Raw genomic sequence first — 144,179 nt, forward strand, 5'->3', positions numbered from 1 at the left:
TCTTCATTGCTACCTTGTAAAGCCTGTATCAGTCTCAATTATGACTCATCTTTGTTATTACTATTCAACCAGTTTTACAATGCTATGTGAATTATTATGGTAAATGCTAAAATGGTATATATTATGTGTCCCAGCAAGGTAGTATATGTCCTGTAAATTTTAATTTATCATACAAGCAAAAAATGTTTTTAAATTCATGTCATATAATATTTTCCACCATGCTTTGAAAAATGTTCAAAATTTGTAAAGAAAAATGTACTAATTTGTTTATTTATTAATCAGTTTTAAGGTATACAATTATTAAGTACTCTTACCTGGAATGGAATTCTTGATTGCTGGTGTTTCAGTTCTTGTGATTTTTTTGGTGTGTAGTAGCACTGTGTGGTCAGCAAGTGTCACCAGTGTAGTGTTAAAGCAGTTTTGGTGCAAGCTGATTGAGGTCTCTGAATGGCTGCTGTGAATTAAGCACTTTCTCAGTCCACTCCTGAACACTAGGTAGGTATGCTGGGACCACAACAAATTGTATACAACAATGAGGCACTACATCAATGAGCTAGAAGTACTCAGGCATAGTCAGGCACCTGGCAAGAGCCACCTGTCTGGTTGGTGATATAGGACTGGTGACATTGGTAGCCAGTGCGGATATGGCAGCAGGACCAGACTTAGCTGGAGTGTTGGAAGCAAGCAGGAGGGCAGCCCTTGTGCATGCTCTCAAGGGTGGCATCCCAGGGTATCCTGGATTGGCAGCTGCTACACTGAACAATTTTAAATGTAAAGGAACAGTCTGCTGATAATCTCTAAAAAGGTCCTGAAATGTGACCTGATCTGGCTGCTGAAAGCACAGAACTAGAAAGGTGCCTAGTGCAGGTACCTTTCTCTGTGGCTCTATCCACTGAAAAATGTGAGTGCTTCTGGCAGTGGTTACAAAAGTTGCTGCTTTGAGTCACTGGCCAGGGAGTGATTGGCTCACATGCCAAATGAGCTGCCTGGTCTACAGGCTCTACCCACAGGGCTACTGTATGCATCTGGTCAAATGAGCAGAGGTCAAGCCCTTTCCTGGAGGGGGCTCTGTAGGGTGGATAAGCTCACCAGTAGCCTCCTTCATGCATTAGGGTTTGGTCACACAAGAAGCCCCTGTATGGATGTGAGGGGCACAGATCCACATTGTAGCTAGAGTTTTCCTGCCTGGCCTGCAGTCAGGACAAATCTCTCTCACCTGCCAGTCCCACAGCCGCTCAGACCCAACCAGGTAAACACAGAGACTTATATTGCTTACAAACTGTATTGCCACGGCAGGCTTCTTGCTAACTGTTCTTACAGCTTAAATTAATGCATTTCTATAAATCTATACCTTGCCACGTGGCTCGTGACTTACTGGCATCTTCACATGCTGTTTCTCATCGTGGCAGCTGGCAGTGTCTCTCTGACTCAGCCTTCCACTTCCCAGCTTTATTCTCTTCCTTGTCCCACCTATACTTCCTTCTGTCTGACTACTGGCCAATCAGTGTTTTATTTACCAACCAATCAGAGCAACACATTTGCCATACAGAACATCCCACAGCACCACATGGTTGGGATTGAGGGGTTCGGGGATGCTAGCATGGCTGACTTGCTCAGTGCACACAAACCTCTGAGCCAATGTGCCAATGCTACCAAAGAAGCTGCGGGCAGAAGCTACAGGGAGTGTGGGGACATTTTGTCATGTGGGTACCACTTATTATGATCACTCTACATGAGTCTGTGAAATGGATAACAGAATTTATTGAGATATTGAGGAAATACACTCATGATTACAGAAAAGAGTAGACATTAGATATAATCCTCTTATCTGACTGGTATCAAATCCACCTTGCAGGCAAGAGCAGGGAGAAGGAGCATGTGACCCTTCTCCAACTCCTTATCAGAGGTCGCATACAATGCAGGATGCACTTCCTCCTTTGGGCCATAAGAACAAGGTCATAGGATGTGCAAATACCACTACAGCCTCAACCTCCACAAATATATTGACCTTCCAGGAGGTGGATCCAAGGTGTGGCTACTGAACACTGTCCTGAAACCAGAGACAACACAAGGGACATGGCCTACAAAGCCATGGAAGCCCCCCACTAAACACAAGACATAAGGACCCAGTACAAATTCCATCCCTGTTGACTGTCATCTTCTCTCTGACTGTTGTTTGCTTGTTGTTTCTTTCTGGTAAGGTTTTCATCACCCCCACCATGTCAGATATCTCTACAATATCTGATGAGGAGGAGACAGACAGTTTGGGCCCCACAAATCTGTCGAGGAGAAGGTAGCTGTTATTTTCATGTGCTGCTACTACTTCCATACCACTACCACCTTTGGTGGCTCTACTTTGGCCTCATATACTTGGGATGATCTACCCCAATACCCACCTGCTTCAGGAGGTAGCTACTCTACTGAGGTGCCAGGTAGCTTACAACCCTCACGGCTTGCATCACTATCAGTATGTAAAAGAAGAAGACTTTGCAGTCAATATGGGCCCAAATACCAATGCCCAGCCCTGGATTTTCACCCCCATAGCTGATCTCTTCCTCATCTGGAAGGTAGCCAATGAGTCAGTCCCAGATTCCCCCTACTTTCAACAGGTCCTTACTCAATGGTCCATGCAGTCACAAACTTACTTTGATTGGTACCATTTGCTTAATGCTGTGTTGGAGCCTGTGGTCTTTCTCAGTTGGAGATTGGCCTATGATGACCAGGCAGAATCCCAGGCCCATATGAACATTTTACTTAATATCCCAGTGACCTATGATATTCTCCCAGGGTGCAGGGAATATGTCCATCCAGTGCTCCTGCCACAAATTGTCTTGAATGCCTATTTTCAATAGGTCTCAGACCTGGCCCTCAAGGCCCTCAAGGCCCTCAGAGTCTGTAATCCCTGGAACCCCTCAGCTTACTTTGAAAATCTTATCCAACAGCCAGGGTAACTCTTCAGTGACTTTCTGGCATGTGTTATTGACGCAGTAAAGCACCATGTTGATGACAGTCCCACTACAGGTATGCTGACTAAACAACTGATTTGGGATGGCTTAATGAGGGAATACATAAATGGGTGCAGGCTACCAGAGATCCCAACTGCAGCACGGGTGCTATCACCTCTCTTACTGATCCTATCTCCCTCTAATGGCAGCTGCCAGCTCCCCTGCTAACCCATGGGAGATGGTATGCTTGTGTTTGTCCTCACAGTCTCATTGTGCCAATATGGGTCCCTGCAAGAGATGTGTGCCTGGCCATATATCAGCCTGCTTCCACTAAGTAGGAAATAACCCAGAATTGGTAATACTCCCCTTTCTTGCTCTTATTGCTCCTCTAAAGGCTGAAGACTTCTAGACCTGTAGTGATATATTGTGTACCCTAATAAACTTATCTCGGGATCAAAGGACAGAGTCCGACACTAGATTAGATATAGAAGCCAGACAGTGGTGGCACACACCCTTAATCCTATCACTTAGGATGCAGAGATCCATCTGGATCTCTGTGAGTTCAAGGCCACATTGGGAACAGAATCAGGGAGTGGTGGCACATGCCTTTAATCCTCACACTTGAGATATTATGCCTTTGCTTGAAAAGAACACACACACACACACCTTTATTCCCACGAAGTGACATGGCTGGGTGGAGAACAGTATATAAGGCATCAGGAGACAGGAACTAAGCAGCAGTTCAAATGAGACCCTCAGGGGTGAGGACTCAGAGGCTTTAGTCTCAGGATTCATGGAAAGATGACTGGCTGAGGAGTTAATCAGGTGAGATGGGCTGTGGCTTATTCAGTTTCTATGATCTTTCAGCTTTTGCCCCAATATCTGGTTCTGTCTTTTTTTTTTTAATGATAAGACCATTTAGCAATTCATTTTACATAGACCCTTGCTTTTCCTCATTTTATATGATGCCTTTTGAAATGAGGAACATTAGTTTATCAGGCAAGGAGCTCACAAAATATATTAAGGGCCCGTGGTCAGCTAAGTTTCTATATTATTCATTACAAGAAACTCATGGAATTGTCCAATTAAATCAGATAACATCAGAGGTTATGCCCTTTGACTCTCTATTTTTGGAAAATGCTTGGCATAAAATGAACAGGCTATTTGATCCCTCATGGATTTTCACTTATGTTTTGATTGGTGTAGTGGTGTTTTTAATCTTTCTTCTTTTTAAGTGTCTTCTACAGCACATCTGGCAACAACAGGCAGTCATTAAGGTGACTTGTAGCATGAATCTTAAAAGTTCTTATTAATAAAAACAAACTCAGAGCCAGGTATTGAGGTGAATGCTGAATGATCAGAAAAACGGAACAAGCCACAGCCACCTCACCTTGCCAGTTCCTCAGCTGATCCTGTTTTCTCAGACTGGAAGCCTCTGATTCCTCATCCAAATGAATCTCAGATGAACTGCTGCTCAAAAGCCTAAAAACTTAACCGACTCTACTTCCTGTTTGTCATGCCTTATATACCTTTCTTCTTTCTGCCATCACTTCCTGGGATTAAAGGCATGCATGTGTCACCATGCCTGACTGCTTTCAGTGTGGCTTTGAACTCACAGAGATCTGGATGGATCTCTGCCTCCCAAGTGATAGGATTAAAGGTGTGTGCCACCATTTTCTGGCCTCTATGTCTATCTAGGGGCTGTTCTGTCCTCTGAGCCCAGATAAGTTCATTAGGATGCACAATAGTTTGGGGAACACAATATCACTACAGTGACTCTGCAGGTATTAATGGTTCTTAGACATCCAACTCATAGCCCTCCACAGGAGGTAATTCATACCTGGCTTTCAGGAATTCAAAATCTTACTGTCTTACCCTCCCCACCTGGGGTGACCCCCAGGGATGGATGCTCTTTTGAGGGCTGATAGTCAATGGCAAATAAAAGCTTGTTTGGCAAGCCAACCTAAGACAGGCAGAGTCCAGTTGCTGAGCCCCTCTGATGTGGGGTCAACAAGGCTGGAATAAAGCTTCACCTCCTGCAGAGTGTCCATGTAATAAAATAAAAGGGTGGCTATGTAGTAAGACAGGCCCATAGGGTTGAGAAAATTGTCTCAAACCAGTTGCCAAGGCATGTACATAATGTATTTCATTGTGAGCCAACATGGAGTCTGCTTGAGGGCCTAGCAACAGGTACTATCAGAGTTCGTGATTATGCCCAGCCAATGAGAGACTACCACACAATGTCACCAGACTGGGACACAGCTTTGGAGCTGGGAGGATGGTATGTAAAGCCTTATCCATTATTGAATAAGGGAGTTTGTTGTTTGTCTTCAACTGACTGTGTCATTTGTCATTGATGCTGGGCCTTTTCACCCCCTCCCCTAATGGAGACATTACATCCAGCAACAAATAATTATTATAATAGTAATGAAAGTAATAATAAATAAGCAGAAAAGTTCTTAACTTTTAGACTTCAAAAGTATAAATGATCTGAAACAAGTTAAGGGATATTCATAAAATGTTTACAATGTAATTTATGTTATTTGCTTAATTATTAATTGAAAATTATGGCTTCTAATTAATTCAGCTGAAAAACAAAATGTATTTGCATAGGACAGTATATCTTTTAAGCCAATAGATATCTTCATAAGATAAACAACTCACTTTAGTAAAGTTGTATTTATTAAGATATAAAGACATTTGCTACAGTTCCAGAAACTATAAAGTAAAATAAGAATTTTTACTTAAACATTGAAAAAGAGTAATCCACATACCCAGTGAGACCTATCCCTAGAACCCATCCCTGGGCCCAAGCTGTTCCCTGGGAACACTAGCTCAACTTGGCCCCAGGTGCCAGCCAGCAGGCAAGGCTCCTGCAAGAAGGTTCCCCGTTCACCAAGACCCCTCAGCAGACCCTGCAATCTACATGCCCTGTCCCCATATCCATCCTCCTGAGACCTCAGCCACTTCCTGAGGCTTGGAAACCAACCCCCAACTTTCCTCCAGCCTAGAGAGAGAGAGAGCTCTCATTGGACAAAGAGCTGTCTTTCGACCAAGAGTCACCTCAGCAGACAGGGAATCTACCAGCCCACATTAGACCAAGAGTATCTTTCTGAGAAGTAGAATCTGCCACCTCTCATTGGACCAAGAGAGGCTGCCTGAAACACAGTATCAGTCAGCTCTGACTGGACCAAGAGGCCTGATAAGACCAAGAAGGGATCCGTGACTCACAGAATCAACTAGCTTGGGTTGACACAAGAGCATCTCCCTGAGACACAGAATCTGCCTGCTCCAATTAGACCAAGAGCTGAGATTAGACCTAGAAGGGTCCCCTGAGACACAGGCACAACAAGCACAGAGTGGACCAAACGCAACTTGCTCAGACACAGGCACCTCTTATACCTATTAGACAAGGAGATGGGCAGACAAAAAGGTAGAAGTACATACAACAACATAAAGAGCAATACAGCATCACCAGAACCTAGTCCTCCTCCAACAGCAAGACCTGAACATCACAAGGTAGAAGAAGCAAAAGCAGGTGACCTTAAGAATAGCATCATGAAGATGCTACAGGCCTCTCAAGAAAAAAAATGAAAGTGAGAAAAAGACAATCAAAAATTGGAAGAAATTTATAAAGAAATAGAGGAAAAGACAAATAAACATTTGGAAGAAATCAATAAATTCCTTAAAGAAAACCACGAAAAAGCAATTAAATAGGTGAGGGAAACAGTTCAAAACATGAAAAGGGAAACAGAAACAATGAAGAAGACACAAACAGAGGAAATGCTGGAAATAGAAAATCTGAGTAAACGAACAGGAAACACAGATGCAAGCATAACCAACAGAATACCAGAGATGGAAGAGAAAATCTCTGGTGTAGAGAATACAATAGAGGGAACGGATTCATTAGTCAAAGAAAATACCAAAGCCAAAAAAGTCATAACACAAAATGTCCAAGAAATCTGGGACACCATGAAAAGGCCAAACGTAAGAATAATAAGGATAGAGAAAGGAGAAGAATACCAACTCAAAGGCACAGAAAACATATTCAAGAAGATCAGAGAAGAAAACTTTCCCACCTTAAAGAAGGAGATACCTATGAAGATACAAGAAGCATATAGAACACCAAACAGACTAGAACCCCCAAAAAAGTCTCCTCGCCACATAATAGTTAAACAACTAAACATACGGAATACAGAAAGAAAGTTAAGAGCAGCAAAGGAAAAAGGCCAAGTGACTTATAAAGGAAAACCCATCAGAATAACACCTGATTTCTCAATGGAGACTGTAAAAGCCAGAAGGACCTGGACAGATGTAATGCAGACACTAAGAGACCATGGATGCCAACCTAGAGTAATATACCCATCAAAACTTTCAATCATCATAGACAGAGTGAACAAGACATTCCAAGACAAAACCAGATTTAAAAAATACCTGTCCATGAATCCAGCCCTACAGAAAGCACTAGAAGGAAAATTCCAACCTAAGGAAATCAGATACACCCACAAAACCACAGGCAATAGATAACCCCACAGCAGTAACCCCAAAGAAAAGAAGTACATACACACTACCACCAAAAGATAACAGGAATTAACAATCACTGGTCATTAATATCCCTTAATATCAATGGACTTAATTCAACTATAAAAAGACACAGGCTAACAGTATAAATATGAAAGCAGGACCCATCTTTCTCATGCATACAAGAAACATACCTCAATTTCAAAGATAGACATTACCTTAGAATAAAAGACTGGGAAAAGTCTTTCAAATCAAATTGTCTTAGGAAGAAAGCTGGTGTGGCCATCCTAACATGAACAAAATAGACTTCAAACTAAAATCAATCAAAAGAGATCAAGAAGGACATTACAAACTCATTGCAGGAAAGATCCACCAAAATGGAGTTTCAGTTCTGAACATTTATACCCCAAATACAAGGACACACACATATGTAAAAGAAACATTACTAAAGCTGAAATCACACATAAAATCCCACACATTAATAGTGGGAGACTTCAACACCCCACTCTCACCAACGGACAGATCTGCAAAATCAAAATTAACAGACAAATAAGGGACTTAACTGATGTTATGACTCAAAAGGAGTTTATCGATATCTACAGAATATTCCATCCTAACAAAAAAGAGTATACCTTTTTCTCAGCACCCCATGGAACCTTCTCGAAAATCAACCACATACTCGGCCACAAAGCAAATCTCAACAGATACAAAAAAAAATTGGAATATCCTCCTGTCTTCTATCAGACCACCATGGTTTAAATTTAGATTTCAAAGACAAAAAAAATTACAGAAAGCCTAAAGTCTCATGGAAACTTAATAATGCTCAACTGAATCACCAGTGGGTCAAGGAAGAAATAAAGAAATTAAAGACTTCCTAAAGATCAATGAAAATGAATATACTACACACCCTAACTTTTGAGATGCTATAAAAAGCAGTGCTAAAAGGAAAATTCATAGCACTAAATGTCCACATAAAGAAGTTGGAGAAACCTCACACTAGTGACTTAACAGCACACCTGAAAGCCCCAGAACAAGAAGAAGCAAAGTCACCCAGGAGGAATAGATGCCAGGAAATAATCAAACTGAGGGCTGAAATCTATAAAATAGAAACAAAGAGAACAATACAAAGGATCAATGAAACAAAGAGTTGGTTCTTTGAGAAAATCAACAAGATAGACAAGCTCTTATCCAAACTAACCAAAAAACAGAGAGAGAGCATCCAAATTAGCAAAATCAGAAATGAAAGGGAGACTTAACAACTAACATTGAGGAAATCCAGAGAACTATCAGGTCATACTTCAAAAACCTGTACTCCACAAGACTGGAAAATCTAAAAGAAATGGACAATTTTCTGGAGAGGTACAACATATCTAAGTTAAATCAAGACCAAATAAACTATTTAAATAGACCAATAACCCCTAAGGAAATAGAAACAGTCATTAAAAGTCTCCCAACCAAAAAAAGCCCAGAACCTAATGGTTTCAACACAGACTTCTATCAGACCTTTAAAGAAGACATAATACCAATACTCTCTAAATTGTTCCACACAAATGAAACAAAAGGAAAAATTACCAAACTCCTTCTACGATGCTACAATTACCTTGATTCCCAAGCCAAACAAAGATGCAACAAAGAAAGAGAACTACAGACCAATCTCCCTCATGAATATTGATGCAAAAATACTCAATAAAATATTGGCAAACAGACTCCAAGAACACGTAAAAACAATTATCCACCATGATCAAGTAGGCTTCATCCCAGGCATGCAAGGATGGTCCAACATATGAAAGTCTGTTAATGTAATACACCTTATAAACAAATTGAAAGAAAAAAAAAAAACATGAACATCTCACTAGATGCTGAAAAAGGACTTTGACAAAATCCAACACCCTTCCATGATAAAGATCTTGGAGAGATCAGGAATACAGGGAGCATACCTAAACATAATAAAGGCAATATGACAGCAAGCCAACAGCCAACATCAAAGTAAATGGAGAGAAACTCAAAGCAATTCCACTAAAATCAGGAACAAGACAAGGCTGCCCACTCTCCCCATATTTATTCATTATAGTACTTGAAGTTCTAGCCAGAGCAATAAGACAAAATGAGGAGATCATGAGGATACAAATTGGAAAGGAAGAAGTCAAGCTTTCACTATTTGCAGAAGACATGATAGTATACATGAGTGACCCCAAAAATTCTACCAAGGAACTCATACAGCTTATAAACAACTTCAGCAATGTAGCAGGATACAAGATTAACTAAAAAGAAAAATCAGTAGCCCTCCTGTATACAAATGACAAATGGGCTGAGAAAGAAATCAATGATACATCACCCTTTACAATAGCCACAAATGATACAAAATACCTTGGGGTAACTCTAACTAAACAAGTGAAGGACCTGTATATCAAGAACTTTAAGTCCCTGAAGAAAGAAATTGAAGAAGATGACAGAAAATTGAAAGATCTCTCATGCTCATGGATAGGTAGGATTAACATAGTAAAAGTGGCAATCTTACAAAAAGTAATCTTACCAAAAGCAATCTACAGATTCAATGCAATCCCCATCAAAATCCCAACACAATTCTTTACAGACCTGGAAAGAATAATAATCAACTTCATATGGAAAAACAAAAAACCAAGGATAGCCAAAAGAATCTTTTATAATAAAACAACCTTTAGAGGCATCAACATCCCTGACTTCAAGTTTTACTATAGAGCTACAGTAATAAAATCAGCTTGGTACTGGCATTAAAACTGACATGTGGAACAATAGAACCAAACTGAAGACTCTGACATTAATCCTCACATCTATATACATATGATTTTTCGACAAAGAAGCCAAAACTTTTCAATGGAAAAGAGAAAGCATCTTCAACAAATGGTGCTGGCATAACTGGATGTAAACATGTAGAAGATTGCAAATAGATCCATATCTGTCACTGTGCACAAAACTTAAGTTGAAGTGGATCAAAGACCTTAACATAAAAACCAGTTATACTGAACCTGATAGAAGGGAAAGTAGGAAGTAGTCTTGAACCCATTGGCACTGGAGATAACTTGCTAAATATAACACTAGTATCACAGACACTGAGAAAAACAATTAATAAATGGGACCTCTTGAAACTGATAAGCTTTTGTAGGCCAAAGGACAAGGTCATCAAGACAAAAATGACAGAATGGGAAAAGATCTTCACCAACCCCACTACTGACAGAGGACTGATATCAAGAATATATAAAGAACTCAGGAATTTAGACATCAAAATACCCAACAGTCTAATTAAAAAATGGGCTATAGAGCTAAACAGAGAATTTTCAACAGAAGAAGCTCAAATGGCTAAAAGACATTTAAGGAATTGTTCAACATCCTTAGTCATCAGGGAACTGCAAATCAAAACGATTCTGAGATACCATCTTACATCAGAATGGCTAAGATCAAAAACACTGAAGACAGCTCATGTTGGAGAGGATGTGGAGCAAGGAGAACACTCCTACACTGTACACTGTTTTTGGGAATGCAAACTTGTACAGCCACTTTGGAAATCAATATGGTGCTGTCATAGAAAATTGGGAATCAAGCTCCCGTAAGACCCAGCTGTATCACTCTTGGGCATATACCTAAGTAATGCTCAATCATACCACAAGGACATATGCTCAACTACGTTCATAGCAGCATTATTTGTAATACCCAGAACCTGAAAACAACCTAGATATCCTTCAACTGAAGAATGGATAAATAAAATGTAGTACATATACACAATAGAGTACTACTCAGCAGAGAAAAACAATGACATCATGAAGTTTGCAGGCAAATAGATGGAACTAGAAAAAATCATGCTGAAATCATCAGAAAGACAAACATGGTATGTACTCACTCATAAGTGGATACTAGATGTAAAGCAAAGGATAACCAGACTTCAACTCACAACTCCAAGGAGGCCATCTAGTAAAGAGAACCCTAAGAAAGACACAGAGATCACCCAATGACTGAGAAATGGATGAGATCTACATGAGCAAACTGGGGGTTTGGGGGGGGGGGGTAATGCATGGCAAGTGTCAGGGGAAAGAGAGCTTAGGGGAGCAGGAGGTCCCAATGGATCAAGAACAGAGTGGGAGAATAAGGAAAGAGATACCATGATAAATGAAGATCCCATGGGAATAGGAAGAAGCAGAGTGCTAGAGAGGTCCCCTGAAATCCACAAAGATACCTCCACTATAGACTACTGGTAATGGTTGAAAGAGTACCTGAGCTGACCTACTTTGGTGATCAGATGACCAAACACCCTAATTGTCATGATAGAACTCTCATCCAGTGACTGATGGAAGCAGATGCAGAAATCCGTGACCAAGCCCCAGGTGGAGCTCCAGGAATCCAATTGGCAAGAGAGAGGAGGGATTATATGGGCAAGAGATATTGAGACCATGATTGGAGAAAGCACAGGGACAAATAGCCAAACTAATGGAAACACATGAACTGTCAACTAAAGCTGCGTAGCCCCCATTGAACTGGACCAGGCCCTCTTGAATAAGTGAGACAGTTGATTAGGCTTGAACTGTTTAGGAGGCCCCCAGGAAGTGGAACCTGTCCTTGGTGCCTGAGCTGGCATTTTGGAAGCTAAGACCTATGCTGAGACACTTTACTCAACCGTGGTATAGGGAGGAGGGGACTGGACCTGCCTCAACTGAATCTACCAGGCTGGGCTGACTTCCCAGGGTAGACCTTGCTTTGGAGGAGGTGGGAATTGGGGGTGGATTGTGGGGGAGTCTTGGGGATGGGAGTAGGGAGGACAGGGGAATCTGTCGCTGATATGCAAATTAATCATAAAATAAAAATATTTAAAAAAAAGAAAAAAGAAAAAGAAAAAGAGTAATCCCCAAGAATTCAATCACTACTACAGTATGGTCAGTGCATATCTCTTCTTGGCATCCTCTGTCTGGCAAACCATGATCATTACGCCACAAAATTTTTAGAAAGGCAAAATTATTGACTGTGTCCAGAAATTATAACATTGAATAAATTTAGAGCAGCACAGGGTTAATAAACCCAATCTTTTTATAATGGAAACTGATACAAAAAAAAAGACTGAATGTAACAATCTCCCATTTCATCAGAAAAGGAGTGTGCCAATATACAATGAATAATTTCAAAAAAGAGTTGTCAGAATGATATTGCTTATTAACACTATGTTAATACTTTAATCTCATAATATATAATCTCTGCTTTATTTCAGTTTGATCCCCTCTGAAGAAATAGCTGAAAACTAAGGTTACTAATGGATCTAGAAAGGTTGTTCAGAAATATGACTAAGATTTACTACATAGTCATAATACAGCATCCAACATAACTTACTTCTTAACAAGGAAGGAGAGCTTGAGATTTTGTTGTATGACTGCTAAATGAGAAAAATTCCTCATCCTTTTGTCCACTAATATTGTAAAGCATAAGTGAGCATTTTCAATTTACTCTTTTATTGCTTGTTTTTGTTTTTTTTTGTTTTTGCTGGAGGTAATAATCAATCAAGAACCTTTGGTATTCTTAGCAGATTCTTTATCATTGAGTTATATCTCTTCGTCATGTGAATATTATCATTTGAGATTTTCCTTTTATATTCATTAGTGCAAAGATTACCCCAGGTTACTAAAGGAATGGACACAGTATTCTCTAAACATTTTTCAAGCTGCATCTCTTAATTGTATTTATTTACTTCTGTAATAGTGGAAATAGAATAAGCATAATTTCAATATTAGTGAATGCTTTGTCAATTTTACTTGAAAGGGGTATCCACATTCTCTAGTTTTTTTGTTTTGTTTTATTTTTTGTTTGGTTGTTTTGATGGCACTTTCTTATGCAGTTATGGCTGTCCAGGAATTCTTTAGCTAAACAAGGCTAAACACAAACTTACAGCAATGTTCCTGCATCTGTCTCCAAGTTCTAGAGTTATAAACATACATAGCATGCCCAACTGACAATATATTCCCTTTCTGAAAAGGGCATGAACAATCTCACAGAGGATATAAACTTCTATATTTTAGTGTTTTTGAGTAAAGTGGCCTCAGCTGTTTTACAATCTGGGTTTTTTTTCCACAGTGGAGTAAAATTCTATAAAAGTGTATAAAACCTAGTGTAAGCAATTATGGTAGTTTAAAGCCTGTAGGCTCACAGGGCATGGCACTATTAGGAAGTGTGGCCTCATTGGAATAAGTGTACACTTATTGGGAAAAAGTCTGTCTCTGGAAGTGAGCTTTGAGGTTTCAGATGTTCAATCCAGGACCAGCACATCACTCTCATTTTCTGCTGCCTACCGATCAAGATGGAAAACTCTTGACTTTTTCTCCAGCACCACGTCTGCCTATGTGCAACCATGCTTCCTACCATGCTTCCCACTAGAATGACAATTTAAAAAAAAATTGTAACTTTAAGCCAGCCCCAATAAAATGTACTCCTTTTAATTATTTGCCATGATCATGGTTCCTCTTCACAGCAACAGAAAGACAGAAGCTGGTAAAAAGGACTGGGGTATTACTGTAATAGGTCTGACCATGATTTTGCCTGGAAGAATATGGAACACTTTGGAATTTTGGACAGAAAATGCAATTGTTCACTTTTAAGTGGCGCTTAATTTACAATACAAGAAGAAGCATGGGAGACAGCAGTGCTAGGGGTAATATGACCTGTGGGATCCTGGTGTCAGAAGAGGAGAATATTAAACATTGACTAGATAATATTCTGGTGATATTTTTGTGTAAAATGTGGCTGCTTTCTGTCCTTTTCCAAAAATATCTGCCTAAGGCAAAATTGAATGATTATGGATTAACAGCTTTGGCAGGGGAGATTCCCAAACAACCTAGTGTTGACTATGTTGTTTTGTCTTTGGAGGGCACACTTACACAGATCTAAAATTTAAAGGAACAAAATGAGCAAGGAAAAAATAAAACTGTACAATTTGAAGTAAAAAAGAGTATCAGGAAGTGTAGACAGAGTAAAGAAAAGTTTGAGGCTAAGTGGAATAAAGGGAGTGGTGACCTCAGAGTGAGACTCCATGAAGATAAGCTTTCACTTGAGAAAATAAATTTTAAAAAATTAACAAGCTTAGAACCAATGCATTTCCCTAAGCTTTAAGGGAAAAAAAAAGAAAAGAAAAAAAAAAGCTTAGGAACAGACATGGTAGTGTGGTGGTGCTCCCTTTTAGTCCCAGCACTTGGAAAGCAGATCTTTGATTTAAAGGCCAGACTGTTCTGCAGAGACAGTTCCAGAAAAGCAAAGCACATGCTGTAGTGACACTTGCTTTGCCCATGTCCATGGACTATAGGGCCCAGAGGAGGCAGTGCTTCTTGTTGTTGTACATGACCATTTAAAAGCAAAGGGAGATTCTGCCTCATATCACAAGAACAAACTGAAAACCATAATCTACCAACCATTGTCAAGATTCTATTTCTCTCCATGCTTATTATTGATTTCTCAGAATCCTTCCTCACATGCAATGTCATTGTAAGATTCAAAACTTCCATTTAGATATTAATAGTGTTCAAGTTTTCCACAGTGAAAAATAAGTCTTTCCAATAGAAATCTCTGAAGTCTCCAGAAGGAAAATGGGGCCCACAACAATGTCTCTACCCAGTCCAGAATGATGCCATTATGGCGATATTTTATTTGTACTGAAATGGGATTTTATTTGTATGTTAATAAATAAAGTTTTCTGGGGGTCAGAGCTAATAGCAAGCCATAACAGAGCTGGGCATTCCTGGTGCACGCCTTTAATCCCAGCACTTGGTAGGCAGAGCTTGGTAGATCTCTGTGTGGTCAAGGATACAGCCAGCATTGGAGACACACGCCTTTAATCTCAATAACAACCATAGAAGACCTGGAGGTCTGTACAGACAGGCAGTGATGAGGCAGTCATGTGGTTAGGTTTACAACCAATGAGAAGGCAGAACAGAAAGTTTATATAAAGACAAACACACAGGAAGTAGGTCTCTCTTGGCTGAAGAGGATCGCTGAAGCAGGAAGGGTAAAGCTCTTAGCTCTGACCTCTTGGGCTTTTATCTTTACATTGGCTCTGTGTTACTTATTCAATGAGACAGTTGGTTACTTCTACATGCCATTGTACCAAAGAACACTACTCAAGATCAGCTTTGGAATGCAAATTTTTCAGAACAGTTCAAAGATGAGATGGTCCATCATATTACACTTCTAGCCAGATCCTCAGATAACTTTACTCATTACTTTGTGACTAGCTACAAACATTATAGCTAGTCCTATTGAGACTTAAAAATGTAGCTTTCTTATAGGACCCCACAGAGATACTGTCCTTCCCTAAACAGTAGGAAGCATTTTTTCAGGAAAATGAAGCCCCCTCTCCCAAAAGCTTTTTGTTTTCTCAGGGTTAACTTGTTAACCTTGGATAACTTGTTATAGAGTTGAAGGGCACAATAAAACTTAGACTCAGGATTCTTTTTTGAAAAAGAAAAAAAAAGGAGAATGGATAAGTATAGTATATTAAGGTAGATTAATATATTTACTAGTAAACTAATTTAGCAAACTATCAGCCTTAGATAATTTGCACTGATACGGATTCTTGTATATTGATACAAATGTAAACTATTTTTATATTCCTATTTAAGATAATTTGTATATTTATACAAATTCAAAACTATAATTTTCATATTGTACACATGTTCCTACTCTTATTTGAAATACACATTGATAAAAATAAAAATTATATTTGTCATACTGTATGCATGTTCTACCTCTGTTTAGAATGTTTTGTATATTGACACCTATTAGGGTTATTCTTAACATATTGACATTTTCTACCTCCATTTAAGATATGTGTATTGTCACAATTTTGAGGTCAATGTCCTTATAATGTACATCTATTTACTGATGGCTTACCCTGTTTATGTGAAGACTTAATCCTTAGGTTATTTAGATAGATAAGACTTACAGATTAATAGTCACCCATAATTGTCGTAGCTCCAGTTATGCTACTTAGGTTTTCCAGATTTACAGAAACTTACGTAAGATGGATAGTTAATCTTCATAGACCTAGAGAACATGGAATTTCAATGTTTTGATAACTTAGAATTCTGGAGACATGAGACACAACTGCTCCTAGCAGCACTGATATACTCCCAAGAGAATGTTGGTTTTCTAAGACACTGTTTGGAAGTTTGTCTTCTTCTTGGTACAAAATTGCCTGCTGGACAAAGAACTGCCCTTGCCTCAACTGCTGACAGTGTATATGCTGTCCTTTCTGGACAAGCTGGACATAAGGAAAAGTGACTGCTGAACATTGCCAAGACAGGATAAGACAGTTTTTCAGAATTCCTGCTCTGAAAAAGGTCTGTCAGATCTTCTAGGCCTGTTGCCAAAAACTGATGCCCAAATTGTGCTGAGAAACATAAGGTAACAGTTCAGGCTTCCAGCTGTCTCTGTCATTTCTTGCAGTTTTCTGGTTTTTCACTTGTACTTCCTCTTTATTCAGGTAATGCTATTTTCCTTTTCAGGTGTTTGAAGGGGTTGAAGACTAGATAGTTACAGTTATAATACTCTCATATCTTAGCTAAGAACATTTTAGATACTAAACTTAGAATCTTAAGGATAGGCCAGCTATTGGAGTAATCTCAGTAATTTGCCATTTACCTATGATCTGGACATTTCTGAACATTTAGCATGTGTTTCTTATTTAATGTTATTCTTTTTGGTTGTAGTTCCATTTTTGTTTTTCCTGGACAATAGGTAATAATCATTTTTTTTCCTCTGTCTCTGAAAATTGTTCTTATTGTATATAGTTTGCATTATGTTTAGATTGTTCTTATTTAAACAAAAAGGAGAAATGTAGTGGTATTTGCGTCACCCATGACCTTGGGCTATACAGCCTGAAGGAGGTGGTGGTTTTTGCCTTTGTTTGCATGTGATCTCTTGAAACAGAGGAGTCATGAGGCCCTTCTCCATGTTTCCTGATTCCTGGTGTGATCAAAATGGCAAAGTGGATTTGCTCCTGGTCAGCTCAGAGGACAACTTTAGCTGTCTACTTTGTTTTATATTCATGAGTGTATTTCCTCAATTTATCCTAATAAATTTCCTTTTTACTGCTTAAGCAGACTCCCGTGGATTTCTCAAATTATTATGCAGTGAAAGTAACTATAGAAAACAAAAAGCTAGTGAATATGTGGTGGAATGACAGGAACATATTCCAGTCCCAGCAAGAAGCAGACATTGGAAGTTTCATTATCCTTGCCTTGGAGTCAATGATACAATAAAGAAGTTATGGAATCTCACTCCACAACTACAGAAAGCCCCTCAGGCCAAGCATGTGTTAGGGGTATACATGCATGGGGGCCTACAGTGGACTTTGTGTGAAGCTATGAAGGTAAGTCTAGATTACCTTGGGGACCCCAAGATGTTGGAGATGTCAGACACTTGAGATACCTGCTAAGGAAAACTGATAAAATGGAGTGGAACCAGCATAAGACAAAGAACTTTCTTGAATTCAACAAAGCTGAAAGGTGTTGGAAAGCTGAAAAGTGTTTTGATATCAGATATAGCAATGTAGACTTAGGAATTTTCCCAGCTATTATTTGGTCTTTTTTTAGTTCAGTATTTCCTCATCATGCTCCCTTTACTACCTTTTGGAACAGTAGTACATATTATAAACCATTGTATTTTAGAAGTATATGATCTTCTGATAAGCAGAGCTAAAATATGTTTTAGACATGAATATAGCTTAGTTAAGATCCCTACTATATTCAAGGCTGCACCTGGCAACCGGAATTTAGTGACATCACTCACTCAAGATAACCAGACACAGTCCTAGAACCCTGTGACAGGCATTAGGCAACATATAAGCAGAGAACAACCCAATGCTCTGCTCTGCACACATGAGGAGATTTTCCCTGTGTCTGGAGAATCTCACTGTGGTAGTTTGAATAGATATGGCCCCCAAAGACTCATGTGTTTGTATGCTTTGCCCATAGGGAGTGGCACTGTCAGGAGGTGTGTCCTTGTTGGAGTAGTTGTGGTATTGTTGGAGGAATTGTGTCACTGTAGGGGTGTGCTTTGAAGTCTCATATGTGCTCAAGCTACACCCATTACACAGTGTATCCTTCTGCTAACTGCTGATCAAGATGTAGAACTCTCAGCTTCTTCTCCAGCACCATGTCTGCCTGTGTGCTGCCATGGCCCACAAGATGATAATGGACAAATCCTCTGAAACTATAAGCCAGCCCCAATTAAATGTTTTCTTTTATATGAGTTGGTGTGGTAATTTTGTTTCTTCTCAGCAACAAAAATCAAAAGTAAGAAACTCCCCCAGGACACTGACCCACTAATCACAGACTTCTGTTACCAGACTTGACCTTCTAAGATATGTCACACAGTAGAGCAGATTTCTGGAGATAGGCTTAGGACCTTGGTTTGGAATTTAGAATGTGAACATTTTGTGATGACACTCAGCATTATAAAATATAACTTTTGTTATATTAGCTATGTCTATCTACCTTCTTGTCCATGACAGTGTGACAGCTCTCATAGTCAGCAGGATCATAGATGTTTCTTAGAAAAGATGAAGCTATGATGGCTTTTTCCTGTTCCAAGGGCATCCTTTACTCACCCCAGGGAGAAGGCTGAAGTCCTGACTTCAGGACTTCCTCCATGAAGGTCCAGGTTTCTGAGGGCCTTAATATTGGGTAGCAAAAAGATGGTCATAGGAAAGAAGGAATCAGAACCATGAGGAGGAACCTCTGTGGCAGGAACTAACTCTGATGAAATCACAGGCTTTTGGTCTTAAGACCAGGTAATGGGAACAGTTTCCTCAAAGTTACACGTGGGACTGGATAGACAAAAAAGAGTAAAAAGAGCAGATTTTAAATTTGAAAAGCTGATAAATTAGGCCTACTCTCCCAGCAACCTAAATTGGTACTTCACAAAAAGAGAAATCATTTCCTCTATTATTTGGCAAACAAATTGACAACATGTATAGACTAATAAGAGGAATTAAGAAAATTAGTGTAAAGGATGAGAACTGACCTGTGGGTCGATGAAACAGACCATGTCACTTGGTACAAGTTACATAGGCTCAAGAAGGAATGTAATGTCGATTTGTACATTGTCCACTCCAGTGGTCGTTGAGCTCCTGCTAGAGTGGGAAGACCCCCTCAAAAGTCCCCAGATTCTAATGCAAAGTAATTGAAGACATCGACTCTGATAGAATGAAAGGCAGATAACTAGCTAGCAACTTGTCAGAAAGATGGAGAAACAACCTACTCAGAGAGGAATTGGTGCCAGCTGATAAGGACCCAGACAGATGCCTCAATTACACCAAGATCTCTCTACCAGTAACTGCCAATAAGAGTAAGGCTACTCCTAGCCATTTAACCAATCATACTCATGGGATCCCAAAATAGTATCTGGAACATCTACAATGGCAAAGCTATAGCAAATAAGACAAGATTTCACACAAAAAGAAGATAAGGATGTGTTTACTTAGCCAACTTAAGGGGAAAGGGGAGCTAATAAAGTAATGTTCGCCTCAGAAGAAATGAAGGGAATCAAACGGATTCTAAAAAAACACCACATATTTAAAGGTCTGGAGCAAATTTTCGACAGCCGGGGGGAAACAGACCCTTATTTAGATTGGGTAACATCCTTCATGGGGGCAGGCTTCCCCCACACATTATCTAACTCAAGTTGAAGGAAGTGTATGAAGGAAAAATATGAAACAAGCAATTAAACTACCTAGAAAGTTGGATATACTTTACTTAATTAAGCATAACAGCCCAACACCAAACACCACAGGCATCACTGCTGTTCCCCAACATGAGTAAAGTACAGCATTGGCATCAACTTTGACCAATTTCCAAAGTGTTGGAGAAGCTATTGACTTCTTCAAACAAACTAGAAAGCTTGATACAGATAATATATTATCCCTTCTGTAGCCAGAGTTTTCCTGCCTGGCCCACAGTCAGGACAAATCTCTCTCACCTGCCAGTCCCACAGCCACTCAGACCCAAGCAAGTAAACACAGAGACTTATATTGGTTACAAACTATATGGCTGTGGCAGGCTTCTTGCTAACTGTTCTTACAGCTTAAATTAATCCATTTCTATAAATCTATACCTTGCCATGTGGCTCGTGGCTTACCGGCATCTTCACATGCTGTTTGTCATTGTGGCAGCTGGCAGTGTCTCTCTGACTCAGCCTTCCACTTCCCAGCTTTATTCTCCTCCTTGTCCCACCTATACTGACTGCCTGGACACTGGCCAATCAGTGATTTATTTATTGACCAATCAGCAACACGCTTAACATACAGACCATTCCACAGCACCCTCCAGTCTGATGTATACAATCAGACCAAACCAGCACCATGGAAAAACTCAACTAAAAAGTGTCAATTTTAGGCAGAGGCAGGGCAAGATCACTGCTCAGAACAAACTCTCCATTGCTTCAAAAAATCAGGGATTTAAGTCCATTTAGATGATGAGATCAGATACCAGTAAGACAGCCCCAAGGAGGAGGATTCAGAAACGTCCTTAGGCTGACCAAAGAATGTATGGAATTGGCCACCCTGGAATCAAGGAAGTTCCTCAAACTGTTAATGTATATCCCAGAAAAGATCAGTGGAATGGTCCAATAGATAAATTGGCTGATACAGGGAGTGAAATGACAATTTGTAACCATCACTCTTAAACTATTAAACCAAAAAAACTTACTATTAACCCCAAAAAACTTACTATTAAACCCAAAGAACTTACGTAAGTTTTGCAGGAATAGTATCAAAATCATTTAAAAAATGATTTTCATGATAGAAAATGATAGAAAAAGTAGAATTACTAGTATACAATTTATCTCTAAATATCTTTCAATATTTATACCAGCACCTAATTGTGTGCTGTGTGGATGGCTGTCATACTGAAATTATTTCTGTAGCAGCATTATATTAAAAACTCAAGCCCTTGGGCTGTGAAATTACCCAAGTACAAATTCCTCCCTAAAATTAAGAGGAGAATTTCACCAAACAAAACCCTTCCAAGCGATATGATTAAAATATAATTCAAACTGTAAATAAATTACAGAAGGAAGACATAAGTGAATCTATACAATCTTTCAAATTCAGTAGTCTTGATTGGCCATTAAAAAAGCCAAACAGTGAGTGGAGATTCACAGTGGACTCATGCAAACATTAATCTGCTTTCTTCACAAATACCAAGGGATTTTCCTGATATAAAAGATATAGTCTTAATGACAAGGAATTTCAACTGGAAATTCTTTGGTACCATAAATTTATCAGACACATTTTTGTAGCATACTCCTCCATGTGGCCCCTAGAGACATTATTACAACAATAAACAGTACAGATTCAAAAGACTATCTGAAGGCTATAAGAATATCCAAATAATTGCCCATATGACACTAAGATGGTCACTGGAATAGCTATCTAAGTCACATTGACTACTTTTAAGTTATGTAGATGATATTTTCATTTCAGGATACAACAAGGACACTGTTTAAAATTATATGGAGAAAATAATTGATACCATGGTCCATGACTGCTGAACCATTAGTAAGGAAAAGGTGAAAGGGCCAGATATCTCAACAAAATTTCTAGCTGTGTTATGGACATCTGAAGGACACAAGTTCCCAAATGACCATATTGCACACAATTTTAAATATACTACCTCCCAAGGACAAAACTCACTGCAACACCCAATACTTGTTGAACTATATACCATAATCTTAGGTTATTATGAAATCTCCCTATAGGGTTACTAGAAAGGCAGCCGACTTCAAGGGATAACAGGAAAAGAACAGCTTTGGAGACAGCATGTAAGTTCATCTCTGAGTACACAAGCCTGACCAATACTAGACCAGATGATTACCTAATTATCAATATCACATGTATTGGTGAATAAGGCAGCTGGGAACTCTTTACAAAGTGAAAGGGAGTCCACTGATATTTGCCTGTTAGCTTCTATTGCAAATGCTTCCCATACACAGAGAATAATTCATCATAAATGTGTTTACAAGTACAGAAGTACTTGAGATTTAAAAGAGACAGAAATCAAGCTACCTGGAACAGACAACACAATCTGGGCCACAGATGAGAAGAGGAAAATGAGCCTTAGAAAATTAGGTAACCTACAAGCATAATGAATCAAGTACATTGGGACAATATTGGAACCAGAATGAAGAGCCAGGTTACCAGACTGAGGTAACAAAATCATGTGAGCCCATGATTTGGCAAAATTTTACCTTTGACCCAGACACTGATAAGAGAATGTCATGGAAGCATTATTTTTGGAATACAATACTACCACCATACAAACTCAAATGCCCAAATTCACTTTTTGGACTATATCCAAAACTAAATAGGTCAAACATGGCTTTAGGGTGTGTGCTTGAATTTGCCAACCTACCCTGGCATGGAATAATGACCTGATATGGAAGGTATTCTGAAATTTTCACCTATTGATGACTCTATGAGAAATGCAGCATTAGGAGCACAACATTCCATATTTCCATTGATCTTAACTGAGCATTGCCACAACCTTTCACACCTTGAAGCTCTACTTCCTTAGGAGAACTCACACAGATACACAGACACTGTGTGCCTATGTGACATTTTACAGATCTCAGATTATACCATAGAACAACAAGGCATATTTTGTAGAGACATGGCCTATGTATCACCACATTCTCTTTTTTATATACAAAAGTTCTACAATCCGTAATAGAATCTCTGGAATGGGTACACAATCAGTGCAAACTGGTTTAATGTACTGCCTAATGTCTCTTGAATACAAATGACCTCTCAATGCAGTCATCCATGCACATTGGACTTCTAAGTTTAAATCTATTCACATTGCTTCATCAATGGCTCTAACTTCAACTGGGCCACCATTTTATAAGGTTTATCACTCAACCAATAAACAGCAAGTCTAAATAGTAGAGGAGACAACCTAATAGTAGAAGTAACCTAACTGACCTACCAGTCTTTTTTATACACCATCAAAAAATTTTAGAACTTGTCATCTACATTTGCTTATACTTTTTAAAGAATTCTTAAACCAAAGGAAAAATGGACTCCATTAATTATCAATGATAGACTGAAATCCATCGTTAAAACCAAAATATCTTCTTGCCAAATGAGGAAGAAATTTTGGGGCTGTGATAGCATGCATATACTCTATGATAATAAAATGATAAACTTCAAAATTCCTCTGGATATACATGCCAGGAACAACACACCACATGTTTCCTTCTAGAATATGGAACATTAGTTCCCAGTCTGTTGAAATTCCAGCCTGGAATTATACTCATTATCAAATTTATTACATCAACCCAAGAGTAGAAATTATACACTGTGCAAACAGAGGCTGCCCTAGTTCCCATGACTCACTTATTCCCAAGCATTACATAAGAAAGGCAGATCACACAAACTTACATTGGAGGAAAACTGAGGATATGGGTCTCTCCAAATTGGAATACTGGAAATACACATACTGAGGACTTCCATATTATTTCTACATGATTCTTCCACTATTCTAGCCGTAATCCTATACAAAGTTTATCACATGCAGGAACTCTGTACAAATAACCTGAATTTGATGGCTTCTTCATGAAGTGCAAAAACTGTGAATTCAAAGAAGTTAGACTAACACCATGCGTCAATGATAGACGAGGATATGATGAGAAAAACAGATTCTTCTCAGCTGCTAGAAGACAGCATTTGTAAACCCCACTACACTCCCATCAATAGTTACCAAAGCACCCATGATGATGCCTGCCCTTAGTCTACCTGCAATATTTATAATTACATCCAGATTAATAGGATCCAGGAGAATTCACTTACCTTCAACTACAAATTAATGCCACCACCTAAAGAAATCTGCTCTAAGATTGAATTTAGTGGAATACCATTTTTCTCCTATTCCTCAGGAAATAATTTTGCTGCATTTTTTTTCTTTTTCTTTCTTTTTTTCTTTCTTTTTTTTTTTTTTTTTTACAGTTGATGGTTGCTGGAGCTATATTGGTTAGATCCTTCCTTGGAGATAGTAAAGCATCTTCAGTTCTGTCAGACATCAATGCATATATAGCAGATATCAGAAATCTTACTGAATGACAACCATTGACTATTAACATGTTGTCTTATGGACTAGCTACTACTCACAAACTGATTACAGGCCTTCATCATGAAATAAATTTATTAAAGTACTCATAGGCATATACTAACAAATAAACAACTGAAGACTTGAAGACACTACCAACTAGATCCCTCAAAATTATCTCCTTCAACTTACTCAGAGAAACAGACAAAGAGAAGTTAGTATCCAAGCAAGACTTGTTTTTCAAAGAGTAGAGGCACACCTGTCTCAGCTCTTTCCTGCAAGACTTGGAACAGAAATGGCAGTCTACAAGATTCTGTTGGACTCACAGCAAACCTCCTAGTGTGAACATGGATTCCAAAATACATTTTCTCTTATTCTATATGGACAATGCAGTTCCAGCTTATCACATACATACATTGCCTAGGAAAGTTGAGGATGGGTTTGTTAAATTGGCTGATTCTTACCTATGGGCTAGTTAGTCAGAGGGTGTCTACTACCTAGAGAAGCATACCATCTCATTCAGAGTCCATATCTTTGTAGCTACTTATTTCTTCCCAATGACCTCCAAATATCTGGGCTGACCACTTTGTACTTTGCAAACGAAGTCACCGACCTTGGCAACAGAGTCTCTACTTGTGCTATAATATCACCATGGACACCTTAGACTCCACGTATTATTCTGCAGAACTTTGTTGTGTGGCTATATAAAATGCTAATAGAGTTACACCTCAGTTGTAAGGACAGTCAAACATATCCAAGATCTCTACCCTAACTTTTGAACAGAGACATGTTTTTGACTCAGGTACTCTATATAATAATTAATATGAAGATTACTTCCTAGAAAAGGCTAGGAAGGACATCAATGACATTTCCAGTGTTCTCTCCTTTAACATGCTACAATTACACTCATTGGATTATGAGATTCCTAGGGATATTAAGACTATGGGAGAACAGATAAACAGAGTACAGCATTTATCAGCTGTGCTCAAAGTGGATACTATTACCTATACTCATAAGGTTGGTTAGTAATCTTAAAAAAAATCTATTTATTTGATGTGATTGGTATGGTATTTATATTTGACTGTACCAGCTGTCCCACATGGACTTTTCCACTGAATAAAAGAGAGATTTTAGCTTTTTATATACATTATATTGGTCCTTTTGTTATGTAAATTTCTTTTGATTATTTTGGGCTTGTTTAATAAACTTCATTTTATAAGGACATATGACAGTGAGCTCCAGAGATTCCTGTAGAACCAGAAGGACGAAAGCAGCTATGCATGATTATGGCATACACATCTGTGCAAACTGATTGGAGAAATCTGGAGTTGTTTAATCTCCATGGAGATATCTCAGGCCAGGAGTATTGTATTCTGAATTCTTAGTTCTAGCCCACCATGTCACTACCACATTTGCCAAAAGAGATTGTCTGTATACATTGGTCTTAGACACAAGATGAATGCTTCTGGTGACCCATCACATTTCCTGATGGCTTCATATTCATCATTTGATTTTTCATAATATTAGCTTACACAAAAATGAGAAATATTGGAAGCTAATTATCAAACTTACTGGACTCTTAGTTACTCTTTTCATTAATAAATGAAATAATTGGCCCATGGCCATGACCCACATTCTCCTACTTGACCCTACTCAAGTCAGGATGATGCTCCAATATTACTGGCTTAGATTGGAGTCCTACATCTCCAACCCTACTATGTCCCATTTTTCTCAAAAACATTTTTGTTTAAAAGTCATTGCATTATCTTTTATTTATGAATATGTTCTACAGCTTGGTGTATACCAAACCTGGAGAAAATATAAATCTGGAAAAATACATATATGCCATGGGGATATTGACATTATCTTGTGATCTACCTTGTTTTGACAATTTTGCTTAATAAGTGTATTTTATTGCCTGAAAATTTTTCTCCTCAGTATACTCCTATATTAGTAATTGTAATGTTTATTGTATGCTTTCTCCTTTTCAGGTTGTTGCCTAAATTTACAAATTGCTGAGAAATTGTTAGTAACTCTTAGTGTGGTCCCCATTGGAACTACGCATGCCTCAAGGACCAGGTGATGGAATTTCATTAGCATAGTAAAAAAAATGCCTTTTATAAATGTAAAAACAGCTTAGTCAGGATCCCCACTAAACCCCAGACTGCACTGATAACCAGAACTCAGTGATATCACTCACTCAAAATAGCTAGACACAGTTCTAGAACCCCAATGACAGCTCCCTAGAATGTTTATAATCAGAGATAAAGAACTCTTCTCTGCATATCTAGAGAGACATCACCTTGATCTGTCCTGAAGGTGGAAAGTCTCCAACGTGGTCCTCATCCTGAATGAGACTTCTGTTAGAGAGTGGACCTGACCTTCAGCTAAGATGAATCTTACGGGTAAGCAGCCTTGGGGAAGCTTAGTTAATAATTTAGAGTGTAAAACTTGTGTGATGACCCTCAGCATGATAAATTTTATAACTTTTGTTTTACTTACTACACATATCTATCTTCTTACTCCAAAAGGTATTCTTTTTTATTTTTATTTTATAAAGGTTACAGTTAAAACATTTCATGAGTCACAGAAAAAAATCGGACTCAAATCAGGGTTGGGACAAAGAGATTATAGGACTTTTGAAAATGGACCGAATACATTTCTACATTTTGATATGGTTATAAGCCCACGGGTAGCAATGGGTAGGATGTGATGGTTTGAATGAAAATGGTTTCCATAGGTTGATAGTGAGTGTCACTGTTAGAAGGCCTTGTTGGAGGAAGTATGTCACTGGTGGTTCAGATGTTCAGGCCAGGCCAGTGGCTCACTCTCTCTTCCAGCTGCCTGCCCATCCAGATGTAGAACTCTGGGTTCTTTCTCCAACTCCCTTTCTGCCTGTGTGATGCCATGCTTCCTGCCATTCTTCCCACATTGATAACAATTGAATAAACCTCTCAACTGTAAGACTGCCCCAATTTAATGCTTTTCTTTCTTTATAAGAGGTGCTGTGTTCATGGCATTGCTTCACAGCAATAAAATCATAACTAAATCAGTAATAATAAGAAAAATATCTGATATCTTCCTTGATTGACAATGTATTTTTTTCTCACATGATGGCTTTGGAAAGTGTTTGAGAAATACAAAAATAAACAGAGTTAAATGGCGTGTTTATTGCCACAGGAATAGACAGCAAAAAGAACAATATTTTGTGAACTTATTTGGGATAAATATGAAATAAATATACAATGGATGGATTAAGCAATTATTCTTTGTGTGATAATGAAGATATAAGAGGATAAATGTCATATGTGTTTTTCTTCTCATGTGTGGAATTTAGCTTTGAATCTTCAGGTATGAGTCTTTCTTTTGGAATACCCATAGATGTGAAATTACTCAGGAGCTGTGAGAGGATTTTGAAGGGAAAGGAAATGAAATTGGTTTAGAGAGAAAAACTGGGTTCAGGGAATGGAGGGCACTGTAGATGAAGAAGTATGTGTAAGAATAAAGAATAATAAAGCCTATTTGACAAAGACACATGATACAGTGAATAAATGATTACAGAATGTTCAGTCCTAAATGGAACAAATATTCCACACTGGAAGCCTTACTCCTAAGACTTTTGTAGTTTTTACAGAGCCCACCTTGAAGTTAGTGCTCCCAATGTCTGTTTTCTTTATGACTGAAGATAGTTAAACTGAGGCTCATACAATATGGTTTGGAGCTTATTTTCCCTTGACTGACATTTTACACATTAATCAGGCTTTTATCTTTTTCTGAAGAGTGTCTAAATCAGCCTTTGTATAAAGTGACACAAAATTGATTTGAACTTTGGGGTGAAGGCCATTGATAAAACTGGCCCTTAAAACCTGAAGATACTCCACATTTCTTCAGTTCCCAAATGTCATTCCGTCTTGTTTGTCTTCTAAGGCATTTGTCTGCTCCCCCAGCATTGCTGAATTAACAAATGCTTATTTCTCTTTAACCAATCATTTGATTGTTAAAGAAATCATCAAATTTCTTATTTGACCCCTTCATCATTCTTTGATGTATTATTTTATCTTCATGAATTTGTATAATTTCCACTGATTGATATGCTGTTGATTTATGGTTTATTGAATTGAAGTCAGAAAGGACAACTGTAGTTATTTCATTCTTCCTATATTGGTTAAGATTATTTTGTGTCTCAGTATGTGCTTTATTTTAGACAAGCTTCCATGGGCTGCTGAGTGGAATAAATATTGTTTGATGTTTGGCTGGGATAGTCTGTAGATTTTTGTTAGCTCTATTTGATGTATTATGTCATTTAAATCTATTGGTTCATTGTCAATTTTTGTTGTTGTTTAAATGATTTGTTTATAGGGGGGAATTGGAACATTTGAATAATCTATTATTTCTCAGCTGGATTTTAACCTGTGTCTTTAATTTCAGTTGTACATATTATATGGAACAAGAAGCTCTAGAATTTGATATACATACACTTATAATTGTAGTATCTCGCCAGGCTGTGGTGACACACGTCTTTAATTGCAGCACTGGGGAGGCAGAGGCAGGCAGATCTCTGTGAGTTTGAGGTTAGCCTGGTCTACAGAGTGAGATCCAAGACAGGCACCAGAACTACACAGAGAAACCCTGTCTCAATAAATAAATAAATAAATAAATAAATAAATAAATAAATAAATAAATAAATAAATAAATATGAAAAAATTGTAGTATCTCTTTGGTTAATTATTCCCTTGATTTGAATGAAATTTCCCTCTTTAGATGTTCTGATTAGCTTTAGTTTGAACTCTGTCTTTTCAGATGGGAAGAAAAAGATATCTGCTTGCTTTCTTGTGACTTTTTTTTTTTTTTTTTTTTTTTTTTTTTGGTTTTTCGAGACAGGGTTTCTCTGTGTAGCTTTGTGCCTTTCCTGGAACTCACTTGGTAGCCCAGGCTGGCCTTGAACTCACAGAGATCCTCCTGGCTCTGCCTCCCGAGTGCTGGGATTAAAGGCGTGCGCCACCACCGCCCGGCCCTCTTGTGACATTTTTATGGAATATATATATATTTTTTTACTTTCTGATACTTTAATGTGACACTATAATTTAAGACTGAGTTTCTTTTAGAGAAAAGTAAATGAATAAATTTTGTTCTTAATTTTGCTAAAGTTTGCCTCATGATTACATATTGAAGCTGTTGATAATTATGAATAAAATTTAAAATTATATGCTTATGAGAGTCATTTTATTTATTTACATTGTTGCATTGTATTCTTAATTGTATTTAGTATTTCAGTAATTGGAGTTTCATTATTTCCTTTCTATGCTCTCTTGGCTGTGCTTATCCATCTCTTCAATCCAATGCATTGCTTATAGTATTCACTATTAAGAGGATTTGAATTTTCAGCCTGTATAAATCATGAAACCATTTTCTTTCTTTTTAAACTATTGCAGGAAAGTTTGTTGGTTACAGTAGTCAGTTTGGCATCTGTGGTCTTTTAGAATATGTAATACATTGCTAAAAGCTCTTCTGGCTTTTAAGTTTTCCACAGAAAAAAACATGAGTTGTTCTCATGAATGTTCCTTCATATGTAACTTGTGTTTTTTTTTTCTTTCATACACCGCAAAAGTCTTTCTTTTATCTGTATATTTAGTGTTTACTCATAATATGCATGAAGATTTTCTTTACTGCTCCTTTGAATTTGGAGTTCTGTGTGCTTCTCTGTGTGTGGGTATGCATTGCCTTAATTTAAGGGAAGTTTCTTTTATGATCTTGTTCAAGATATTATGTATGACATTAACCTGGAATTCTTCTCTTTCACATATTTCTATAATTAAAAGATTCAGTCCATGTATAATGTGCCAAATTTTTGGGTTTTCCTTTTACATATTTTCTTATTCTTTGCTTGTGTGGTTTAATTTTTCATCTTTATATATAGCTCCTGATGTTAGTTCTACTTGATCCATTTTACTTGCAAGGATTTCCTCTCATTTTCCTAATTGGTTCATTAAATTTTTTAAGTCCATATCATTTCAGCTAGCATTCCTTTTACTAAATTAAGTTTTCAAATTCTGAATTTTCCTTGTCATTTCATTTATCTATATATTTTTGTTTTCTTGGATGTAACTCAGGTATTTATTGCTACTCTAATTAAATGCAGTGAGCTGTTTTTTCATATTCTCTTTAAATTCTATAAATTCTTTGAAAAAATTTATGATGAACTTGTTATAAACTTTGCCCAGAGGTTCATCTAGAAAATCTTTCTTTGTTGAAAATTTCTATTGCACTGATGGATTTCATGGGTGGAAGTGATTCACTGTATTGGCCTTTTGTATTGTTTGTGTTCTGTGTAGAGCCCTGTGCATATGGGCTTCTTTCATTAACTGTATATGATATGCGATTGTAGCTTCATCCCTTCAGTAGAAGTTTGGTTTACTTTTTTATTGCTAAAGTTTCATTGAATTAAGATGAAATATTAGGGGTTGGCCCCTGACTCCTTCAGATTTTCAATGTTGATTTTGGATTGGAAGAATGAGTATGATTCCAGTGAAGTGGTGAGCAAGAAAATATGTGAATGGGGATGAGACTCCCTCTATTCAAGCTGATGTGCAAGCTGTGCAATGGGAGTTAGTCTGGAAATATGAGCATGGTGTGCATGGGTTGGAATTTTGGACACTCACTAGGCTGTGCTGCCATACATGTTGTGTCATAGGCAAGACATGAGGTTTGGGAATAGCTTGAGCAGGCAAAACTGTAGTAACTCACCTAGTTCTATTAGTACAAAGAAATCAAGTTGGTCTTGACTAGAAGTTTAATCCCTGTTGGCTAGCATGCATAGTGTTCTAAGGTGATGTACATGAATAAAATCCATCAGTAGTCTCACACAGACAAGAACCCTGTGAACTAAGCTGATTACTGGTGTGGTAAGATTTCTTCATGGATGCAAGCAGAGCAAAAATTTTATCAAGAGTTATAAATCTTTTTTTATTGAATTTAAAGCATTCTTTACTGGCACTATAAATCTTGCCAAGGATCTATGGCATGAGTGTTCAAGGGAAACCCAACCATTATTCTGATAAATGGATATACTATAAACTGGCCTCTAACTCATACCATAGTTCTGATTTCAGATATCTTCAGAGAAATTATTTTCTGCAGTGAACAGTGGTAAACTCAGAAGCTCACAACTAAGAAGCTCACAAATAGTCAAAGTGTAGTGAGTAACTGACTATGGAATACTCAGTAATAAATGGAACATCTACATCACACTCCCCTGTGCTGGTAACTAATAGCCATATCACAGGTGCAGCAAATGGCAGGAGTCATTCCACCAGAATAATATCTCTCTGGTGGATATGGCTTGTTCAACCAAGGCTTATGAGAGTGCAGATGCCAGCATGTCTATTGTTTCTACTCTACCTTGGTATCTGATATTATGTACATGTATTGGGAATTCTCTACTACCTGTACTGTAATGAATGTATCTCCGTCTTACGAGTATTTATATCTGTGGACTTCCTAGAAGATGACTCCTCTGTAAGCTGTATTGTCCACTTGGTATCAATAATGTTAGTTCACAGGGTTTTTGAATAATTGAATACAGAGAAATATACACAATAAGTAATTATATAGTATGTGCAAACTATTTTATATCAGAGCTCAGGCTAACATAGGAAAATGTTCCTCCCCAGATATAAAACAGCTTCTCTACCATTTGCTGATTTAAATCCTCAAAGTAAGTTCAGATAGACCAAATACCTTGCTAATGGATTTTAAGATAAACATTTCCCAATAAAAAATAGTGCAAATTACAAGGACATGCTGAGCTTTCTGTCTAGGTCATGTATACAAAAAAAACCCTCAATTACTGTTAGCTGACAAATGACTAAGTATTTACACCCATTCCTGATCTAAAATTATGAAAATATATTTTTACTAGACAATGCTACAGAAAATAACTTGACTCTGTAGCCACAAATAATGGGTGCAGATGTTTTTAGATAATTAAAGCCACATAGAGAATAAAAAGTACATTTTAAGGTTTAAATGTTACTATACTATAGCAATATGGAAAATACACACTTGAGTTGATGCTAAAGACATAAGATTTATCTAACAGAACATATGGTCTCTTTGCCTGGAGACTTAACTCTTGCCGGCCACTCTGTAATTGCAGGGAGTTAGTTTAAGATGTTTTCATAAGTCATGGTTTCTATAATCTTTCACTTAATAGGAATGTGACCTTTGTGTTACTCCATAATTGCTTGAAAATGTTTTCTTGGTATATATATATATATATATATATATATATATATACATATGCAGAAAACAGACTTGAAAGAGGGAGGAATGAAAGAAGCCCAAATGAGAAAATAAGAAACTCCTCAGAATAAGTGTAAAAGTGTGCTTCTCCTATACCCTTCAGATAGAGTAGTCTAGTTTCCACCAACACTGTGGATTATTTACAAACTCTGCTTTCTGGAAGCTGAATTCCAGGAGAGTAATACCTCTCTATGAAACACAAGCAATATAATGTAAAGTGGTGCAAAAAACATTTTAAGAGCTAGAAGTTAGGGAAGACTGGGGAAAAATTGTCTTCTACTCATGACAATCCCACTGCATTCAAAATTTTCAACAACCTTTAATTTTATGCTCACAACTTGCACAAGAACAAATCAATCAAGATTCTAGAATAGAATGGTAAAGAATTTATGAGCCCCAGTTCTTAATTAAGGAGCTAAGGATATCTGATGTCTCCATGGAGATACAATTTTCTTTATAGTGTGTCCCTAGTTGGATTTATCATGCTACAGTGGTTCACCTCAGAACATGAGTACACATGAGTACACAGTTGATATCAAGTTCAGTGACGTATAGAAAAAATTAAAATATATAATGTTAGGAGAAATAGAATGAGAACTGGATTAGGTTGGACTTAAGAAGAGTGGGATAGATATAATCAAAATATACAGTATGAATACATTAAATATTCAAAGAATTAATAATTATATATTTTTAATAATAAAATAAAAGATGATAGCATATATGGGCACATATCTATGTATATGTATAACTTCATATATCAAGCATGATAATCTAGATTGAATAAATTGGAACATTCTTGTTTTATTAGTAAAATCAAAAGACGACAAAAGTCAATATATATGAAAAAAGCTTCCAAAGTTGAACTAATTTTACATATACCCATTCATATTATAACATAAACATGGCATATTATATAATTATTGTATGAATACAATATATAGAGCATTTATATGTTTAAATTTTCAATATTTATAAGAATTTCTTTATACATTGCATCCTATATATCATATTAATATGTTATTAACATTTGAATATAATTATAGACATGAAAATTTATCTTGATATTATAAAAGTTGTAGTATAATATAATACAGATGTGTATGTACATATACACATATATACATAGGTTTATATATATATAGCTATATTCATATTTATATGATACCCAGAAACACTGTATTTATTTCTCAAATACATATAAAATCTATCTTATGCTAAGCCTGAAAGAAACTCAAGTGTTTTCAAAGGTTAAACACTTCAGAATTTATATTTATCTAAATGAAATTCAGCAACATATACTAGAAAAAGGGAGAAAAAAACCATTGTATATCATAACTTATCAGAGTTTCAGACACATAAACATATAGTGCCTTCAGGAAATGTTTATAATGTGGATTTCTTCTTCAACCTCCTATCTCACTTTCATATCACTTGGATGTTCTTTGTCATTGTTTTGTGACTTATGAGGTTTAAGTTTAAACGGAGCCACTTATGTGATCTTGAATGCAAAGCTATTCTTTGAAGTGTAATTCAGTGGTGGCTACAACCACTAAAGACGATACTTTCATGTCCTTCAGCAGCCTTCAGCTCCCATTAGCTGTCCTGCATTGGATGGAAAGCTATAAGGCACTGCCCATCTATGAGTAAATGGTTGTCCAGTCTTGTACAGGTCCTTTGCATCCAACTACTGCTTTTGAGGGTTCATGAATGACACAACCAAATCATGTCTATAGGAATGGTCTGTAGATCACCTCCCTGTAGCTTTTGTTCTGTTATTTCTGTCCTTCAACCATGATGCTCCTTGAGGCTTGCAAGGTGTGATTTGAGTTTTTTGGTTAGCGTTGAATACACTAACCGGATATGGTTGTGCATTAGCCATTATTCACAACAGAGAAGTTTTTTCTTTTAAATAAAGAATGGAGATTGCAATTGTCTATGAATAGAGACACAAATATTTAAGATATAGTTTAACATTGTGCCTATTAAATTCAACAAAAATGCCGGGCGGTGGTGGTGCACGCCTTTAATCCCAGCACTCGGGAGGCAGAGCCAGGTGGATCTCTGTGAGTTTGAGGCCAGCCTGGGCTAACAAGTGAGTTCCAGGAAAGGCGCAAAGCTACACAGAGAAACCCTGTCTCGAAAAAACAAAACAAAACAAACAAACAAACAAATAAATTCAACAAAAATAAAATAGTCATTCCTAGTACACATGAACTATCAAGCTATAGTTCCTTCACCAGTTCTATAAGGGCTTCTGAAGAAGGCCTCAAAACAAACCAGAAATAATTTGCTTATACTCATAACACTCATACACTATTCACCAGTAAGCAAAACTTGCCTTGCAGGTTTCTATTGTGAACATATCTCAGGAACCTGCCTAGTAACTTCGAGCAATATGAAGACCAGCCATTGGAAGAAACCTTATAGTTCACTTATATCATGATTACTCTCTGGTCTATAATGAAGGTTGGCACTATATTTAACATTTTACCATGTCGTAGGTAACCAACAGAAGCCATCATACCATACACATAGTTCTGGGGCTCTCTGGAATCTTCCAGAGTAATAACTCCTAGGGAGGTGTTCAACAACTGGCACTGGGATTCTCATTTAATTACTCATTGTTGCTGGGGTCTGCATTACACACACAGGCACTGTACTTCTATAGAATTTTTTTCAATTATGTTTTATAATTAGATCATAATATAAACTTCCAAATTTCTATGAATTTCACCATAAATCTCTTTTTAAAGAAATGGCATATACTGAATAAATTGTGGAAATCTATTGGGTTTTTGTGCTCTTTATCAGATTTTAAATCCATTCAAGTGACCCCTGGACTCACCCTATAAGCTTACTAATCCAAAAAAAAAAAAAAAAAAAAAAAAAAAAAACAGAGGAAAGGTGCAGAAGGGACAGGAGTTATAATAACCCCAAAAGATACAACTGAAGAGCAAATGGTATATATGAACAATGCTAAGACAATTAACTGGATATCCCATAAACTGCTTATATCCATACTGTATCTTATGTTCTGTTACTTTCCACACAGAGGGAATGAATATGTCTCATTTGAGTACAATTCTTTCCCCTTATATCTATGTCCAAGTATATATTAAAGTGTCTTTGATAAAAATATCATATTATTGGTTCATCATAGTAGCTAGGCCTGAATTCTATAGAGTCAAAGTGAATGTCTATCAATATTTCTAATGTATTAAGGAACTCCTCAGACTGCTGTGGATAATGATAAGGACATGTTTCTGCATCTTTTCATTGATTGCAGTGTGATCAATTCCTCAAGGGTTAGCTTTTCAAAACCCCTAAGGCTTGAAAAATTATGCGTGCAATTTCTTTTGTATCATATTTATTTTAATGAAAAGAAGTAGTTACCATATACAAAATGGATATTTTAAATACATGCATCAATTATGTAACTACTAATATGTTTAAAATGACATTAGTGAACAAAATTTTACTGAGGGAGACTTAAGAGGCAAGGTTATAAATGAGGTAAAACAGTTGGTCTCAAAACATTAGTCACATGCACAGTAAAGTTTCTATGCAACATTTGAAATGATCTAAAAATGGGATTTTTAATCCATTGAAAGTAGATCACATATAGAAGAAACATTTACTCTGGCATGGCATAGGCATTGATATACATTTTAGAAGGATGACTTACTGTGGTAAATTATGTCTGATAATTTAAGGCCAATCAATAAAACCTTTTTTCTTTGACACTGTGTTCCTGCTAGGTCCTCTACTCTGTTAACTTGAAAATCATTCACATCATTAAATATCTTCTATATTTTGTTGCTCAGTTCTCATTCAGTACTTTAAAATGTGTTGTTATATAAAATAATTTTAATAGGGAAAACACTATATACCATTTGCTTAGAGTCAAAACAAGATTTCAGACTCAATATTTATGTACACATCAAGTACAACATTAAAACTCCACACAAAAATAATGAGTGACATTAGCTCTATATTAATAACAATTTATCATAATTGGTGTATGTGCTAAGGAATTAAAAGTAGGTGTTTTATTAAAAATTTATCCACACATATCTGCGGTTTTATATATATAAATTACAACTCTCTCTCTCTCTCTCTCTCTCTCTCTCTCTCTCTCTCTCTCTCTTTCTCTGTGTGTGTGTGTGTGTGTGAGTGTGTATCTGTGTGTGTTTGTAATGTTATATTCATTAATATATGCAATATAATTTTGCAAGTAATAAATTAGACTAGTTAGTGATTGAGACAAGTTAAATAGAGAGACTGAACATATTCAGCAATGTTCTAAATGAATGCTTTGATTGAATTTCAAAGGTATGTCTTTAGATTCAGAAACAGTAAGATGCTAGAGACTGATAGAATCCTTGATTTGAGCAGATAGATCTAAGATTTTAATAAAATATAGAGTTGATAAGACAAATTGGTAAAGAGGCTTCTAATGATATAGAGAATTTTTCTCAATTTACATTTTGTATATCCATAGTTTGGAATTAAAAAAAACAAACAACAACAAAAGAAACTAACAAAAAACAATTCACAAAGAATTGCCTTGACTCTCACATAATGTTAGAAACAATGACTATTGCTAATCATATGAACCTTAATGCCTTCCTTATGAGGTGTAGATGAGATCATGACTTCACAGTTATAATTGCTTGATATACTTGAGAATCCTTAATATTATATTAAAGGTCTCCAAAAGAGAACTGTAGCACAAATACTATTCATGTAAAACAAACAATGTAGAAATTTTTTTGTGCACATGGGACAAACACCATCTTTCTTGTTGAAACAAAATGTATTTTATTACTCTTGCCATCATTATTGTGGGAACTGAGTCTCATCCTGGGCCCACCTAGACTTGCTGTTTCATTCAGGTTGGCCTCAAACTAACCAAATCTTCATATTTCTGCTTGCTGAGAGCTGGCATTATAGTAATGCTACATCATATCTAATTTGAAATAGCATTTGCAGATAAGTTGAAAAATGATTTAATTCTTCTCAGTATATACTCAGGGGTTTCACATATTCTGGAGCCAAGAGATACAGATTCAGAATCACAAATAAGTTCTGGAACTTAGAAATATCAGAAAAAATGGAAGTAATTTTTTTAAGTTTAAATAATTTTAAAACAAGTTAGAAAATTAGATTTAAGTATGTGATGAAAAATAATCATAAGGAGATTCCAAATTTCTTTTTATAATATTTTTATTTTATAATTAATTTAATTTTTCATATCAGCCATGGATTCCCCTGTCCTCCTTTTTCCAACCCCCCAGACCTCCCCCATAATCCACCCCCCATTCCTACCTCCTCCAAAACAAGGTCTCCCCTGGGAAGTCAGCTCAGCCTGGTAGATTCAGTTGAGGTAGGTCCAGTCCCCTCCTCCCTACACCAAGGTTGAGCAAAGTGTCTCAACATAGGCCCTAGGTTCCAAAAAGCCAACTCATGCATCAAGGACAGGTCCCAGTTCCACTGCCTGTGGGCCTCCTGAACAGTTCAAGCTAATCAAGTGCCTCACTTATTCAGAGAGCCTGGTCCAGTTCCATGGGGGTTCCTCAGCTATTGGTTCACAGTTCATGCGTTTCCACTGGTTTGGCTATTTGTCCCTGTGCTTTTTCCAATCATGGTCTCAGTATCTCTTCCTCATACAATCCCTCCTTTCTCTCACCAATTGGACTCCTGGGACTTGGCCATAGATCTCTGCATCTACTTCCATCAGACACTGGATGAGAGTTCTATCATGACAGTTAGGGTGTTTGGCCATCTGATCATCAGAGTAGGTCAGCTCTTTCGACCATTACCAGTAGTCTATAGTGGAGGTATCTTTGTGGATTTCTAGGGACCTATCTAGCACTCTGCTTCTTCCTATTCCCATGGAGTCTTCATTTATCATGGTATTTTTTTTCTTATTCTCCCACTCTCTTCCTGATCCATCTTGGACCTCCTGCTCCCCTAAGCTCTCTTTCCCCCAACACTTACCCTCCATTACCCTCCCCTTCAACCCCAGTTTGCTCATGTAGATCTCTCCATTTCTCTGTCATTCGGTGATCTCTGTGTTTTTTTTTAGGGTCCTCTTTACTAGGTAGCCTCCCTGGAGTTGTGAGTTGCAGTCTGGTTATCCTTTGCTTTACATCTAGTATCCACTTATGAGTGAGTACATACCATGTTTGTCTTTCTGAGTCTGGGCTTTTGTAGGGCAAAGGACATGGTCAATAAGACAAAATGACAGCCTACAGAATGGGAAAAGATCTTCACCAACCCCACTACTGACAGAGGACTGATATCCAGAACCTATAAAGAACTCAAGAAATTAGACATCAAAATGTCTAACAGTTCAATTAATAAATTGGCTATAGAGCTAAACAGAGAATTCTCAACAGAAGAAGCTCAAATGACTGAAAGACATTTAAGGAATTGCACAACATCCTTAGTCATCAGGGAAATGGAAATCAAAATGGTTCTGAGATACCATCTTACACCCATCAGAATGGAATTTAGAGGCACACCATCTTTGTCTCACTAGTGGCAAATCAACACAGGCTTAAGATAGTGCATAATAGCTGCACAAGAAGTTTTTGCTAAGAGCTTTACAGCAGTTCAATATGGTACTTTCGCTCTCATCCTGAGTCAAGGCTTTTTGGTAGAGCAAATGAAAAGTTCTGCTGTAACAGAAACATTTATCTGAATTGTGGCACAGGGAAGCTGCAATGAGGTGGATAAAGGGAGACTCTTTAGATTAAAAACCATCTACCACTGAACGCATATCTGCTGGTTCCAGAATAGCTGAGAGAACTCAGCATGAAAGGTGACTTTGGAGGAGTGGCATTGTCCAGAGAGTGTTACAGCCCCCTAGCAATATGTGTTACAACTTCATAGTGACATCACTCACTAAATCCAAGGATTGAGGAAGAGCCATTAACAAATTAGGTTCTTGTTTGCAACTGTCAGGAGAACACTTAGAATATATTCAAAGCTGACTATAAACTCTGAAATTTACTATAAACTCTGAACTTTACAAGTGATTTGTATGCTTCTGGTCTTGTTAATAGTTTAGCTAAGAAAACTTTCCTACGTGTCAAAAAATCTTTTCTAGGTGTTAAGTAATCTCTTATAGATGTTTGCTAAGTTCTGCTAAGAGGTTCTTTCTAGAGTAAGTCAGTTCTGTTAAGAGAGTCTTCCTAATAGTTCTATAGTCTTCTCTTAAATGAGCTTATAAAATGTGTAAATATGTAAAGTGATAACAGTTTAGAGATATCATTTAGATGTCCAGATTTATATAGTAGTACTATAGAATGTAAGTTTAATAAGAAGTGTAAATACATATAGTAAAGTAAGTCATAAGTTTAGTTTGATAAATTTAGGTTTAGGTATATTAGGGTATAATAAGCTTTAGGCATAAAGATATTGTGAGGATATTGTGTAGGCTTAAGTAAGATTTAGGTATAATGGGAATTTAGAGTAAAGTAGGTTTCCCTGCCCCCTAGTGCAAACAGAACCTGGGATGCAGAATACAATGTCCATAGCAGACTGAAAACTTGGCAGTCTGAGTGGTTTCAGAAGCTCCAGAAGCCACTAACTACTGTGAACACCAGAGCCAACACAAGCAGCAGCAGCCAGACATCATCAACTGATACCCAAGACACATCAGCCCAGCACAGGTGGCAGATTCTCAAGGGTCTGCAAGCTTTTGGCCAAAAAGAAGCTGCAGTGAAGAGCTGATTGGAGATTCTATGCTGCAAGAGACGTGAATGGCAGGCAGTAGCTTGGAGTGCAGCAATGACTTCGGATCCCAGCTTCCAGAGCAGGTCTGTCACCTGGAGTTGCAGTCCCTGGCAGCCAGAGCCTGAGATGCCACAGAAATGGAGAGCCAAGCAGTTGGCTCAGCAGAGGAGCCATGGCTGAGAGCAGAGCAGGTAGCTGGAGAGCTAGAACCCAGGGATCTCTGGATATGAGAACTGTGCTCCAGGCTGAACAGCCAGACCAAGGTTCTGGGGGAACTGCTGAGACTGACACAGCCTGAGCTCCCAGCAGCAAGGTTTGGCAGGAACCATGGAGTTGCCCTGGGTTTACATTTGGCTGTGCAAGCAGGAGAGCATATGGAGGTTTCTGGACCCAGGGTGCTGAGCATGGGCCATCAGTGAAGCAGGTAATGGGACACAAGGAAGCTGCAGTTTGTAGTAGCTGGGTTTCTTGCCAGAGGCAGGATTGCTGTAGGAAAGCCATGGCTCAACTCATAGCAGCTGGAGGAACCTTGAACTGTGTGGCATGACATGATTGAGAGTCCTCTAGCTTCAGGACACAGCGGTCCTGGGTATGGCCAGGTTACTGGTGGCAGAGATAGACTGAGATGGTAAAAGCAGTAAAAGCCTGAACAGAGCTAGCAGATGAAGCTACACAGTTTCTTTTTCTGGCTGTGAGAAAGCCTTTTTTGAGAGGACTTTATACCAACCAGCTCTTGTGGAGCTAATAGCCTGAGGAAAGTTTCCTCAGGAAAGACTGCCATAAAATGACAATGTAACTGAAAATACCTCTTTGCCTGAGAAGGAAATTTGCAGAGATCCTTGCTTGAACTAGAATTAGAATTGTTAAGTGCAAAAAGTTTTTGGTTGTGAGAAATATTTCTTCATATTTGGAAGATTGGTACCAGAATTTATTATTTTGAACTTTTTAGACTTAAGAGATGAGATGGACAGGAGTGATTTCATTGCAATCGGACAATTTTGAATATACTTATGCATATAGACTCCATTAACTGTGAGGATTCATGAAATAATTTTGTGTTAAAAATGAAACTGTTGAAATGGAGAAGTTTGGGTTTTTTTTTCTAACTAGGCTTGAGATATATTTTAAAAAGTTATAAAGAAAAGGTAGAGTTAATATTCCTCAGTCTATTTCATTTAAAAAATGTTTTCTTGTTACTTGAGTGGGTTAATGTTATCTTTTGTATAGTTCTATTAAGAAATTGCTTTTGGATGTTTTGATAGGTTTTAATGTGTTAAAAATTATATTGAGAGTATTGCTTTTGAATGTAGGTTTGTAGTAATTATAATTCTGCATAGTAATATATATGTTAGAGTTATTATGTTAACCTATTGATATTGATGCACCATGATTTGTTGAAGTTAAGGGAGTATTTAAGTTTGATGTGAATACATCAGAAGTTTATCCGATGTTTTGTTAGCAAGAAATCCAAAACGTTTCTATTAAGAGATTGCTTTAAATTTGCTGTTATACGTAAGTTTGAGAAAATTGTAATTATATATAGCACTATTTATGTTAGAATTGTGTTAAACTGTTAATGTTAATGATGAAGCTTAAGGGGGTTTTTAAAGTCTGATGCAGTTGCATCAGGTGTTTGATTTGTTTGATGTGGTTGCATGAAGAGTTTTTTATTTTAAAAAAAATGGTTTAATGTACCTAAGACTGCTGTGATCATCTTAGACCAATTCCAAAAAGGAAATTCCATCTTTATAATCCTCTACTCCTTCACTGGGAGGTGTGACAGCAATGGAGATTGCTGTGAGCTCTTACTGGGAAGCCTTTCAAAATGTTAAGAAGGGGAGCCTATTAAAGCCCAACAAGGTTTTCTAGTGGCTTTACCCAGCAGGACTGCATATGAGGATGATTGGATTGTGAGCCTGAGTACCAGGTATTTGGAAGAGTCTGCACTTGGCTGTATTTAGCAAAGGGAAGGTTTTTTTCCCCTCTCTTTGGCATTGTTATGAAAAGTTCTTTTAAATAAACTTATGGGCTGGTGGGTAAGGATCCAGGCCCACCTGAGGCTTTCCAGCAATTCTGTTTCTCTGCCCTCTATAATTCTATCTAAATCTCTTATCTCTCATTCCTAAAGAGTCCCTGGAGTAAATAAATGTAGGAGCTGGTCTCCTACAAGCCTTCAAGATATAAGTACAACACTGTAAAATAAGATGTTCTAGACTGTTAATAAGTTGAACAGCACTGGACAAAAAAGATGGAAAACACAAGCCAGAATGTTTTCCAGTGGAAATTGGCCTAATAGAATTCACAAATATTAATTTTAAATACAAAGGATGAGGACTCATTGAATAGGAGGGTCATTGTCTGTAAATAAATAAGACTACCCAAGAACTGATTTTAAAAGACATAAATATAGCATTGTTTGTTTATTTATTTATTTGTTTGTTTGTTTTTGTTTTCTTTTTACATCTTGGCCAGTATTTCCTCTCTCTCCTTTCCTCCATGTCACTCTTCTACCTCTACTCTTCCCCTCCCTCAATCCATTCCTGTTCCATTTCTCTTCAGAAAAGGATGAGCCTCCCATGCATATCATCCAGCCATGGTATACCAAGTTGCAGTGAGAGTGAACAACTCCTCTTCTTTTAAGACTTGACAAGCAATATGGTAGGATGAAAGGGTTCTAAAAAGAGGCAACAAAATAGGAGACAACCCCTTGCTCCCACTATTAGGACTTCTACAAGAAGATCGAGTTCAGGCACCCTCTCCACTATTGCTAGTAGTCTAAGCTGGGATCATCCTTGTGGATTCCTGGAAACTTCACTCGCACCTGGCTTCTCCCTATGCCCATGATGTCTCCCTGTATCGTGGTATTTCTTTCATTGCTCTCCCACTCCATCCCTGTTCCAGCTTGATGATCCCAGTCCTTTATTTTCTCATCCACATCCCCTACCCTCCATTGCCCACCCCTCATTTCAAGTTTACTCATGAAGATCTCATATATTAACCCATACTAGGGCAATTTATGTATCCATCTTTGGGTCCTTCTTGTTAGCCAGCTTCTCTGGAACTGTTCGTTGTAGTCTGGTTATCCTCTGTTTTACATCTAGTATCCACTTATGAGTGAGTACACACCACGTTTGTCCTTCTGAGTCTGGGTTACATCACTCAGGATGATACTTTCTAGTTCCAACCATTTGCCTGTAAATTCCATGATGTCATTGCTTTTCTCTGCTGAGTAATAATCCATTGTGTATATGTACCACATTTTCTTAATCCATGCTTCAGTTGAGGGGCATCTAGGTTGTTTCAAGATTCTGGCTATTATGAATAATGCTGCAATGAACATAGTTGAGCATGTGTCCTTGTGATGATTGAGCATTCCCTGGGTATATTCCCAAGAGTGGTATAGATGGGTCTTGAGAAAGATTGACTCCCAATTTTAGGGGATACTGCCATACTGCTTTCTAAAGTGGTTGTATATGTTTGCACTCCCACCAAGAGTGGAGGAGTGTTCCCCTTGCTCAGCATACTCTCTATTATAAGCTTTTATCACTGTTTTTGATCATAGCCATTCTGACAGGTATAAGATGGTATCGCAGAGTCATTTTGATGACTAAGGATGCTGAGCAATTCCTTAAATGTCTTTCAGCCATTTGAGATTCTTCTATTGAGCTCCATAGCCCATTTTTTAAATTAGATTGTTTGGTATTTTCATTTCTAGTTTCTTGAATTCTTATTATATTTTGGATATCAACCCTCTGGCAGATGTGTGGTTCATGAAGATATTTTCCCATTCTGTAGGCTATTTTGTCTACAGGACAAAACAGTAAATGACTGTGTCCTTTGTCTTACAGAAGCTTCTCAGTTTCAGGAGGTCTCATTTATTAATTGTTGCTCTCAGTGTCTATGCTACTGGTGTTATATTTAGGAAGCAGTCTCCTGTGCCAATGTGTTCAAGACTACTACATACATTCTCTTCTATCACATGCAGTGTAACTAGTTTTACATTGAGGTCTTTGATCCACTTGGACTTGAGTTTTGTGCATGGCAATAGATACAGATTTATTTGCAATCTTGTACATGTTGACATCCAGTTATGCCAGCACCATTGGTTGAAGATGCTTTCTTTTTTTCATTGTACAAATTTGGCTTCTTTGTCAAAAATCATGTGTTCATAGGTGTGTGGGTTAATATCAGCATCCTCAATTTGATTCCATTGTTCCTCATGTTAGTTTTTAAGCCAATATTGAGCTGTTTTTATTACTATAGTTCTGTAGTTGACCTTGAGGTCAGGGATGGTGATGCTTCCAAAAGTGGCTTTATTGTTCAAGATTGTTTTAACTATCCTAGGTTTTTTGTTTTTTCCATAGGAAGTTGATTATTTTTCTTTTGAGTTCTGTGAGGAATTGTGTTGGACTTTTGATGGGGATTGCATTCAATCTGTAGATTGCTTTTGGTAAGATTGCCATTTTTACTTTGTTAATCCTACTGATCCATTAGCATGGGAGATCTTCCCATTTCCTGATATCTTCAATTTTTTTCTTCAGAGACTTAATGATTTTGTCATATGGGTCTATCACTTGATTAGAGTTACAACACGGTATTTTACATTATTTATGGCTATTGTAAAGGGTGATGTTTCTCTGATTTCTTACTCAGCCCATTTATCTTTCATATGTAGGACAGCTATTGATTCTTTTGAGTTAATCTTGTATCCTGCCACATTACTGAATGTGTTTATCAGCTGTAGGAGTTCCTTCTTGGAATTTTTGGGGTCACTTATGTGTACTGTCATATCAACAGGAAGTAGCCAAAGTATTACTTTTTCCTTTCCAATTTGTATCCCCTTGATCTCCTTTTGTTGTCTTATTGCTCTACCTACAACTAGCACTGTTTTGAAAAAATATGCAGAGAGTGGAAAGCCATATCTTGTTCCTGATTTTAGTGGAATCATTTTGAGTTAATCTCCATTTAATTTTATGTTGGCAGTAAGCTTGCTGTAAATTGCCTTTATTATGGTTAGGTATGTTCCTTGTACTCCTGATCTCTCTAGAATCTTTATCATGAAGGGGTGTTGGATTTTGTCAAAGGACTTTTCAACATCCAATGAGATAATCATGTGGTTTTTTTTCTTTCAGTTTGTTTATATGATGTATTACATTGACAGATTTTTATGTGTTGAACCATTCTTGTATCCCTGGGATGAAGCCTACTTGATCATGATGGATAATTTTTGATGCATTCCTGGATTCAGTTAGCCAGTATTTTAATGAGTATTTTTGGCATCAATGTTCATGAAGGAGATTCGTCTGTAATTCTCTTTCTTTGTTGCATCTTTGTGTGTTTTGGGTATCAGGGTAACTGTAGCCTCATAAAAAGAATTTGGTAATGTTCCTCCTGTTTTTATTGTGTGGAACAATGTGAAGAGTATTGGTATTTTTAAAAAATCTGGTAGAATTCTGCACTGAAACCATCTGGTCCTGGGCTTTTTTTGGTTGGGAGACTTTTAATGACCGTTTCTATTTCCTTAAGGATTGTTGGTCTATTTAAATAGTTTATTTGGTCTTGATTTAACTTTGGTATGGAGTACCGATCCAGAAAACCATCCATTTTTTTCAGATTTTCCAGTTTTGTGGAGTGCAGGTTTTTGAAGTATGACCTGATGATTCTCTGGATTTCCTCATTGTCTTTTGTTATATCTCCCTTTTCATTTGTGATTTTGTTAATTTGGATGCACTCTCTCTGCTTTTTGGTTAATTTGGTTAAGGGTGTGTCTATCTTGTTGATTTTCTCAAAGAACCAACTCTTTGTTTCATTGATTCTTTGTATAGTTCTCTTTATTTCTATTTTATTGATTTCAGCCCTCAATTTGATTATTTTCTGGCTTCTGTTTTTCATGGATGAGTTTACTTCTTCTTGTTCAGTTGTGCTGTTAAGTCACTAGTGTGAGATTTCTCCAACTTTTTATGTGGGCATTTAGAACTATAAATTTTCCTCTTAGCACTGCTTTGTTAGTGTCCCATAAGTTTGGATATGTTGTACATTCATTTTCATTGAATTCTAGGAAGTATTTTATTTCTTTCTTTATTTCTTCCTTGACCCATTGGTGATCCAGTTGGGCATTATTAAGTTTCCATGAGATTGTAGGCTTTCTGTAATTTTTGTTGTTGTTGAAATCTAACTTTAAGCTGTGGTGGTCTGATAAGATACAGGAGGTTATTTCAATTTTTTTTAATCTGTTGAGATTTGCTTTGTGACCAAGAATGTGGTCGATTTTGGAGAAGGTTCCATGGAGTGCTGAAAAGAAGGTATATTCTTTTTTGTTAGCATGCAATATTCTGTAGATATCTATCAAGTCCATTTGAGCCATAATGTCTGTTTGTTCCCTTATTTCTCTGTTAATTTTCAGTCTGGCAGACCTGTCCATTTGTGAGAGTGGCATGTTGAAATCTCCCACTACTAGTGTATGGGATTTGATATGTGATTTTAGTTTTAGTAATGTTTCTTTTTTGAATGTAGGTGCCCTTTTATTTGGGGCATAAATATTCAGAATTGATACTTCATCTTGTCAGATATTCCCTGTGATAAATATGTAATGTCCATTCCAAACTCTTTCAGTTGATTTTAGTTTGAAGTCTATTTTATTAGATATTAGGATAGCTACACCAGCTTGCTTCTTAAATCCACTTCATTGGAAAGTCTTTTCTCAACCTTTTATTCTGAGGTAGTGTCTGTCCTTGAAGTTGAAGTGTGTTTCTTGTATGCAGCAAATGGATGGATCTTATTTTTGTATCCATTCTGTTAGGCTGTCTTTTTATAGGTGAATTGAGACCATTGATATTAATGGATATGAATGACCAAATATTGTTAATTCCTGTTATTTTTGGTGGCAGTTTTGCATATTTCCATTCTTTGGTGTTTGTTGGTGTGGGACTATCTGATGCCTGTGTTTTCATGGGTGTATTCAAGTGCTTTCTGTAGGGCTGGATTTGTCGAGAGATATTGTTTAAATCTGGTTTTGTTTTACTCCATTTATGTTGATTGAGAGTTTTGCTGGGTATAATAGTCTGGGTTGGCATCCATGGTCTCTTAGTGTCTGCATAACATCTGTCCAGGACCTTCTGGCTTTTAGTGTCTCCATTGAGAAGTCAGGTGTTATTCTGATGGGTCTGCCTTTTTATATGTTACTTGGCCTTTTTCCTTTGCAGCTCTTAATATTTTTTCTTTATTCTGTATGTTTAGTGGTTTGATTATTATGTGGCAAGGGGACTATTTTTGGGGGTCCAGTCTATTTGATGTTCTATAACCTTCTTGTATCTTTATAGTCATTTCCATCTTTAGGTTGGGAAAGTTTTCTTCTATGATTTTGCTGAATATATTTTCTGTGCCTTTGATTTGGTATTCTTCTCCTTCTTCTATCCCTATTATTCTTAGGTTTGGTCTTTTCATTATATCCCAAATTTCCTGGACATTATGGTCATGACTTTGTAAGCATTACTGTTTTCTTTGACTGATGATTCTGTTTCCTCTATTGTATCTTCAGCGCCAGAGATCCACTCTTCAATCTCTTGCATTCTGTTGGTTATGCTTGCATCTGTAGTTCCTGTTTGTTTACTCAGGTTTTCCACTTCCAGCTTTTCCTCAGTTTGTTTCTTCTTTATTGTCTTGATTTCAGTTTTAAAATCTTTAACTGTTTCCTTCACTTAATTGCTTTCTCTTGGCTTTCAAGGGATTTACTGATTTCTTCCAATTTTTTGTTTGACTTTTCCTTGAATTCTTTAGGGAATTTTTCATTTCTTCTTTAAAGAGCTCTATCATCTTCTTAAGGTCATTTTAAGGTCGATTTCTTCTGTTTCTTCTGTGTTGGGATGTTCAGGTCTTACTGATGTAGATTCTGATGAAGCCATATTGGTTTTTATGTTGTTGACTGTATTTTTGCACTGGTGTCTACCCATCTCTTTCTCCATTTGGTGCAAGTGGTATCTGTGTATCAGGGACTCTCTTTTGGTTTGATTGATACTCTTGGTTCAGTGGAAAATCTTGGTCTAGTCGGTGCTGATGGATTCTTTGTCTCAGGGATCACCTCTTTGTCAAATTGGCACTTGTGGGCTCTGTCTCTGTGAGTAGCTGCAATCTCTTAGTCTAATCGTGTACTGGCAGGCTCTGTCTCAGGGAACAGTTGCAATCTCGGAGGGTGAGTCTATCATCTTCTTAAAATCATTTTTAAGGCCAATTTCTTCAGCTTCTTCTGTTCTGGGATGTCCAAGTCTTGCTGATTAGAACCACTGGGTTCTGGTGATGCCTTATTGGTCTTTAGGTTGTTAACTGCATTGCTGCACTAGCATCTACCCATCTCTTCCTCTACTCAGTGCAAGTGGTGTCTGTGTCTGAGGGAGTCTCTCTTGGTCTAATTGACACTCTTGGTCCAATTGGACCTCTTAGTCCAATGAGAGCTCTTGATCCAATTTGAGCTTTTGGACTAATCAGAGTTCTTGGTCCAATAGATTCTAGTGGACTATGTGTCTCAGGGAACAGCTGCAGTCTTGGAGGATGAGTGAGTTTGAGGGACAGAGTGGTACTTGTAGGTTATAGGGTCCAGTGGGAGATGGTGGTAGTCCAGCTTGCCAGCAGAAGGCCTGCCTGCTGGCCTGAAACTGGGCCTGCAATGGGTGGTTGTGTGGGGACATGGTATTGTGCTTCTGAGCCCAAAGCCTAGAGGCTGTTGTAATCATCTAGGAGAACAAAGACTCACCTCTTAATCCAATTGGCACTGGCAGACTCTGTCTCAGGGACCAGCTCTGGTCTCAGTGAGTGGATGGGTTGGGGTGCTGGGTTGGGGTTTATAGGTTGCAAGGTCCAGTGGGGGATGGTGGTAGTCTGGCTTGCCTTCAGAGGACCTGCCTCCTGGCCCAAATCTTGGGCTGCAATGAGTATACCATATTTTCTTTATATATTCTTTTATTGACATGCATCTATATTGTTTCCTGGTTCTGGCTATTACGAATAATGCTGTTGTGAACATTGTTGAGCAAGTTTCCTTATGGTGTAAGTGTGCATTCTTTGGGCATATGCCCAAGATTGGTATTTCTGAGTCAAGAGGTAGAATGATTCCCAATTTTTTGAGAAACTATCATACTGATTTCTAAAGTGTCTGTGTAAGTTTGCACTCCCACCATCAGTGGAGGAGTGCGCCCCTTACTACAGATCCTTTCCAACATAAGCTGTCATCTGTGTTTTTGATCTTAGCCTTTCTGACAGATGAGTATATTGTATCAAAATTGTTTTGATTATTATTTCTCTGATGGCTAAGGCTGTTAAGCAATTCTTAAATGTTTTTTGGCCCTTTGCCATTTGAGATTCTTCTGTTGAGAATTCTCTGATTAGATCTGTACCCCATTTTTTATTTGCATTATTTGGTATTTTGATGTCTAGTCCTTTGAATTCTTTGTATATTTTGAAGCTCAGCATTCTGTCAGATGTGGGGTTGGTTAAGATTTTTTCCCACTCTGTAGGCTGCTGTTTTGTCTTATCAACTGTGTTCTTTGCCTTGAAGAACCTTCTCAGTTTCATTAGGTCCCATTCATTAGTTGTTGCTCTCAGTTTCTGTGCTACTGGTGTTATATTTAGGAAGTGGCCTCCTGTACCAATGTGTTCAAGGCTACTTTCCAACTACTCATCTATTATGTTCAGTGTAACAAGATTTGTTGAGGTCTTTGATCCACTTGGACTTAAGTTTCACAAATGCAGATAGCTATTGATCTATTTGCATTCTTCTATATATTGACATCCAGTTATACCAGCACCATATGTTTAAGATGCTTTCTTATTTCCATTGTACAATTTTGGCTTTCTTGTTAAAAATCAGATGTTCATATGTTGTTGATTAATGCCAAGGCTGTCAATTCAATTCCACTGATCCATATCTCTGTTTTTATATCCATACCAAGCTATTTTTATTACTACGGCTCAATATTAGAGCTTGAAGTCAGGGATGGTGATACCTCCAGAGGTTTTGTTATTAACAAGATTATCTTTGTTATTGGAGTTTTGTTTTTTCTATATGAAGTTGAGTATTGTTCTTCTGAGGTCTGTGAAGAATTATGTTGGAATTTTGATGGGGATTGCATTGAATCTGTAGATTGCTTTAGATACAATTGCTAGTTTTCCATGTTACTCCTATCACAAAAACACCACTTGCTTATGGCCTTACAGATGCCTGGCTTTGGCCTGAGCTGCTTGTGGCCAGAGTCTCCATGGGCCAGAAACTCTTTGTCTTTTTCTCTCTTGGTCAGTTGTGGGCTCTCTCTAGATTCTCATCCCAGACTGCTATCACACTAGGTAGCTGCTTTGAAATTTCCTCGGACTTCTACTGTCCTACGCAGTCATCAGACATGGTGAGTCAGTTAAGCTATCTTAAATTGAGAAATTAGTTAACAAAAAAAATTTCCACATTAAAAAAATGGGAAACAATTTTACAATGGAGCAAATTTGGTCTCTATTTGATAACACATTAGGCAGTCTTAAAATGGAACAATTAAATGAGAGGTTAATTAATGTTGGAATTTACATTATGTCAATTATGGTATTATTTGTTTGGTCATTTTTTATGATTAAAAAGTTGGTTAATTGAATGTCAAGATAAAAGTTTTAGAAAAACTTGTTAAGATAAATCATAGAGAGATACAGACCCATACAGAAGACTTTAAAGGTGAACCTATCTCAGCATTGAATTATATGATTACATAGAAACAGCTTAAGAGTTTCAAACAACCAACCTTAATCTATCCAGTAACCTTATGGGAACTGACAAATGCTCAAGGCTGTGTATGAGCTAACTGAGTTCCTGTGGAAGTGTTAGCTTTGAGGACATCTGAAGAAGCTATAGTCTCATATGGTATGTGTTCTCCATTTGTAAAGCCAATGTTAAACTTGGGATCAACTTGTAATAAAATTATCCCTCAGAATAGGAAATATTTGATTACAGCTGTCCTAGAGACACAGTTACAGTGGAGAACCTGGTGAAAAAGGAAGCCAAGGCTATAGAATAATGATATAGGACTAGAAGTATGGAAATTACCCAAGATTAACTTCTTGGAGAAGACAATTATGCTGATATACAAAGACAATCTTTATATGATGACCACACCCTAATTCTATGCTACATGGCAGTCTTGAATGCTTGGGGAAGAATTGAAGATGTAGGAAAGAAAACTGAGTCATTTATAAAAGTTATACAGGGCCCAAAAGAAATCTTCATGGATGTCTTACAAAAGGCTGTTTTCAGCAATAAAGAGAATGATACCAATTCAGAAGCTACACAGAAAATAATTGAATCTATGGCTTTTAAAAATGCTAATGTAGCACACAAAATGGCAATTAGGCCATTACAGGCAAGATCAGCACCCTTGGAGGAATGGATCAGAGATATAAGTAATGTTGAGTCTCATGACCATGATGATACCTGTATAGGAGAAGTGATTTCCAGAGGTCTGAAGGAAATTAACAATGTGAAATGCTTTAATCATGGTAAGCAAGGTCACCTAAAAAGGGACTATAAACAGGGCATTCCAAGAAATAATGTTTCTTCACAGAACAATGGCCACAAAATGTCCCTCCCTTCTCTATTAGGCAGAAGGTGTGGTAAAGGCAAACATTGGACTAAAGAATGTAGATCAACAAGGATCAGACAAGGTAATCTTTTACCTTTGCCATTGGAAAACTCCCTGAAGGGCCTCTCACAGGTATCCATGTCAAATTCAGTCAGTCCTTTCCTGCCATCATAGAAGAAATCTTTTCCCAAAGCAATTAAATAACCAAATTCCAATGGTAAAAAAACCATAGTGCTTTGGGTGATAGAAAAGCTATAGCATAGAGTACAAAAAGTTCAGGAGAAACCATAAGGTGAATTATTTAGCAAACTTCTATAAATGAACAAAGGCCAAAATTAAAAATACAAATAAAAGATGTTTTCATTTAGGGTCTTATAGACACAGATGTGGATGTAAAAATTATAGCACCAGAATCTTGACATTCAAATTGACCTCCTCAGGAGGTAAATGTTCAGCTGTTAGGGATTGCAACATTATCTCAAATGAAATAGAGCAAAAGATGTATCAAATTTATAGGGCCAGATGAACAAAGAGTAATATTAAAGCCATATGTGGCTAATAAAGCTATGAATGTATGGAGTCATGATTTATCACAACAATGGGATACCCATATAAACATTCCTACAACCTCAGAAACAAACCATAAACAAACAGATATTACTGAGAAAACTATTAGAAGGCAATATAAAGAATTCATCAGCCATCCACATTGAACAGGGCACAACAGTTGCTGATCTTTCAAAGACACCAACAGCTCTACCTTTAAAATGGTAAAAGAACAAACCTGTATGTGTTCCGCAATGGCCTTTAACAACAAAGAAACTACAGGCCTTAGAACAGCTAGTACAAGAGCAGTTAAATGCTCAACATATTGAAGAATCAATCAGCCTTTGTAATTTTCCTGTATTTGTTATTTAAAAAAATCTCATAAGTGGAGAATGATACCAGACCTAAGAGCAATTAACAACACAATTCAGCCAATGGACTATCTACAATCTGGAATTCCTTTGCTTGCTCTGGTACCTAAAGGATCGCCTGTTATAGATATCAATTTAAAAGATTGTTTCTTCTCAATGCCTTTACAAAAAAAAAGACAGAGAAGATTTGCCTTCATGGTGACTACTTATAATCATTCCCAGCTGCTTAAATGCTATCAATGGAGGATTCTCCCACAGGAAATGCTAAATAGCCCAACCCTCTGCCAATATTTTGTAAGACAGCCACTGGAAGTAATATACAAACAATTTCCTTAATCTATAATTTATCATTACATGGATAATATTTACTAGCTGATTCAAAATACAGATACCTTACAGATTCATCCAGATCTCTATGAGTTTGAGGTCACACTTGGAACTTAGCCAAGCATGGTGGCACGTGCTTTAAATCCCAGTTCTGGTTAACCATAGAAGTATGGAGGTATGGACAGATAGGAAGTGATAATGGTGGGCAGAAAGAAGAAGTGATGTAACTGGGTGGAGAGAGGAAGTGAGATGTCAGGGCACTGAAAGTTTATAGGCATAAGTATACAAGAAGTGGCTCTCTGGAGGCTGTGGGTTGGTAAGGTGAGGTTGGCTTTGGTTTGTTCTATTCCTGTGATATCTCAGTTTTCTCCCCAGTATCTGGCTCCAGGTTTCTTATTAATAAGACCATTTAAGATTTGTCTTACAGAAAACAGAAGATATTTTATGGGTGGACTGGAAGTTATGAGGGTGGGAAAAAGTAGAATCCAGTGGGGGTGGGAAGGAATGGAAAGATCATTGAAAAAGTGAAATAGAAAGGTCATTTCAGGGTCAGGTAGAAACATGGTACAAAGGAAACTTCCAGGAATTTGCAATGATGACCCCAGCTAAACTCCTAGCAAAAAGGGATATGAAGTCATAATGCCCCCATCCTATAACCAGGCTGGATAGTGATACCAACCCAGCCATATGACCTTAAACCTGTAATCTATCCTCTTATGATGTGCTGTGGAAAGGATGACAGAGATTGTGGAAGTGGCAAACCAATGGTTGCTCCAGCCTTAGACACATGACATGATAGTGACTCTACCCTTGATACTTCCTAGAGCACCAGGACCCAGAGGCTGAATGGCAGACATAACTATAATATAAATAAACATGACTGGGTGAAAATATCAACAGCTAACCATATTCTGCTTTACTCATAGATTGGTGCCTAGCCTAATAATGATGAGAAAAACTTCATCCAGCAACTGTTGGTAATAGATTCTGAGACCCACAATCAAACAAGAGTTCAGGCTCAGGGAATTGTGCTGAAGAGAGGGGTAAGGATTGTAGGAGACAAAGGGGTCAATATCACCAAAAGAAAACTCACAGAATCAGCTAACCTGGGCTCTCAGAGATTCACAGAGACTGAACTGACAACCAGGGAGCCTGCATAGGACTGACCTAGGACTTCAGTATATATTTGGTAGTTAAGCAGCTTTGTCTTCTTGTGGGACTCTGAAGAATGGTATCAGGGATGGATCTCTGGCACTTTTGCTGACTTTTGGGATCCTAGTTCTCATACTGAGTTGCCTTGCCAAGCCATAATAAAAGGTGAAGTGCTTAGTCTTACTCCAACTTGATTTGCTATGTTTTGCTGAAATCCATGGGAAGCCTGCCCCTTTTTAAACAGAAATGGAGTAGGAGTGGATGGAGGGCAGGCAATAGTGGGAAAGGGACTGGGAGCAGAGGAGTTATGGGAAATTGATTTGGTATGCAAAATAAATTAATAAATAAGGAAATAAACAGGCCTCTAAGGGATAATAGTAAAATGAGATATAAAATAATAACATTAAATATAACATGATAAAACAAATTAAACACATCAGAGTTGGACAAGACAAACAAAAAAAGAAAAAAATCCTAAGAGAAAACACAAGAACTAGAGATCCACTCATTCACACACTCATTAATTGCCTAAAACAATAAACTAGAGGTTTACTAGTTTATTTGCTAGTTTACTTGCAGACAAGTACAAGCCTTGTTCATAATAATTTAAATTATGTTTCTAAAATAAATGAATTGTTACAAATTTTAAATATTATAAAATCTAGGTTTTTTATTGTTAATCAGTATGAATAGTTTTAATTTTCAATTTTTTCTGACTTCATTGTATATCTCTGTAGTGGATATCTGTTCTGCCTATGACCTGGAGGTACAGCCCCTCAAGATGTAACAGATAACTTTTCTACCTATAACCCTAAAGAATGTGTCCTTCAGGCATGGCCTCAGGGCTACCCTTAAGACCTGAGGCATGCATATGCTCATCTCTTCTCTTGCTCATGAGCTTGGATGGTGTGGACTGGCTCACGTGGCAGAATGGCATGGGACTGCAGAGCTAGCTACACTTGGCTGAGCCTCTACCAGAGTGGCACTAGACCCCTACTGGAGCCACAACATCTTAACACTCCCTACTTTGAGCTAATGTGGTTACTCCTTTATGTGTGGGTGCTGGGACCTGTGCACCTTCAGGTACTAGGTGCTTATCCCTGCAGGATGGGTCACTATTAAGTCCCAGGTCAGGGATTCAGGCTGAGCACCAGACACATCACCCATCTGCACCACGAAATGCCAATACAGCCAAACCCATCTCTTTATTTTGAAAAGAAAAGGGAGAACTGATGCTTTTCCACTTCAGCACAAGCTAATTTCACCAGTCAATCTTGGGGAACTGAGCTGAAAGTTCCCCAGCACTCTCTAGAGTTGCATACAGGCACTGAGGCCAGTCTAAGTGCACACCAAGGAAGTTAGTGGAGCTGCTTGACTCCACTCAAGTGACTGCTTGTGTTCATACATGAGTTAAGGGAGCCTGTGGGTGTGTAGTGGCATGTGTGTCACTGTAGCACATGCAGTATCAGTTCTTGTAGTGTCCACATTGGGTCACAGCCCCCTGCCTGGTAAAGACTGCCAACAGAATGTTCTTTCATATTTAAAGCTGTTTGGTGAAACTCTCATCACCATTGCTGCTGCTGCAGTTCAGTGTGCAGCATGCCTCATTTGTTCTGATCCCAGCAGCTCTACCCAATACTCATGGGTAGGGGTTTCCTGAGTGAAAGTTTAATTCAAAGAAGCCCATTCAGGGAGCTGAGTCAGCTCACACCAGACCTGGTTTGGCACTACACGTACAACACCTACTGGAAAAACTTGGATACTACATCCCCAAATAATCAAAAACAAAAACAGCCATTTGCCCAAGCTGGTTAATTACACCTGGAACATCAGAACACTTTGGACAATCTTTTGAGGCTCTTATCTGAGATAATTATTTGATAATTTCACACCTTAAACTTATTAATAAACAATTTTTTCTTTACAAATTTTAAGTATTTCTTACATCACGGCTGATAATGTAACCATTCCCGAATTTAAAACTTCTTCATTTATGCTATGGATGAAATTTTAAAAGACATATTTGACCTTCCTAAGACATACAATTTTCACCAAAATGGCAATTAGCATAGTACTTCATATCATATCATTAAAAAACTGGTTTAATAACAGCACCAAATATGAGACATTAATGTGACTGATACAGACTTCACAAAGTGATAATAAGAACTCAAACAAAAGGATTCATTCTTTGGAAGCTACTAATTTACCACATGAACTTCAGTCTGCTAATAATAAATGGACATCTAGATTTAATTCTATTGAAAATAAATGTGAAAAACTAATGGATAACTCAGTAAGTCTGCAAAGCAATCTTAATAACATACAGATAATTTCTAAGAAGGAATTATTATCATTAATCAATAGAATGAAATCTTTGGAATCATGTTTAAGATGAACAACATTTTTTTAATCCATTAAGTCACTAGAATCATTTACAGTATAGGAGGTACAAAATTTAGAAAAAGCTGTGGTTAATTGATTTCAAGATTCAGGTGAGTCTCTTAGAACTGATAATAAAAGTGCTATCAAGCAGAAGGGAAAAGCCAGAGAGTTGGTTATAATATTGCCAGTGCCTTACAGAGTTAGAGATAACTTATAAAAAGTCACTTCCCATTATGACATATACCCTGTAACCATTTGTGAAAAGGCAGCAAATGATAATTATCCTAAAGAATATATACAATATATATGGAAGTCTATATATATGAGAGTTTTAAAGAACTTCAAGGAAGCTGTATTTACTTACAGTATACATTCAATATATGTGAAACAGATGTTAAATGTGTATTCTTCTAAAAATAGAATCATGCCAAATGACTGGAATCAGTATCAGCTGAATCAGAATATAGCCAGCAATTACAATAGAAAAGCTGGTTGAGAGATAAAGCTAAGGCCCTTGAGCTGCAAGGTAAGAATAAAGGTTTTAAGATCTCCCAAGATCAAATTGTTAGTGAGGGCTGCTTTGCTGATATAAAATCTACCTTTGATGAACATACAATATTCAAACACCATATAGCAACCTTAAATGCTTGGGGGAAAGATTCCAGAACCAGGGAAACAAAATGAGATATATACAAGCATAGATACAAGTATCAAAAGGATGGTTTACTGATTTTTTTTTTTTTACAAAAAATGACCAAGGCTATTAATAAGACAGTATCAGGCCAACAATAAAGATGAATATTAATTCAAATTTGGTTTTAGAAAATTCTATATGGAATGCAAAAGGATACTTGCACCTTTAAAGATCAGATCAGCAACAATAGAAGAATGGCTCCAACACTTAATGTTGAGTCTTCTAACTATGGTGATGGGGCTTAGATAGCAGAGGCAATTTCCAGAGGTATAAAGAGACATCAAAGTGCCAAATGTCTTAACGTGGTAAACTAGGCCATATAAAAAGAAATTGTACTTATAGAAATGACCCATAGAGGATACTCCAACCTTCTGGATTATGGATAAGATTCAGCAAAGGCAGACTTTGGACCAATGAATGCAGATCAACAAGAGACATATGAGGCAATCCTTTTCCATCAATAAAAGTCTTGGGAGAGTTCTCACAGGCTCTCAAATAAAACCTGGTCAAGTCATTTTCAGTCACTGTGGAGGAAATTCCTCTTCAGGACAATTAAATAATCCAGTGCCTAATGTTAAGAACACTAATACAATGGATGATAGAACAGCATTGATAGATGGATCAAAACTTCCAAACAACACAATAAAATTAATATTTTGGCAGAATTTCATAAATTAACAAAGACTAAAGCTTAGAGTATGAATAAAAATCCTTATTTTTGGAAGGCTTAGTGGACACAGGTGTGGATGTTACTATAATTACACCAAAATCATGGCATTCAAATTGATCTCTAAAGCAGGTAGATGTCCAATTTCTAGGGATTGAAACCCTCTCTCGGGAAAAAGAAAGTGAAGGACAGGTTGAATTCACGGGGCCAGAAGGAGAGAGAGGGTGGCTGAAGACATATGTGGCTAATGTAGCAGTGAATCCATGGGGCAGTGATCTTTTACAGCAATGGAATACTCAGATTAATATTTCATCAGTCTTAGAAGGAGAACATAGACCAACTCATGTATCTGGAAATTATAATAAAAGACACTATAAAAACAGCCACCAACCATTCAGACTATACATAAACAGCACAACCACTGCTGAACTCTCAGAGGCACCAATGGTCCTACCTTTAAAATGGCTAACAGATAAACCTGTCTGAGTTGGGCAATGACCTATATGACACAAGAGAAATTGCAAGGCTTACAACATCTGGTTCAGGAGCACTTAAATGCTCAACATATTGAAGAGTCTACCAATCCTTAAAGTTCTCCTGTATTTGTTATTGAAAATAAATCTGGTAAATGGAGAATGCTAACAGATCAGAGAGCCATTAATAAAGTAATTCAGCCTATGGACTCCCTACAGATTGGGATGCCCTTGCAGTCTCTGTTACCTAAGTAATGTTCTGTTATACTTATTGACTTCAAATACTTTTTTTTACCATACCTCTACAAGAAAAGGATAGTGAAAATTTTGCCTTCACAATACCTACTGATAATAATTCCCAGCCAATCAAGAGATATCAATGGAAGGTCCTCCCACAGGTAATGTTAAATAGCCTAACCCTGTGCCAATAACTTCTGCAAAAAACATTAGAAATAATTTGTGCACAATTTCCACAATCTATAATTTACCATTATATGGATAATATTTTATTAGTTGATCCAAAGTTACATACTTTAGAAGGCATATTTAAAGAATTTAAAAAAGTTTTGCCTTGTTGGGGATTACAAATTGCTCCTGAAAAGAAAAAAAAAGGAGATTATATTAATGTCTTAGGATATAAGACAGATCTATAAAAAGTTAGACCCCAAAAGGTACAACTCAGGAGAGACTGATTCTGACTGAATTTTTGAAGTTTGTTAGGAAGCAATTACAGCTTACAGACTATCATTAGAATACCTAAATATGGACAAGTAAATTTAGACAGTATCATAAAAAAGGACAATAATCTATATAGTCCAAGAGAATTGTCAGCTGAAGCTGAGAAGGAATTGGCTCTATCAGAAAAGAAAATATGAGAGGCACATGTGGATTGTGTGTATCCAGAACTTAAATATATTCCAGTCATATTACCCTCCACATATTCCCCTACATGGATTTTGATGCTGAGGAAGTATATTATACTGGAATGGATATTTCTACCATGCAAACCAAGTAAGAAGTTAAACACATATGTGGAAAAGATATATGATTTGATTTTAAAGGGACAATTAAAACTGTCAATTTATAAGGATGGATCCAGCAGAAATTGTATTACCTTTAAATAATGAGGAAATCTACTCTTTTTTGGAAAGATAGTGAATACTGGCAAAGATCCTACAGTAATATTTTTGGGAGAGATAAACAACAATTATCCCAAAAGCAAGAGAAAATAATTCATAAAAAGAACTGAATAAGTCCTTACTCACATTGTACAGCAGAAACCAATCTCTGGAGTCACCAGATTCTATAATGATGCAAATAAATCAGAAAAGGCAGTATATAAATCAGGAAACTTAAGGAATGTGGTCCAAAGCCCTCATTATCTGTACAAAATTCAGAAATGTATGCCATTCTTTTAGTACCAACAGAGTTTACAGAATCTCTCAATATAGTTACTGACTCTCAATATACAGTGAAAGTTGCTTTACATACTGAAGCTGCTGAATTTATTCCTGATAATACAGAATTAAATTCACTATGTATAAAATTACAGGAAATCATCAGAAATAGGGAACATCCTACATATACAACACACATCAGATCCCATATAGGTCTGCTAGGTCCTCTAGCACAAAATAATAATGAGATTGATTAGTTAATAATAGGTGATATGCTAGAAGCCTCAGAATTTCATATGAAACATCATGTAAATAGCAAAGGTTTGAAAAGGACTTTTCATCACTTGACAACAAGCCAAGGAAATCATTAAAAAAAAGAATCCTAATTGTTCCTTCTATAATAAAACTCCATTACCTACAGGAAGTAATCCTAAAGGTATACAAAGAAATAAAATTTGGCGGATGAATGTGTTTCATTTTGCAAAATTTGAAAAATTTTGTACACTATACTATTGACACCTATTCAGGATTTCAATGGGCAACTCCTATGAGTCTGAAAAGGTTGGTTCTATATTACACACCTATTAGAAGTTATGGCTATCATTTGAATACCTGTACAAATTAAGAGTGACAATGCTCAAGCACATGTTTTAAGTAAAATTAAATTTTTTTTGATTATTACATTGTAAAGCATATTTTAGGTATACTACATAATCCCACAGGGCAAGCAGACATAGAAATATCTAACTGAACTTTAAAGGGTATGCTAAATAAAAAGAAAGAGGTAGTAATGAGCCCTAGAAACAGATTACATAATGCTTTATTAACCTTGAATTGTCTCAAAGCTTATTAAAAAGGGACAACAGTTACAGAGAGACAATAGATAACCGAAAAAAAAAAAAAAAAAAAAAACAAACACAAAACCTCCTGAGCAAAACCAATCTGTTTACTTCAAAGGTGTGCTGCCTTCACAATGGAAACCAGGATATGTCCTTCATTGGGAAAGGGGTGTTGCTTTTGTTTCTGCAGGAGAAGAAAAGCTATAGATACCAACAGAATTAATAAAAATTGGTTCAAAGAGAAGAAACCCCTTGATGAGATGTGATAGCTCATCCATTGATGTGACTATCCTACAAGTTGTAAGGAAAACTCAAAAAACAAGGGACAAGGCAGGGTTTTGTTCTTTGTCTTTACAGGAAAACAGATATACCCATCTTCAATAAATCAAAAGGCCTTGGACAGCTAGACATCCACAGCAGAAGGGAAGGACCTATTGGTATCAACATACTCTACAGGGAAATATCTCACTGACTAACATCAATATCTCTTTAACTCTAAAAAAGTTGTGGTACTGATTCAAATATAAATCCAACTATCTTTGGAGTTGTAATGTGGCTCTTTCTCTAAACCAAAGTATGTTGCTAAAAGAAACAAATAAGAAATTCTGTCTCATATAAGAAGAGTAAACTGGTGTAGGACCAAATAAAGGCAATACTCTAGAGTACCAATGTTGTTAAGATTTTATTTCTCCTCATGCTCATTCTTGATTTATGGGAATATTTCCTCACATGTCACAACATCATAAAATCCAAAGTTTCCATTGTGATATTAATAATGTTCAAGTTTTCCACAGTCAAAAATATGTCATTCCAATAGCAATCTCTGAAGTCCCCAGAAGAAAGATTGGGCTCTATAAAATCAACTCTACCCTGTCTATAATGATGCCATTGAACCAAAAACAAAAAACAAAAACAAAAACAAAAACAAAAAACAAAACAAAACAACAACAAAAACCACCACTCAATGACCAGGTTTGGACCGCAAACTATTCAGGATAGTTCCAAGATTAGATAATTCATCATATTATACTTCTAGCCATAATCTTAGATAACCTTAACCATTCCTATTGCTAATAGTTTTATACTAGGTTAAAACTTTCTTATTAGATGAAAGGGGAAGATGTAGTGGATATCTATTCTACCTATGACCTTGAGGTACATTCCCTTGATATGTAGCAGGTAACTTTTCTACCTATAACCTTGAAGTACCTGCCCCTAGAGTGTGGCCTCAGTACTACCCTTAAGACCTGAGATGCATGTACACCACTCTCCTCTCTGTCTCATGGCCTTGCATGATGCTGACTGACTCAGGCAGCAGAACAGTGTGGGACTGTACTTCTGCCTTCCCGGACCCTGCAATGATTCACCTATTCTGTATAGTGGGTTTTCTTTCCTAATAAATTCCTTTTACCCTTTAAGCTGACTCCTGTGGATTTCTTACTATATATCTCCAGTTAATTTTTTAAATATGGCCAGACTTTCTCCTACCATTGATAAAATTGATTAGATGACTAGATATTTTATTGTTAAGCACAGTGTTAATATTTACAAAAACAAATATTTATAGAATGCATTTTTGCCCCATTTCTCTCAGTAAGGCTTTGACACTATGCCTACTAGAAGATATTAACATGTTTGTTGTTCTTTTCTTACCAATTAAAGAGAAAAACCCATGAACCCTTTACTGATATTGAAAATGTGATGTATTTAGCTTTTTTTACATGCATTTTATTATTTGTAAGAATTCTCTTTTCACTTTAATTTGCTGAGAGTTTTTATTTTAAAAGTGAAGGATTTTTTGTCAAATTATGTTTATCTACTGAGATGATTATATAATTGTTTATTATGTTGATGGGATTTATTCTGTATTTACTAGAAGTGCTGGTAAAATAATTTTATTGATTTTTTTAAATGCTAGTACATAATTCATTAGTGAAAATGTCTGTGTTTATGTTTTTCTGTTTTTTTCTTTTGTGAATGTTTATAATGTTATTTGTTTTTATTTTTCAGAATTCCAAACATATAGACAATCAAATATTGGCATTCTGTTCTTCTTAACCCCCTCCTACACATCCAACATGAACAAAACTTCAAGTTTTTTGTTGTTGCTGTTTAATCTTCAATAATTCACTAAGTAAACTATGTGCTGCATATATAGTCAAGATTGTACAGTAATCCACTAGAGCATGGGAAATGTACAAGTATGAATATTTTCAAAAGACAATGTTTCACCCTCCCTCAGCAAATGTCTTCTGGCAATTGGCTCCTTAATAAGAGGTGTATCCTAAATATTATTTACCCTATCCTTGAAGGAATTTTTGTGGGTTTGATATTCTGTAGCTCTTGTAGTGGTAACCAGAGCTTCTAGGAACTCAATAGTGCATTAGTCATGGCATACCCAGAATAGAGCATTTCACAGTTTTCCACCAAATCCTCTGTTTCTTACCTTCTTTTTCAATTATCTTCTTTTGTTTAGTGGTGGGAGCCTTATGTAGATGTTCCAATTTAGTTATCAGCCTTCAATCTCTTATTCTTGCTATGAAATCATGAAATTTGCAGGTAAATCAATATAACTAGAAAAACAAAACCAGAAAACAAATAAGTGTGTTCAATGTGGTTAATTAAAAAGTGCTTTACGTTCTTTCTCATTAGAAGATACCAGTTTCAAATCTTTTGCTTTGTGTGTTTCAGTTGGAGCAGAAGTAGAAGTCAGAAAATCAGAAAGTAGCCTTTTAAATGGAGACATATTAGATGGGGGTGGGAGATTTTACGTAAAATGGAAGTAAGGAAGTATAAAAGACCTTTAAGTATAGAGGGGTGTGAAAAGAAGGGGAAATTAGGGAAGGGCTCAACCAATGAAAGTAGGTATGAAAAAATAAATGGAAGTCTATTATCCCATATTCTAACATATAAAATATAAGCGAATATTTTTAAATTACTATTTTAACCCCTTCTAGTTATGTTAAATTTTGATTCACTTTTTCATGTAAGTAAAATACAAAAATTAATCTACTGAGTTGATATTCTCTTTGATTTTATAGTCACTACAACTACATTTATTTTTCTAAATAAAATTATGATTTTGTAGAAATAAACATAGTAAAATAGTGTTTTTAAACATGGACATTTATTATTAATTAATGCATAAGTAATTTCCAAAATAATGAAGGAGAGCTTGAGAGAGTCATATAAAAATAAATAAACAGAGAGGTGAAGGAAGGGCAGTTTTCCTCTCATTCTAACTTCAATGAAGAAGCTATGGAAGTTACCACAAATGATGTAGAAGAAGATTATTGTCATTGATGAACAATAAATCATTATCTGTGAAGATTATAAGAAAATAGGCATATGTCTGAATGGGGACTAAAAACTTTTATTGGAAAGTGTGTAGACCTGGTTGTCTCAGAACATGCTGTGAGCATCATGCTGTCCTCGAACTCAGAGATCTGCCTGACTCTGCCTTCTGAGTCCTTGGTTTATAGGCATTAACCACAATGCCAGATATAAAATTTTATTTCTACAACATTTAGTAAGGTGAACTTTAATAACAAATTGTGACTACCCTATGGCAAATACATTAAGCCATTAGCCTCAGATCATGAAGAATAAAGAACATTTCATTCTGTGTGATCTTCATGATATGTACTACTTACAATATATAAAACCAACATTGATAGAATTTAAAATATAACGCTTTAGTTTTGCTTTCTAAGTGGTTGGTATGCTTTGAAATAGTATAATACTATATATAGTATAATATATAACATGTATAATAGACACAGAGGTATCATACTAATGTTTGTAAGAAAATATGCAATGAGAAAATTATGAGGCTATGCTTTCATCTCATTAGACATACTTCATTAACTTAAATAATCCTGACTTGTAACCTACAATAAATTATTGTGAGGTTTAGTCTGGCTTACTCTTAAAATATGTTCTTTATATTTACATTCAAATTAATATCTCTATAAGTGCTCATGAGATTTTAAGTCTGAGTTACAGGCTGAAGGGGAATGTTTGTTTCACATATGTGTTCCTGGATTTCATCCCAAGCATCAGCAAAACGAAAAATGTATAAGACAAAACAAAAGCTGCATCATTTAGCAGTATTTCTTGGTTATGTCAGAGTGGTTTTGAAGAGTAAGGTCACTGTGAATGGAAGTAATTCTTGGTCGTAGCTTAATATAACATGGTTTATTATTTGTTGTGATAAAACATTCAAAGTGAATGTTCTGAGAAGAAATCAAGAGTTTGATTGCAGTCAGTTTGAGATATTTATTAAGTTGTTTCCATATTATGAGATATGAGGTAGAGGTAAATATGAGGTATGATATAGAAATAAAGCTTGATGATGAAAAACAAGAAGCCATAAGATGAATAATTATATTTACATTACTATAGTACAACTAGTCACCTGAATGATCTAGCCAAAATAAAAAATAAAATAAAACAAAAAGCATTAGAAAATGATAAAAGATAGTTTAACATAAAAAAATTAGGGAATATTATTTAGTAATTTCTCAGGATTTGTTTTCTTCTTGTTTGTGAGCTTATTTCTTTTAAAGGACCTCAATCTAAATAAAATTACTTCTATTCTTAAAATACTTGTTTCTCATGAAAGTATGCTTAATTAGAATAAGTAATTACTATGAATACATATCAGGTTAATTTGTCTATGTCTTGAAAAATTTCTGAATGTGGACATGGAAACAAGTATTTTTTTTGCTAACTATTCTGTTTGGAGGAAGAGAACCTTACCCCAACACCCCAAATCCTGTCACCACCAAACCATGTTTCCAAAGTCTCCAGATTTTTTTTGTCTATTTGGCATGTGATATTGACACAATATTCATAATTAATTTAATTGTAGCCTTTTCATAAACTCTTGTAATCTCCCTATCCTTTATTTATTCCAAGTGCACTATTAACTCATTTCAAAAAGCCACTATACCCTGCTAAATAGTAACTGAACAAATAACTCCTCATAACTTCTTAAATTTACCTTTGGTAAATGTTCACTGTTCATTGTAACTCTTTTCCCTTTTTATTTTTTATGCTAATGGCTACTTAAACACACCTTACCCAACCTGACAAATGTACCCAGATCCTATTTCCAGTGTTAGACTTAGTCTGACCTTTCCTGTTGTGATGAAACCAATCTCTAAGATTTCATCAGTATTCAGATTACCTACCATTCAAACCATGACACTCCTACTTTACATCCAACTTCTCCACCCTCACAGAGCTTCCCCCACTTTCCAGGCTTGGACAAGGAGGCACATCCTATATACTACCTCAATCACATTTTCCCACCTGAATTGACTCCATTGTAGTCCACTTCTTAACCATAGGTCTAACTTTCCTGCCCATGCTCTATTCTTTCCCAATTTTCTCATTCTATACCAGGCATAGAACAACAACAATAATGCCTACATTTCAAAAGAAAATTGTAAACAATATGAAAGAGTAAGCCAGAATTTTTGAGAAATGTTTGCCAATGAGAATTACATAGATGAAACCTAAGAAAGACTTTAAAAGATGTATCATGAAATTCATCAGAGAATTAAATGAATAAAAGAAGAAATATAAAATGGTACAGTGAAATTAAAAAGAATAAACACCTGAGTGATGTTCAAGAAAACAAAAACATGAAGCTGAAAAAAATTATAAAGACAATTGAAGACTTAAGAATGGAATTTAATAAGGAAATAGAAACACTGAAGAAGACTCAAGCTGATATGAAGACAGAATTACAAAACTCAATAATTCAACCAGAAAACTAGTAAACATTCCCATATAAAGGAAAGCATTAGAAGTAGACAGAAACAAACTGAGGATAAAGTAGATCTAGACTAAATAAGTAAGGAAAACAAAAACCAAACACACACACACACACACACACACACACACACACACACACACACACACGAAAGGAATACACAACAAATGTGGAACACTGGGAAAGAATCCTCATTTATATGAATTGATGACAAATAAAAATCTAAAGCAAAAGGCAAACACCAGATATCCAAGATTATTGAGGATGTGTTTATGAATCTAAGGACAAACACACCTATAAATATAGAAAAAGCATGGAGAACCCCAAACAGATGAGGCAAGTAAAAAATATGAAAACAGCACACCAGAGTTAAAGCACTGACTTTGCTTAACAATGAAATTTTACTGAACGAGAAAAGACAAAAAACACAAGTCACATAAAAAATTAAACCCACCAGAAAAACAGCTGATTCTCAGTCAAAATATTGAAAGCCTCCAGAGCTAGAACAATGAATTCCAAACCCTAAAATATCATCGTATATAGTCTACACTAATATACCATGCAAAATTTTCCTCCAAAATTGGAGAATGAAAAACATGACAATATAAACAACCTTAAAAATTGTATCCAATAAATCAAATCTATATAAAATACATGAAGCAATATTTCACACTGAAGAAAAAAAATGAGAACAGGGAGGACATTGTGGGGAAATACAAAACAATAATTAGTGAAATGCAAGGTATCACTAACAAATAAACCACACCAAAAATCAAAAACAGGAGGAACACAATTATCACACATATTCGAATATAATTTTAAATATCCATGGTCTCAATTCTCTATTCAAAGCCATAACTTGCCTGAATGGATCAAGAAACATTTATCCCTTTATCTGTCATCTGCAAGAAATACAATACTTGTAAGAAAAATAAGTACTGCCTTAAAGTGCACAGGTAGGCAAAAATACTGTAATCAAATGGAATGAGGAAACAAGGAGGCAATATTATCTTAATAGCTGTTAAAATAGATTTCAAATTAAACTAATCAGAAGAGATAAAGAGGGACACTGTAATCATGAAAACAGTTATCAAGGAAGATATTCCTGTCTTAAATAAATGTGCACCCAACTCTGGGGCATCTAATTTCATTAAAAAAAGAAAAGAAAAGAAAAATGTTACTTCTGGATTTAAAGACACAGATTATAAGTAATCAATTAATAATGAGTGATTCCAATATCCCATTTTCTCCAATTGAAAGGTCATCTGGGCAATAAATAAACAGTAAAATATTAGCATATTCTGGTATCATACAACGATTTAACAGATTCTGTAGAATATTTCACTCAAACACCAAAGACTGTACTTGCTAATCTGAAACTTTTCTAAAGTAACCCGTATCACAGAACACAAATCTTCAAAAACTCTAAATAATGAGAATTGCTATTTATATTTCTGACCAAAAGGTGGTAAGATTTAAAATTTATAGCAAAAAAAAAAATCCATGGGAAAATACACAAATTCATTGAAACCAAACAACTCGTTACTTAAACAGGTCAAAGAAAGAAAAGCAATCTTAAAACTAAAAAATAAGCAGAAAAAAATTTTAAAAAGCTATCACAGAACAATAAAACCTTTTGGGACACATTAAATGTGTCCTAGGAAGAAATTTATAGCTTCAATTGGCTACTTAAAAATAAATAAAACAAAGAAATAAAATTTATATATGAATGCACATATGTTCATCTGATATATGTGGTGGTTTGAATGAAATGGCCTCCATAGGCTCATATATTTAAATACTTAGTCACCCAGGAATTGAACACTGTGATGGATATTTGAAAGATTAGGGGGTGTGAACTTGTTGAAGGAAGTGTGTCTCTGCAGATAAAATAGGCAAAGGCAGTTCTCTTTATGGAAGGACTAAGGAGTTGGATAAAATAAGGATGTCCAATAATAGCTAATAATTGGTTATCCAATACTAAATGGTCAGTCCTGAAAACATACAAGAAAGTATCATGATAAAATGATAAAGAGTGAGCAGGTTATATCCAGGAATGTGTGTGTGTGTGTGTGTGTGTGTGTGTGTGTATGCATGTATGCATGCAACAGCTTTAAAGAAGTAGTAAGCTATGTGCTTGGAAAGAGTAATTATGGTTATGTGGGAAGGTTTGTAGAAAGGAAAGGGAAGGAGGGGGGATGATGTGATTACAGTATAATTTTGTACACCATTTTTTTGAACAGAGATTTTTTTTTAATTCCATTAAGAACTTTACATTGCCTTAAATAAGATGAAGTTGGAAATCCTATTTTCATAGTTGAAAATCTTTGGGCTGTAAACTCATCTTAATTTCTGTTATTCACCATCACCAAGAACTAACAAGAATAAGAATTTTTTAAAGAGCATTATTTTTAAAAACATAGCTTAGTACAAAATCAAAAAAGGTTTTCCTTGATATAAGTCAATATATTAATTTAATTAAGAAAATGTGACAATAGAAAGACACATAAACATGATATGATTGCCTGTGATGTGAAACATGTCTGCATATAACCATCACAAATCAATTAACAATATAAAGTGAAATATTTTACTTGAGAGACTTTTAATGAATCTTTATAATTCTTTGTACTTGGCATTGAGTAACTACACCAGTGCACTATGTGGCTTCTCTAAAATAGAATAAGTATCAGTTGCCTGTCCAAACCTCTTCTGCTTAGGTACTGACAATGGAAACTATGTTATATGAACATTTTATCATTTCTACTTTTTTATGTTCTCTGTATCAAAGCCAATTCACACATCTGTCATGATATAAATTGTCATGTTTGAGCTGCTGCTGTTGCCACTCATGAAAGCTAAAATTACATTTATTCTTGGCAGAACATTACTAACATCTCCCACACCTTTTTAAATTTCAAATCATTAGCATAAATCCAGTTATATGAAAACCCCAGAGCACATGAATGAAGAGCTCAGGCGCAGAATTTAGAAAAACTCACATTTTAGCAGATTCTAAAGGGTGTGGAACACTTTCCTGACCATGACCACTCTCAGGGCAACTACCCTTAATTAAAAACAAAGAAGTAATGTGGAAATATGTGCAGCATCCCTGTTTGTGCCTACATGTATGAGAAGGACAATGAATGGCTAATAGTATGTATAGTACAGTTAGACTATGAAAGAACACAATATTTATTAAAACTAATGACCAGAGAAAGGTAATTGACTTCAGGTTTTGGGTGTGTCTCTATGTCAGTGTGAGCCTACCTGCTCATGTTTGTTTGTTTTTGCGTATGTGAACTATACGTACTGTCTATTCTTCTCCTATAGTAAGTTTATTTATGAAATGTCCCTACTTGGTATCATTTCAGGGACATTTATGTGATGTGGCCAAAGAAAATATGTCACTGGGGACAGCATTTGAGAGCTTAAAACCTTGTTTATTTTGAGCTTACTTTCTTTGCTTTGTTCTTATATTTCAAGGTGTAATTTCTTGGCTTTCTCCTCCAATGGTCATTTCTGCAATTTACAGATGAACCTCCATCCTGACAGGATGGGTTCTTATTGTTCTGGAATAGTAAGCCCAAATAAACTCTTCTTTTTATAAACTGTCTTGGACATGGTGTTCTATTAAAGGAACTGGTGCTCATGGTGGTCTGATTTCAAGCTCTGAACCCACATCAAGAAGAATTAAGGAACTAACTTTACAAATTATTCTCTGTACATACACATTGTAGCACAGGCTGTTACCTTTATAAATCATGCATAACACATAAATCATGCATAACACACACACACACACACACACACACACACACACACACACACACATACATGAATGCATGCACACGTGCATACTGTGAATTAAGAAAATTTAAAGATGACATTGAGAACAGTGGAGATCTTCAAAGAAGCTTAACTTGACAGAAGGAATATTCTTTTCTTACTTAAATGTCTCTGAAAATACAAACACTCACAATGGTAATGAGATTTCAACTTCAGTGTTAAAATAGTTTGAACATAGTCATTAACTTGTTGACATTAGAAAAAAAACTCCCCATAGATTTCTGCTTTCTTCATATTTATTCACCAGTTTCCACACTCATTAGCATACATTTGTATTGATTTTGGAAATGTCATCTAAATATTTAGAATACTAGAGGATCTGTCAGTAGAAAAAGAAAATGAATTTTTCCACTGGAAAATAAAACCACTTCTCTCAAGAATTTATCAGTTTGACATTAGAATTGATGGACTGGATATAATTATTCTCCAAAATATTACACTAAGAGGTCAAGTGAATTTCCCTAAGCCATGCTACTATAGCATCATAGCACACTATCCAGTCTCTTCTGTGTGAAAAACACAGTGATTTTTTTAAATCACATTAGATATAACTTATTTAATAAACTTTTTAAATCAGGATAAAATATATTTAAAAGAGATATCAGAAATTAAAATAGCAGATGACATGGTTATAAAATATTAATTAAAATATGTGTTTAACTCTATTAAGAAAAATGATCAAAACTAGTGATTTTATACACATGACAGTACAGCATTTACAGTAACTAAGTGAGCAAGAGAATGTCATATTCACCTATATTTTAATTTATCCAATGTCATCAACTGGTATAAAATCAGCATTATTTCAAGTAATATTATAAAAGATAAAAACTTCCCACTACATGCAAAGCCTGTGTATTTTAGTTTAATAGTATCAATTTAGGGTATAGTTCATATGAAAAAAAAACAGAGAAATTCATGCTGGAATCCATAATTTAGAACTTCAAAATTTCCTTTAATATCAAGTACTATTATGAACTAAGAACTTTTTTTTCTTTTTTTCTTGAAACTATAATATAATTATATCATTTCTCCCTCTAACCCCCCCATATACAACTTCTTGATATTTAAAATAAAAATTAGGGCCCTTGATTTCATTAAAAGGATGTATATACTGAATGTGTGTGTGTGTGTGTGTGTGTGTGTGTGTGTGTGTGTGTATTCCTAAATATAATCTCCTCAGTGTGCATAATGTCAATCAAATGTATGTTTTGGAGGTTGACCATTTCGTAGTGGATAATCAATTAAATGTTATTAATAACCCTCTGGATCTTATCAGATCACCATGGAATAAATTAGAGTTCAATCACAAAGACTTCAAACTCATGGAAACTGAAAAACTCTCAACTTGATTACTACTGGGTCAAGGAAGAAATAAAATAATGAAGGCTTCCAGAATTCAGTGAAAATGAATCTACTTTATAACTAAACCTATGAGACTCTATGAAAGCAGTGTTAAGAGGAAAGTTCACATCACTAAGTGCCTATATAAAGAATTTGGAAAAACCTCACACTAGTGACTTAACAATACACCTGAAAGCTCTAGGAAAAAAAAGGAAACTCACATAGGTGGAGTAGATGTCAGGAAATAATCTCTGAGCTAAAATCAATGAATAAAATAGAAACGAAGAGAACAACACAAAGAATCAAAAAAAAAAAAGAATTGGTTATTTGAGAAAATAAACAAGATAGAAAAACCCTTATCCAAACTTACCAAAAGACAGAGAGGGACTATCCATATTAACAAAATCAGAAATAGAAAGAGGGGCAAAACAGCAGATATTGAGGAAATCCTGAGAATTATTCGGTTATATTTCAAAAATCAGTACTCAACAAAAACAGAAAATCTAAAAGAAATGGAAAATTTTCTGGATATATTCCACATATCAAAATTAAATCATGACCAGATAAAAAAATCTAAATTGTTCTATAACCAAATACAGAAATAAAAGCAGTCATTGAAAGTCTCCTAACCAATAAATGCCCAGGGCCAGATGTTTCAACAAAGAATTGAACCAGAATTTCAAAGAGGAGCTAAAACCAATACTTCCCAAATTGTTCTACACAACAGAAACACAAAGAATATTGTGAAACTTTTTTTTATGATGCTACAGTTACCCTAATACCCAAATCACACAAAGATGTAACAAGGAAAAAGAATTACAGACCAATCTCCCTCATTAACATTGATCCAAAAATACTCAACAAAATACTGGCACACCAAATCCAAGAACACATTAAAAAATTCATCCACTATGACCAAGCAGGCTCCATCCCAGAGATGCAGGGGTGGTTCAATACACAAAATTCTGTCAGTGTAATCCATCTTATAAACAAACTGGAAGGGAAAATAAAAACACATAATCATCTCCTTAGATGCTGTAAAAGCCTTTGACAAATTCTAACACCACTTCATGATAAAGTTATTGGAGAGATCAGGGATACAGGAAAAATACTTAAACATAATGAAAGCATTATAAAGCAAGCTGCAGCCAACATCAAATTAAGTGAAGAGAAAAATCAAAGTGATTATACTGAAATCAGGAATAAGACAAGACTCTCTACGCTCTCCATATCTAGTCAATATGGTGCTTGAATTTTAGCTCGACTAACAAGATAACAAGAGATAATTGGATACAAATTGGAAAGGAAGAAGTCAAACTTTCACTATTTGTATATGATATGATAGTACACATAAGTGATCCACAAAATTCTACCAAAGAACTCCTACAGCTTGCAAATACCTTCAGTAACATGGCTGGATCCATGATCAACTAAAAAAATCAATAGCCCTCCTATATATGGTAAATGGGCTGAAAAAAATCAGTGAAACAACACCCTTTACAATAGCCACAAATAATAGATAATATCTCAGGGTAACTCTAACCAAACATGTAAAAGACCTGCATAACAAGAACTTTAAGTTCTAAAGTTCTTTGCAGAACTTTAATTTCTCCAAAGAAATTGGAGAAGATATCAGAAAATGGAAAAAATCTCCCTTACTTATGGATCAATAGTATTAACATAGTAAAAATGGCAATCATACCAAAAGCAATATCCCAACACAATAATTCACAAACCTCAAACGATAAAGAAAAAGGAACAAAAAATCCCAAGATAGCAAAAAAAAAAAAACCTTGTGTAGTAAAGAATCCACCAGAGTCCTCACCACCCCTGATGTCAAGCTCCACTATAGAGCTGTAGCCCATTTTTTAAATTGGATTGTTCAGTATTTTGAAGTCTAGCTTTTTGCGTTCTTTATATATTTTGGGGATCAGCCCTCTGTCAGATATGGGGTTGGTGAATAACTTTTCCCATTCTATAGGCTGTTGTTTTGTCTTATTGACCATGTCCTTTGCTCTACATAAGCTTCTCAGTTTCAGGAGGAACAATTTATTAATTGTTACTCTCAGTGTCTATGCTACTGGTGTTATATTTAGGAAGTGTTCTCCTGTGCCAATGCAAGAACTCTTCTATCAAGTTCAGTGTAACTGGATTTATGTCGAGGTCTTTGATCCACTTATGTGCATAGCAACAGATATGGATCTATTTGCAATCTTCTGCATGTTGACATCCAGTTATGCCAGCACCATTTGTTGAAGATGTTTTCTTTTTTCCATGGTACGGTTTTGGCTTCTTTGTCGAAAATCATATGTTCATAGGTGTGTGGATTAATGTTATGGTTTTCAGTTTGAGTCCATTGGTCCATATGTTGATTTGTATGCCAATACCAAGCTGTTTTTATTACTATAGCTCTATAATAGAGCTTGAGGTCAGGGATCACGATGCCTCCAGAGGTTGCTTTATTATACAGGATTCTTTTAGCTATCCTAGGTTTTTTTGTTTTTCCATATGAAGTTGAGTATTGTTCTTTCCAAGTCTGTGAAGAATTGTGTTGGGATTTTTGTAGGGCCCTGGTTGCCCATATTGAGTAAACTATTGCCTGCTTGCCTACCTTGAACAAATGTCCTCCCTATGCTAATTCTCTGTCAGTTTCCTTCTTCCTGAAAGCTCACCGGAGGTTCTTTGTTTGTGTATCCTGCATTTGGTGTAAACAGCTTAGATGCAAGAATGTAGAACATTGGGTAGTGAACTTCTGCCCTCCGGGGATCCTCCATTGTGCTGTAAGCCTGTATTTAAGGTTTCCTCCCTCCTTCAATAAACTGCATTTGGCATTCTGCTGTGGCGAATGACTCGCTGTTTCTTGTCTCTATTTTCTAATCCACAGCCTGTCGCTCCAACATGGTGAATGGGTGGTGGTAGCACGGGCATTACCGCAACAGATTTTGATGGGGATTGCATTGAATTTATAGATTGCTTTTGGTAAGATTGCCATTTTTACTATACTGATTCTACCTATCCATGAGCATGGGAGATCTTTCCATTTTCTGATGTCTTCTTCAATTTCTTTCTTCAGAGACTTAAAGTTCTTATCATACAGGCCTTTCATTTGCTTAGTTAGAGTTACCCCAGGGTATTTTATACTATTTGTGGCTGTTGTAAAGGGTGATGTTTCTCTGATTTCTTTCTCAGCCCCTTTTTCATTTGTATATAGGAGGGCTACTGATTTTTTTGAGTTAATCTTGTATCCTGCCACCTTACTGAAGAAGTTTATCAGCTGTAGGAGTTCCCTAGTACAATTTTTGGGGTCACTTATGTATACTATCATATCGTCTGCAAATAATGAAAGTTTAACTTCTTCCTTTCCAATTTATGTCCCCTTGATCTCCTTTTGTTGTCTTATTGCTCTAGCTAGAAATTCAAGTACTATATTGAATAAGTATGGGGAGAGAGGACATCCTTGTCTTGTTTCTGATTTTAGTGAAATTGCTTTGAGTTTCTCTCCATTTAATTTGATTTTGGCTGTTGGTTTGCTGTAAATTGCCTTTATTGTGGTTAGGTATGTTCCTTGTATTCCTAATCTCTCTAGAATCTTTATCATGAAGGGGTATTGGATTTTGTCAAAGGCTTTTTCAGCATCCAATGAGATGATCATGTGTTTTTTTCTTTCAGTTTGTTTATATGGTGACTTTGACAGATTTTCGTATGTTGAACCATCCTTGCATCCCTGGGATGAAGCCTACTTGGATATGGTGGATAATTTTTTTTTGATGTGTTCCTGAATTCAGTTAGCCAGTATTTTAATGAGTATTTTTGCATCAATGTTCATGAGGGAGATTGGTCTGCAATTCTCTTTCTTTGTTGCATCTTTGTATGGTTTGGTTATCAGGGTAACTGTAGCCTCATAAAAAGAATTTGGGGCCGGGCGGTGGTGGCGCACGCCTTTAATCCCAGCACTCGGGAGGCAGAGCCAGGTGGATCTCTGTGAGTTCGAGGCCAGCCTGGGCTACCAAGTGAGTTCCAGGAAAGGCGCAAAGCTACACAGAGAAACCCTGTCTCAAAAAACCGAAAAAAAAAATAAATAAAATAAAATAAAATAAAAAGAATTTGGTAATATTCCTTCTGTTTCTATGGTGTGGAACAATTTGAAGAGTATTGGTATTAGCTCTTCTTTGAAAATCTGGTAGAATTCTGCACTGAAACCATCTGGTCCTGGACTTTTTTTGGTTGAGAGACTTTTAATTACCATTTCTATTTCCTTAGGGATTATTGGACTATTTAAATAGTTTGTCTGGTCTTGATTTTACTTAGGTGTGGGGTACCTATCCAGAAAATCATCCATTTCTTTCAGATTTTCCAATTTTTTGGAGTAGAGGTTTTTGAAGTATGACCTGATGATTCTCTGGATTTCCTCATTATCTGTTGTTATATCCCCCTTTTCATTTCTGATTTTGTTAATTTGGATGCTCTCTCTCTCTGCCTTTTGGTTAATTTGGTTAATTTGGCTTATCTATCTTGTTGATTTCTCAAAGAACCAACTCTTTGTTTCATTGATCAGGACATTTACTATATAGTACCACATAGTGAGAGAACTATGTAAATGGCCATACTGATATGCTGTGGAATGTCATTCTGCATGCTGTGAATGTGTGTTGCTCTGATTGGTTGATAAGTAAAATGCAGATTGGCCAGTAGCCAGGCAGAAAGTATAGCCGGGGCAAAGAGAAGATGAGGAGAATTCTGGCAAGAGGAAGACTGTGTCAGGAGTCACCAGCCAGACACAGAGGAGGCAAGATGACAAGGCAGAGCTGAGAAAAGTTACCCGCCCACATGGCTAAACATAAATAAAAATTATGGATTAATTTAAATGTAAGAGCTAGTCAGTAGTAAGCCTGAGCTAATGACCAAGCAGTTATAATTAATATAAGCTTCCAAGTGGTTATTTTATAAGTGGGCTGCAGGACTGCGGCAACCTGGAGGGACCATAGAAACTTTCTGACTACACCAGTATCCAAAGTGGCTGTACAAGTTTGTACTCCCACCAGCAGTGGAGGAGTATTCCTGTTATTCCACATCCTCTCCAACATAGACTATCTTTAGCATTTTTTATCTTAGCCTTTCTGACAAAATTCTGGGCTAAAATCATCTTGTTCAGTGCTTTTTTTGGCGGGAGGAATTTTAATGACTGCTTCTATTTCTTTGGGGAATATGGGCTTATTTAAATCGTTTATCTGATATTGATTCAACTTTGGTAAATTCTATTTTTCAAGGAAATTGTCCATTTCTTTTAGATTTAAAATTTTGTAGAATACAGGTTTTTGACGTATGACCTAAGCATTCTTTGGATTTCCTTGGTGTCTGTTGTTATGTCTCCCTCTTCCTTTCTGATTTTAATTTGGATATTGTTTCTTTTCCTTTTAGTTATTTTGGATAAGAGTTTTTTCAATCTTGTTGATTTTCTCAAATAACTTAACTTTTGGTTTCTTAATGTTTCTTTTACAAATGTGGGTTCCCTGGAATTTGGGTCATAAATGTTCAGAATAGGGATGTCATCTTCATGGATTTTTGTATAATCAGTATGAAATATCCTTTTCCATCTATTTTGATTAATTTTGGCTTGATGTCTGTTTTGTTATATATTAGGATAGCTATGCCCACTTGCATGTCAGGTCCACTTGATGGGAATATCATTTTTTTCCAGTCTCTTATTCTGAGGTAATGTCTGTCTTTGATTTTGAGGTATGTTTCTTGTATGCAGCAGAAGAATGAATCCTGTTTTCCCATCCATTCTGTTAGCCTGTGTATTTTTGTTGTCAAGTTGTCCATTGATATTGATAGATATTAATGACCAATGAATGTTAATTCTTGTGACTATGTTGGTGATAGTGGTGCTGGTAGTGGTGTGTGTGTGTGTGTGTGTGTGTGTGTGTGTGTGTGTGTTTGTGTGTGTGTTTTCATTCTTTGGATTTTGTGGGTGTGAGATTATCTATTGCTCATGTTTATGTGGGTGTAATTAACTTTCTTGGGTTGGAATTTTTCTTCAACTACCTTTGTAGAGCTGGATTACTGGAGAGAATATGTTTAATTTTGACCTTGTCATGAAATATCTTATTTCCTCTATCTATGGTTATTGAGAGTTTTGCTGGCTCTGTTAGTCTGGGCTGGCATCTGTGGTGTTTAAGAGACTACAAGACATCTATCTATTCAGGACCTTCCTGCTTTTGAGTCTTTGCTGAGAATTTGAGTGTAATTCTTATAGGTCAGTCTTTGTATGTTACTTGGCCTTCATTCTTTGTAACTTTTAATACTCTTTCTTTTTTTCTGCATGTGTATTGTTTTGGTTATTTTTGTGACATGGGGGCTTTTTCCTGATTCAGTCTATTTGGCATTCTGTAATCTTCTTTTACATTTATAGGCATGTCCTTCTTTAGTTAATGGAAATTTTCTTCAATGATTTTGTTAAATATATTTTCTTGGTTTTTGAGTTGTGATTCTTCTTCTATTCCTATTATTCTTAGGTTTGGTCTCTTCATGGTGTCCCAGTTTTCCTGGATTCTTTGTGTTAGAAGATTTTAAGCTCTAACATTTCCTTTGACTAACTAATCTATGTCTTCTGTTGCATCTTCATTGACTGATACTTTCTCTTGCATCTCTTGAATACTGTTGGTGATGATTGCATCTCTAATTCCTGTTCATTTCTACAGATTTTCCATTTCCTAAATTCACACAGTTTGTGTTTTCTTTTTTGTTTCTATTTGATTTTTATGTCTTGAATAGCTTCATTCACCTGCTTGTTTGTTTTTTCTTGTCTTTCTTTAAGGAATTTGTTGATTTCCTCCTATTTTTGGATTGTCTTGTTCTCGATTTCTCTAAAGGAGTGTCTATTTCCTCTTTAAGGGCCGCTATCATCATAAAGTTTATTTTGTGATTGTTTTCTTATACTCAGCTGTGTTGGCATATTCAGGGCATCCTGTCGTGAGATGCCTGGGCTCTGGTCCTGACATACTTCCCTGGCTACTGTTGTTTGTCTTCTCACACTTATGTTTAGTCACATGGGTTTGCAGTGATTATAAACCTAGGTGCTAATTTCTGGGTTTGTCTTTGTTGGATGTGTGCTTTCTTTCTTTGTTTCTATTTCCTTGACCACCTTCTGAATTCTGTGGGCTGTGGTCTTGGCCCACATTGAGCACTGGACATATGATGGCCTGGATGTCCTCTTGTCCAGCAGGAGATTGCTAATGAAGTTTTCAGATGAAGTTCTTACTATTAATTTACATGGCTTCTGATCTGGCCAGGGGTGACCAATTGGGTTCAGGTGTTGGTTGGGCTTCTGGTGGTATATGGTGCTTCTTCCTGGTTCTCTAGGAGTTGGCTTGTCTGGGATTTAGGATGTTTGTCTACCTTGTGAGGATCAGGACACTGTCCTAGTCTCTCAATGCTTCCTCCAGAGGTGTGGCCTGGGATTTGGTGACTAAGAGAGGAGGGTGAATTGCGGTTATGTTTCATAGCCATTAGTGGGGTTAAAGGCAATATTATCTGGGGTTGAGGTTGCTGGCCTAGTATTTGTTTGGTTGGATGCTTCTGCCATAGTTGTGGGCTGGGATCAGGTGGCAAGAAGAGGAAGGCTTGACAGTAAAATCTTAATGTCCAAAATACCATGACTAAAAATACTTCATCAAATATAGATAAATCTTATGGTCCAATAGCTTCAGTCCTAATACCATTTATAGTGCTAGAAGGTACTACCAAAGCTGACAAAGGAGAGACATCATCATTAGTCTCACCCAGGTACAAAACTTGCTATACACAACAGTAACCTGCCTTTGCAAATCACTGGTACAATAGTGGTACAAATGTTATGGGAATAATGGACAACATTTTGATTGCATTTAATGCCCACTCCCTGTGGTAAAATTTATGCCTGACACTGAAAATGAAGCTATAACCTGACACTACTTAGGTCATGGGTCCTAAGAGAAAAACTACTAGTTTATTTGTTTAAATTGCCACAGCAACAAAATGACTCCTAATGACATGATGCTATATACTCATAAATCTGCTCACGCTTCAGATCTCATCACAGAAGCTTCTTGCAGGAAATGGTAATTAAGAGAGAGACCCACAGCTGGACAGTATGGATACAGTGAGTGAACACTTAGCCATAAATTGAATGCCTTTTAAAACTGCTTCTCCCAAGTCTCAGAGTTCTATACAAAGGAAAAAAAATTAAGAGCTAGAGATGACATAACAAGTTATATGCATATGGAAACTCACAGAGACTATAAAATCATGCATAATATAAGGGAGAAAAAAATCCTGGCAATCCTCACAAGTAGTATAGTAAGTGACTACAAAGTTTCAACACTAACAAAGAAGCTATTTATGATTGATACAATCTGATAATAGGAAAATCATTTTTCTCCAATGGACTAAAACTAGGTATAACATGTGTACTTCAAGTCAGGCCTCAAGATGAGAAATATTTAATCAATACCAATTGAGCTTCATGTTTCTCTGTGTTGCTTTATTTGTGTGTATGAGTCCATGCATGCTTGTGTGTATGTGTGATTGCATGCAATACAACTCGCATATGGAAGTCAGAATGCAATAGGCACAATTGGCTCATTCTTTTGAACATGTGGAGCTTGGAGATTAAATTGAAAATAGTTGTTTTAGCAGTAGGCACCTTATTTATATAGCCATCTCTCTAGCACACATTTTTGAACTTTTTAATAAAATTAAGGGCCGGGCAGTGGTGGCACACGCCTTTAATCCCAGCACTTGGGAGGCAGAGCCAGGCGGATCTCTGTGAGTTCGAGGCCAGCCTGGGCTACCAAGTGAGTTCCAGGAAAAGGCACAAAGCTACACAGAGAAACCCTGTCTCGAAAAACCAAAAAAATAAAAATAAATAAATAAATAAATAAATAAATAAATAAATAAAATTAAGGATAATAAAAATATTAACCAAATTGAAGCCACATTCACATGGAATGTAGACACACTGGAATATCATAAATACATCATGGTTGGGGTGTTATCCTTAAGCATGCTGTTGTTATAGAATTATGAAGTTTTCAAGCAGATTTATTACTTCTAAAATAGAAAAATAAATGTTGAATATGTAGAGATGACTAAGTGGTTAAGAGCACTAAATATTTTTCCTGAAGATCTGAGATTGGTCCCAGTACAAATATGGTTGCTTACAACAGTCTATAACTTTAATCCCAGGAGATCTGACATCCTCTTCATGCATTCCATTGGATGCAGATATGCATGATGTACAGATATACTTATGTGGTCAAAACACACACAGCATTAAAATATTCTGAAAGATTTCAAAGAATAAGGTATCAATAAATTGTGTAGAATGTCACAGCACTTGTCAATTAAGCAAAGACAAATTATATAGATATACATGGAAATTCATATTGCTAGGCTAAACGAAAATGAAAATAGATGAAATAGAGGAAGATCATAGTCCAATGAAGTAATTAAATTCTTAAAGTCATCTTAGTGTGATATTTAGAAACAAAGTTAAGTATTAGATCATTGGCTCTGTGCTCTCACTGCTGCCTTGGACAGACAGACACCGAGCCCCGGAGCTTGAAGAGGTTTTGAGACAGAAACAGCTTACAGAGCCTGCAATGATTAAATGAAGAGAGGCAGAAGCTCCTGGCCTTAGCTCCCACCATCACTGCCTCTGAGAGAAGAGGGTAGTGCCTCCTACCTATGCTGATTTTGGCAAATGCTCCAGGAACATCTTCACCAAAGGATGTGGACCTGGCTTAATAAAACCTGGTTTGAGAATAGATGGGAATTTACCAGCTCAGGCTCATCCAACACAGAGCCCACCTAAGTGAATGGCAGCCTGAAGACCAAGTACAGGTGGATTAGATATGTCCTGACATTACAGAGAAGTTGAACACAAACGGCACCTGGACCCTGAGATGACTGTGGAAGACCAGCTCGTGCTGAACCTGAACTTGACCTTTTAGTCTTTCTTTTCACCTAACACTGGGGGAACTGCTGAAATCAAGACAGGGTACAGGAGGGAGCCCTCAGAGTGAAGCACTCTGACAGGACTTCGAGCGCTGGCTGGCTGACCGTCAGGTAAATGAGATCCAGAGTGACCCAGAGCAGTTATAGGAATTTAGCAGAATCACTATATGGGGGTAGATATTAGAAATGAACAGCTGATTTTGAGAAGTGCTTTGACCTTGAAAAATCCTTGTGGAAAACAGTGATTGTTTTGCTGAAAGGACTTTGCAGCCATCTTATGGCTTTGGTCACAAGATGCCTCAGGCACATCCGAGGCTCTTGTATTATTGTGTATTGCACACAATCCACAATAAAAGACTAGAGTCTTGAGGGCATGTGATGCTCTCTTTCAGTAAGACACGTAAATTAAGATTAGGGACCTTGGTATGAGGAAATACTATGTATAACTTCCAATAAATATGCCTTTGTACTACTGTTGGGGTTCAGTCCATCAGAAGGGGCTTGACCATCCTGCTGCCACATAGGCCTTAAAATTTCATCTTGGCATGCCTTCTTTCGTCAAACAATCCACACAGTGCACCCTGAGCAGTGCACCAGAGCAGCTTCGCAGTTGGCTACAAGAAGGACCAAAGACAGCTTTACACTAAAGTGAACAACTGGGACTGTTTGGTGTCTACTTCCAGAAGGTGAACAAGCAGTTTGAAAGTGCTGTCTGTGTTGCCCAGACAACAGGAAACAGTAACACTTGCTTAGGAATAGTAAGTGTAGTATCAGGTGGATCCTGAGTCCTGATTTTTCACCAAAGTGAACAACTCCAGCCTGATCCTAGGGTACACTCAGACCCTACAACCAGGTACCAAAGTGATGCTGTCACGTTCCTCTGGGCCACAACATCAACCGGGCATCCACAGGCTTGGAACTTTAAGCTAAATGAATACTGTACAATCATTAATTTTAAACTATTTTGCCAAATAGCTACCTTCAGAATTTAGTGTACCTATTAATATTTATTGCATAATAGGATGCAAGCATTCCTAATCACCATGTTAGATCCAGATTAAGGATAATTTAAGATATTACCATTTCAGAGCTACAGAAGAAACCTCGTTTCAGAAAAGCCCTGAAAGCTATTGACATGGTTTCGGGAAGGGCTCTCTAGGCTGAGATACCGGCTTTCCCTTTTAATCTAGAATGGCTGCAAGAGAAAGCTGACAATGCGTAGGCATAGGCTCTTTGTCAATCTGTACTGAGTCCACTGATGAAATTGTGACTTCCTCTGCATCCAACCTTAGTGTTGTTACCCTAACAGCTAAAAAGTATGTAAGCACCCAATTGAAAGGGACCTTTTTTGGGTTGTTGTTGTTGTTTTATTTTTGTTTTTTCTTTGGTTGGTTGGTTGTTTTTTGTTTTTGTTTTTTTTTGTTGTTGTTTGTTTTTTTTGGTTTTTTTTTTTTTTTTTTTTTTTTTTTTGGTTTTTTTGAGACAGGGTTTCTCTGTGTAGCTTTGCGCCTCTCCTGGAACTCACTCTGTAGACCAGGCTGGCCTCAAACTCACAGAGATCCACCTGGCTCTGCTGGGAATAAAGGTGTGTGCCACCATTGCCTGGCCTGAAAGGGACCTTTTAAGGCAAATCTTCATGTCTTCTTCCCACCCTAGCCTATCAGTACCTATTTTACAACAAAAGTAGTCTGAGAGTGTGGTTAGAGGTGAACATAATGGAATGATGGAGCTAATCATTCAGGACTTAATTCTTCCTTGTGCTGTGGTGTTTTTGTTATTGTTGTTGTTTGTTTTGGTGTTGTTGGGTTTTTTTTGTTTTGTTTTTTGTTTTTTTGTTTTTTGATTTGTGGTTTTGTTTTTTGCCATTGCACCAGAGAATGAGACAGCTCTAGGATCCACAGCTCTGAGCTGGGCAGGTGACTACTCTAGTCATACTATGACAAACACTAGGGATCTAAACTGACTTTTGTTACAGTCTCACACTATTTATTTATTTTTTAGCAGTTTAATGGACATATTTTAGAGTTTTCCATTTTGTGTGGCATTAGCTCCTCCACTTCAAATGCTGTAATTAACATCACTTAAAATTAAACTTGAATAAAATGTTGGGGTGGGGGGAAGAGAACAGGAGCTGAGGCTTCTGCAACCGAGTGGATGGCAACCGCAGACTCATGGAGTGCGGTGATGAATGTTTGGACCGGGCTGTGTTTGAAGCACATAAAGGATATTCTGTTCATTTTGTCTAATTCCTGGACCTCGCTCTGTAGACCAGGCTGGTCTCGAACTCACAAAGATCCGCCTGCCTCTGCCTCCCGAGTGCTGGGATTAAAGGCATGCGCCACCACCGCCCGGCTTAACTTTTTTTTAAACCTTGAAATAAATGTCACCTTTTTTTTTTTTTTTGAGCTATTCCCTGAAGTTTTGAGAGTTGTCCATTCTTTAAATGGTTGGTACAGTCTCCTGTGGGCAGGCAGCCTTAAATCAGGCGCCTCGGCTTTCGTGCTGCCAAGTAAATACCGCTATATTTTCAAGACTGAGAAATTAAATGTTAAACTAGGTTTAGTGGTCCTTGCTTATAATAACAGCCCTGAAGAAGCAGGAGGCTTGGGACTCTGAGACCAGCCTGGGCTACATATGAGTTCCAGGACAGAGTGTGTTCCAAAAACAGAACAAAACAAGAAAGAAATGAAATGTTTCTAGTGTTTAAGAGGCATGGGAGTGTATTTTCTTATCCTGTACATGGTTTTTAATTCAGTTCCTAGCATCTAAAAATAAAAGAATAATGTTTATTTTTTCCAACATTAATTGGGTAAAAATGTACACTACTTTATGAAAATAATAAAAATTGTTGTTTAAAGAAATGAAGCATTTCATTTACAATCAATCGCATACGCATTGTTATTTGGTAATTGAATTACTTTACAATCATTTACTATCATTTCCTCCCAGCTCAATCAAAATCAATCTTCTGTTTGTAATTTGAGTAAATTGCATCAAAGTCTAATTGTTAACCATGGGCAAAGTTCAAGTTGAAACTCCACGTTTGTGGTTCTTATCTATTTTGCTTTATCATTACATATATATGATCATTTACTTCAGTGTATACACAGATTACAACTTGCTTAGAACGATGTTACGTAAAAGTAGGAATTATTTAATTGATTTGCACATAATTTGTAATTTTCTAAAAACTGTTTTATCCTAATTATAATAATTGTATATGAAGGCAATTTATTGAAGTCATAAAATCTTGATATATAAAATAGTTGTGGTTGATAAAAATTTGCATACTTATAAATTATATGCAAAAATAAATGATTTATTCAAAGATAATTAATATAGAATTAAAAGCATAGTATTAAATCAAATAATCCAAAGACATTTTTATTTAGTTGAAAGTAGATTTTCAATAAAAATAGAACATATTACTTACTGTAAATAATGATTTTCTTTTCTTTTCTTTTTTTTTCTTTTCGAGACAGAGTTTCTCTTTGTAGCTTTGGTGCCTGTCCTGGATCTCACCTTGTAGACCATGCTGGCCTCGAACTCACAGAGATCCGCATGCCTCTGCCTCCCGAGTGCTGGGATTAAAGGTGTGTGCCACTACCACCTGGATGAATAATGATTTTCTTAAAATGTGTACTCATTATAAAGAATTTAAAGTTAGCAGGCATTGTTTATTTCTCCTAAATTTAAATTAAACTCCAATGTTTAAGTACATTAATTGAATTATTTTTAAGTGATTCTTAAATTTCCAACATACAATATACCAAAAGTAAAATTTTTTTTAAAAGTAAAAAAGAATGTGTAAAATGCTCATTACATCTCACTATGTCCACTAGGAAGTTTATCAACATATCAAACCTACTCTCCAGAGTTTCTTGGTAAGACAAATTATTCTAGGGCACACCATTCAATATTGGGGTATTGTTTGCACTTTTGTTTTATTAATTTTCTTAAATAATAAAATAATTCTGACTAGAGAAAAAGAGCAAACCGATTCTGGCATGAAATAAACAGTCTTTGCCTTTTTACTTTCAGAGAGAACGTTGTTTGAAGCTTCAAATTTACATTTAAGGATGTAATCACAGTGCCTTTATTTTTATGCTGCTACATTCACTACAAACCTTGCTTGTTGTATGTCAAGAGACTTCTGAGAAGTGTCCTTGAACTTGTCCAAACAGGGCCCAATGGCATCCAAAATGGTGCTGTACAAATTAAAATGTAAATGAGCTCTCTGAAACTACAAACCAAGATCATTTTACACAGGAGTTTAAATATAATAAGACCTTAAAACTCATCCTTCAGGAATATCCCATGTACCAGATTTGCTGAGTTGCATCAGGCATAATGCTGCTTATATACTTGCTTTTATGACTCTTGTGAGATATTCACTGCACTCAAGAAACTATTCTGCTAAATCACATAACAGGACGTTGATCTAAAGCCCCAAAGAATATTTCTTTCAGTTTAATAAAATGGGTAAAATATATTTTACTGATGTCTGTCTGATGTTTGATGAAAATTTTAAACAATCATGATAGTGATGAAAAAAGTTAATACATTCATTTGAACAATTTATACTTATGAAAAATCAATGACGTGTGGTGTTTATATCTTTCTAAAAGCAGGATTATGTGCTTATCTCATTAATGTATTTATCTCTGACTCACATCATGTACTCCACTTGTCAGAGCCTTATTTATGTGAGTCATTACCATTGTGAACTAAAGCATCTTCTGCCCCTGTGTTTTCCAGTATGCTCCAATAACGAATGGTGCATAAGACACTTCTTCATCGTTTAGGTCAGTTCCTACACAGGAATGGTAAATGGAGACACAGCTTCCTCAAATGAGATGTCTTTTCCATTGAATATCAGAAAAATAATTTTTTGAGCTAGATTACATTATTTTCAATTACAATCAGTAATTGTTATGTTGACTTCTTGTGAATAAACCCTGGAGAAGAAAAAGGAAATAATAGATGCGCAGATAAACCAAGAAAGATTGACTCTCTGTTGATATATCACATTTAGCATGGTCACACTTTTATTTATCTCCTTACTTTTTAAATGCCAGTTAGGATTAAAAAAAAAATACAAACACCCTTTAGGTTCTGAATTCATCATTTATGGCTGCTTGTGAAAACTATATTCTTCAGAAACATGTTCATAAATGAAAGCTAAAATATAAAAACAATGAAAAATACTACTTTTATAAAGCTTGCCATATGATATTATTACAGATTATATTACAGATATATTCAATTTGAATGACCCTCTAAATCCTAAATTTTTAAGAATAATCAGTACTAAAACATATGATACACTTAATAAATCATTATCCACTGTGTATACCTAAATGTTCTCTATCCAATAAACTACTAATACATCCTTGATTGATTTTAGTAATTTTCTGGAATTATTATTATTATTATTATTATTATTATTATTGTATTTTGAGACAGGGTTTCTCTGTGTAGCTTTGGGGCCTTTCCTGGAACTCACTCTGTACACCAGGCTGGCCTTGAACTCACAGAAATCCTCCTGCCTCTGCTTCCCGAGTGCTGGAATTAAAGGCATACACCACCACTGCCTGGCCTGAAATTATTTTTAAGAAAAGATAAATAAAAGATTGTTTTCTAGACCAATGGAGAATAAGATGCATACAGGAGGAGAATAACCAATGTTATGTAGATGCAAATATGTAAGTATCTTTTTAATTTACTCATTAGCATAATTGTGACTTTCAGGCCCTCCTTTTATTCAACGTTGGCTATTTTTTTTATTTCACTGTTTTAAATATAAACCCCACTGTGATATTCCCAGATCACAAATCTGACAGCAATGCACAGTAGGTACTAGTCAACTCTGTACCCTTCTCCTAACCCTGCACTGTACATAGTGTCGCGAAACACTTCTTTCTTTTTATAAAGTTTTCAAATGTTTCTAAGAAATTGTTGAACATAATTCAGGCCACAATCTAAACTTTACTGTCTCAAAAATATTTAGCTTTATTCTCCTTCACATTCCTAGGGATATTGACTGCTTGTGTTCTGAGTAGAAATGTGTCTGTGTTACTTTGGAGTAGAAGAGAAATTATTTGTATGATAGTATAGATATCTTATATCAATCAATCTATCTATTTATCTACATATATATATATTTGCATACATACCTATGTAGATATCTAATGATAATGACAGATAAAGAGGTTGTAAATTTCAGAATGTGTAAAAAACATAGATTCAGGGGAGTTTAACCAGGAGAGACTGGAGATGGGCGAAGGTAATATAATTCTATTTCAATTAAAATGTATAACCTCAATAAATTTGTACAGATACACATATAAAAAATAATAATGAAATAAATGAAAATCAGAACTTAAAAAAGAAATGTGTTAACTAATGTATCATTAATTATGTATATATAATTGTATAAATTTTATCATGACATTTGTAGCATCTTTGTTTGAGGTATTGAAAATTGTTTCATTGATGTGTTTTGGAGGATCAGGATATGGAAATATCAGGAACTACAGATTACAACCCTCACAGAGTTGAAACAACTCATCCACCACTAATAATGTTGCTTCTCACCCCAAAGATTCCACAGTCTCCCAAATAGCACTACCAAGTAAGGACCAATTGTTTTAAACCATGAGCCTGTGTGAGATAGTTTATACTTAAATAGTATCAAGCCTTAATTCCTTTCTTAAACAATGGCAAGTTACTGGAATCACTGATAGTTTTTTGAAAATTGTGCTCATCCCTTACCTAATATTTGTGTCCATCAATATATTTAGTAGTGAGGAATATGATTGTTAGGAATGGCCTTAAAAACATCCAAAATAGATAGGTGGATGATGTAATTAATGTAATTAACATTCTTCATAATTTGAGAGTGATATTTCAACCATGCCAGAAAGCTCCTGGTTAATCCAGAACTGTGATAACACTACACATCCCCAAAAGAACACCTATTGGGAACATCACTGCTTTGAAATGGCTGAATGCTGTATCTCCATTGTATCTTCTCTTTTCCTCCAGGCTTTTCCCTGATTTCCTTCTATTAGTTCATTGTCTTTGACAGTTCTACATGTATTTTATTGGAGGTCTGACAATGCTCTATTTATTCACAATTGTCTCTTCAAAAAGAATATATCCAGTTCAATTCCAATATTCTGATTAGTAATTATCTACTGGACACTACTAGTTTAGAAACCCAGTGAAGAAAAGAGCTGTTTCTGTATTTTATCTTTATTATCATATCAGTGTATTTTACAGTTCCTGACAATAATAGATATCACAGAAAGGAATGATTAAATGCATGCATAAATGCTAGTATCTGGTAGTTTTATCTCTTGCAACCTAAATCTGTAACACTTAATCTACATTGAATCTCCTTGAACAGCAATATCTGTGTAAATCACTGAATCTGTATTCACTTTATATGCTCAACATTTGCCCTCAGCTACTGTTGAATTCAATATCTGGCTTTCTAATTTCCTACTCCATTTAATGTTTAGGGCATTGTTTAACCTGACAGAAAGGAAAATATTTTATGTTTCTGCTCAAAGATAATCTATGATCACTCAAAGAACCTTTTTTTTAATCCTTTCTGGAAAAAAGATAATATTATAATTCAACACATGGAGATTTTGTTTGCATTCAATACATTCTTTAGAATGAATAGTCTTCAGTATCTTTGTCTACCACAACTCTCTTATTGACTTTCTATTTTAATTTTGTTTGTTGTTACTTTACTTTTATTTTGTGCATGGTTATTTCTTTTATTGCCAGTTCTGTTTGAAACACCTTTAAAGTATCTATGGAATACAACAGAAAATATAAAATGAAAAGTGCCTCATAATTTCTAGCACACAGTAAATGTCTTGTTCCTTTTTTCTCTCCTCACCAATAACTCACCTTCAAACACAGTTTTTCAGTTTCTTTTCTCCACTTGTACATATGAATATGAAAATTGACTGCTTCTTTGTTCATATACATTCCCATTTCCTAGATCATAATCTGGTGCAATAAAAGGTTATAAAACATTGGAAGAACTAAATTAGATAGTCAAGGAAACAAAATGTTCTTTATCATCAATGTAATAATGAGCTAGATATTGATCTTAGCAAAAAACTAGATTAATTTTTTTTTTTGCTAACTAGGCAATTTCCCAAGGACTTTAAAGTTAAAGACATAAAGGTTTGCAATGCCAAGCTGTAGTAGTCTTCTGCTCATTGAGTCCTTAGCTAATGAAAACTCTCAGCTTACTTCAGTAAATTGTGTTCAGAATCTCTGTTTTAAAGTATTATTCGGAATATTATTTATATCCTGGTGTTTTTTATCGATATCTGCCTCCTTTGTAGCTTCATTCATGCAATTTATTAATGTAACGCTATGGCAACCCCACAAACATTCTGGTTCACATAGGATTGGATAGAATTCCCCAAATACTTCTTTGTTAAAGGCTTAATCTGAGGTAGGTCTTTGGAGAGATCATTTAGTTTGACCTAAAAACTTGTTAAGCAACTCATTTGTTCATAATTTGATGGGCTATTGGAACATGACAGATGATTAGGGATAGGATCCATTTGGAAATGGCAATTATTAGGAGTGTATCTTTGGGACATATTTTGCCATGAGACTCTTAGTGGACTCTCATTTCTTTCTTTCTCTACTGGCTACCTGACATCAGCAGTATTATTCTACCATAAACTCCATAACATGGTATCCTATCCCATACCAAACTGAAATACCATAAAACCCAGTGGGCTTTCACTAATAAATTAGGAGCCAAAATGCATCTCTTCTTCCAATGTTTTCTTAGGAACTCCATTCTAGGAAAAGACAGCTGAAAAATACAATCACAGAAGGACATCATTCAGAAACCTCCATGTTTCCACAGTCATGGAAAAGAAGGTCATTCTGACCAGAGTCCTGCTTCAGTTAATTATTTTGATAAAAAGGTTTTTTTTTTAATATAGGTTGTAGACTAAAAACTCTGCACATAATACTTAGACAAAATTTGATGAATTTAGAGTACATATGCATCTCCATTTCCAGAGTGGCCTGAAGTATTTTCCCTGCAAAGTTTAATATCCATGATCTTACATGTAGTTTGCCGAGCAACATATATCATCAAAAGGAGAGAATCTGCACTCATATTTGTCAGGCTTGCTCTCCCTCATTTTGTTTTTCTGCAGATGGGGTTCTGATATTTTTTTCTGTGTACAATTACTTTATTTATTTATAATTTGGGTTTTTTCAAATGTGCACTATTTTTAAACTCAGATTTTAGTACTCCAGGTTTGTGTATTTGTTTAAAAGAAATTAAATGTTGCACAAAGTGAGACAAACATATTACATGCAGTTTAGAGAAGATCAAACTTTCAGTCCCTTCCTGTCATTGAGTTGTATTTAATAGCATCAGTGCTTTCTTAATTTTCCTTGCTGAGTAAAATTCCATCAGGCATGCGGCAAAATTTGTGTTTTTCATTTTCCAGCTGAGGGAATCTTGGTTGATTTATATTTGGAAGTAATTGTGAAGAAAATTCCAGTAAATTTTCCCACACAAGAGTTTTTGAGAATATTACTTTTCTTTTGTTTTGAAAAGAATTCTTAAATCAGAATATCTGGGATTAAGGTGTATATGTGTATTTAAATTATTAAAAATCTCTTACATTACACAAAAGTAACTGTAATGGTTTACTTTGCAGACTACAGTGTAATAAATTTACAGCTATCCCTCCTTCTTTTAATACCAGACATTTTCAGCCATTTAATATATGTTATTCTAATAGACTCACTGGGAATTCCTTAGTGCTTCTTGGTATTTAATATTAAACAAGTTATTTAGGGGGAAGGAGGCTTGAAAACACTTTTCTTCAAAGAGCAGAAACATTGGATGCTGAAACATGAAATTAGTTTGGATATATGATTAGTTCATTTTTATTAGTGCAATTGTCAATTACATTTGTTAATTTTAATTATTCTAATATTGACATTAGTTGAAAATATTATGATGTGTGTGTGTTGTTATTGTTAAGATAAATTTCTCTAAAGAGTTCCAACTACCCAACCAAATAAATACTTAAATAAATAAATAAAACCAAATAAGGCTGATTGGAATTTAACATTTTATTTGAGGCATATGTACAAGTATAAGCATATGCATATGTATGTGTGTTTGTGTGTGTGTGTGTGTGTTCTTTAAGGGAAGCTAGACATTCTATCAAGTATTCACATATTTAATTTTCTAGTTATATCTATTTAATAAAATAACTGAACTCACAATTTTTTAGAACATTTTTATGCATTGTAGGCTAGGACCCACAAATGAGGGAAAATATATATTTTGATGAAACTGAGTGAACTGAACAAGTCCTCATTGTCTTGCAAATTCTATGATTTAATTTTTCTTTAATAATAGATCATATTCCGTTTTATATATGTAAAATATCTTTCTTATCTATTTTCTATTGATAGATGATAGATAACATTTCTTTGTTACAGTGATTAGGAAATAAATACATGTTGTTTTACATATACCTCTGTGGTTGGGTAAAGAGTTATTTGTATATGTTCTCACAAAAGAAGCACCTGGGTATGTGATAATCCCCAAACTGATTTCCCCAATGGCATATTAATTTACATTTTAACAGTATTGAATAAAAGGTTATTTTCCTCCACATACCTCCAAAAATTGTTGTTCGAATACTTGATGATGGCCATGGTGACTTTGGTGAGGTGGTAAATGAAGGTGGTTTTAATTTATATTTCTTGTTGAAAAGGGATATTTAACATTTTTCAAATAGGTATCGTAATTGTATTTCTTCTTTTGAAAATTGTCTCTTCAGTTTAGTAGCCCATTTGATGAATAGAAGTTTTATTTCCTTGATATTTAATTTCTGTGATCCTTTATATATTTGGGATATCAGCATTTTGTCTGCTGTGTAAAGATCAAGATTGTTCCCCCATTCTGTGGTCTGTTTGTCCAGGGGACCTACTGCTAGCTGTCTTTGTTATATGTAAAATTTAATATCATGTAGTCCCATCTGTTAATATCTTGGATGACTTCTTGTGTTATTGATGTTCTGTTTGGAAATTTATTACCTTCCCAAATGTCTCAAAGGGTTTACTTTATCTTTTCAATTAGAATTTTCCTTTTTTCAAGTTTAAAATGATTCGTCACTGATAGATTTTAACTTGACTTTTGTAAAACATGAAAGATATTAGTCTCACTTTATTCCTGTGCAGGAGGATATTCATTTATACTGGCACCGCTTTTTTAACAGGTTTTTAACAATGTAATTTTACTTCATTGTGAAAAATTAGGTGAACATAGCTTTGTCAGTTTATTTCTGTATAGCTGAAGTTTTTCTGTGTCCTGCCCAGTCCTCAGCAGCTCAGACCCAAGTAAACACACAGAGGCTTATATTAACTAAAACTACTCAGCCATTAGCTCAGGCTTACTACAGACTAGCTCTTACACTCAAACTCAGCCCCATTCTGTTAATCTGCATGTTGCCACGTGTTCCGTGGCTTTACCTGTGTGTCATTACATGCTGCTCCCTGGATTGTAGGCTGGCATCTCCTGACTCAGCCTTCCTCTTCCCAGTATTCTCCTTGTCTGTTTATCCCACCTATACTTCCTGCCTGGCTACTGGCCAATCAGCTTTATCAAAACCAGTGCACAAAAGCATTATCCCACAGCATTTCTGAGTCCTGTGTTCACTTCCTGTGGCATGTTTGTCTGTTTCTCTGCCAGTGTCTGACTGTGTTTGTCACCATAGCCCTGCAGTAGCAGCTGGGGTCTGATTGTCACCTGTGTTTTCACCCCTTCAGATTACATACTGCTTTGGCTGTTTTTCTTCTTGGTTGCATATGAATTCCAGGACTGTTTTATTTTAATTAGTTAATTTTTTTAAAGCTATGACATAGGACTATGTAGTATTAATAGGTACTGAATTAAATGTGTGGATTAATTTTCATCATATAGCCATTTCCACATTTTCAATTCTTCCAATCCAGAAGCAAAGAAGTTTTCTCTATTGGCTAGCTTCTTTTCTTTTCTTTTGATGCCTTTCTCGTTCAGTGTAATGAAATACGTATTGCAATTGTTATTCCTTCTTTGTTCGGTAGACTCCAGGATAGTTAATTTTTGTTAGCTAAGTTGAATAAGATATTTTTCTGACAAAAAAAAATTTTACAATATAATGTTGGTATATATGAAGACTACTGTTTATTTCATGTTGATTTGTATACTTCAATTTTAAGTGAGTTTTTATTCAGTCTAAAACTTTCTACCTGACCTTTTAAGTAAATAATCACATTATATGCAAATAAGGATAATTTAACTCATCTTTCCTAATTTTTATTCCTTCTGTGTCATGCTTCTGCTTATCTGTTAGAAGTAAGATGTTGACTAATATATCAAATGTGACAGGGGAGGGTGGGCATCCATGTCTCCATACTTATTTTAAGGGAACTTTAAATTTTTCTTCTCAATTTTCTTTATTTAATATATTGTTATCTGTAATTTGTCATATATAGTCTTCCTTCTGGTGATGAATTCTTCATGTATTTATAACATATCCTTGATTTTTATTATGAAGTTATAATGAACTTTATTGAATTCCTTTTCAGAGTCAATCAAAATATTCTTGAATTTCTGTTCTTAACTTGTCCAATATGGTGTACTACATTTATTGATTGACATAAATTGAGTCAACCATGTTTTCTTGGGGTGAAACTTATTTATTCATAATCTTTTAATGTATTCTTGAATTAGGTTTGTAAGCATTTTGTTGAGAAATTTTACATCAATGTCAATAAAGGAAATTGATAATGTAGTTTCTTTTTAATGCCATTTACCTGATTTTTGTACCAGAATAAAACTGACTTCATACAATGAATTGGTAATGATCATTTGTTTTGAGTCTTATGGAACAGGTTAAGAAGAATTTAAGGAATTTTTGGAAAATTGATAAAGTTTAGCAGTGATAGTAAGGCTCCATGTGCCATCAAGAAAATGTTATCACCTATCTATTGGATGGGATATTCTCTATGAATCTTTTAAGCCCAATTGATACATAGTGCATTTTACTCTGACATTACCTTACTTGGGCAAGACTTACTATACTAGAGTGGGATATTGTAGTCCCCCATTATTATTGTGTTGGGAGCTATAAAGGCTTTATTGTCTTTAGTGATAATATTATGTAATTGACAGTTACAATATTATCTGCATAAATGTTTGCATCCATATTTTTATGAAAATTAAAATTATCCTATCCTATTACTTCAAAATTTAAAATACTGTTGACTCCTGATTCTTTTAAATACTTATTAAGTGACTTATTTAATTCATAGACATTTTATACTTTTTTTCTTCTGAATCCACAGATAAATTTAGATAATTTTAAGGATAGAGCATAAAGTAAGAACCAAAATTAATTAAGGTTGCAAATACATGATGCTCACTTACATGTGACAAACTATATAAATTTCAATGAATGATTTATTTCTTCCAAAAAGTGATACACTCAATATCTAATGTTACTCTTTAAGAAAAATGAAATGCTGTGTTTGGTTGATATCCCTGGCAGCCTGCTATTTTCAGAGGGGAAACAGAGGGGGAATGGATCTAGGGGAAATGGAGGTTTGGAGGAGGGACTAGAAGAAGAAGACAAAGGAGAGACAAATGTAAGGATGTAAGGTATGAAGGAAGAAAGAATGCATAAATAAATAAATAAACTACACTACAAAAAGAAAAAAGACAAAAATACACTAATAATTTTACTTTAATAACCAATTTTAAAGGTGTATTTTTACCAAGAGCCAAGATATATATGTATATATGAATGTAACAATAATTGATGAAAAATAAGTCCATAAATTTAAAAGAGAAGAAGGTAAGGTCTGTGGGTGTTTTGGAGGGAGGAAAGCAAAAGTATATATGTAATTACAATTTTAACATAAAAAATATTTCAAAAATAAATAAATTATCTTCTAGTGGAAAATATTAGAAACAGCCTTAACGTATCCTCAACATTTACCTGCTAGGGACAAATGGACCAAAATGCATCAAAATGGGACAGTATAACAGAAATGGTGGAAGACAATTATAAACATCCAATACTTTATCCTAATCAACTGTGGAAAACTTACTTCATCCCACTTCTTCTAAAAATTTTAGAATTTTTTAAAAAAGTACAGTAGATAATTTTTCTTCATTCTATTTCTATTGATGTATCTTTTGTTTAAAATAGTTTCAATAACATTTTGATATTTTTCCCAGCAGTTAATAATGAAACTTCATAAAAAAACAGATGATTATTTACTTAAAGGAAAAAACAGATATAATTATGCTAAAAAAAAAAGAGGGAGAAGTAACTTTATAAAAAGTGATTGAAACTCATTTTTCTGAACTAACACAAAATGTATTCATTTTGTGACTATTTTATTAAAATGGCTTCACAGCCTTTGATGGAAGGAAGATATTTTTGAATACCAGTTGGCAGTTAATTTTTTCAACCTGTGCAACATCTAAATCCAATACTATAATTTCTGATTTTTGTCTTATGAAAGTGTAGATTCACTGATAAAACTCTTCAAAACATATTAATTCTGTCAATTTTATAAAGCACTTCATAAGTATAAAAATAAAATTAAAGAATGTTATTATTTTATACTTTTTAGTGAATTTCTTTGTATAAAAGCTAAATATCAAAAACAATATTCCCTTCTTTTCCATTATTATAGTGACTATAATAACTTTATGAGCTACAATTAACATAAAGTGACATAACTTAAGATTAATGTTTGTATTAGTGAGTGATAGTTTGTGATTCTAAAGACTTCCTACTTCTAAATATGTTGCCAACCTACAATTGTATTATTGTTTGTATAGTTTTTAAGTTACGATAACAATTTTTAAGTATTGTAGCTTGAATGTGAAATGTCAGTCATAGACTCAGGTATTTGAACTCTTGGAACCTGATGGATAGTGTTGTTTGGGAATTATATAGAGCCTAAGGAAATACATCTTTGCTGAAGTAGGCATTTCACTGTGGGTGGACTTTCAGGATATAAAGACTCACATTGATTCTAGTTCCCCATCTCTGCTTTTTGTGTTTTATTGAAATTGTGATCTCTCCACTCCTGTTCTCTTTACATGATTCTATGTCTCTGCCAGTCTTTTAAACTCTTGCTCTGGATCTGTGTATCAAACAAGTTGCTTTTGGTCATAATGTGATATTGCTCCAAAAGAAAAGTTAATAATATAGACTTTGTACCATAAAGTTGGCTGTAGCTTTGGAGAACAGGACTATGTTATATTTGGAAAGATGTAGAAAAGTTTAGAACTTTGGACAAGGAAAGTGGCTGAATGCCAAAGCAGAGCTCAATGGGTGATTCTAGTGTGAGCCTGGAAGATTCTAGTGATCAAAGTAATGAGGAATGTGATGACCTGTTGTGAGAAACACATCTGTTTGGTATTTTGTTTGTCTTTGTTTTTGTTTGTTTATTTTGTTTTAAATCAAAGCACAACAGGGACCAATGTTCCCATAACCACTTCAGGTGAAATACTTGTGTTCTTCCTTGTTTGACTAATCTCTGGAAGTTCTTCAAGTTGACATTCTAGCAAACACTTATCCTTTGCTCTGATTATGAATTATCCAATAATATCAGATTATGAGGCTGAGCACTCACCAATGAGATGAGATAATCAGAACCTACATTATTATAAAGCCTAAGTAAACTTCATATTCCAGTGAGTCTGCATACCTTGTTTGGTTCATGATCCTTCTTGGAAGAAGTTACTGATTTGTTGATCCATGTTGTTCATGATTGTGCAAAACTAAGAATATTCTTTTTCAACAACTTGAGTATATATCCAGGATTTCAAATCCATGCAGGATGGTGTTTGAATCCTCTCCCTTGGATGATATATGTCTCATACTTCCATTGTGGACTCCCCCTACATCTCTGGAAAATAAATTTCTTTCAAATCCTTAATGATCTTTAGAAGCTATGTTTCTTAGCAACTAAGGAAAGGTCCTTGGCATGTACCACCACTACTCCCAGTCAACTCTATGCACAAAGCAAGGCAAAAATTACCATGGAGAATGGCAAGCCTTTCTTTGGTGTTTGGGACATTCCTACAGTGAGTGTGAATATGGGATTTGGAGTTCAAAAAATCTCTTCCTTAGGGCCACATGCATGGGTTTTTTTTTGGGGGGGGGGAGTGACTTTAAAGGATTGGAATGGGAAATAATTAAACAAAAATTATCTCAAAGAAAATAAAGAAAAGTAACAGATTCACCTGGATGAGGTGTAAAAAGGGAGCTCTGGATGGCACAGAAGTTCTCAACCCCATTCAGTATACCCACTCATGTACTTGGTAACAAAGTATCTGGTTCCATTTAGAGATCCTGGGAGAATATCAGATTTGGGAGAACAGTGTGGTATTTTAAAAAAAATAACCCCCAAATTAAGTGGCACTATTAGGAGGTTTGGCCTAGTTAGAGGACAAATGTCACTGTTCGGTCAGGCTTTAAGGTCTCTTTTGTTCAAACTTCCCCAAGTGTAACTGTCAGTGGATTTCCTGTTGCCTGCAAGATTTAGCACTCTCAACTACAACACCAGGTCTGTTTGCAAGCCACCATGCTCCCCATCACAATGATAATAGACTGAAACTCTGAGACTACAAATTTGCCATGGTCATGATGTTTCTTCACAACAATAGGAATACCTAACTAAGACAGAAGTTGTTATCAGAGGTGGGGTATTTTTGTGATAGTCCTGACCATGTGTTCATTTAGAGGAATTTGGACTTTGTTACTTTGGGTTTGGAAAGCAGTAAAATATTTTAAGCTCTGATTAATGGGCCATTCTAATAGGAGCATGGAAAACAGTGGAGCAAAAATATATTTGAACTATGGGGTGCTCACTCAAGTGTTTCAGAAGAGAAGAATTTTAATAGGTTTCCCAGAGATTGCCTTTTGCTCTTGTCTGAAGAGTTTGCTTGAAGCTAAAGTTCAGAGTTTTGAATTAATCCCATTGGCAGAAGAAATCTCAAAACAGCTTAGATTAGAATCTGCCATGTGGATATTAGTGATAACTCTAATAAATATATATAATGAAAAGGATCAAATAAGCAGGGTAAATTACAAAAGAGTAAAGTTTGAGGAGAAAAAGAGCACCAGAAAGTGGAATGTAGCTAAATCATGTGTGCAAGGAGATAAATGGATTAAGAAATGGAATAAAGACAGTAGTGACCTCAAGGCAAGATCCCACACAGCTAAATTTCTAACTTGTGAAATAGAACTAAAGAAAAGTTTAGAGTTGAGTGTGGTGGGGCAGACATCTAATCCTAGGACTGGAAAGGCAGAGGCTAGTGGATCCCTGAGTTTGAGGCCAGCCTGCTCTACAGAGCAAGTATCAGAACAAAGTAAATTACTGAAAGACAGAAAGCTGGTAAAGATGTAATTATGAGGGGGGCATGTTTTAACCTTAGCAAGCAGCAGAACTTGGCAGCTTTGGCCATTTAGTTCTCAATATAGAGTTAGAATCCAAAAAACAGGTTATAGAATTTGCCTCTGAGCCTAAAGTAAGCCACTCAGTCCAGGTATGTGTCAGAGGTGTCCCTGAGTAGAGGCCTAGTAGACAGGCCATTGCTTGAAGCTGTGAAGTTGAAGCCTGAAACCCTAAGATATTAGTAAGTTATGGAATACCTTCTGAGGAGCTCTGATAACAGGGAGTAGAAGCAGCCCAAGAGAAAGCAATGTCTCGCAGTCAACAAATCTAAATGGAGTTGGAGATGTGGAGAGCAAAACAACTATTATGAATGAAGTCACTGAGGTCTACTCACAGTTTCTGAGGTTTGGTTCATTGCCATCATGAAAGGAAGCATACAAGCAAGCATATAGATAATGGTGTTGGAGAGGTAGCTGAGAGATCTACATTCTGATAAACAAGTAGTGGGAATATAGAGAGAATTTCTAGCCCTTTTTTTGGTTCTCTAAACCTCAAAGTCCACCCTCACTGCCATATTTCCTCCAATAAGGCCACACATACCAAAAAAAGACCACACCTCCTAATCCTTTCAAATAGATATACTCCCTGGTAACCAAGCTTTCAAAACTATTGGCATATGGGGGCCATCCTCTTGAAAATCTCCACAGCTAATGACATCATCAAAAGGACAAAGATCATGTGATATCATCACCTTCTTGATTCACAAATCCACGTGAAATTTCAGTCACCTACTCTCTATTGATCTAGATAATTAATGTATGCTTTCAAATTTTATGAGGTCAACTTTGGATTCCATGTTTGATTTTACAAATTTTGCAGTATTGATTTTGGTGCCTGGATCATTTCATTCACAATAATGATGCTTAATTTTATCAATGTTAGCACAAATGTCAAAGATTAAATCTTCCTTCAGGTTAATACATTTTCAGTGTGTGTGTGTGTGTATGTGTGTGTGTGTGTGTGTGTGTGTGTGTGTGTGTGTGTGTGTGATTCAATTTTTCTATTAATCTTACTACTGGACACTTAGGTTACTTTTATGTTTTTGTTTATTATGAATATGACTGCAGAAAATATGCAAGACATCCTTCAGGCATAATGATTTCATTCCTGTTGGAAATAAGCAAAACAATGATATTGCAGGATGATGTAATATGATTTTCTTATGAAAGAGTAAAATCACAGCTACAGATTGATAGCATAATTAAAGTGTCAATTGATTCAGTATAAACTGCATGGTGAAGAGTACAAATAAAGCATTAGAGGGACGACTATTCCAGAAGATGGTGATCATAAGCAATTAGGAAGAATTTTCAGATATATACTTTCAACAGAAGAATCAGATTGCTGAGGCACCCAAGATTGTGCACTACACATTTACTGTGTTCTTGATCTCCCTACTGTGCAGACCAACATTGTTGGACTATCAATGAAATTTTTATAAGCCAGTCTAATAAATTAGTACTATCTTTAATTAATGCTCTTTCTTAAGTAGAAGTGTGATGTCTTGTGTGTGGGGGGTGGGGATGCATGTGTTTGAGAGAAAATGAGCATAAAAATAAAGAGAAATGTTAACATTACAGAATTTTAGAAGAAATTATTCATCATTGAAAATGAGATCAGGCTTAAGATTGTGAGGACGAATCTGGATTAGATCTGGAATCGATTTAGAGAAATGATTGTAAGTGAGGCTATAGTGATATTTTCTGGAGGAATTAACTGAATGTGGGAGACTTTCCCCAAATTGGGTTATACTTTCTACCCATCATAAATACAATGAGGAACAGGAACAGTTATTGTGTTTTGTTTGCCCACTATTATCTATTGCTGATGACTGTCTCAACTGTTCCAGATAGCTCAACTGTCATCCTTTGTTGAGATTGATTTCCAGGTTCTTTGACCTTTAAATGTAGACAGATTAGTGGCTCTCAGGGAATCCTACAGATTTTTAACACAAGAATGGGGTTATTGAGGTATCTAGCTTTGTAGACTGCACATCTACTGTGTTCTTGAAGTTTCCAGTGTTCAAAGAATCATTGTTGGACTATGAATGCATTTTTTGTAAGTCAGTCCAATAAATCATTTTTGTAACACACATTATATATATATATAATTTCTGTTGGTTTAATTTCTTACAGAATCCTAACTAATACAGAAATTTGAAAGTTAGTAAGAAAAACTGAGATGGATGCAATCCAGAGTTGACAATACATCTCTTTTTATACCTTGGCCAGAGGGTGGTCAAATTTTAAAAGGAACATATATTATGTGACACATTTGCAAAATGTGTTGATCTTTACTTGAATATATACTTCCTAAGCACCATAATGAAAGTGGTATTAATGTAAACACACCATAGGCTCATTTTCAATGAAGCATTCAGAGAAATAATTCATTTAAAACTTTTTTCTATAAGCAGAATATTGACTAAAATTTAAATATAAAATGAACAAACAATGAAAAATGGAAAAAATAGAGCCAGTCAGGTTAGCAATGGAGACAGGGAGATCAGAAGTTCAAGGCCATCCTTAATTACAAAGTGAGTCAAAAAGTGCAAGCCTGGCACATTGTATCAAAAATGAAACAGGACAAAAATCAAATAAAAATGAATTATTTATGTTCATAATTCATGATAACTAAGGTACAGTATATTTCCTTTGACTGTGCTTAGTTTTTCCTCTTAAGTGACATTTTTTTTAGTGAAAAGACAAATATCACCTATGTACTGTGTCTGTAGCAATATATTTTAAAATTGTTAGCTTGTTGCATTCAACAGGAATTTCACTGCTGTCAACATTAACATTGGAAAAATCTACTAGTATTAGTAAAACTTGCTCTTATTTCTTGATTTTGTCACTAACAGGAGTTTTCTGTAAAGTCCAAGTCTAACTGATGTATGAGCCAAGTTGTTTTCCTTAATTGTGTTTGTAAATTCAATACCTATTATAGAAAGAGACATTCTTGGCTGCACATTACAAAAATTATTATAGGTTTTAGGAAATAGTTTATTCATTCATAACTTGTACATGTTCTAAAAGCTGTCCTGTGTTGAGTAACTACAAAATGTATACTAGTCTTTCATCAACCTTGGGAGATTTTATTCTGCCTATGCTCCTCTGATGAGTCAATACATTTTCTTTTAGTCTAACATAATGCTATTGAAATTCTACATAAAAGAAGGAGGAAAATTTATTTTCTAGTACACAGAAAGACATTACAGTGGACTCTTGACTTAAAAATGGTTAAACATAAAAAGATTTGTGACCTACAATATGCTTTTAGTTGGAACCATACTCAGGATTTTGATTTTTTTTCCCCTCACCTTTGTTGTATGTTATATGAAGCTTATTTTCTGTGACTCTGAGCAGCAAAAAAGGGCTTCAGGTCCCCGTAAGCCACAGGGTCATACAATGAACAACTGAAGGTCCTCTGAAAGTGGATTTTTAATTTTCAACTTAAAAGGAATATATCAATGGCCAATACTATTTTAAGGTTAAGTATTTTTAACACAAACTGAAATTATAAATATACTCTGTTCTTTTATTTTTCTTGTGGGATGTTTTCCTGATGTATCTCAGGGTACATTGAAATATTACATATAGCCTTGTCTGTCTACATGCTCCCTATTGTCATGTTTAGACCTCTAAACTGTTGGTATTATAGGCATTTGCTATCATATACAAGACATTCTGGTAGTTTTGTTTTATTTTTCAAGACAGTTTTCTCCGTATAGCTCTGGCTATTCTGGAATGATCTCTGTTGGACAGGCTGGCCTTGAATTCAGAAGTTCATTGACTTCCCTCATGGAGTACTGAGATTAAAGGCATGTGCCGCAACCACCTGGCACATTCTGGAATTATCAAAGCATTTATAATAGAAACACAAAAAAAAAAAAATTATGAGACAACAAATGGTGAACAGCCTTTCCTAATTGACTTAGCCCAACCCCACCCCACCCTGCTGCGTTCCCTTCAGTGTCAGTGATGGGAATTCTGCGATGCTGGTCTCTTTCAATACAAGCAGCAATACAAAAAGTGGGACAAGGCTCTTCAGAATAACTGACTTTGATTCAATGCTGATTTTATCAGCAGTTTCTTTTTTATATGCATCTGAAAAGAAATGCTACTAAAGTGTTTATAAGATAGTTACTTAGGAAAGAATGAAAACCAAGCAAGAAGGATAATGGAAGGTCAAAGAAAGGATAAGAAAGAGGGATTCTTTTCAAGTTTCTTAAGGAACTACTAATAACCTTAATATAAGCTAACCATTAATATTTGCCTGACTTCTTGAGCATATCTATAAGACATGAAAGGTAAGAAGATCATTGTATGTCATGTATGGCATTGTTGATCTTCAAAAAGAGACCTGGTCTAGCACTGGTGTAGCACTAGCAGTAGATAAGATAAAAAATACCCAAGCTCCACAGCAAATATGGAGATTGGTTTTAGAAGTATACTCCAGACAGATAGCATGAATGAATGAATCCACACTTATCTATAAACTAAATGAGTACCAGCCTTACATTTGTACAGACAAGATCTGCTCAAGTTACTGGAGTGTTGCTATTTTATAGGGTGTTTGCCTTACCTAACAAGAAGGAAATATCCATTACTTCTATCTTTGGGATAGTTACAATATTTTAAACTGTCATCAAGCCAGAAACTTAGCTCAGCCCAGAACCCAGGCCTATTTATGTATGTATCTGAGGCATTGCTTGTTGTTGGAGCATGAGCCCTGGGAGTTTGCTGCAGAGAGGCTACAACAGAAACTAATCCAGCAGGGTAGGGACTCCTGGCCCAGGCAAGGTGGGTGTGTAGCTCCTACCTGACCCTCCAGTAAATGGCTTTTTTGTGAATTTATACCCCACAAGTTGGATGCCAGATGTTTGTTTGAATCTTAGACAGCCTTTTAATAAAAAGCCCAGAGCCAGATATCAGGGTGAAAGTTGAAAGATCAGAGAAGCAGAACAGCCACAGCCACCCTCACCTCACCAACTCCTCTGCCAATTCTGTTTCCTCAGACTGAAAGCCTCTGAGTCCTCACCCGAAAAAGTCTCAGCAGAACTGTTTTAGTTCCTGTTTCCTCATGCCTTTTATGCCTTTCTCTGCCCTACCATCACTTCCTGGGATTTAAAATGTGTGTATGTCCCAGTACTGGGAATAAAGGTGTGTGCCACCACTGTCTGGCTCTGCTTCCCGTGTAGCCTTGAACTCACAAATGATCTCTGTCTCCTGAGTGATAAGATTAAGGGTGTGGCCACTGCTTTCTAACCTCTATGTCTAATCTAGTGACTGGCTTTTTCTGTTAATCCTCAGGCAAGCTTTACTGGGGTACACAATGTATCATCATAATTGCTTTTATATTTTTAAAGAAAAGAAAAAAAGAAAAAGGAACAACAGACACATTAAGTAGATGACTATATTCACTATACCTGTCTTTATAGAAAACATTGGCTAAATCCTCTCCTAGAAGCACTCTGAAAGTGGTTAGCAATGTAGACCACAGTTTGTCTAACTATATGCACTTTAGACTTTGTCCAATTCTTTACATGGAACCTGGCTTGCTTTCCATGTAGAGTAAACTAGGCATTCACACACACACACACACACACACACACACACACACACACACACAAAAAAAAAAAAAAAACCTGTCAGCTGATTTTTGAACAAGGGAATTATTTGAGGGAATATACATTTCTGCAACAATTGTCCTCCCAAGAAGGTATATTAACTGAGAATTGATAGGGAACTAGTCATGAATCATGTCCAGCGATCACATCCAATACAGAAGATTTGGAAATTTGTTGTCAGTTGGGGGAGCAAATTTAAAATGTATTTCTTTTTCAGACAGACTCAGTCCATACTTATAAATATACACATCTTAGTTGCTTTGCTATTAATTGTGACAAAGAATCCTACCAAAGCAGCCCAGGGGAAAATGGTTTACCTTGGTTGAAAGTTCCATGAAGGCAGGGGAGATAGGGTGGTAGACAAGGAAGGCATGGTGTCAGGAAAAGGAGACTGGCTGGTCATATTGCATCCACACTCAAAGCACAGTACGAACAAGAAGCAGATCAAAGCCTGCCACAAGTGTCCCAACTCCTCCAGTAAGGCTCTCCCTCATAGAGGTTGCTCAGAATCCCAAACAGTGCTGCCAACTAGGGACCAAATGTTCAGTCAAGTAAACCATGTGTTTATACCTGTAAAATTATAAATGCACATATATGTATCTATATTGGTGTATGATTTCAGTGTCACCTGGTCATTTTTAAGTAGAAGCCAAATATCTTATGTAGGTGCAGTCTAAGCACCTCTTGATTTTCTTTATCCTTTGGTCATAGTTCTGTGTGCTGGGAGTTCCATCATGGATTGTCCCACTAAAACTTTATAGGTTAAAAGAGGCATTTTTGTGGGATTTATTACATTACTTAATAACATTAGTTACCTTACATAATAAAGCTACATATGTACCAATCATTATAGAGTCTTTTTATATGTATTTTTAGAAAATGTTAAAACAATTTATCACCATAGTGACAATCTTAGTTTATTCATGTTCTTAAAATATCTGAAACATGTAATTGATAGAAAAGGAAAATTTGTGTCTTACATTCTGGAATCAGAGAAGTCAAAATTGTCCAAGCTCTGACCTTTATATCCAATATGATGACCTCAGTGCTGTGCTGCCCCCATGATGAGAAGACCTAAAGATGGAAGGGGGAAAAGCTATCATTCTCTGATCTATATATAAGACAGAAATCCACTCAGTAGACCATGCCCTATCTTGACAACTATTCAAAAAGTCTTACCTTGTAATACCACCATGATGAGGATAACCTTCCCTCATTAATTTGGAGGACACAGAAGGAAGAAAATTGTACCAGTGATCCAGTGATTTACTTTATTGACAAGAATAATTCTAATCCATTCAGACAAGATAAACTTGGAATTAACTTACACAGAACAGCATCATAACTTAGTATTTCTTCATTCCTCAAGATAAAACAGTCTGTTCCACATTGACAAAAAAATAAGGGCAGAGAAGATTTGAAAAAAAATTATATTAAAAAAAGAACAAAACACTCTTCCTAATCAACTTTTGTACAATTAAAACACAAACTTTGAATGACTCTTGAGAAATGGTGCCCCTAGTTATAAGATGGGCATGAATGGTACAGCTAAGAGCTGAGGCAGGGAGTTCTACACACAGTCGGCCTTGTATTCTGACTGCACAATAGGCCAGTTTTTGCAAAATCCTGGTCCCAGATTTCATGACAGAAATTCAACATTATTTATTAAAAAAAATTGAGTCAATCATAGACATTGAGCAGTCTGTCTAAAAAAAAATATTAGAAATCATATGAACAAAGAAAGTACAGGTATGTCTTGATATCTCTGTCTCTCAGGGATCAGAATGTCCTACTATGGCTAATGCTATTGAGGGGGCATAAAGACTGTTCCCATTTCATCAAAAGCCAAGGCACTCAGACATTTCCACACACATGGTCAAAAGACCTGACAACTTATGCTATGTTTTTTCTAACGGATCATGGGAAGAAATATCTTAAAACAAAGTTACAGTCCTCTGTGATTCTGAAAAGAAAAAGATCACCACACCCTATGAAAAAGCCATCCACCTCAAAAATAATTATAAATATTTCTTTATAATCCACAGTGCTTTTCACTCCCTTTAGGGCATGTCACTCAAATTTTCTTTAGATTGTGTGCTGTGCTTTGATAAATAAGCAGATGCTTAAGCTGGTTTTATTTTTGGATAGAATTTCTCCCTTTGAACAGATGAGAACTGAGAGAACCACACAGTACAAGCACATAGAATATAAAAGACATTTACATAGAACCTAAAAAACTCACATTTTACAAAACTGTGATTAAGGAACAGTGTGTTACTCTGATATGTGAGATCTCAAACAAAATAAATTTAGTATAGACACTTTATTTTCTGTTAGTTTTTTCCCTTTTATCCAAACTTGAAATAATTTGACTGAAACCAAAGAAAAAAATGTAAAAACAGTAAAAAAGCAAGTGGATTCTAAGCCTATTTCTGGATGGATTTTCTCTGATTACATTCATTCTTTTTCTCTCTGTTTCATATATGCCAATATTTCCTGAAAATATTGTATAAAACTTTTGTCATAGATATTGTAAACCATTAGTTACACAGAGATATCTAAGCACCTAAGCAGAGCATGTTTGTAAATGTTTTAATTGTCCTAAATTCCTTTTTTTCTCCTGTCACTAAAGGCATAGATACATGCTTCCCAAACCCTGATGTATGTTTTTGAATGTTTTTATTTTGCCTCCTCCTCCTCCTTCTCCTCCTCCTCCTCCTCCTTCTTCTTCTTCTTCTTCCTCTTCCTCCTCCTCCTCTACCTCCTCTTCCTCCTCCTCTCTTTTTGTTTCTTCTTCTTCCTCCTCCTCCACCTCCTCTTCCTCCTTCTCCTCTTCTTCTCCTTCTTTTTCTTCTTCTTCCTTCTTCACCTCCTCCTGCTCCTCCCCCTCCTCCTCCTGCTGATCCATCTCCTTCATCTTTAACATGATCCCAATATGTAGTCCAGATCAGCTATCAGTTCTTGACTATCTTGTTTGAGATGTTAAAAGTAAGAACTAGATTAAAATTCACACAAATTAACATTAAAAATGGTCAGTAGAGTGATTGAACACTCACCTGGGTCTGGGCTCTAAGCAACAAGAGAGCCTGCAGAAGATAGACACTATGTAAAATATCTATGTGTTATGAGAATTTTTTTACGTGTTGTGAGACTATTTTTAATGACATGGGAATTTTATAATGCCAGTGCTGTCCTAGCTCTTAAACTGACTTCCATTCTCAGGAGTTCAATCTCCAATATATTGTCTCTATTTCTGTTGCAGTTCATGTATTCTTGATCCAATTCTTAGTTCCAGATTATAAAATTATGCAAATATTAGCCATCTAAACCCAGGTCCACACAAATAACAAGTTTAGTAGGCTTTTGACTTCTTTAAAACATAGGATACACCATAGAAACTAGGCATTTTAGAAAGCTCTGAATAAAGGATTAGTTATAGTGCATCCACACCCTAGGAATTCATGAGGTGTAGGTCCTGAAAAATATTGCCTGTGTCAAGAAGCTCTCTAAGATACAAGAAAAAACTGTTTCAAAATGTATCTTCTTACAGGCAGCAAAATAACTGAATCTTGTTTGGACTTCTCACCAAGACTGCATAACTTATTTTTGAGAAGGAGTGGCCTCGGGAGGGATAAAGATGAACTAGGGTTAGAATTGAACTCTATATAAATATGGTTGACCTTGATCTCCCGAACCTCCTGCCTTCATACCACCATTGTTTAGATTACAAGCACAGGACCCAAGGCCTGGATACATCTTCATATCTGAAAACACAATGGATACCAATTAATTCTCCCTCTGTATCTCCAGTCCATGGATTCATTTTTATTTAATTTCAATCAAATATTTACAAATGACTACTGATCCAATGAGACATCATAGTCATTTCAGATTTAACATCGGTGATAGCAAAATCCTGATCTCCTCAACAAATCCTGTTTTACTGCATCATACACTGTCTTGGAAAATCAGTTTTATCTATTTACTTTTCTCATTAAAATTCTTAAATTCAATCTGTCTTCTGTGCTCTCACCAACATGTCCTGTATCTCCATGTTTCTAGCGCTTCAGTACTGGGAATATGGCTCTGAGCCCAGATTTTTACATAGGTTCTCAGTATCAAAATCTAGGTCCTTGAAAGTAAACAGTGAAAATTATATCAACCGAGGCATCTCTAAAGCCCTGATCCTTTTAAGAATGAAATCAAGGCCAGGCGGTGGTGGCGCACGCCTTTAATCCCAGCACTCGGGAGGCAGAGCTAGGCGGATCTCTGTGAGTTCGAGGCCAGCCTAAACTACCAAGTGAGTTCCAGGAAAGGCGCAAAGCTACACAGAGAAACCCTGTCTCAAAAAACCGGGAAAAAAAAAAAAAAAAAAAAAGAATGAAATCAGGAACTTACTATATGAATCAAAATAACCATTAAATAAAACAAAGTAAGTCACAAAAATTGTAAAATATAAAGGGAAAATGTCTTGCAACAACATGTACAAGGACTAGGCCTTGTACATAGGTAAAGTGAATTGTAGAATGAAAGAAAACTTAGAAGAAAGATGAGTAATATATCTTTTTTTTCTAAGATGAAGAGACAAATTTGAAGTTTTTTGATGTATTCCACATTGCTATAATGGAAAGCATCAACCAATTTAAAGGCATGAATGCCACCATTTTCTGGACTCTATGTCTAGTGGCTGTTCTGTTCTCTGACCCCAGATAAGTTTATTAGGGTGCACAATATTTTGGGGAACACAATACCACCACAGAGTCACAAGTGAATAATGGAAGAGTTTCACTTTGGCTTTTTCATAAGCAAGACTGGCAGAAAGAATAGAGTAGAACAAATGATAAAAGAGCAAAGAATTGAGCTCCAAAACTTTGTTTGTAGGAGGGAACAAATGTTTCAGTATCAGGAATAAAGATGCTTAAAAATAAGGAATAATCTAAACTTTTATGTAGCCTACCACCATATAAAATGAAAGATTGCACCCAATAATAAATGAATCAGAGAAAGCAACACAAAGAACCAAAAAGTTATGTGTTCTGATGATTTTAGCTATGAACAGATCAGTTCATTTCACATATCTCTGTGTGTGTGTGTGTGTGTGTGTGTGTGTGTGTGTGTGTGTGTGTGATATCAATGGCAAAGGAGAATATAAAGCATGAATTCTGAATGATATGGTTGGTAAATTTGAAGAGAATATAACACACTAATGAAAGACTCAGCTGGAGAGCTTATGCATAGCTGAGGTCTGAAATCATGGAATATCTCCACACTTTTTGTTTACTTTAGCTTGGACCCAAAATTAGTTTTAAAAAAGGAAATATGTATTTCACTGTATATACATATAAATTCTCAAGAATAACAGAAATTTATTAAAAACAGAAATGAAAGCATAAATATCTCAACACAGAACAAGAGCAGTTTCTCAAACTTTAACTTACAGCAAAAAATAAGATAAAGAAAATACAAAAAGATTCTATAGAATTACTCCTTTCTCATACAGTAAATTCTTCAAGCCATAGAATTTAAGTTGGAAATCAGCAAGCTTCAGAGACCATTCTAAGCCTCACCCTTATAGGGATAGAGTTATATAGTTGCATGGTTGCTTTGGGTATTTGAATAAGAATAGTTCCCCCACCCCAGGCTCATACATTTGAATGCTTGGTCACCTAAGTGGGACTGTTTGAAAGAATTACACTGACTAGGAAGTAGGGCCCTGTTGGACGAAGTGAGTTACGGTAGTTGGTTTTGAAGTTTCAAAAGTCCATTCCTGGCACAGACTTTCTCTGTCTGTCTGTGTGTGAGGATGTAGCACTCTCAGCTACTTCTCCAGTGCCTCCCTGCATGCTGCTGTACTCCTTGTCAAAGTGATAATGGACTAAATCCTTGAAACTGTAATTAAGGTCCCAATTAAATGCTTCCCCTTATAAGAGTTGCCTTGGTCATTGTGTGTCTTCATAGCAATAGAACAATGACTAAGGCAATTGGCTAAGTACAACTTTTTACATGAATGCTGGGATTCTGAGGTTCTTACTGCATTGTAAGTACACTTACCCAGTGAGCCATAAGGCATTTTTCTAGACCCATTTTATGGGAAACAGAGTCTCATGTAGCCCAGGCTGGCTGTGAAACTAATGTATAGCTCATGATTTGACCCTCCTATCTACACTTCCCCATGCTGGGAGAGTTTGCCATGTTTATTAAGTCCTACTATTATATGTTATTGTGTTTCTGATTATGTTTTCCCCAGCAACAGTTTCCACAGCTTATTTGAGGTAGAGTCTTTTCTGAGTTTGTAAAATGTTTGATACCCAATATATTTTGGAATAAATTTGGAAGCAGATTAACACATTTTTTAAACAGAGAGTACTTTATTATTTTTATTTCTATATACAAAAAGGAAAAAGTAGCTGGGTGTTGGTGGCACACACCTTTAATCCCAACACTCAGGAGGCAGAGGCAGATGGATCTCTGTGAGTTCCAGGCCAGTCTGGTCTACACAGTGAGTTCCAGGTTCCAGGACAGGCTCCAAAGCTACACAGAAAAATCCTGTCTGGAAAAGAAAAAGAAAGAAGAAGAAGAAGAAGAAGAAGAAGAAGAAGAAGAAGAAGAAGAAGGAGAAGGAGAAGGAGAAGGAGAAGGAGAAGGAGAAGGAGAAGGAGAAGGAGAAGGAGAAGGAGAAGGAGAAGGAGAAGGAGAAGAAGAAGAAGGAAAAGGTAACTTAAACACAGCTCTACACAGTAATTGAATTATTTAAAAATATGATAAAATAACAAATAATAAGAGAAAAAAGTAGTAGTATAAAATGCTTTTAAGGTTTAAATATTGGGTTTAATAACATCAAACAACTTTTTTATTGAATCCTTGATGTTCTTGTATTTTTTTTTTTTTTTTTTTTTTTTGGTTTTTCGAGACAAGGTTTCTCTGTGTAGCTTTGCGCCTTTTCCTGGAACTCACTTGGTAGCCCAGGCTGGCCTCGAACTCACAGAGATCCGCCTGGTTCTGCCTCCCGAGTGCTGGGATTAAAGGCGTGCGCCACCACCGCCCGGCTCGATGTTCTTGTATTTAAACATTCTTATTGCAGCTCATTTATCCCATGACAATATCAAACTACATTACATATTGTTTAAGAACACAAATAAATTGATTTTTACATAGTCTGGTGCAGTGTGACAGGTACCACCAATCTTGGAAGAGTGGTTTTCCTTAGACATTGTTAGAGAGCAGTAGACAATTACCAGTATGGTGATTTAGGGTTGATTTGGGATTCTTTTGCAGTAAACAAAAGCCTCTTTTAGTTAAAGTTTAAATTTTCATTCCTGCAATCACTTCTTGTCTCAGCTATGAATCATGAGAGGAAAAGAAAAAAAAATTGAGGACTATATCTCACCTTTCTCTATAGATTTAGAGAATTTGAAAATGTTACGAGCTGCAGGAATGTAGTAATAATTCAGCTGAATATGGTAAAGGTATACCTGGAAGAATCAAGGAATTGTTTGAAATCTCAGGGAGTATTTGGTATTATTTGGCTTTTAATATATCAGCTGTTTCCTGCTATGATTCTCATGTGCGCTCCTATAGCTCCCCAAGGACTCCTAACAGTGTATTTTGTCTGAAATACCTCTCAAGCATCCAAGACAAACAACAGACAGAAGGACCAACTGCTAATCTTGTAAATTAAGGTAAACACACTTACAGAGATAATGCCTGTCTCTTAGACCTAGGAGACAGGCAGACTTAGATACACAGCTTTGTTTTTTGTGCAAATGAAGCTCAGACCCTCCTTTCTCTCACAGCCCAAGTGGCATTCCAATGTAATTGACTCAGAACAAAAGGGCTTTTTTCATACCTAGAGCAGTGAAATGATTAAGCACATTTCCTAGCTCCCAGCAGAATTACCCCAACCTGCCAGTATACAGTGACATACAAATAGAAAGGTAGTTACATTTTAGACTCACAGGCTCTTTTACTCAACCACCTATAAGATTGTAGTTTGAGCACATTTATGATAAACTCATAACATTTCACCTAACCACTTGTAAGAATATATTTTGAGCAAATAAATTCCCTTTCTGAGTTATTACAACCCTTATCTGACCCCACCACCTTTATTCACTTCCCATTTGGGTTGCGAATGAAACTATCAAGGCTCTGGTGAGGACCTTAAAGGACTGACATTGGTTACTGCTGTTAGAATATAGACTCGTTCCCCAAGAGGTTGAGGAGAATGAAGATAGATGGAGGAATGGACAGAGACAGAGGTGAGGTCAAGATAGAAAGAGCTTAGTTAGAACTAGGACTATTAGCAGATAGGAGGTGAAGGGACAGAGATGAGCTAAGCATGAGAACAGAAAAGAAGACATGTAGATGGAATTTTACCTAAAAGGAATAAAGTGGTTAAGTGAAAGAGCTTGGTATACTTATATTCATTCCTTCAGATTATTCTTGCCATTAGTAGCATCTCTTCTGGACCCCTGGGAAGGAGACTATAGAGACTAGATCCCAATGGTTTCCAATATTGAAAGACCCTGATAGGTTCATGAACCCACAGGCCTGAACCACAGCATGCAAACTGAAGGGGGCAAAGGTAAGGATGCTTCCTCTCTTCCTCCCTGACAGTTTTAAAGAACCTTGATTCCAGAGGTTCTCAGTTGTGGAGAGTGGTAACATGGTAGTTATGAGAGTGAGGACTCAAGCACAAGAGCAGTTCTCCATAAGTCTGAAAATTTGAGAACTGTTCATTAGTGTTTGTAGCCTATGCACAATGCATGCTCAAGGTGGGATCTAGCAAAGCCAACTGCATGCATTCTATCACACCTTACCACATCCTCCTCTTCAATTAACCTTCTGTCTTTCTGTGTGTTTTGTGACACACCTGTCAGGAACAGTTCACCAGACTATATTCTCTGAGTGTTTTAGCCAGCAGAATTGAGAATCAAATAAACTTCCTTTTATAATTGTTACTCAGCACCAGGTTTTTTGTTATCTTAAAGAAAACAAAAAAGTATCTGGAGATGAACAGATATTAAAAGATGATCAGAGTAAATAAATTAAGAATTACACTTATAAATTCTGTGTATGTGAAAAGCAACTTTCTTCACTGTGTCTTTTTAATCTTATATTAACTTGTTTTTTTTATATTATCACCTAATTTTTAGACATATATATAAAACTCCTCACGGGTTAATAATGTACTTTGTAGGATTCCTATACCATCACATGTTGAGATGTTCTATTTAATAAGATATTTGATAAATTGTATCTCTAATTTCTGGACTCCATTATACACTTCCATAACTCAAAAAACAGTAATTTCTATGTTGGGATGGACTGCGATCATTTATAAAAGTGATAATTTTAGGACCTGGAGTGTGGTTCAGTTATGAAACAAATTTGTGGATATATAAGTCTCTGGATTCATTCCACAAAACTGAACCACTTTTTAATACTTACTACATCTAGTGAAAAAATACGTACACTTACGTACATTAATGTTTATGTAAACTGTTCTCATTTTGTTCCCCCAAAATAGTAATTCCATCTACTTCTCACATACCATTTAACATACTTTTGTTTTTAAGACATAAATTGCTAGATACAGTATACTTTTGATGTTTATAATGTATACTTTTATTAACAAATAATTTTTATTGTTTGATAACTTTATACAGATATACAATGTATATTTATCATACTGACCCTGACTCCTTATACTTTTTTCAGACCCACTATCTCCCCATCATCCCCAAGACTCAAAAATATTTTTCTGTTTAAATTAAACAGACAGTTCTTAAAACTTATGCCAAAGAACTGAATCCCTGCTTTAAATATACAACGAAGTAAAGAATAATTTAAAGAGGATTCATTATGACAAAACATAAATAATGCAAGAATTTGTTTTATGCATCTTTATGGAATAATCAAAACATGCAAGAGATTTATCTCTATATTCCATGCACCATTAGACATACTATTTTAGTGCATAAATAGTTTTCCTTTTCTGACAATCATAATTCTAAATCTCTCATACATAAATAAATAATTTTTCTATTTTATAGCTTTCCATATTAAGAAAAATCTATTGTATTTCCCTGTAATATTTTTAGGAAGATTCAAGGCCCAAAGAAATTAGACTCATATGGTCATTCCCTGTGAGAAGGTCCAAGAAAATCAGCATCTCATGGGGTCGTTTCCCATTCCCTAATGTTACATCAATCAAACTTGAAGGGTACATTAGACTTTAAAGTTTCTTTTTCTAAAATTAGATATTTTATTCCATTTAATAAATTATCACATCAGTCAAGGCATGAAGTTAAATTCTTGAGCAACGTGCTGTCTGCAATATAATTTTTCAGGACTACTTACCAGTTTTTTTGTTTGTTTTTTTTTTTTTTTTTACATTGCAAAAAAATCCTATTATGTAAGACCAGGGCAAATATCATCCTTAATGCTTAGGCTAACTGATTATTTAAGATAAGTTGTTGGAAAAATGTCAAAGGTGAAGAGGTATTCCTTGGGTAAATTTTGCTAATAAGTTCATAAATGGAAGGAATAACTTTGGACATTTAATCAAAACACACTAAGATTTCAAAAGTTAAGTATCCACCTGGGATATGGAGGAGGCAGGGAACATTGTTTTTTAGATTCTCCATTACAGTTTGGCATTGCAAAGGTTCATTTATCAGAAATGTATCTTGGAAGTTGTTTTAAAATATCCAAGTGATAGATAGCCCCTTCTTTTTTTAGAATAAATGACTTACTGTAACAGTGGAAATTACAGCCCTTGAATCAAAAACTTCTGGGAATAATGAGCTATCACAATCCTTTACAGCCATTTATCTAGTCTTTACAGCTTCCTTTTCACTTAAAATTCATATTCTTAAAAGTTTCAGTAGTTTAAAAATGTTAACAATCATGTTTTATAAACGTAATACCTGTATAAATGAAGCTGTTTATTTTGTAACTTAAAATTCAGTTACATTCAAAAACTAAAATGAAGAATCAAGAATAAGTCACTAGAATTGGACAGTTAGTCTATGATAAGGTTATTTACATTGAACTTATGACACACGCTATATATTTAATGTTTATATTATATTATTATATAATATTAGCCTCATGATGTTATTTTAAAGTCTACATATATGTATATATATATATATATATATATATATATTTATTAATCATAATAAAAAGCTTATCTGGTAGGTTAAAGAATAAATTTCATTTTGTGAAGTTTTACAAAATATACAAATATTAACAATAACTCATTGATAAGGAGCAATTAGTGATTACCACACGTGACACACTTATCAACAAATAAGAGCTTTGCAATATTTTATATAAAATTTGTCTCAAGCATTTTATAATATATTCACACAAACAATATGTATATACATTGTTTGATCCCAATAAATAGAATTAAATTTGTACTCCAAGGCTCATAAATGCAACTTAATTCTTAGAATTAAACAAATTTTTAGAATTTGGGGCCAAGAGAGATGGCTCAATTATTAAGAGCACTTGTAACACTTCAGAGGATCCACATTTAATTTCCGGCTCCTACGTCCAGAGTCTACAACCGCTTTAGCTGTGGCTCCACAGAATCTGATTTCTTCTTCTCTCCCTTCTAGTGAGTGCCCTTAGATGATGGACACACACATGCATGCATTCACACACACATACACACACACACACACACACACACACACATATCTTTATGTAAAAGAAGCTTATTTTGTCTTGCACACATAAAGTTGTGAAAGCTTAGTAACCTGTTAGCAATGAAAGAACCAAAAGCATTTTAAGGGCCATGAGCACTTTGTTTATCAACTAAGTGATTAATTCTTGATTAAATATTTGACACGCTAATGATAATTACTAGAGTATAAAAATAAATGACTTGATTTGTAATTACTGGAAGTGCTTCTTAGAAGAGAGTATTCTGCCACAGATCAAAAAACATTTTTAGTGTTCATGTGATTTTCTTGGCTAAACAGAAATTTAAACATTAGCAATCATCCAAACTAGAGTAATGCATTATGAGAAAGGAAACTTGATATTTCTCAGTGTCAAATCATATTTATATTTTCTCCAATATTATATGAATATAAATTCTAAGATTACAACATAGACTTGCTATTTGATACATGAATTCTTTCAAAATACTTACTAGATATGACACTCATTTTCCCAATCATTTGTGAAATATGTTTGAGGATTTAATTTTTAAAAATTTTATGGCATAATCTGTCCATTTATTTCTGGTAGAAAACTCATTAATTATATCTCATGTAATTTTTGCCTGCAAGCTTCCCTCAGAAGATTTACTGATCGTGCTGTTCTTTGCTCCTGTTACCTAATGAACCAGAGCCTGGGACACACAGACCTTCTATGGATGCTGAGCTTTCTGCACTGTCTTTGAAACCATGCAGTAGCTGTTATTTCTGTGTGTACTTGACTCATTTCATGATGTCTCAAAGACACATCAGTAAGATTGAGTGCAACAATGTGTTTCTTATTATCATATTTATATACTAATTCATGGTGAGGATGTTTATCAGTAAAGCATACAGTCTGTTGAAGATGACATTGAAATGTATGTTTGTGAACAGCTGTGTATAATTCCAATAGAATATATCCAGAAGTGGAAGAGCTCTGGCATGATAGACTGGAGGTCAGTACAATTATTTCCAAAATACTTTACATTCCAATAAGTATATGCAAGAATTATAGGTTTTCAGACTTTTTAAAAATGATACACTCATTCTTCAGTATTACCCAACCACAGATGAACTTTATGTGTACTTCTGTACTATAAAATAGGATCCTATTCTGTGGTCTATTAATTTAAAAATGTCTTTTTAGTAATATGAATATTGAGTCCTATGCTTATTTCCGGATGAATTCTAATTTGATTTTTGTTATTAATCTGCAGGCATTTTTGTAGCCATTGTTTATTACACTTGTTGCAAAGAGTATGTTCTCCTGTTTTTCACTTTTTTAAATATAGTATTGCCAAGCAGAAACTTTTATTTGAAACTTAGTTTAATTCATTAATATTTTCTAAATTTTGCCAGCATAACTAAGCTTTTTTTTTTTTACAAAAATCTAAGTATAGTTTAATGAAAAGATTTTTTTCTATCTCTGCATCAAAGGTGTTTCTTCTGTTAGATTTCCTCTCATTTGTTTTAATTTTCCTTTTATATATTCTCTATTATTATTTAATCATCAAAGAAATAACCTTGCAAATATGCTGTCATGAAAGAACATTTGAAAACTGACATTAAGCTCAGGAAATAAGCATTTATTGGTCATATATTTCATGTCAACAATAAGGACACATGATAAACATATGCCTTATTGGAAGACATATCTTTCTATTAATCACATTTTTGATTAAATAAAAACCATACTAACAGGTAAAGATAATAATGCATAGCCAGCAAAGCTATTTGCTTGTGAGTGATACAGGCAGACTATATCCAGACTAGCTTTTTGAAATTGAAATGCTCAAAAAAAGATTTTATGAAAGTAGAAAATCTACATGCACATCAAATTTTCTGATCTCTTTTTACAGTAGTTTTTATACTTAATGGGTGCTGCTTAAAGGTAGATGGGGAGCTGACTCCAAGAAATTTCAATTTTTCTACATTGCTCTTCCAAATGCCCCCATTCTAGTGGTCTTGCCCAGTATTCTTTCCTTCCATCCCTCTCTTCACAACCTGATCTCTCCTATTCCCATCTCCACTTGCCATTCACTTATAAAATTCTATTCCATTTCCTCTTCCCAGGGAGATCTACGCATCCACGTTGGAGTCCTCCTTGTTATTTAGCCTCTCTGGGTTTGTGGACTGTAGTGTGAATATAACTTAATTAACGGCTAATATCTTGGGAGCAGTGAGAGCGTGGAGGAGGTCTCCAAGCAGGAATCCTACCTTGAGTTCTTCTGACTTGTCACCACCAGAGTTGAGGGTTGTCATACAGGAGAGGATGTGGGATTGTGGATAGTGTCAAGAGGAAGTGCACAGAGAGAGTGGAGAAGGTCTCTGGGCAAGCAGCCTACCTTTTCTTCTGTCAAATAAGGCCTGTGGTTTACCAGGCCTTCTCTGCCAGAGTTGACAAAGGGACAAAGTTGGCAGTGAGATAAAGGAAAGAGAGGCGAGGAATAACTGAGGCTTGGCTCTGTTGGAAGCTAGGGAATAGGTTAGACTTATGGGCAGGCAGCAAACCTGGTCTTCTGGCAGGTACAGTCTCTGATTGGGCAGGAGTAACTGCCCCAAGGAAGCTAGAGTCCTGTTAAACTTCTAAATTATAACTTATTTATTTCATAGGGGCACAAGGGGATTGCAATGGTTTCGAAAGTCTTGTTCAGCTCGACATTATCTGAACTCCTTTGTAATTACTGTGATTCTTGTTACTTCTTTCTATTAGGTGATATTTACACTGGAATATTCATTATGGTTTAACTGTTAGCAAATTGACACACAGGCAAAAGGGGAAGAATTCTTGTGGGTGGTATTTGTGGTGGTTTGAATGAAAATGGCCCCCATAGGTTGATAGGTAGTGGTAATATTAGGAGATATGGCCTTGTTGGTAGAAATGTGTCACTGGGGGCAGACATTGATGTTTTAGATTCTCAAGCCAGGCCCAGTGTCACGCTCCCTTACTGCTACCTTCTGATCCAGATGTAGAACTCTCAACTACTTTTCCAGCACCAAGTCTGCCTGCATGCTTCTGACCATGATGAAAATGTACTAAAACTCTGAAATGTAAGCCAATATCTACTAATGTTTTCCTTTACAAGAATTGTCATGGTAATAGTGTCTCTTCGTAACAATAGAAATGCTAATTAAAACAGAAATTGATGCCAGAGTCTGGGGCATTGTTGTGACACACAGGACCATGTCCTTGTTTGGAGGAATGCAGACTTTGGGACTTTCTATTAAAAAGCAGTTGGAAGTTTTAAGTGGAGCTTAATGGGCCATATAAGCAGCATGGAAGACAGTGGTGATGAGGGTGATTTGAACTCTGGGGACCCAGCTCAAGAGTTTTCAGAGAAAAATAATATTAGCATGTGGCCTGGAGACCAATTTTGTGTTATTTTGGTGAAGAAAGTGGCTGTTTTCTGCCCTCATCCTAAGAGTCTTCCTGAGGATAAAGTGAATAAATTTGGATTAATTCTGTTGGCAGAGGAATTCTCAAAATAGCCTGGTATTGACTCTGTCATGTGATTACTAGTATTCATGCTTATAAAGATATATAATTAAAAGGAGCAAGCTGAGCAAGGAAAAATACAAAATGTACAGTATTGGTGGAATTATTAAGGCAACTCCATGTAGTTAAAAGGGAGGTTTATTTTGTGGGGTAACTTACAAGTAAAGGGATAGGTTACAGGGTCTGGGAAAGGTGTAGTGCTGTCCATCAGGGTTCTCTGGAAAACTCTGCTCAATCTACCTCCAGTGTCCAGGATCCAGGAACCAAGATCACCGGCACATCTTCAGGGCTCCTCTCTCAACCCCACCTTGTAGGGGTGACAGTTACCAAAGCCTCAATGAGTGTAGTAATTCCAGGTCAAAGCTGGAAGAGCTACCCACTAGAGTACAATTAGAAGAGAAAAGGTGAAGCAGGAAGTTTAAAAGTTAAAAAAAAATTAAGGAAAAGCCTGATGTTAATGGAATAGAGTGGTGGTTTCAGAGCAGGACTTTACTCAGCTGGGCTAACAACTTGTGAAAAGGAATTTTAAGATTAGAGCTGGGCAGGGTGGCACATGCCTTTCATCCCAGAACTGGATAGGGAGAGTCATGTAGATTTCAGAGTTCAAGGCTAGGCTGGCCTAAAGAGCAAGTTCCAGGACAATTAAGCTTCAGCAGTGAAAGAAACCATGGAAAACAGAAATTTGGTGAGAAATTGAATGAGAGGATCACGTTCCAGCCTCAGAAAGTAGCAAAACTTGGCAGCTTCAGTCACATGCTTCTGGCATGAGAGTCAAGTTACAAGTAATGGATTAGGGCTCAGGCACAGGCCACACCTGTTGGAATAGAAGGTAAGTGACTTCTCTGCAAGCTGAACTGTCCCATTTACTAGAGTCTGTTTCTAAAGACCCATTCTACTGCCCATGGCCTTATATCTCATTTATTGTCCCACTGCTGACCCCACCACAAACGCTGATGACATGCACTCTTCAGGTGCAGAACATATCAGTTAAAAGAAAAGATGAGTGACCTGTGGGTCAGCTGAACTGACCCACTCCCCAGATTCTGTTCCCCAAATCCATTCCACTGCTATCCCCCTCACAAGTCATTGTAAGACCTATGGACAACCCCAGCCCCCAACTTCTACTGCTCAGATGCAGGCCACACTACTCAGAATAGGTTCAGACCACAACAGTCAAAAGAAGAAAGATATCTTGCTGCAACAAAGGCCAAGCTAGCCACAAGAAGGCCAGGCCACAAGTTGGATAGAGACTCCCCACTGGATCAGAGGTCAAGCCCCTGAACCAAAATACAGGCCACAAAGACCAGAAGACCAAAGAGGAAACAGAAGCCATATAACAAAACACACATCCAACAAAGACACACTCAGAAATCAGCACCTATACTTATTACCATCTGAAAAGCAGATATCAGGTGAAGCAACCCAATAATCAATACCCCTTTATGGCCACTGTATCAGATCTTACCTACAGGATCTGCCCTGTTTGAGTTTCTGTCCTGACTTCCTTCAGTGATGACCAGCAATGTGGAAGTATAAGCCAAAAAAATCATTTCCTCTCCAACTTGGTTTTAGGTCATGGATTTTTGTTCAAGGAATAGAAACCCTAACAAAGAAATGGGTACTAATGGCCTATACTAGTAGGATAATGGAAGAGTGTGGTGCTGAGTGTGATTTTGTGAACATTGGGGGCCTGTATCAAGATGTTTCAGATGAGAAGAATGTTAACATGTGGCCTAGAGATCATTTTTGTTATATTTTAGTAAAGAATGTAGCATAGCTGCTTTTATCCTTGTCCAAAGAATCTTCCTAAGGCAAATGTGGAGAGATGTGAATTAATTCCACTGCCAGAGGAAATCTCAAAACAGCTTGGTATTGACTCTGTCTTGTGATCAGAAGTGTTCATGCTTATAAAGCAAGCTGAGCGAGGGAAAAAAAAAGTATACAACTTTAGGATAAAAGGAGCACAAACAAGTAGAATGAAACTATTCCCTATGCTCAAGGAGATTAAAAGATTAATACATTCAATAAAAGGAATGGTCAGCCCAAGGCAAGATCCCACCCAACTAAGTTGACAAGTTGTGTAAAGTAATTAAAGAAAAATTTAAGAGCCTGATGCGGTTGTACATGCCTTTAATGCCAGCAATCTGAAGGTAGAGACTGGCAGACTTCTGAGTTTGAAGCCAGCCTAGTCTACAGAGCAATTTCCAGTATATCCAAGCTTAGACCGTGCAGGAAACCATGGATAAAATAAATCTGGTATAATTTAATGAGGGGGGCATGCTCCAGCCTCAGTAAGTAGCAGAACTTTGTAGCTTGGGAAAAGGTTGGATAAACTGGAGGGAGATACTGGGAAAAACAAGTAGAATTGGTAATCATTTTTGAGTGATGTGGAAAGCTAGTACAATAGAAACTCCATGGAATCTACAAGAGTAACACTAAGAAGAGACTCCTAATAATGAGGAACATGGAACCTGAATGAGCCATCTACTGTAACCAGGCAAGGCCTCAAGTGGAGGAATTAGGACACCAACCCAGCCTCAAAATCTTTGACCTACAATGTGTCCTGCTGGCAGAGTATTCTTGGACCAGAGACTAGCAGAAAATACAACAAAGAAAATAGAACAATTTCATCCAGCAACAGATACAGAGTCCCACGGTCAAACATTACACAGAGCCTGGGAAGTAATATAGAGTGGGACCAAAGGGGTCAGGTACATCAAGAGAACATACTCCATAGAATCATTAGACTTGGACTCAAGAGGAAGTCCTGGAAGAATCTTTCAGAGATCAGAAAGTCTGTACAGTCTGACCTAGGTCCTCTGAATATGCCTTAAGTTTGAGTAGCTTGGTGTTCTTGAGGGATTCCTAACAGTGGGAGTGGGGGTGGCTGCCAACACTTTTGCCAACATATGATACACTTTTCTCCTTCCTGTATCTCTGCCTGCATCCAAGCTGCCTTGCCATAGGCCAAAGCAGCTTATTTATTATCTAATGGAAAAAACATATATTCACAGTATACAGAAAGACATCCCACAGCACTTTCCCTTTTCTGTCTAATACAAAAGGAAGATTTTAACTTTTACATAGTAAAATTATATATAACAAAACAGTTATCAAGTAAGAATTACAGTTACAATATCTAGTCTATTTGTGTTTGGGAAAATTAAAGAAAATATTTTGTCATCTATTCTATCTATGTGAGTCTAAAGTTTTATATATAATTTACCTTTTATCATGCTTAAAGAAAGCTATAACTATAACTATCTAGTCATCAACTTCATCAAAGACCCCAGAGGGATATAATATTACATAAATAAACAGGAAATGCATTGTAAGCAACTTCCAAAATTCTAGAAATGGCAGAGACATTTGACTGCCAAGATAGTCATCCAAGTTCTTCTGCAATGATGGGGCATTATCCATTTTCAGCCTATAGGTCTAGTGTATCTGGCAGATTTTTCATTGAAGCAGGAAATTTGAAAAACTGTTTGCCTATTTTGTCAAATTTCATCAGTCTCTTTCCTCTGTGTCCTGAAGAATGGCTTGCAGTTTATTCTGTGAATAATCTTGTCTTGATTTGACCAAGTTTAGTGTTCACTTCCCTATGAGTTCTGTATGTTTATACAACATACCGTCAAACAGTCTAGGTAAGAGCAGTTTTTTGCCCAGCTGGCCAGTTTTTCTAAAAAGATAAACTCCATATGGAATGTCTCCATTGCCCATCTTCCTCTTTGAAGTAAATTGGTGCTGCCAGGAACAGACATGTCTCACTGTCCAGAAAAGTCTAAGTTTTTAAAATGTTTTAAATGCTGTAGGTCTTTGAAGTGTTTGAAGATTACCTACCTAATTGAAATATATCTATGTATACCTAGAAAACTTAACTAACATGATTATAAGTTTGATTATCATAGGTGAATAATTTTTAATCTGCATTTCTTAATTATACATTATACATTACAATTTTTAATGAGTTACATAGACACAGTACCTTAAGAGTTGAAATATATATGCAGTATATCAAAATTAACTTTAAATTTGTATCAATAACCCAAATTTATACTAATGTAAAATATGTAAGATTAATAGTTTTTTTGGATTAAAGTAGTTTCAGTATTCTCTTCTTTTGTCCTATCATTTCTATACCATACATTTCTATATCATATCAACCTTTCTTCTTTAGAAAGAGATTGCATTTGTAATCAACCCACTTTAAATAAAAATAAATATCCATAGATAATATTTTGGGAAATTGGGTGTAGCTTCCCATACTACTTCCTGCTGACTGGGGACATCAGCAATCTTATAGGAATCCTGAGAAAATTAAGAACTATAGTTAAATCTTTGCTGTAGTAGTCTGTGAGGCTGGGTTGCCTCAGTCAGTTGCTTTGACTTCGTTTTGGATGTTGGATCATCTGGGCTATGATTGTCATGGAAGACCTTTCAGGGGGTCTTGGTTGATGAAAGCCTATGAGTCTGGAAGAAATCCATAGGTTCTTATCTTCTGTGGAAACAAAAGCAGAACCTCTTTTCCAAAGCAATGTATTCTTAGATATACATTTTGAAGTCAAGATATCACTAAAATATATGTATTAGTTTAACTTAGTAGTCCCTACAACTATACGTCTTTCTATAGTTTAAAATCCCAAAGACAATATAATAAAATACAGTATCCAGATTCTTTATGTTATTTTCATCTTGATGAGGGTTAACTTTTATATTACTTTTACTTTCTCTTTAAAGACTTTATTTTTAAAATCATCTATTTCTTTATATAAATGCCTATAATCCTTCTATCTCTTTCAAACTAATATACCTTTTTAGACATATTATAAACCATTAAGAGATTTATTTCATCTGAATCTGTCTTATTTTGTATTTATAGTCATTTTATGGCTAGAAGAGATTTTAAACTGCTAAGCTACACAATGACTTTGGTTGTTGACTCCATCTCCTTTGACATTCCAACATGGTGGACGTACATTTACCACCAGCTCTCGGAGCTATGCTCATCACCAACTCTAGGAAGCAGTGGGTCTACGTCTCTATTAAGAAGCATGTACCTCAGAGACCTTTGTTTGTTTGTTTGTTTTTGTTTTTGTTTTTCAGGGTTTCTCTGTGTAGCTTTGTGCCTTTCCTGGAACTCACTCTGTAGCCCAGGCTGGCCTTCAACTCACAGAGATCTGGATGGCGCTGCCTTCCAAGGGCTGAGATTAAAGGCATGCACCACTACCACCTGGCCCTTTTTTGTTTGAATCTGTGATGGAAAAAGCTAAATCCACCACAAAGTGCACTTCTCAGCTTAGAGATGCCTTGGTATATGATGGTGGGCATCCACCATGCTGTGTTCAAGCTCAAATGCCATGGCATCTTTACAATAGCCTGCATGAGAGACATGAACTAGGAAGTTGCTTGTGGCTCCATTTCTGTGTGTTTTAGGTTTATGTGGATCAATACCCAATGGAGGGCACCAAATGTAGCCAGAAGTTTTACTAGTCCTGTGCTATGGATGATTGATTGACAAATAAAATGCTGATTGGCCAGTAGCCAGGCAGGAAGTGTAGGTGGGACAAAGAGAGAGGAGAAGTCTGGGAAGTGAAAGGCTGAGGGGAGGAGATACCAGCCTGCCGTCCAGGGAGCAGCATGTAAAGGCAGTGGGTAAAGCCATGGAACATGTGGTGACATATAGATTAACAGAAATGGGCTGAGTTTAAGTATAAGAGCTAGACAGTGGTAGGCCTGAGCTAAAGGCTGAGCTGTTTAATTAATAAGAGCTTCTGAGTGATTAATTTATAAGTGGTTGCAGGGTCTGTGGGGCTATCTTGGACTGGAGAAAACTCCAGTTACAGTCCTGCCTGGCCCTGAGGTCTGGATGAATCTCCTTGCAGCCACTTATAAAATATTTACTCTGAGGCTTAATGTTAATTATAAACTGTTTGGTCTATGGCTCAGGCTTTTTGCTAGCTATCTTGTATAACATAACCCATTCCTATTAACCTACGTTTTGCTGAATGGCCCATGTCCATACTGTTACTGGTCTGCTGACATCTTGTTACTCTTTCTGCAGCAGGTTGGCATCTCTCTCACCCCACCTTTCTCTTTCCTGTATCTCTGCTTGGACTTCCTGCCTGCCTCTAAGCTGCCTTGCCATAGGTCAGAGCAGCTTATTTGTTAACCAATGAGAACAACATATATTCACAGCATAGAGAAAGACATCCCACAGCAGTGTGGCATTTTCAGAGGAGGCATGTCACTGGGGGTGGGCTTTGATGTTTTATATGCTAACACAGGGCCCAGTGTCAATCTCTTCCTCTTGCCTGTACACCCAGATGCAGGTCTCTCAGCTACTTCTCCAGCACTATGTCTGCCTGCATGCCACCATGTCCCACCATAATAATAATGATCTACACCTCTGAACTGTAAGCCATCCTTCAATTTAACCTTTTTCTTTATAAGAGTTATCATTGTCATGGTATCTCTTCACAGCAATAGAAACCCAGTATTAGAACAATTCTGTTTGTGGAATCTCATTATTATATTATTTTCCCCAAAGTAAAGGCTATTTATCATACATGTACCTTAATGTTCCTTTTGTCATAATTACTGAGAAATGTCCTTTCTCCCAGTGAAAACATTCACCTGAAGCCACAAAGCTATGGCTCTGCACTATACTATAGCTCTTCTTGCTACTTTGCTTTTATCTTTAAAAGTTCCTTAATAAAATTGATATAAGTTCAACTTAAATCATGATGTTTTATAGATCTAAGATATGTTTTAACAAATTCTTAATTCTCTCACAAGCATATTTGCATGTCATAATCTCTGGAGAACATGGTGAATATTGACATTTTAAGGATGAAAGTGATTAAGGTGAGAGGCTGAAAGAAGCTAACTCAGAATGATAGAAACTAATAGAAATATAGTTGTGAATTTCTTCATGTTAGAAAAAAATTAGATTTGAAAAGACATCAAAACACATACAAAAACACCAGGGATTGATTTTTTTTTCTCCACAGTCTTTAGAAACACATCAAAGTAAATCCAACTGGCAACATCAAAGCCTGTTATAGTAACTGAAGGCTACAGTTCAAGGAGAAGGGACTGTTAACAGCTTTATTGAGGAAAATGACAGTGTCCACAGAGAGTACAAGGAGACTGCCCTACTAACAATTTATTGAAAAATACCCCCCCAAAAAACAGTGAAAATTTCACCTAAAAATTGAATACAGAGTGTATGTACTATGAGGACTATAGAATGAAGTATAAAGAAGAAATATAAACTGTAAAAGAAACACTTGCCATGCTTAAATTACTACAAAATATATACAAAGAAATGTTTGCTATGAAAACAGGAGAACAATTACAGATTATGAAACTGAACAATATAAGAAATTTAAAATAAAAATAAACTTTTTAAATATTATTTTAGCTAAAGAATTGTTTAGTAAACAAATACTCATTTATCTTTTCTATAAATCCAAAGATTAACAATAAAACCATAGAAGTTGATAGAATTTATAAGAAGTAAGAATTTAAGGATTTATTCCACTATTTGAAAACGTGACAGTATTTTAGAAATTGAAAGAAGATAGGACTTATTAATTTTCAAAGAAATAAAAAATAGATGAAAGATCTAAGGACACACATAAGGAGTACCAGATATTCAGGCTATGTCTCTGCAGTAACTTTTACTAAGATGATGTTGAGCATCTTTGCGTTATAAACAAAGCAAATTGTGTATACATCATAAGGCAATGTTTTAAACATTATTAGCGTATTTATCATTTTTGAAAGAATGTTGGATTTGATGCTATAGCACTGTGGATAGTAATCTCTTTCAGAATCTTGGAATGTTTCTCCATGTTTCCAGACTATTGCCTCATAGTGGGTTAGAGCTAATGTTTTCCTTAAAAAAAAAAGCTGTTTTGCTTAAAGCTTTATCCACTCTTCAAGAAAGGGCTTCCCACACCACTGACTTTTTGATGTGTAGGATTCTTACCTCAGGCATATATCTTACCTCAAGTTTGTATATATCTAAATCATCTTCCAGATTGAAAACATCAGAGTAAATTAGCTGAGAATTTTATTATTCCCAGACATATTTTACCTGGTTTACTGTTAATTCTTTCCTTCCTCACACTTACACCCTCTGTTTTCAGAAACAGTGTCTAACATCCATGGTGAGGCATATCTTTAGCTGAGAATGGTTCCTTGAACAATCTTCCTAACGATACTTTACCAAGAGTGGTCCTTGCAAAATACACTGAAATGGAACTCTTTTAAAATTTCAGCTGTGGTTGGTAACAATATGGACTCCATCTGTCTGGCACTTAAGATCAGTATTAATTCCCTTTGGAATAAAGCAGCACAGCCCTCATAAGAAAGTTGACCTGTGGTAAAGCAGGAAAGACTACCTTTAGGAATAAATATATTAATGTGTAATATATCATACATTTTAGTATTCAAAGATAATTCAAAGAGACAGAATGCAATGGCTGATCACAGACATTACCAGTTAGTTACAATGTTCTTTAATGGGACTTTCTTAGTTAGGGTATTTATTGGTGTGAATAGACACGATGACCATGGTAACTCTTATAAAGGAAACCATTTAATTGGAGTTGGCTTATAGTTCAGAAATTTAGTTTATCATCACTGTCTGAATCATGGCAGGATACACAAAGATATAGTGCTGGAGAGGTACCTGAGAATTTTAAACAGGATCAACAGGCAGCAGGAAGAGAAAGACCTACCTGAATATTTGAAAACTAAAAGCCCACCCAAGTGATATACTTCCTCCAAAAGGGCCACACCTACTCAAATAAGAATACACTCCTGGCCCCTGACCCCATCCCTGGGCTCTAGCCACTCTGGGGAAGACCTGCCCAACTTGGCCCCAGATTCTGGCCACTGGGCAGGTTCCCTTCTAGCCCCACTGGGAAGGATCCCCTTCTCCAAGACCCCTGGCAGACCCTGCAGTCTCCACGCCCTGCCCCCACACCCATCCGCTCGAGCTCCAAGCCTCTTCCTGAGACTTAGAGGCCGGCCCCCAGCTACCATCTTGCCCTGGACTTCCCTTCTGGAGGAGAGAGAGAGGAGAGAGAGAGAGAGAGAGAGAGAGAGAGAGAGAGAGAGAGAGAGAAGAGCTCCCATCCTGCCCGGGACTTCCAATTTGGACAAGAGAGCTCCCATCTGGACAAGAGAGAGAAACTTCCTGAATCTGTCAGCTCTGTCTGAACCAAGTGTGCAGATAAGGCCAAGAATGAACCACAAGGAGATGGACAGACGTCAAGGCAGAAACACATACAACAAAATGAATAGCAATACAGTATCACCAGGCCCTAGCCCTCCTCCAACACCTAGACCTGAACATCAGAAATTGGAAGAAGCAGAAGAAAATAGCCTTATGAATGACATCATGAAGAAGCTAGAGGCTTGTGTAGAGAAAAAGACAAAAAAATGTGAAGAACGCTGTAAACAACTAGAGGGAAGGGCAAACAAATTAGAAGAAATCAATAAAGTCCTAGAAGAGAACAATAAAGTACTGAAAGAAAATCAAGAAAAATCAATGAAACAAATGAAGGAAACAGTCCAAGACCTGAAAAGGGAAATAGAAAAAATGAAGAAGACACAAACAGAGGGAATGCTGGAAATAGAAAATCTGAGAAAACGATTGGGAATTTCAGATGCAAGTATAATCAACAGAATGCAAGAGATGGAAGAGAGGATCTCTAGCATTGAAGATACAGTAGAAGAAATAGGTTCATCAGTCAAAGAAAACACTAAAGCCAACAAAGTCATGACCCAAAATGTCCAAGAAATTTGGGACACCATGAAAAGAGCAAACCTACGAATAATAGGGGTAGAAGAAGGAGAAGAATACCAACTCAAGGGCACAGAAAATATATTCAACAAGATCATAGAAGAAAACTTTCCCAATTTAAAGAAGGAAATGCCTATGAAGATACAGGAAGCCTATAGAACACCAAACAGACTAGACCCCCCAAAAAGTCTCCTCACCACATAATAATTAAACAATTAAATGTACAGAATAAAGAAAGAATATTAAGAACAGCAAAGAAAAAAGGCCAAGTGACATATAAAGGCAAACCCATCAGAATAACATCCGATTTCTCAATGGAGACTTTGAAAGCCAGAAGGACCTGGACAGATGTAATGCAGACACTAAGAGACCATGGATGTCAGACTAGACTAATATACCCAGCAAAACTTTCAATCATCATAGATGGAGTGAACAAGACATTCCATGACAAAGCCAGATTTAAACAATATTTACCACAAACCCAGCCCTACAGAAAGCACTAGAAGGAAAATTCCAACCTAAGGAAGTCAGATACACCCTGGAAAACACAGGCAATAGATAAAGCCACAGCAGTAAACCCCAACGAAGAAAAGTACACACACATCACCACCAAAAAATAACAGGAATGAACAATCACTGGACATTAATATCCCTCAATATCAATGGACTTAATTCACCTATAAAAAGACATAGGCTTACAGAATGGATACGAAAGCAGGACCCATCTTTCTGCTGCATACAAGAAACACATCTCAAATTCAAATATAGACACTACCTACAAATAAAAGGCTGGGAAAAGAATTTCCAATCAAACGGTCTTAAGAAACAAGAGGGTGTAGCCATCCTGATATCCAGCAAAATAGACTTCAAACTAAAATCAATCAAAAGAGATCAAGAAGGGCAATACATACTCATAACAGGAAAGATCCACCAAGATGAAGTCTCAATTCTGAACATTTATGCCCCAAACACAAGGGTACCCACATATGTAAAAGAAACATTACTAAAGCTTAAATCACATATAAAACCCCACACATTAATAGTGGGAGACCTCAACACCCCACTTTCACCACTGGACAGATCTCCCAAATTGAAACTTAACAGAGAAATAAAGGACTTAATTGATGTCATGACTCAAATGGACTTAATCGACATCTACAGAACATTCTATCCTAACAAAAAAGAATATACCTTCTTCTCAGCACCCCATGGAACCTTCTGTAAAATCGACCACATACTTGGCCACAAAACAAATCTAAACAGATACAAAACAATTGGAATAACCTCCTGTGTTCTATCAAACCACCATGGTCTAAAGTTGGATTTCGACAACAACAAAAACTACAGAAAACCTACAATCTTACGGAAACTGAATAATACCCAACTGAATCACCAATGGGTTAAGGAAGAAATAAAGAAAGAAATTAAAGACTTCCTAGAGATCAACAAAAATGAAGACACCACATATCCAAACATATGGGATGCTATGAAAGCAGTACTAAGAGGGAAATTCAGAGCACTAAATGCCCATATAAATAAGCTGGAGAAATCTCACACTAGTGACTTAGCAGCACACCTGAAAGTTCTAGAACAAGAAGAAGCAAAGTCTCCCAGGAAAAATAGATGCCAGGAAATTATCAAAGTGAGAGCTGAAATCAATAAAATAGAAACAAAGAGAACAATACAAAAAATTGATGAAACAAAGAGTTGATTCTTTGAGAAAATCAACAAGATAGACAAGCCCTTATCCAAACTAACCAAAAGACAGAGAGAGAGCATCCAAATCAACAAAATCAGAAGTGAAAAGGGGGACATAACAACAGACATTGAGGAAATCCAGAGAATCATCAGGTCATACTTCAAAAACCTCTATTCCACAAAACTGGAAAACCTAAAAGAAATGGATAATTTTCTGGATAGGTACCACATACCTAAATTAAATCAAGACCAGATAAACTATTTAAATAGTCCAATAACCCCTAACGAAATAGAAACAGTCATTAAAAGTCTCCCAACCAAAAAAAGCCCAGGACCAGATGGTTTCAGTGCAGAATTCTACCAGATCTTCAAAGAAGAGTTAATACCAATACTCTCTAAATTGTTCCACACAATAGAAACAGAAGGAACATTACCAAACGCCTTCTATGAGGCTACAATTAGCCTGATTCCTAAACCAAACAAGCATACAACAAAGAAAGAGAACTACAGACCGATCTCCCTCATGAACATTGATGCAAAAATACTCAATAAAATACTGGCAAACAGACTCCAAGAACACATCAAAACAATTATCCACCATGATCAAGTAGGATTCATTCCAGGGATGCAAGGATGGTTCAACATACGAAAGTCTGTCAATGTGATACACCATATAAACAAACTCAAAGAAAAAACCCACATGATCATCTCACTAGATGATGAAAAGGCATTTGACAAAATCCAACACCCCTTCATGATAAAGGTCTTGGAGCGATCAGCAATACAGGGAACATACCTAAATATAAAAAAAGGCAATTTACAGCAAGCCAACAGCCAACATCAAATTAAATGGAGAGAAACTCAAAGCAATTCCACTAAAATCAGGAACGAGGCAACGCTGTCCGCTCTCCCCATACTTATTCAATATAGTACTTGAAGTTCTAGCCACAGCCATAAGACAACATAAGGAGATTAAGGGGATACAAATTGGAAAGGAAGAAGTCAAACTTTCCCTATTTGCAGATGACATGATAGTATACTTGAGCAACCCCAAAGATTCCACCAAGGAACTGATACAGCTTATAAACACCTTCAGCAACATAGCAGGATACAAGATCAAATCAAAAAAATCAGTAGCCGTCCTATATACAATGGACAAAGAAGCAGAGAAGGAAATCAGAGATACATCACCCTTTACTATAGCCACAAATGACATAAAATACCTTGGGGTAACACTAACCAAGCAAGTGAAGGACCTATATGACAAGAACTTTAAGTCCCTGAAAAAAGAAATTGAAGAAGATGTCAGGAAATGGAAAGATCTCCCATGCTCATGGATAGGCAGGACTAACATAGTAAAAATGGCAATCTTACCAAAAGCAATCTACAGATTCAATGCAATCCCCATCAAAATACCAACACAATTTATCACAGACCTGGAAAGAATAATATTCAACTTCATATGGAAAAACAAAAAACCCAGGATAGCCAAAAGAATCCTGTACAATAACACAAACTCTGGAGGCATCACGATCCCTGACTTCAAGCTCTACTATAGAGCTACAGTAATAAAAACAGCTTGGTACTGCCATAAAAACCGACACGTGGACCAATGGAATCTAATTGAAGACCCTGATATTAATCCGCACACCTATGAACAAATAATTTTTGACAAAGAAGCCAAAAGTGCACAATGGATAAAAGAAAGCATCTTCAACAAATGGTGCTGGCAAAACTGGATATCAACATGTAGAAGGCTGCAAATAGATCCATATCTATCACTGTGAACAAAACTTAAGTCGAAGTGGATCAAGGACCTCAACATAAATCCAGCTACTCTGAACCTGCTAGAAGAGAAAATAGGAAGTAGTCTTGATCGCATTGGCATAGGAGACCACTTCCTAAATAGAACACCAGTAGCACAGACACTGAGAGAAACAATCAATCAATGGGACCTCTTGAAACTGAGAAGCTTTTGTAGAGCAAAGGATACAATCAACAAGGCAAAGCGACAGCCTACAGAATGGGAAAAGATCTTCACCAGCCCCACATCTGACAGAGGACTGATATCCAGAATATATAAGGAACTCAAGAAATTAGACATCAAAATGCCCAACAGTCCAATTAAGAAATGGGCTATAGAACTAAACAGAGAATTCTCAACAGAGGAAGCTCAAATGGCTGAAAGACATTTAAGGAATTGCTCAACATCCCTAATCATCAGGGAAATGCAAATCAAAACAACTCTGAGATACCACCTTACGCCTGTCAGAATGGCTAAGATCAAAAACACTGAAGACACCTTATGCTGGAGAGGATGTGGAGCTAGGGGAACTCTCCTCCACTGCTGGTGGGAATGCAAGCTTGTACAACCACTTTGGAAATCAATATGGCGATTTCTTAGAAAATTGGGAATCCATCTCCCCCAAGATCCAGCTATACCACTCTTGGGCATATACCCAAGGAATGCTCAACCACACCACAAGAGCACTTGTTCAGCTATGTTCATATCAGCGCTGTTTGTAATAGCCAGAACATGGAAACAACCTAGATGCCCTTCAACTGAAGAATGGATAAACAAAATGTGGTACATATACACAATGGAATACTACTCAGCAGAGAAAAACAATGACATCATGAGGTTTGCAGACAAATGGATGGATCTAGAAAAAATCATCCTGAGTGAGGTATCCCAGACTCAGAAAGACAAACATGGTATGTACTCACTCATAACAGGATACTAGATGTGGAACAAGGATGACTGGACTGCTACTCACATCACCAGGCAGGCTACCTGGAAAACAGGACCCCAAGAAAGACACAGGGATCGCCCAACGACAGAGAAGTGGAATGAGATCTACATGAACAGCCTGGACAGGAGTGGGGGTAGTGAAGGGCGAGGGTCGAGGGAAAGAGAGCTTGGGTGAGTGGGAGATCCCAGCTGGATCAAAAACAGAGAGGGAGAACAAGGAATAGGAGACCATGGTAAATGAAGACCACATGAGAATAGGAAGAAACAAAGTGCTAGAGAGGCCCACAGAAATCCACAAAGATACCCCCACAACAGACTGCTGGCAATGGTCGAGCGACAATCCGAACTGACCTACTCTGGTGATGGGATGGCCAAACACCCTAATTGTCGTGCTAGAAACCTCATCCAACTACTGATGGACCTGGAGGCAGAGATCCATGACTAGGCCCCAGGTGGATCTCTGGGAGTCCAATTAGCGAGAATGAGGAGGGTTTATACGAGAGAGAATTGTTGAGACCAAGGTCGGATAAAGCACAGAGACAAATAGCCAAACAAACGGAAACACATGAAATATGAACCAATGGCTGAGGGGTCACCAACTGGATCAGGCCCTCTGAGTGGCTGAGACAGTTGATTGGCCTGATCTGTTTGGGAGGCATCCAGGCAGTGGGACCGGGTCCTGTGCTCATTGCATGAGTTGGCTGTTTGAAACCTGGGGCCTATGCAGGGTCCCTTGGCTCAGCATGGGAGGAGGGGACTGGACCTACCTGGACTGAGTCCACCAGGTTGATCTCAGTCTGTGGGGAAGGCTTTGCCCTGGAGGAGATTGGAATGGGGGGCGGGCTGGGGGGAAGGTGAGGGGGGCGGGAGGGGGGAGAACAAGGGAATCTGTGGCTGATATGTAGAACTGAATTGTATTGCAAAATAAAAATTAAAAAAAAAAAAAAAAAAAGTAAAAAAAAAAAAAAAAAAAAAAAAAAAAAAAAAAAAGACCCTGACATTAATTCGCACACCTATGAACATATAATTTTTGACAAAGAAGCCAAAAGTGTACAATGGAAAAAAAAAAGCATCTTCAACAAATGGTGCTGGCATAACTGGATATCAACATGTAGAAAGCTGTAAATAGATCCATATCTATCACTGAGCTCAAAACTTAAGTCCGAGTGGATCAAGGACCTCAACATAAATCCAGCTACTCTGAACCTGCTAGAAAAGAAAGTAGGAAGTGGTCTTGAACGCATTGACATAGGAGATCACTTCCTAAAACCAGTAGCATAGACACTGAGAAAAACAATCAATCAATGGGACCTCTTGAAACTGAGAAGCTTTTGTTGAGCAAAGGATACAGTCAACAAGGCAAAGTGACAGCCTACAGAATGGGAAAAGTTCTTCACCAACCCCACATCTGACAGAGGACTGATATCCAGAATATATAATGAACTCAAAAAATTAGACACCAAAATGCCCAACAGTCCAATTAAGAAATGGGCTATAGAACTAAACAGAGAATTCTCAACAGAGGAAACTCAAATGGCTGAAAGACATTTAAGGAATTGCTCAACATCCCTAATTATCAGGGAAATGCAAATTAGAACAACTCTGAGATACCAACTTACGCCTGTCAGAATGGCTAAGATCAAAAACACTGAAGACACCTTATGCTGGAGAGGATGTGGAGCTAGGGGAGCTCTCCTCCATTGCTGGTGGGAATGCAAGCTTGTACAACCATTTTGGAAATCAATATGGCTCTTTCTTAGAAAGTTGGGAATCCATCTCCCCCAAAATCCAGCTATACCAAGGAATGCTCAATCTTACCACAAGGGCACTTGCTCAGCTATGTTCATATCAGCATTGTTTGTAAGAGCCAGAACCTGGAAACAACCTAGATGCCCTTCAACTGAAGAATGGATAAATAAAATGTGGTACATATACACAATGAACTACTACTCAGCAGAGAAAAACAATGACATCATGAGGTTTGCAGGCAAATGAATGGATCTAGAAAAAAATCATCCTGAGTGAGGTAACCCAGACTCAGAAAGACAAACATGGTATGTACTCACTCATAGGAGGATACTAGATGTGTAACAAGGATGACTAGACTGCTACTCACATCACTAGGGAGGGCTACCTGGAAAACAGGACCCCAAGAAAGACACGGGGATCACCCAATAATGGAGAAATGGATGAGATTTACATGAACAGCCTGGACATGAGTGGGGGTAATGAAGGGCAAGGGTCAAGGGAAAGAGAGCTTGGGGGAGCGGGAGATCCCAGCTGGATCAAGAACAGAGAGGGAGAACAAGGAGTAGTAGACCATGATAAATGAAGACCACATGAGAATAGGAAGAAGCAAAGTGACAGAGAGGCCCACAGAAATCCACAAGATACCTCCACAATAGACTGATGGCAATGGTCGAGAGACAGCCAAACTGACCTACTCTAGTGATGAGATGGGCAAACACCCTAATTGTCATGCTAGAAACCCCATCCAATGACTGAGGGAACTGGATGCAGAGATCCATGGCTAGGCCTTGGGTGTATCTCTGGGAGTCCAATTAGTGAGAAAGAGGAGGGTTTATATGAGTAAGAATTGTTGTGGCCAAGGTTGGATAAAGTACAGGGACAAAGAGCCAAACAAATGGAAACACATGAACTATGAACCAATGGCTGAGGGGCCCCCAACTGAATCAGGCCCTCTGAATGGGTGAGATAGTGGATTGGCTTGATCTGTTTGGGAGGCATCCAGGCAGTGGGACCGGGTCCTGTGCTCATTGCATGAGTTGGCTGTTTGAAACCTGGGGCTTATCCAGGGTTTCTTGGCTCGGCCTGGGAAGGGGGGACTGGACATGCCTGGACTGTGTCTACCAGGGTGATCTCATTCCTCGGGGGAGGCTTTGCCCTGGAGGAGGTGAGAATGGAAGGTAGGCTGGGGAGAAGGGGAGGGGGGCAGGAGGGGGGAGAACAAGGGAATCTGTGGCTGATATGTAGAACTGAAGTATATTTTAAAATAAAATTAAATTAAATTAAAAAAAGTTTAAAAAAATAAAGTCTTTAAAGAGAAAGTAAAATAATATAAAAAGTAAGTCACTTAAAGATGGAAATCATACAGAGCATCTGGATTGTGTTGTCTTTGTAATTTTTAACTGCAGAGACATTTGATTGTAAAAACTGCTGAGTTAAATCAAATATATATATATATATATATATATATATATATATATATATATATATATAAGGTATCTTGATTTCAAAATTTATGTGTATGGATATGTTGCTTTGGAAAAGAGGTTCTGCTTTTCTTTCCACAGAAAATGAAAACTTGGGGTTTGCTTCCAGGCTAATATGAATTTACCAGCCAAGACCCACCATGGCCCAGATGATTCAACATCCAGAACAACTTCAAGGCAGTTGGCTCAGACAATGCAGCCTCACGGACTATTTCAGTCAGAACTTAACTATAATTCTTAATTTTCTCAGGATCCCCATGAGAATACAGTGCTCTTAATCAGCAGTAAGCAGCCTAGAAAACTATGCCCACATTCCCAAAAAATGGATTATGGATGTTCATCTTTGTTTAGGTTGTTGGTTACAAATTGTTATAGGTCATGGTCAATATCTTTCTAAAAGAAGAAAGGGGGACATGATATGGAAATATAGAATATAGATATGATAGGATAAAAAAGAATGGATTGTTGAACCTACTTTTAAAGAGCAACTTGTTTAAAATGTTTTACATTGCTATAGATTTTAGTTTTTTACAAATTTAAAGTTAATTTTCTTATACTGTATGTATATTTCTACTCTTGTTTAAGGTATTATATTTGTACAGCTCATTTAAATTGTGATGGATAATTAAGAAATACAGATTAATAGTTAATCATCTATGATAATCAAACTTGTAGTCATGTTAGTTAAGTTTTCTAGGTATGCATAGATATAATTCAGTTAGGTAGGTAATTTTAATATGGCATTTAAAATGTTTGAAAAACTTAGACTTTCTAGACCATGGGACAAGTCTGTTCCTGGCAGCACCAATTTACTTCAAAGAGAAAGTTGGGCATCGAAGACACTCTATGTGGAGTTTATCTTCTTGGCAAAAAATAGCCATTTGGCAAGAAACTGTTCTTGCCTGGACTGGTTGACAAAATGTTATATGTACTGGACATGCAGGACCCATAGGAAGGTGACCACTGAACTTCGCAAGGCAAAATGGTCCTTCAGGTTCCTGCTTCACAGAAGAAAGTACCAGACATTCTGCAGGACACAGAGAGAAGTGACTGAGAGACTCTAAGCCTATTGGTTAAAAATGGATGCCCCAACATTGCAGAGGAACTTTAGGTGACTGTCCAGGCAGCCAGCTGTCTCTGTCAGTCTAGATTTTTGTAAGTTGCTTATAATGCACTTCCTGTTTACTTAGGTAATATTATATCCTTCTGAGGTCTTTGATGTAGTTGAAGACTTGATAGTTATAATTTTTCTTGGTTAGTATAAAAGATAAATTAGATATGAAACCTTAGACTCACAAATGTAAGATAGACAGAATATTTTCTTTAATTTTGCCAAATACAAATAGACTAGATATTGTAACTATAATTCTTGTTTGATAGCTATTTGTTATATGTAATTTTACTGTTTTAAAATTAAAACTTTACTTCTTAATTAAACAAAAAGGGGGAAATGCTATGGGGTGTTGCTTTTGTACACTGGTTTAGTAAAACACTCATTGGCTAGTAGCCAGGTAGGAAGTATAGGTGGGGTAAGCAGACAAGGAGAATTCTGGGAAGAAGAAGGCTGAGTCATAAGATTCCAGCCTGGGCCTGACCACAGACTCAGATCCTGACAGTGTCCACATTCCGTGTCCAGAGCATCATAGCCACAGGCGGGCGGGGGAGGTAGGTTCCCCTCCACCTTGTTTCACAAAGGATCGTGTGATTTCATCGAAATTGTGAAAGTCTATTTTCCCTGTAAATCTGTTTTTCACAGAACATGAGAAACATCTCTGTCCTTCCCACTTACCCAAGATCCTCATTCCAGAACCAACCAGGTGACTTTATTTGTGTAAGATGTTATTTTACCACAAGAGACAGTAATAAAAATTTTCACAGTAAAAAAAAAAAAAAAAAAAAAAAAAAAAAAAAAAAAAAAAAAAAAAAAAGATTCCAGCCTGTCGTCCAGGGAGCAGCATGTAATGGCACACAGGTAAATCAAGGAAAACATGGCAACATATTAACAGAAATGGGCTGAGTTTAAGTATAAGAGCTAGTCAGTAGTAAGCCTGACCTAATGGCTGAGCAGTTTTAATTAATATAAGCTTCTGTATGTTTACTTGGGTCTGAGCTGCTGCACACTGGGAGGACACAGGAAAACTTGCAGCTACAAGGACCACTATCTGGAAACTTTAAAGCTGTGTGACCTTGATATAGGTGTTATTGGGGCTTATACATATGCCACTGTACCTTTTATGAGACTTTGTTGTTATTTTTTTAAAGAACTACAATTTTTATAGTCCTAGGAAGTTACCTGGTCCTTTGTGCAGGTGTTATCTTTTAAGAACTACAACTCCCAGAGTTCCAGGAAGTAATCTGGTCTTTGAGCAGGTGGGGGTTTTAGCATCTCTCCCTGAATTTGTATCTTGGGTCAAATTTTTGACTCAATTATGGATTCCAATTTACATTAGAATCTAATAACCATCAAGTTAATTATACCATGAACTATCATTTAGTTATTATATTAATGGTATAAGACCCAATAGTAATCAACAAAACTAAAGAGTCAAAAGTCCTATGATGGATAATATCTCTTTGTTTTCTATAGAGCAAATTAAGTGTCCTATCACATTATAGAATAATGTTAATTAATGAATCTATTTGTTGATAAATCTGAGCCCATTTTGTTATGTCAATGGGCATTATAGGTAGCTGTTTTGTCCCGTATGTCAGGGAGATTTCTTTTTACTTGGCTTTATCTAGCAACTGTTGTGGTGGCAGGGATGATGTACTCTCTTCTGTGGTTGCTTTCAGCTGAACTAGGGCATAGGTAGTCAGGGTGCAGGAAGGCTGAAATTCTAGTAGAAGGCTGGGAAATGGGGCATTTTTCAGAAGTATCTGATTAGCTGCTCCAGGTGAAGGGATGGGGAGGATTCTTATCAGTTGGACTGGTTAACATCAGCTTTCAGCAAGTCCAGAGCTCAGCAGTTTATACGATACAGATAGTGATTGTCAGTAAAGTAGAAATCAGTTGAGATATAGATTGGACAGAGATGTCTTTATCCAATGAGAAATATCATCTAGTCTATATTAGAGGACAACTAAGGGAAACTTAAAATCTTGAGCTTATGACTAAACAATGAAGTCAGTTTCTTACCAGAGCTAGATTAATAACTTGTCAGAACTGTATTATTTAATGCTAAAACTCTGAGCTTTTAAAGTCTTACTATAATATTAGCATAGTGAGGGAAAGAAATCTGAAGCATTTTTACATACCTCTTTAAATATTGAATCTGTGTACATACCTCAAACATTTTTTTAGATCCTTATAATTCAATTCTTGATATCTTTAGACTTCTATAACTTGCATTTACGTATCTTAAGCCATTTTGTTTGTGTCTTTAGGCCTTTATACTTACCTTAAATCACTTTCTTAGGCCCTAAAACATTTTCTTAGATTTTTATAACTTAAGCTTTTGTGTTCTCAAACATTATATAAACTTTACATAATTTTTTATTTGATCATTTATCACAAAAGCAGGTGGTGGTTCACTGACACTGAGAGCAGTCATTGAAAAGAGTTGGTTTTTTTTTAATATAGAAATAATAAAAGTTACATTGAAACCTATTTTATGAGTTTATCTCCTTCTCCTTCTTCTTCTTCTTCTTCTTCTTCTTCTTCTTCTTCTTCTTCTTCTTCTTCTTCTTCTTCTGAGTCTGGTAGTAAGATAAACTGTGTCTAGACCTAGAATTAGCTCTCAGGAAAGTGAGGCTTATGGCCTGAATTTTACACATGAAGAATACTAGGAAGGTAGCTGAAGCTTTGGCAAAGGAACTATGCTGGGGATGTCTTTGTGTATGCTGTGAATGTGTTGCTCTGATTAATTGATAAATAAAATGCTGATTGGCCAGTAGCCAGGCAGGAAGTATAGTATAGGTGCAATAAGCAGAGAGGAGAGTTTTGGGAAGGAAAGGCTGTGTCAGGAGTAGCCAGCTAGACACAGAGGAAGCAAGATGTTAAAGTACCGGTAAGCCATAAGCCATGTGGAAACTTATAGATTAATAGAAATGGGTTAATCTAAGATAATAAGAAGTAGATAGCAAGAAGCCTGCCAAAGCCATACAGTTTACAAGTAATATACGTCTCTGTGTGTTTATTTGGGTCTGAGCAGCTGTAGGAGCCGGGTGGACACAGGAAAACTCCAGCTACAGAACTGCCTGTTTGTTTATGTTAGTTATTTATTTATCAAGTTTTTATATTAAGAAAGACATTATAATAAATTATTTTATGAACTTAAGCCTTAAAAATACTAAATATTTTCAAAAGATGTTTCTTAATATAGATTTGGCAGTTTTGTAATTTAAATGCAAAATTTTAACTTTTTTTTTCTTAAAAAGTTTCAAGATCTTTCAAAAAACCTAGTACCCTTTTTTTATTTCAAGAAGGGAAAAACAGGGCACATCCATAATCCAAATAAAGTAAAAGCAAGCTCTAATAGTGTAGATTACTTAATATTTAATATCTGGGATATATTTATAGCCTTTGATTTTAGGACAAGAGATGGATTATCACACAATAATTCATTCTAATATAAAATATCCTGGAGATCTTATTGTTGTCTCCTTGGTAGGCTCACTCCATGTGGTCAATTTTAATTATTTAATGGTGAAGTCTCAAGGCATCTGTCTTCCCAAACCCTAGCAAAGATGTGGCTGTCTAGATATGGCAGCAAGCCAGATTTTTTGTTTATATGACATAATGGGATCATGTCACATTGTTTCTTTAAGATTACTTATGTATAGATTTTTTTTTTATTTTTATTTTGCAATACAATTCAGTTCTACATATCAGCCACAGATTCCCTTGTTCTCCCCCTTCCCGCCCCCCTCACCTTCCCCCCAGCCCGCCCCCCATTCCCATCTCCTCCAGGGCAAAGCATTCCCCACAGACTGAGATCAACCTGGTAGACTCAGTCCAGGTAGGTCCAGTCCCCTCCTCCCAGGCCGAGCCAAGGGACCCTGCATAGGCCCCAGGTTTCAAACAGCCGACTCATGCAATGAGCACAGGACCGGGTGCCACTGCCTGGATGCCTCCCAAACAGATCAGGCCAATCAACTGTCTCACCCACTCAGAGGGCCTGATCCAGTTGGTGACCCCTCAGCCATTGGTTTATATTTCATGTGTTTCCGTTCGTTTGGCTATTTGTCTCTGTGCTTTATCCAACCTTGGTCTCAACAATTCTTGCTCATATAAACCCTTCTCATTCTCGCTAATTGGACTCCCAGAGATCCACCTGGGGCCTAGTCATGGATCTCTGCATCCAGATCCCTCAGTAGTTGGATGAGGTTTCTAGCACCACAATTAGGGTGTTGATACCCCCACAACAGACTGCTGGCAATGGTCGAGAGACAGTCCGAACTGACCTACTCTGGTGATGGGATGGCCAAACACCCTAATTATGTAGAGATTTTTAAAGCATTAACCATTTCTTACTAGTTTTTATGTTAACATTTTTTATAGATTTAACATTTTTAACCAAATTTAATAAAATGAACTTACAAATTTTGAGTTGTAGAATGTTTCCACAAACCAAGTCTAATTTTTTTGGCTGTTTTGTTTGGATCTCTGGGTCAGGTGAGGACAAAATAACTTTAATGTTTTCTAGACCAAAATGGATATCTGAACTTTCGTTAATCCAAATCCAGTGACCAGAGTTCAGAAGTGTATTCTGCGGTCCAGCCACAGGGAGACCCACACTGTGGCGGTGATTGCAAAAACAGTAAAGATGGTAGCGGCAAAGAGAACCAACCCATTTCTGTCTCCAGACACATATAAACGACATCGGTGAACAACAGAACACACAAACACACATTCTAATGACACAGGCACATACAACTTTACTGAGAAACAAAGAAACAAAACTTTCCATGAGAAAGACCTTTTATTCCGAATTGTAGACATTCTGAACCTTGCTTGAAGGGCAACTTACAAAATTCTGAGACAAGAATTTGCATCATAATCTTAAGGTAGAGAAAAGATTTTTTTTTTTTTAAAGTGGTCTTCTAGGCTGTGGCAGGCAGGACTCCAGCTCATGGGAGAGAGGAGAGAGAACAAGAGGAGATTTCAACTTGGGTTCAGCAGGCTGCATGAGTCAGAGAAGCATAAAGGTGCCAATGTGGATAGTATAAACAGGGTAGAGAAAAATAGTAGCTGCAGGAGTGCAGTTAAGAACTGAGAGATAGCACATGACAGCCTAGAGTAAGAAGA

The sequence above is a fragment of the Peromyscus eremicus genome, chromosome 15, assembly GCF_949786415.1.
Source record: "Peromyscus eremicus chromosome 15, PerEre_H2_v1, whole genome shotgun sequence".
Classification (NCBI taxonomy): domain Eukaryota; kingdom Metazoa; phylum Chordata; class Mammalia; order Rodentia; family Cricetidae; genus Peromyscus; species Peromyscus eremicus.